The sequence below is a fragment of the Pempheris klunzingeri genome, chromosome 2, assembly GCF_042242105.1.
Source record: "Pempheris klunzingeri isolate RE-2024b chromosome 2, fPemKlu1.hap1, whole genome shotgun sequence".
NCBI lineage: Eukaryota > Metazoa > Chordata > Actinopteri > Acropomatiformes > Pempheridae > Pempheris > Pempheris klunzingeri.
In genome coordinates, this window is record NC_092013.1 from 1,695,824 (window position 1) to 1,836,864 (window position 141,041).

Here is a 141,041-nt window from a genome sequence, read left to right on the forward strand (position 1 = left end):
TTGGACTCCACCAAGGCTGCCCCTTATCACCGATCCTGTTGGTGATTTTCATGGACAGGATCTCAAGGCACAGTCGAGGTGAGGAGAGCGTCCGGTTTGGGGACCTCAGAATACATGATGTGGTTCTGTTGGCTTCCTCAGACCGTGACCTTCAGCAGGCGCTGGAGCGGTTTGGGATGAGGGTCAGCACCTCTAAGTCTGAGGCCGTGGTTCTAAGTTCCAAGTATACTAAGTTTAAGCTTGAAGCTGAAGCTAACATGAAGCTTCAGGAGTCTAAATGAGACAAATGAGGTGAACGCTATGTCTTTTTAGCCTGAAGTTCTTTCTGTGTGTCTCCAAAAAACACACATTTTAAGTTTGACTAACTCACACTGACAAATAAAACGAGAGACTCTAACCTCAACCACTTTCTCTAAACCCTGAATCTAGCTACAGCACAAAGAGCATTTCAATTCATTATATTTCACTTCTGGAAATCTAATAAAACAAAACGACAACAAACTAGAACCAGAGACACACAGACAGGAACATCACACATTCTTATATATCACATATATCTCACCTTCTTTTTGATTTCCCCCCATTCATATTGTTTCTATCTATTTATTCCTCCTCTGTCTAAACTGTACATGTTTTTTATATCTCCTCCTGTCAGCTGTAATGATGTAAATGTCCCCGTCGTGGGACTAATTGAGGAACATCTTATGCTCCTCATTTAACTCTCCTGTCCTGTTTGACTTTGCCAGTGGTGGTAACATTAACTTTGATTAGGTTGTTCTGCAGAACTCCTCTTCTGTTAGACTTTATAGAGTTAAATGGTTTGAATGGTTGGGGGGGAAGGACACAGTCTCTATGGATCACAAGCAGAATTACTACTATTTATTACTACTTACATACATTATTCCATGCAGCACCCATTCAGGCAGATACTACCCCTCTCCAACCATGTTACCCCTTTCCCTCCATGTTCAATCATATCATTGGTAATTCATGAACTTATGATTGAACATCTCCACAACATTCAACCTACGTTCAGACTATTTTTGAATATAAACATAACTGATCTGCCACATCTTGAACACACCATACGTCTGCTTTCCCAGCAAGGAATCAGTCATTTCCTGAAACTGAGACAAACCCCTGTGTTACATGTGAAGTAAAAGCATGTAGCAGAGCCGGTCTGACTCCACCCCTCACCTGACTCACCTGAGACAAACCAGGAAACAGTTTGTTATTTTTCCTCAGTGAGGAGAGAGACACAGACTGAAGAGCAGACGATCAGATTCATCTTCAGACCAAACTACCAACTTTCTCTGAGTGAGTTCAGCTACAGGAGAGAAAAGTGGAAACTACAACACTGCTGCTTCAACCTGCCGAGTCTCCAAACACTGCATGTGAGTTTGACTAAAAACTGGAGTCACACTGAAAGTAAACTTCACTGTGGTTAGGAGAGAAGGGAGGGGAGCTGTGGCTGACTGTGATCCCTGTCTGCTGTGTTTTCAGCTTCACTCACAGACAAAATGGCTTCCAGATCAGAGGAGGATCTCTGCTGTCCGGTCTGTCACGACATCTTCAGACATCCTGTTCTTCTGTCATGTAGCCACAGCTTCTGTAAAGACTGTCTGAAGAGATGGTGGAGAGAGAAACAAACACAGGAGTGTCCACTTTGTAACAGAAGATCTTCAAGGTCAGAACCTCCTTTAAACCTGGTGTTAAAGAACCTGTGTGAGTCCTTCTTACTGGAGAGAGATCAGAGAGCTTCAGAGGCTCTCTGCAGTCTGCACTCTGAGAAACTCAAACTCTTCTGTCTGGACCACCAGCAGCCGGTGTGTATCATCTGCAGAGATTCAGAAAAACACACCAACCACAAAATCAGACCAGTTGATGAAGTTGCACAACAACACAAGGAGGAACTTCAGGAAACTCTGGAGCCCTTAAAGGAGAAGTTAAAGGTTTCTGAACAAGTTAAAGAGAAGTTTGATCAAACAGCAAAACACATTAAGGTCCAGGCCCGACAGACAAAGAGGCAGATTAAGAAGCAGTTTAAGAAGCTTCACCAGTTTCTAGAAGAGGAAGAGGAGGTGAGGATGGCTGCACTGAAGGAGGAAGAGCAGCAGAAGAGTCAGATGGTGAAGGAGAAGATGGAGGCTCTGAGCAGAGAGATAGCAGCTCTTTCAGAAACAGTCAGAGCCACAGAGGAGGAGCTGAGAGCTGAAGACGTCTCATTCCTGAACAACTACAAGGCTGCAGTGGAGAGAGTCCAGCAGCGCCCCCTGCTGGAGGATCCACAGCTGCCCTCAGGAGCTCTGATAGACAAGGCCAAACACCTGGGCAACCTGACCTTCAACATCTGGAACAAGATGAAGGACATGGTCTCCTACTCTCCTGTGATCCTGGACCCAAACACTGCACATCCAGACCTCATCCTGTCTAAAGATCTGAGCAGCGTGAGACTAGGAGAGAAACAGCAGCTTCCTGATAATCCAGAGAGATTTCATTGTTTTCTAAGTGTTCTGGGATCTGAGGGCTTCACCTCAGGGACTCACAGCTGGGATGTCAAGGTTGGAGACAAAAGAAGGTGGACACTGGGTCTGTTAGCAGAGTCTGTCCAGAGGAAGGGAGACATACAGTCTGGATTCTGGTTAATAGGACTCTATGAAGGTAAATACTCAGCATGGTCACCACCAGCTCCAGTCACTGATCTCGTAGTGCAGAAGAAGCCTCAGAGGATCAGAGTGAATCTGGACTGGAACAGAGGAAAGCTGTCGTTCTCTGATCCTGATACTAACACACACATACACACCTTCACACACACCTTCACTGAGAGGATGTTTCCAATCATTGACACTTGGGATAATCTCCCAGTGAAGATATTACCAGTGCAGGTCAGTGTGACAGTGGGACAGAGCAGTCAGAGATAAAGAGGATGAAGCTGCACCTGTCCTCCACCTGTCTCATTATTCTCATTATTCCAAAGATGGATATTTTAGTTTCAGCTATTGTTCTTTATTGTTTTTATTTTCTCTTTGTTATTTAGTTTGAAAATCAACTTTTTGTTTCTACTGACGATCTTTTCATGTGTACATTGTTCTGATCTTTATCTCTGGTCTGTTCAGGATTTGTCTCTTTATTATTAATACTGAATCATTTTAAATTGTTGTCCATGTTTTAATCCTCTTCACTTGTGTGTGTGGAGCCATGAAGACCAGCAACCGCTGTTTGGAGAAGAAAAGGGAAGACACCTGTCGCACACACACAATCTGATGTTAATGTCCATAATGAGAAGAAGGAGGACTGGAAACCTGCTGTGAGAGTCTTTCAGGGAATAAACTGAACTCTGAACTCTGCTGATTACAGCTGTGTATGAATGTGTTTCTCTTCATGTTTTGGGAGGTTAAAGGTCAGAGAAGTAGATGAATGTTGTGGAATCAAATATTGAGACTGGTATAAAGTCTGGTATATTCTAGTTGGCTGGGTGCAGATGCTGGTGGGGGGCAGATGAGATCCTTCTGCTGATTTGGGGCTATAAAAGAAGGGACCTTTGCATTGTTTAGTCAGAACTGTCCAGGATTTAGTCTTGTTCAGGTCTCAGGCATCGACAGTAAACCTCTACTGTTTTGGACAGTGTTATGGAAAGGATCCCTACAGAGAGAGACCTGGAAGATCCTTTTTGCTAAACAGACAGCTGTCCCATGTTTGTCCTCAAAGCCACCAGACTCCATTGATAAAAGCTGTGATTTTACGTTGCTGAACACAAAAAGAGTTGACAGTTCTGTTGCTGTGACTTTGGTGTTTTAACACGTTAGTTCAGAACCCAACTAACTCCGTAAAACAGCAAAGCCATATAAGATAATAAACAAGGTTTTTAAGTGTCTTGGGTTTCTTGAAAGGTGCTTTATTAATCCAAGTTATTACTATCATCATTCTCATTATTATTGAAATAAATGCTTTTAATACAAACATCTGTCTTTCCAGTTGCCGTCCAGTGTTTATTCTCACGTTAAGTAATGTAGCTGACACATTTAAACTGAGGTGGATTCTTTTAGGGTAAAAGTCTTCTCCTGCCGCCCTCTCCACATCTACTGTAGGAGATACACTGACAACAGAAAAGGACCTCATGCCACCACACTTCAAATAATCTGAACTAACCCTTTCAGTGCAGGTACATGAATAAAAACAGACAGAAAGATGCAAATATGTTGGATCAGTCACCTTTTGTAAGTCCCACCCCCACCAGCACTTTTCAGAGATGCTGTGCTTCCATCTTGTGGAGGAAACACATACGACAGCTTCAGCTTCAGCCGGATGAGTTTGTGATGCAGGAGTAAAGATGTTAAAGGACAAGTTCACAACATTACAAGTCAGTAGTCAGACGCCCATGAGTACATTTAAACTGTTTTAGCTGTAATTGTTCCTCCTGCTCACCCCCAATGAATCGCCGCCTAATCACGGTGAGCCCCTTTGAGCCTGGGCGCTGTGTTGTCGGGGGCTATAGCCCCTGGTAGGGTCTCCCAAGGCAAAGTGATTCCAGGGGAGGGGCCAGCGGAACCGAAAGATTAATGTTCCTTCACCCAGGTTAGAGAAACCGGGGCCTCCTTCTGGAGCCAGACCTGGGAGGGGAGCCCGCCGGCGAGCGTGTGGTGGCTGGTCCTGGATTCACGGGGCCCATCTGGGCCAAGCCCGAAGGAATAATGTGGAACCGCAACCCTGTGGGCTCACCACCTGCACGGGCCGCTACAGGGGTTGGGTGCATGGAGAGCCAGGTGACAGGCCAAGGTGGGGTCCTGGGCGTGCGCATCCCTGGCATCGTAGACTGGCTCTATGGACATGGAACATCACCTCTCTGGAGGGGAAGGAGCCGGAGCTGGTGCGGGAGGCTGAGCGCTACCAGCTAGATATAGTTGGGCTTGCTTCCACGCACGGTGTCGGCTCTGGAACCAGACTCCTGGTGAGGGGCTGGAATCTCTCCTTTTCCCAAGTTTGTCAGAGCGAGAGGTGCCAGGTGGGTGTGGGGATACTCATGAGTCCTTGGCTGAGCGCCGCTGTGTTGGAGTTCTCCCCGGGGAACAAGAGTGTCGCCTCAATGCGACTACGGGTTGTCGCGTGGAGGTCAGGGACAGTACCTGTGGATTGGTGGTGGTCCCCATTTTCAAAAAAGGGGACCGGAGGGTTTGCTCCAATTATCGGGGTATCACACTACTCAGCCTTCCTGGGAAAGTCTACTCCAGGTGCTGGAAAGGAGGCTCCGCCCGATTGTCGAACCTCAGATTGAAGAGGAACAATGCGGTTTTCTTCCTGGTCGTTGCACAGTGGACCAGCTCTTTACCCTTGCGGGGCTGTTGGAGGGGTCATGGGAGTTTGCCCATCCAGTATACATGTGTTTTGTAGACTTGGAGTATGGGTTACCGGATTCATTGCTACGAGATGTATAACCAAAGTGAGAGCTGTGTCCACATTCTTGGCGCAAAGTCAGGCGTGTTCTCAGTGGGTGTTGGACTCCACCAAGGCTGCCCCTTATCACCGATCCTGTTGGTGATTTTCATGGACAGGATCTCAAGGCACAGTCGAGGTGAGGAGAGCGTCCGGTTTGGGGACTTCAGAATACATGATGTGGTTCTGTTGGCTTCCTCAGACCGTGACCTTCAGCAGGCGCTGGAGCGGTTTGGGATGAGGGTCAGCACCTCTAAGTCTGAGGCCGTGGTTCTAAGTTCCAAGTATACTAAGTTTAAGCTTGAAGCTGAAGCTAACATGAAGCTTCAGGAGTCTAAATGAGACAAATGAGGTGAACGCTACGTCTTTTTAGCCTGAACTTCTTTCTGTGTGTCTCCAAAAACACACACATTTTAAGTTTGACTAACTCACACTGACAAATAAAATGAGAGACTCTAACCTCAACCACTTTCTCTAAACCCTGAATCTAGCTACAGCACAAAGAGCATTTCAATTCATTATATTTCACTTCTGGAAATCTAATAAAACAAAACGACAACAAACTAGAACCAGAGACACACAGACAGGAACATCACACATTCTTATATATCACATATATCTCACCTTCTTTTTGATTTCCCCCCATTCATATCGTTTCTATCTATTTATTCCTCCTCTGTCTAAACTGTACATGTTTTTTATATCTCCTCCTGTCAGCTGTAATGATGTAAATGTCCCCGTCGTGGGACTAATTGAGGAACATCTTATGCTCCTCATTTAACTCTCCTGTCCTGTTTGACTTTGCCAGTGGTGGTAACTTTAACTCTGATTAGATTGTTCTGCAGAACTCCTCTTCTGTTAGACTTTATAGAGTTAAATGGTTTGAATGGTTGGGGGGGAAGGACACAGTCTCTATGGATCACAAGCAGAATTACTACTATTTATTACTACTTACATACATTATTCCATGCAGCACCCCTTCAGGCAGATACTACCCCTCTCCAACCATGTTACCCCTTTCCCTCCATGTTCAATCATATTATTGGTAATTCATGAACTTATGATTGAACATCTCCACAACATTCAGCCTACGTTCAGACTATTTTTGAATATAAACATAACTGATCTGCCACATCTTGAACACACCATAAGTCTGCTTTCCCAGCAAGGAATCAGTCATTTCCTGAAACTGAGACAAACCCCTGTGTTACATGTGAAGTAAAAGCATGTAGCAGAGCCGGTCTGACTCCATCCATCACCTGACTCACCTGAGACAAACCAGGAAACTGTTTGTTATTTTTCCTCAGTGAGGAGAGAGACACAGACTGAGGAGCAGACGATCAGATTCATCTTCAGACCAAACTACCAACTTTCTCTGAGTGAGTTCAGCTACAGGAGAGAAAAGTGGAAACTACAACACTGCTGCTTCAACCTGCCGAGTCTCCAAACACTGCATGTGAGTTTGACTAAAAACTGGAGTCACACTGAAAGTAAACTTCACTGTGGTTCGGAGAGAAGGGAGGGGAGCTGTGGCTGACTGTGATCCCTGTCTGCTGTGTTTTCAGCTTCACTCACTGACAAAATGGCTTCCAGATCAGAGGAGGATCTCTGCTGTCCGGTCTGTCATGACGTCTTCAGACATCCTGTTGTTCTGTCATGTAGCCACAGCTTCTGTAAAGACTGTCTGAAGAGCTGGTGGAGAGAGAAACAAACACAGGAGTGTCCACTTTGTAAAAGAAGATCTTCAAAGTTAGAACCTCCTTTAAACCTGGTGTTAAAGAACCTGTGTGAGTCCTTCTTACTGGAGAGAGATCAGAGAGCTTCAGAGGCTCTCTGCAGTCTGCACTCTGAGAAACTCAAACTCTTCTGTCTGGACCATCAACAGCCGGTGTGTATCATCTGCAAAAATTCAGAAAAACACACCAAGCACAGATTCAGACCAATTGATGAAGCTGCACGACAAAACAAGAAGAAACTTCAGGACACTCTGAAGCCCTTAAAGGAGAAGTTAAAGGTTTCTGAACAAGTTAAAGTGAAGTTTGATCAAACAGCAAAACACATTAAGGTCCAGGCCCGACAGACAGAGAGGCAGATTAAGGAGCAGTTTAAGAAGCTTCACCAGTTTCTAGAAGAGGAAGAGGAGGTGAGGATGGCTGCACTGAGGGAGGAAGAGCAGCAGAAGAGTCAGATGATGAAGGAGAAGATGGAGGCTCTGAGCAGAGAGATAGCAGCTCTTTCACACACAGTCAGAGCCACAGAGGAGGAGCTGAGAGCTGAAGACGTCTCATTCCTGAACAACTACAAGGCTGCAGTGGAGAGAGTCCAGCAGCGCCCCCTGCTGGAGGATCCACAGCTGGCCTCAGGAGATCTGATAGACGAGGCCAAACACCTGGGCAACCTGACCTTCAACATCTGGAACAAGATGAAGGACATGGTCTCCTACTCTACTGTGATCCTGGACCCAAACACTGCACATCCAGACCTCATCCTGTCTGAAGATCTGAGCAGCCTGAGAGGAGGAGAGAAACAGCAGCTTCCTGATAATCCAGAGAGATTTGATTGTTATTTCAGTGTTCTGGGATCTGAGGGCTTCACCTCAGGGACTCACAGCTGGGATGTCGAGGTTGGAGACAACAGAAGCTGGTTTTTGGGTCTGTTAGCAGAGTCTGTCCAGAGGAAGAGAGTCATACGGTCTGGATTCTGGAGAATAGGATTCGATGATGGTAAATACTCAGCATGGTCACCACCAGCTCTACCCACTGATCTCGTAGTGCAGAAGAATCCTCAGAGGATCAGAGTGAATCTGGACTGGAACAGAGGAAAGCTGTCGTTCTCTGATCCTGATACTAACAGACACATACACACCTTCACACACACCTTCACTCAGAGGATGTTTCCATTCATTAACACTATGGATAATCTCCCAGTGAAGATATTACCAGTGCAGGTCAGTGTGACAGTGGGACAGAGCAGTCAGAGATAAAGAGGATGAAGCTGCACCTGTCCTCCACCTGTCTCATTATTCTCATTATTCCAAAGACGGATATTTTAGTTTCAGCTATTGTTCTTTATTGTTTTTATTTTCTCTTTGTTATTTAGTTTGAAAATCTACTTTTTGTTTCTACTGACGATCTTTTCATGTGTACATTGTTCTGATCTTTATCTCTGGTCTGTTCAGGATTTGTCTTTTAAACTGAACTCTAAACTCTGATGATTCCAGCTGTGTATGAATGTGTTTCTCTTCATGTTTTGGGAGGTTAAAGGTCAGAGAAGTAGATGAATATTGTGGAATCAAATATTGACATATCACATGATGTAAATGTAACGTCCTGATTAAGTATTGATTAAGATGAAGTAGGAATTGATAAAGACATGTAACACGATCGTTAGTATGACAGGAGTGTTGATCAGTTAACAAAGGTGATGGAACATGTAACCAATCAATAAGTGTGAATCAATGTAACCAGAATGTCACCAAATATCACATTTTATTCTCTTTTTAAATCTGTTGTTTTACACTTTGTTTGAATAAATGTACTGAGGAAGAGTTGGAGCCTGATGGTGTCAGCAGGAGCTGCTGTGGATCAATAGAAATAATAAGTGCTCAGTAATAATTCCCAGGTAGGACAAAGTGATCAGGTCACATTAAGGCCAGAGGGACAAACTCCTCCTGGTAAAGTCTGGTATATTGTAGTTGGCTGGGTGCAGATGCTGGTGGGGGGCAGATGAGATCCTTCTGCTGATTTGGGGCTATAAAAGAAGGGACCTTTGCATTGTTTAGTCAGAACTGTCCAGGATTTAGTCTGGTTCAGGTCTCAGGTATCGACAGTAAACCTCTACTGTTTTGGACAGTGTTATAGAAAGGATCCCTACAGAGAGAGACCTGGAAGATCCTTTTTGCTAAACAGACAGCTGTCGCATGTTTGTCCTCAAATCCACCAGACTCCATTGATAAAAGCTGTGATTTTACGTTGCTGAACACAAAAAGAGTTGACAGTTCTGTTGCTGTGACTTTGGTGTTTTAACACGTTAGTTCAGAACCCAACTAACTCTGTAAAACAGCAAAGCCATATAAGATAATAAACAAGGTGTCATGATCCTGCTGTCTCTCTCCCTCTTGTGTGTTTATCTCTCTCCCTCTTGTGTGTTTGTCTCTCTCCCTCTTGTGTGTTTGTCTCCCCCTGTCTGTTGCTGGAGCAGAGTCAGGAGGGTTACTCCCGGTCATCCACCCACACACCTGCAATAATCACACACCTGTTCCTCATCAGTAATCAGCCATCTACTCCTCCCCTGTCTTTATAAGCCTGGTTCACTCTCTCCCTCACTGCCAGATTGTCCGTTTCCATATGGTAACTCTTGGCTCCTTGTCTCCAGTTTTTCCTTGTGCTAGTTTTTTGCCTTGGCTCCTCGTCTCATCTCCAGCCTGCTTCCCCCGGTCTCCACCACGGTCCAGTCACTCACTCCACCAGCCTGCTCTTCCCAGCTACTACCACCTACCTGGTTTCTAATAAACTTACCAAGTGTACCACCAGTGTCTTTGTGTCGGTCAGCACTGTGGGTTCAGCCAGTCCCGTTCCGCACAACACAAGGCTTTTAAGTGTCTTGGGTTTCTTAAAAGGTGGTTTATAAACCCAAGTTATTACTATCATCATTCTCATTATTATTGAAAAAAATGCTTTTAATACAAACATCTGTCTTTCCAGTTGTCGTCCAGTGTTTATTCTCATGTTAAGTAATATAGCTGACACACCACCACACTTCAAATAATCTGAACTAACCCTTTCACTGCAGGAACATGAATAAAAACAGACAGAAAGACGCAAATATGTTGGATCAGTCACCTTTTGTAAGTCCCACCCCCACCAGCACTTTTCAGAGATGCTGTGCTTCCATCTTGTGGAGGAAACACATACGACAGCTTCAGCTTCAGCCGGATGAGTTTGTGATGCAGGAGTAAAGATGTTCAAGGACAAGTTCACAACGTTACAAGTCAGTAGTCAGACGGCCATGAGTACATTTAAACTGTTTTAGCTGTAATTGATCCTCCTGCTCACCCCCAATGAATCGCCGCCTAATTGCGGTGGGGGAGTTTGTGCGCCCCTGTGAGCCTGGGAGCTGTGTTGTCGGGGGCTATAGCCCCTGGTAGGGTCTCCCAAGGCAAAGTGATTCCAGGGGAGGGGCCAGCGGAACCGAAAGATCAATGTTCCTTCACCCAGGTTAGAGAAACCGGGGCCTCCTTCTGGAGCCAGACCTGGGAGGGGAGCCCGCTGGCGAGCGTGTGGTGGCTGGTCCTGGATTCACGGGGCCCAGCTGGGCCAAGCCCGAAGGAACAATGTGGAACCGCAACCCTGTGGGCTCACCACCTGCAGGGGCCGCTACAGGGGTTGGGTGCATGGAGAGCCAGGTGACAGGCCAAGGTGGGGTCCTGGGCGTGCGCATCCCTGGCATCGTAGACTGGCTCTATGGACATGGAACGTCACCTCTCTGGAGGGGAAGGAGCCGGAGCTGGTGCGGGAGGCTGAGCGCTACCAGCTAGATATAGTTGGGCTTGCTTCCACGCACGGTGTCGGCTCTGGAACCAGACTCCTGGAGACGGGCTGGAATCTCTCCTTTTCCCAAGTTTGTCAGAGCGAGAGGTGCCAGGTGGGTGTGGGGATACTCATGAGTCCTTGGCTGAGCGCCGCTGTGTTGGAGTTCTCCCCGGGGAACAAGAGTGTCGCCTCAATGCGACTACGGGTTGTCGCGTGGAGGTCAGGGACAGTACCTGTGGATTGTCAGACTGGGTTGGTGGTTCCCATTTTCAAAAAAGGGGACCGGAGGGTGTGCTCCAATTATCGGGGTATCACACTACTCAGCCTTCCTGGGAAAGTCTACTCCAGGTGCTGGAAAGGAGGCTCCGCCCGATTGTCGAACCTCAGATTGAAGAGGAACAATGCGGTTTTCTTCCTGGTCGTTGCACAGTGGACCAGCTCTTTACCCTTGCGGGGCTGTTGGAGGGGTCATGGGAGTTTGCCCATCCAGTATACATGTGTTTTGTAGACTTGGAGTATGGGTTACCGGATTCATTGCTACGAGATGTATAACCAAAGTGAGAGCTGTGTCCACATTCTTGGCGCAAAGTCAGGCGTGTTCTCAGTGGGTGTTGGACTCCACCAAGGCTGCCCCTTATCACCGATCCTGTTGGTGATTTTCATGGACAGGATCTCAAGACACAGTCGAGGTGAGGAGAGCGTCCGGTTTGGGGACTTCAGAATACATGATGTGGTTCTGTTGGCTTCCTCAGACCGTGACCTTCAGCAGGCGCTGGAGCGGTTTGGGATGAGGGTCAGCACCTCTAAGTCTGAGGCCGTGGTTCTAAGTTCCAAGTATACTAAGTTTAAGCTTGAAGCTGAAGCTAACATGAAGCTTCAGGAGTCTAAATGAGACAAATGAGGTGAACGCTACGTCTTTTTAGCCTGAACTTCTTTCTGTGTGTCTCCAAAAACACACACATTTTAAGTTTGACTAACTCACACTGACAAATAAAACGAGAGACTCTAACCTCAACCACTTTCTCTAAACCCTGAATCTAGCTACAGCACAAAGAGCATTTCAATTCATTATATTTCACTTCTGGAAATCTAATAAAACAAAACGACAACAAACTAGAACCAGAGACACACAGACAGGAACATCACACATTCTTATATATCACATATATCTCACCTTCTTTTTGATTTCCCCCCATTCATATCGTTTCTTTCTATTTATTCCTCCTCTGTCTAAACTGTGCATGTTTTTTATATCTCCTCCTGTCAGCTGTAATGATGTAAATGTCCCCGTCGTGGGACTAATTGAGGAACATCTTATGCTCCTCATTTAACTCTCCTGTCCTGTTTGACTTTGCCAGTGGTGGTAACTTTAACTTTGATTAGATTGTTCTGCAGAACTCCTCTTCTGTTAGACTTTATAGAGTTAAATGGTTTGAATGGTTGGGGGGGAAGGACACAGTCTGTATGGATCACAAGCAGAATTACTACTATTTATTACTACTTACATACATTATTCCATGCAGCACCCCTTCAGGCAGATACTACCCCTCTCCAACCATGTTACCCCTTTCCCTCCATGTTCAATCATATCATTGGTAATTCATGAACTTATGATTGAACATCTCCACAACATTCAACCTACGTTCAGACTGTTTTTGAATATAAACATAACTGATCTGCCACATCTTGAACACACCATAAGTCTGCTTTCCCAGCAAGGAATCAGTCATTTCCTGAAACTGAGACAAACCCCTGTGTTACATGTGAAGTAAAAGCATGTAGCAGAGCCGGTCTGACTCCACCCATCACCTGACTCACCTGAGACAAACCAGGAAACAGTTTGTTATTTTTCCTCAGTGAGGAGAGAGACACAGACTGAAGAGCAGACGATCAGATTCATCTTCAGACCAAACTACCAACTTTCTCTGAGTGAGTTCAGCTACAGGAGAGAAAAGTGGAAACTACAACACTGCTGCTTCAACCTGCCGAGTCTCCAAACACTGCATGTGAGTTTGACTAAAAACTGGAGTCACACTGAAAGTAAACTTCACTGTGGTTAGGAGAGAAGGGAGGGGAGCTGTGGCTGACTGTGATCCCTGTCTGCTGTGTTTTCAGCTTCACTCACAGACAAAATGGCTTCCAGATCAGAGGAGGATCTCTGCTGTCCGGTCTGTCACAACGTCTTCAGACATCCTGTTGTTCTGTCATGTAGCCACAGCTTCTGTAAAGACTGTCTGAAGAGCTGGTGGAGAGAGAAACAAACACAGGAGTGTCCACTTTGTAAGAGAAGATCTTCAAGGTCAGAACCTCCTTTAAACCTGGCGCTAAAGAACCTGTGTGAGTCCTTCTTACTGGAGAGAGATCAGAGAGCTTCAGAGGCTCTCTGCAGTCTGCACTCTGAGAAACTCAAACTCTTCTGTCTGGACCATCAACAGCCGGTGTGTCTCATCTGCAAAGATTCAGAAAAACACACCAACCACAGATTCAGACCAATTGATGAAGCTGCACGACAACACAAGAAGGAACTTCAGGAAACTCTGGAGCCCTTAAAGGAGAAGTTAAAGGTTTCTGAACAAGTTAAAGAGAAGTTTGATCAAACAGCAAAACACATTAAGGTCCAGGCCCGACAGACAGAGAGGCAGATTAAGGAGCAGTTTAAGAAGCTTCACCAGTTTCTAGAAGAGGAAGAGGAGGTGAGGATGGCTGCACTGAGGGAGGAAGAGCAGCAGAAGAGTCAGATGATGAAGGAGAAGATGGAGGCTCTGAGCAGAGAGATATCAGCTCTTTCACACACAGTCAGAGCCACAGAGGAGGAGCTGAGAGCTGAAGACGTCTCATTCCTGAACAACTACAAGGCTGCAGTGGAGAGAGTCCAGCAGCGCCCCCTGCTGGAGGATCCACAGCTGCCCTCAGGAGCTCTGATAGACAAGGCCAAACACCTGGGCAACCTGACCTTCAACATCTGGAACAAGATGAAGGACATGGTCTCCTACTCTCCTGTGATCCTGGACCCAAACACTGCACATCCAGAACTCATCCTGTCTAAAGATCTGAGCAGCCTGAGAGGAGGAGGGAAACAGCAGCTTCCTGATAATCCAGAGAGGTTTGATTGGTTTGCACGTGTTCTGGGATCTGAGGGCTTCACCTCAGGGACTCACAGCTGGGATGTTGAGGTTGGAGACAACAGAGACTGGTCACTGGGTCTGTTAGCAGAGTCTGTCAAGAGGAAGGGAGGCATACAGTCTGGATTATGGAGAATAGGACTCTATGAAGGTAAATACTCAGCACTCTCACCACCAGCTCCAGTCACTGATCTCGTAGTGCAGAAGAAGCCTCAGAGGATCAGAGTGAATCTGGACTGGAACAGAGGAAAGCTGTCGTTCTCTGATCCTGATACTAACACACACATACACACCTTCAAACACACCTTCACTGAGAGGGTGTTTCCAATCATTACCACTTGGGATAATCTCCCAGTGAAGATATTACCAGTGCAGGTCAGTGTGACAGTGGGACAGAGCAGTCAGAGATAAAGAGGATGAAGCTGCACCTGTCCTCCACCTGTCTCATTATTCTCATTATTCCAAAGACGCATATTTTAGTTTCAGCTATTGTTCTTTATTGTTTTTATTTTCTCTTTGTCATTTAGTTTGAAAACCTACCTTTTGTTTCTACTGACGATCTTTTCATGTGTACATTGTTCTGATCTTTATCTCTGGTCTGTTCATTTTAAATTGTTGTCCATGTTTTAATTCTTTTCAGTTGTGTGTGTGTGGATATATACATAAACAGTGCTTAACAAATGTATTAGAGCGCCACCCAGTGGAAGGTGTTTGCCTCCCCTGCCCTAAATTCACAGTATTGCTGATTAGCAGAATATTTCTTTAGTTCCTGTGATGGTTAATCCACCAGTATGTGCAGCTCTTTAATCACAATGATGGATTTGAAATGATGGAAAAGGAATCTGGAGTAGAGGAACTGATGGACTGGACAAGTCAAAGTCCAGACTTGAATTCTATCGAACAGATCTGGGATTTATTGGATTAAAAAATAGATCACACACAAATTTAGGAGCTCAATAACAACAACAATACAATACAAGAAGGACTATTTAGTTGTTCCTGTTTGTTATTTGCCTAATAAATAATAATACAATGTTTAATTTGAAACAAGTTTTTGACAGATTTCTAAAATATTTGTGTTTTCTCATTTGTATGACAGCTGGTCTGATACAGTTGTTTGCACGTTTAGATTTAAGGACAAGAACCACCCTTGTTTTGCATAAAGCTACTGTTTGTTCATTAAAGAAAGAAAGAAAGAAAGAAATTGAAGGTCTTGAATTATTATCTAATAAATGAGAGAAAATGTTGTCAACAAAGTTTTCTAGTTTCTTTCTCCTTCAAAAGCCACCTGCAGGGGGGCTGACTGTGCAGAGCTTTCATATATCTGTCCTCAGGTCCCCCTGTGACCCAGGAGTCCTGACTGGGGGGGTCCAGCCTGTGTGTGTGTGTGTGTGTGTGTGTGTGTGTGTGGGGGGGGGGGGGGGGTGCTGTCAGGGTCCCACTGAATCACAGCTGGTCCAGTGTAAACTACCTGGCCAGGAATCAGCTGTGGGTCCATAAAGACTGTGACCTGCTTGCTGAAGATGTTACCAAACTGTGAGGAGGCTGATTGTGTAAATCCACGTTGTGTAAGATTTGTCAAGTTAGAGGCTACACACTTCCGGTCAATAAGGTAGGGATGCCTTCAAAACAAAAGCCAAATATAGACAGCAAATACTGTAAGGAGTGAGGTCATAACAACACCAACTAACTACTGTATTTATATACTGTGTTAAGTGTGAAGATGGTAATTAGGAGTAAAAATGTATTTCACAGTGTGACAGGTGACAGTAAAATCTCATGCATTCAACATAAACATTATATTTTTGATATAAGAATTTTGTCACAACACCCCACATGGATCATTTAGGACATTCTTGTTGTGTACTTAAGTACAAATATTAGATATTTATAAGTTACTCAAGTATTTCCCTCGTCTGGAACTTTCTACTTCTATTCCACTTCGTTTCAGTGATTTACTTTTTACTCCACTGTGGTTATTTTGCAGCTTAAGTTTCTAGTAAACCTTTCATAGTTTCAGCTTCTCAAACTTGAGCACTGGCTGCTTTTATGCACACAACAAACATTGTGAAAAGAAAATGATCAGGAGGTGGATCCAGAATGAAAAACATCTTCAGGGGACACTTGTAATACTTAGTGCAGTTTCCAGATCAGGCTTACATGTAATGTCGATGTGGGACATTAAACTTTAAAGGAGCATTTGGTGTTTGTGCTTTTACTGCAGTAAAGGATCTGAATATGTCTGATGATAAACATATATATATATATATATATATATATATATATATGCTCCTTCAACAGTAACCAGCACAACAAAGACACATTTTCTCTACATGTAAATACTGTGCAGTTTTATTTGTTTCCTCTGGACGTTTAAGCATTGCAGTGAGTTTAATTACATGTGCAATATTCTGGTAGAACAGAATAGAATAGAATAGAGTAGCCTTTATTGTCACTGGGAGCTGCTCCAATTTGGTGCAAGAGAAATGTTTACAAAAATAAATTAAGAATAGAACAACAATAAAATATAATCAGAAGGATATAACAATATACACAGTATATGGAAATATACATGTACACAATTCTACATGTCCGTAGAGGTAGGCTTTGTGTTTCACACACACACACACACACACACACACACACAGGGTCTCAGTGGCTTTATTCTGACAGAAGGGGGGGGTCCCAAAGGCGCACAATACAGCGCACTTCACACAGGCTGATTTTATTTTGAAGGTCCAGACCGGAATTGCATTCAGTGTTTGTGTCGCGCGGCTCCCTCTAGCTCTCAGAACTGCAGAGAAGATGGCGGCGCTCCGAGTCACCGTGCTGTCGGGCAGCGGCAGGGCTCTCCTCAGCGCCCCGAAAGCCATGAAGACCCCGGTGGTATGTACACGGAGGAGTGCTGTGACTGTCGGGCGGGACAGAGAGTATTTATGGGTACAGGAAAGTAAATGTGAGCGCGCTGCTGCGGGGGGAGCTAGCGTTAGCCTGGCTGCTGCCGGCGGGGTGACACAAGGTCACTCCTGTTCCCAGCCTCTCTCAGGATGTCGGCACCGACTGTGGCTCCAACTCCTCCGACACTTGTCATCCAGAGAATATAGAGGCCGGTGTGGCGACTACACCTCCCACAACAAGCGCCTCATGTTTAAATCTTGGTAGCCGTCGCTACATGTAGCAGGCTAGCCAGTTAGCTTACCCATGATGCCTTTCAGCCACCCGGTAAACCGAGCCGCTCGGTAAAGTCGCGCTTTTACTGTAAGTTAATGGCGCAGAGATTCACCCCGCACCGCTGAATGCGTGACTGGGGGCCTTTGTCACGCTTCCTTTACAGTTCTGTCTCAAAACATGAATGGCTAAATGTACTCGAGCTAATCCGGTTGCTAACGAGTTAGCATGTCAAGGACTGTGAGGACTTCCGGTGGAGAAACGGTCTGTAGCCCGTCAGTGCTGTGTCCTTCAGCCGGGACCTGGAGCTGATCTGAGCCTAAACCTGGTTTTAAACATGTCTGCTCGTCCATAAGTCTGCAGCTGAAAACAGCGAGGTTTATTATTGATTGATTGATTTGATATAATACTGATTAATATATTCAAGTCAAGTAAATTTCAGTGGCTGATGTGCCTCTTAACCTCAAGGCCACTCTGTAACCCAACGTGTGTGTTGGCAGATAACACTTCCAGTGGTGTGTGTGTGTGTGTGTGTGTGTGTGAGTGAGACGCCTGGTTACAGAAGCAGCAGTGAAGGGCAGTGTCATAAGACGCCATAAGAAAGGACCTTCTTCTATAATCCTTTCCTCTGATGGCTCCTGAAAGTCACACTTCACTGTCCTGAACTCTTCAATCCTTTAAACGTATAAGAGCTGAGCTGAGAAGTCGATGGGCAACTATTTTCTTTCGACCTGTCACCAGAGTTGTCGAGCCGAGCCGGTTCTGAGTTTGGTTCCTAAACCAAAACACAACTGCAAACGAACGGCCACATATGAGAATCATCGTAGCGCCACGTGTGGAAACATTTTCACCGCTGCCGGCATGTAGCTTCATGCTGGACACACGAACGAGGTGTCGTACGAAAGCGGAGACTCCATCCAGCTTTGTGACACCATAACTTCCATCTTACCTTTATCATGATACCTACATTCTATAAATAGAGCTTACAGCGCTATGGAGGCCCAAAATAGAGGCCAGGGCTCTACAGGTTAAATAACCACACAGGGTTCTTGAATCTCCATCAAAAGAAGCATTTGAAGATTAATTTTTTCTAACAGATGAACAAATAATTTTTTCATGTGTTGAATAATCAGCTCTTCGCTCTGCAGTGTGGCGACTTTAAGCAGCGATCTAACCGTGTCGCTGCTCTCCTCTTCATCCGCAGGCCAAAATGTCCTTCGCCAGCCTGCCGCGGAACAAGAAGGTTGCCCTGACGACGGTGGGCGTGGTCACGGCCGGCGGGGCGGGGCTCGCTCTGATGCTGCACCAGTCCGTCAAAGCCTCCGAGCTGGAGCTGCACCCCCCTCAATACCCCTGGAGCCACGCTGGACCTCTGTCCTCCCTGGACCACGCTAGGTGTGTTTGGTGGACACACACACACACACACAGTTATAATCCCTGTCAGGACAGATGCTGAAAGTTAAACCAGTGCTACCTCAGAGCACCTGAGAGTAACGACCGGACCGGTGATCCTGGAGTTTGCCACCAGGTGTCCCACTTGACTCGACTGCTCCTGAAACGTTTCTTCTTCTTTACTGTGACATTAAAAAAAAAAAAGAAAAGATGAGCGACAGAAGTAAGAAGGAGAAAGTAGGCCCACGTGAGGCGATCAGCGGGGTCATGGAGAAAGTAAAAGCGGTTGTTTTAGCTGATCTTTTTAAGGGGACAGGGACAACGTTGGCGTCGCTTCTGAAGTCCAGCTGGAGTTTATCCGGTGAAATCCCCCATAGTGACCGTCATCAGACCCACTGTGGACGCCACGTAACGCTCACATAACGTGCTGCAGTAGCCTCTGAGCCTGCTTAAGCATCTACATGTAATAACGTTCTTCTTCTATGGTCCCGTTGCCTTTTTAAACAGCTGTTTTACTGCGTCACTAATGTTTGATGATGCTGATGTCAGAAGTGTTAGACTGGACTGATGTCCAAAAATGGCATCACTGGAAAGAGAAGCTAGTGAAGTAATTAAAATAAAACATTGTTTCCATGTTTTGTTTTACCTTGATTGAAAATGTTCAGACACCTTTAGTCTCACACTTTGAGGGATCAGCCAGAGTTCCTTCCTGAGTGTCTCACTCTGTCTGTCTGTCTGTCTGCCTGCCTGTCTGTGCCCTGCAGCGTGCGTCGTGGCTACCAGGTGTATAAGCAGGTGTGCTCGGCCTGCCACAGTATGGAGTACCTGGCCTTCAGGAACCTGGTGGGAGTGTCGCACACAGAGTCTGAGGTTAAAGCCATCGCTGAGGAGGTGAGGCTGTGTGTGTGTGAGAGCGTAATGAGAGATATTTGTATTTGACCGTAGACACTCTGCCAAAGACGGTGTCCTGGTCTTTGAAACACCAGCTGGTGCCAGTAGGTGGCGCCACCTGCCTGCAGTTGTATTGCTGTTGTTTTGCGCCGCGCTCTAAAGGCGTCCCGTGTGTTGTGTTCAGGTTGAGGTAGTGGACGGTCCTGATGACAGCGGAGAGATGTTCACCCGGCCCGGAAAGCTGTCGGACTACTTCCCGAAGCCCTACCCCAACCCTGAGGCCGCCCGGGTCGCCAACAACGGAGCGCTGCCCCCAGACCTCAGCTACATTGTCAACGCCAGGTAACTCCTGGAAACCAGAAAACCTACACGGTTGAGAATGAAAGCTGGGAAATGGGAGCCTGAAACCGGGCTATCGTTGATGCTTTCTCTGCCCCCACCCCCCCCAGGCATGGAGGAGAGGACTACGTGTTCAGCCTGCTGACAGGATACTGCGACCCCCCAGCGGGCGTGGAGGTGAGAGAGGGACTCTACTACAACCCATACTTCCCCGGCCAGGCCATCGGCATGGCCCCGCCCATCTACAACGAGGTGCTGGAGTACGATGACGGTGAGTGAAGCTGGAGCGTATGTGGGGGGGGGGGGCTCTGTGGTCTCCAGTCACGAGGATTTCAGGAAACTAAACAAACAGCTGATGTCTGAACGTGTCTGCATGGTGTCAGACTAGCCAGACTGACCGTACATGATACATGTAGTTTGGGGGGTGAATCACAGTTTGCAGCAGAACATCCGTCACCGTGCTGATGGCTGTTGTGTCTGTTGCCGTAGGAACCCCCGCCACCATGAGCCAGGTTGCTAAAGATGTGTGTACGTTCTTGAGGTGGGCTGCTGAGCCGGAGCACGACCATCGCAAGCGCATGGGACTGAAGGTACAAAGCACACACACACACACACACACACACACACACACACACACACACACACACCAGTAGAAAAGGTAGTTAGTTTGGTTCTTCCAACAAAGGAAGGCCGAGCTGTAGACCCGGAGCTCGTTGTTAATCTCTGCGCCGTCCTTCTCTCCAGATGCTGCTGGGCTCGGCCATCCTCATCCCTCTGGTCTACTACATGAAGAGACACAGGTGGTCCGTGCTGAAGAGCAGGAAGATCGCCTACAGGCCTCCCAAGTAAACGGAGACAAACGCACCCCTAGCTGGGCCTACAGCGCACCAGAGAGGGCTGCGTTCAGCGACCCCACGACGCTCACCTCAAAACGGACACAGAACTGACAAACACACACACACATGCCTTTTCTAAGAGGGGGTATAGAAACAAGAGTATATATATATACTATGTTTATTCCTACAGAAAAATGCCTTTATTTTAGTGGTTGGCGTGGGAGAATTATCGTGAGACAGATTTTCCTACATCTGAAATCTCGTGGTGCAGGTTTGTCAGAGAGTTGTGGCGCTGCTGAACGCACCCCTCCGTGAAGCTCGTTTGATCTGCCTCCAGTCATCGCTGGCAGCAGTTTATGTCATGACGTGTCGTATCACACACTTTGTCACAATTGACTGACTAGTTGATTGTCTTTATAAGATATTCATAACGGCAGGAGTGCAGAGAACTGGTCTGTAACATCCCGGGTGTGTGTGTGAGTCCATCGTCCCCTGTCCTCCCCACAAAGCCACTCTGTGGATCCAACGCAGCCTCTGAACCTCTGTTTTACTGTACAATAATAAATTATCTCCAAGGAAACTCGTTTGGTTTGGTTTGGTCACACACACACACACACACACACACACACCAATGTATGTAGTCCTGCCTTCTGATTATCTCTGTCTGCATCTTCATCATGAGCACATTTGATGAGGTGGTGAATAAGTTCACTCTTTTATCAGGTGACTGTGTTCAGAGAGCAGGTTTCTACCTGCTGGGCACCAGACTAACAGATCAGAGCAGGTTCACACCATGAAGGAATCTGAGTGAGACGCCACGTCAGACCTGTAGTGTTATGACGAGCGCCAGCTATCAGTAAAACACACAGTTTCCCAGACTGATCAATAAAAACACCAAACTGAGTCCAGTCAGTCTGCATGTGGGGCCTCTGGTGTCTGATCCTCCATCCGTCAGCTGAAGTGTCTGTCAAGAGCTGCTCAGTCGGTCCTTTTTAATGTCGGGTTCAGTCTGGCTTTACATGCATTTTACAGTTTTCATCATATTTGCTCTAAACATCCTGTATTTTAGTCACGTGTTAGTGAACTAAAACTAGATATTTTAGGTCATCATATGTCTGTCGTCCCTGTCGGCGTAACAACCGTCACTGACGATCGCTTTAACCTGCCACGCTTTGCACTTTGTCACTGTTCTTCTCATTGACAGTAATGGACAGTGTAATCATTGATCGATACGCAAACGGGTGCACCCTGCTCCGAACAACCACGCCTGTGTGCCGGGGAAAGAAAAGAGTCTATAGAGGCTGGTTGGTTAAATGACATTTAGTCTCTTTTATTTCATCACCAATGTTGCATGTTGATATAATCAGTTAGTGCTGTCTAACACATTTATTCACAGCTTTCAGGAACACATTTAACACCATGTAGACTCAGAAAGCTTTGATTTTGAAACACTTGTGGACTGAAGGGTGGATTCATAATGAGCTGGACTGAAGCAGGAGCAGGAGACCGACTCTTATCTCACCTACAGGTTCACTTTCAGTAACACTGGTCTGACCCTGGTCCCGGTGTGGCTCCCGCAGGCCAGGTACCGGGTCCAGTACTTCCTGAACAGCTCGTCCCGGAAACCGTAGATCACGGGGCTCAGAAAACGGGGGATGATGTAGACGACGAGGAAGAAGATGTAACGAATCTCCAGACTGAAGCGGGGGAAGAGGGAGATGAGAGCAGCCTGAAGGGAGGGAACCACGAAGGCGAGCATGCACAGCAGCAGCTGAAAGAGAAACATCCTCACAATGATGAGATCCAACATTCACAACAAGCAGGAAACAGATGATTCTCAGGTCCTTCAATGTGTACGAATGTGATGCTTATAGGAGAATTTCAGTATCTTCAAACTAGGGAACTGGTCCAGTAGATCACCTCAGCCAGCAGCCACCAAACGGGCTGCAGCGTGGAGAAGGAGAGAGCTGTGCAGTGAAGCTGCTGCTGAACACCCACCTGCACCATGAAGCTGCTGCTGAACACCCACCTGCACCATGAAGCTGCTGCTGAACACCCACCTGCACCATGAAGCTGCTGCTGAACACCCACCTGCACCATGAAGCTGCTGCTGAACACCCACCTGCACCCAGTGAAGCTGCTGCTGAACACCCACCTGCACCATGAAGCTGCTGCTGAACACCCACCTGCACCATGAAGCTGCTGCTGAACACCCACCTGCACCCCGTGAAGCAGCACGGTGTTCCTCGCTCTCTTCACCGAGGCCAGGCCGGTGGAGGCGGCCCGCGCCGTCAGCATGATGTTACAGTAGGTGTAGAGCAGCGTCAGGGCCACGAAGGACAGGTAGACCCCGTCGAACACACAGTTCTTGTAGTAGATGGACCGGTGGCGAAACAGAAGCGGGTGGTCGCAAAAAATGTTGGTGTGGAAGAAAGCTGGGGGCTCGTTGACGACGGTGATGAGGAGGTCGGTGATGGGCGGCGTGGCGGTGAGGATGAGGATGACACAGATGAGGAGGAGGGTGCGAGGGACCGTGCACATCTGGCTGTAGTGCAGCGGGAAGCAGATGGAGATGTAGCGCTCCACCGCCATGCCGGCCAGGATGAGGGGGGTGGAGCGGGTGGTGAGGACCGCCGTCATGATCTGATGACATGAAATATATTGCAGATGAGGAAATAAGACTCATGTTCTTGTGCCCTTATAAAAGGCATCAACGCAGTGGTTATTCATCGGACTGAACCTGTCAGAGTGCAGCAGCACTAGATGCTCTGTTAGGAGATTCACACGTGGAGGAGCAGTCGGATGTTGTGCAGAAGATACATGACATTTTAGGAAGATCACATTTTTCTCCTCCCAGTTCCCTGAAATGTGGCTCCGAGTCGAGATGGTGATCAGAGATTAAGCTTCTCCGACCTGACCTGACCTGACCTGACCTGACCTGACCTGACCTGACCTGACCTGACCTGATGATGTCAGAGGCTGAACAGGGCCCAGTGGGTGTGAGGGTGATGCGGTGGTGAGTTACCAGGAAGCAGCAGACCGACACGTGGATCTTCCTGAAGATGTAGCTGACCACGTAGAGCGCCGTGACGAGGCTGAGCTGCAGGGCGTCGTTGATCACCATGCAGATGAACATGATGTACCGAGGGTTCTCGTAGAAGAGACTAGGATCAGAGAGACGACAGCTGAGTGTGTGTGTGTGTGTGTGTGTGATTAAAGTAGGACTGCTGAGTCAGTTCATTGTTTGGTGTCACAGTGAAACATCATCAGATGTCTTGTTGTCTCTCTGAAGAAGGTGGACCTGGGGGATCTTTGATATCTCTGCTTGAAACTTTACTGCAAAAAAAAATCTGCACACATTGATCAATCTAATTACACCAATTAAAGGAATTGTTTCAGCCCCCCATGACAGACAGTGACCCTGAACAAAGCGGACTGAAGTTCTGTGTGTGAATGAAGTGTCATTTATTCCATCGTGTGAAACCTCCCGTGCCTGAACGTGCTCGTGTACCTGTGCCGGAGGAAGGTGTGCACCATGCTGCCGTTGATGACGCTGAGGGCCAGCCACACCAGCATGGCCACGATGTTCTTGGTGAGGGCGTTGGAGAAGCTGTCTTTAGGCGCCGCCGCAGCGCCCCCCGTCAGCGTGCAGCTGGTGTTACACTGCAGCAGGTCCAGAGGGCCTGAGGAGGTGGAGTTGAGCATCGCCAACATCTCCTCCTCACAATCTGAAGGAGCACAGAAAGGATGATGATGATGCTTCACTGGGCGTTAGATACCAAACAACAGTGGGGTGCACCACGAGGAGCATACTGTGAAACGAAGTGGCACAAACACACGCAGCATAAGGAGCACAGATATGACTGACACTGACTTTATTAGTTCTGCATGATCGAGCTACACTGACATGTTTTAGTAAAAATACAGACACCAGCACCCACAGAACCGAAGCCTCACAGACGAACTAAACACAGAAAGTCTGGACGCTACTTTTCCACACTTTGACAACTTATCAAAGTGGTTTGTTGCTATTAGACGCACCAGCACTTCATACATTTGATACTTTCACACTTACTTCATTCAGCAGCTCATACGCCCACTCTGTCGTCTGTAATAAGGATGAGAAACACAAACCACCACCATTAAAACAACGGTCCAGTTTCACCGTTTAGCCGCCCAGATTCACATATTCTGCACTTCAGCATCCAGAATATCAGTACAGTCAGAAAGTGCACGACAGAGAAACCCTTTAATGGTAACACCGACATCAGCTGTGGGCCGAAGCTTTGAAACACATCCAGATATCACAGATCATAAAGTGACAGAAGCTTCTCACCTGCTGAGTCACTGACAGTGTCAGTCAGTGACCTCCTGCAGCTGCCCCTCCACTCATATAAATGGTGTCGGTGTGTGTGTGTGTGTGTGTGTGTGTGTGTTGATCAGGTTGCCATAGAGATGAGGTAAAGGTCATGATGTCACAGGTTATGTTATGGATCCCTGTAATGAGCGTTTGGAGACTTTCAGGGTCTCAAAGGTCATGGGATCTCTGGGAAGTCCTGAAATGATGAGAAGTCTTTTCCAGAGAGAGAAATGAGGGGAAACTCTTCTTCTTCTTCTTCTTCTTTTAAGAAATGTTTCTGTTTTATTCCCCACACCAGTATTTCTGGTAACATTAGTCATTTTCAGATCTGAGTTGGGTTTAAAATGATTCTTTGTGCATGTGAGGTTACATCTGTAAGTCATGGAGAGTCATGGTTAATTAACATTAATGTTAATTAACAGTAACATTGGTCAGATTTTGAATTTCTTTATGACTTTATGACTCGTTCTGTTTTGAACGTGTTGAGTTGAGTTGAATTTCCATCATAAAAGAAACTTTTGACGTCTGTAGTGTTCAGTGTTAAACTCCATCCAGGGAGGCAGACTGGTAAACACAACTCAAGTTCAAACAGGACAGTTTTACACCATTTTGTCTTTTATTTATCTTCTGTAGGTGAGAGCACGCTTCCTTGTGCTTTCTGCACTTGTAAATGACATAACCAGGGGTATTAATTATCAATTGATAATTGATTCATTTGCATTTTATTCGCAATTTTAATTAATCTATAGACCAGAGGTGAACCTTCAGTGAAACATATGTTGTTTAATTGTTAAAAAATGGTTTGTGGCACTGGGTGGTGTCTGTCTGAGGTGGAGGTGTGTGTGTGTGTGTGTGTGTGTGTGTGTGTGTGTGTGTGTGCTCTGCTCCACCCTCCTCTCCTGCCACTGGACTGGCATTTCTTATTGTACAGCAAAGTGTCACCAGCTGAACATCAAGTCTGATGAGTATCAATAAGTAAGTGAAGAAGCAGTAAAATACATTCAGACACACCTTTCATCACGACTCTATGAATTAAATCATCATCATTTCTTCACAATAACCTTCAATAACAATACAAATCACAACGTTTGGCTCATCTGCTACATGGCATGTTTGTCCAGGGGGTGCACTGTCTTTAACTTGACCTTGCACCTGCAGCTCAGAAGGTGCATCTTGAGGTACTTCCTGAACTGTTTGTCTCTGACGCCGTAGATTATCGGGCTGAGGAAGCGAGGCAGGATGTACACGATCAGGTAGTTTGCGAATCTGATTTCTAGGATTCGTCCGGGGAAGATTAGACGCAGAACAACCTCCACACTGGGGGAGATGTAGGAGAGCATGCACATGGCCAGCTGGGCCCCGTGCAGCAGGATGGTGTTCCTGGCTCTCTGTGCTGAGATCTTCTCTGTGGACAGAGCCCTGGCTGCAAACAGGATCCTCAGGTAGGTGAAGATCAGAGTGAGAAACACGCAGGAGAAGTAGATGATATCAAAGACTTGTCTTTTGTACGCCAGAATCGGGTCTTTGAACACATTCTGCCGCAAGCAGAACACGGACTCGTGAAAGAAGCTCAGCGACTCAGTTGCGAGGGTCACAAACAGATCTGTGATGTCTGGAGCCACACTTATAAACCAAATCAGCCCGATGACGATGTGCGTCCTTCTCACTGTGCAGATCTGGGGGTGGCGTAAAGGCTCGCAAATGGCAATATAGCGCTCTATGGCCATGCTAGCTAAGCTGACCGGGGTGTTTCTGGTGGTGAAGACCGCCACCAGGATGAAGAAGCAGCAGAAGGAGATGTTGATCTTGTAGACGACGTAGCTGAGGACAAAAAGTGTGACTGTGACGGTGAGCTGGATGGCATCATTGATCACCATGTGGATGAAGAGGATGTAACGAGGGTCTTCATAAAAGGTCTGGAGGAAGACAAAGCGGTGAAACAGTCAGTCAGAGGACACAACAAGAGAGAGGAGAGACTCCTCAGACTCAGATTTACTAACAGCATCATTTTCTGTCCTGATGAACGGGTTTGTCGTTTGGTCCATGACATTTTAGGAAATAGGAAAAAAATTCACATCTCATCTGAGAGGCCTCTTTGCCTCATCTGCAGCACAATCTAACTGACCTTCCTTCTTACTGAAAGCACCAGAGGACCTTATTCAGTGTGTGTTGGTATTATTCAGGGATTAATGCCTCCATGAAGCAGTAAACATTATTTTACAATATTCCATATTTGAGGCCATAAATCTAAAACTATCCAAGTGCTTATGGATAACTTTGGTATTATTAAACCTGGGCGCCATTTTTTTTTACATATTTTAGGTTTGAAAATGTGTTTGTTGTGTGCTGCACAAATACTGTGTTGGCTCTAAACAAACACAATAGCACAAACAAAGTGACTGACAAGCAGCTCTTATATTCTGCAAGGTACAACGGATGTTTTTCTCAATGGAGTTTCTGGTTAAACCATAAAGATTTAAGTTGCCCAGTAGGACGTCATAGCTTGTTAGGCTGAAGCAATCTGCGGGGCCAAGTCATAGAATTTTGGTCATTTTGACCATTTTAACCTGCAGTGTATCACCTGTGCCACCTGGCTGCAACTAATCTAATCTAAGTGTTGGTTCGTTTGTGATTAACAGATTTACTCTGTAAAGTGTCTGTAAAATAGAGCTCAGCGACAGGTTCACACTGCAGTCCAAGGATAAATGAACTGAAGAGATATTAAACAGAGTAAAACAACAAATATTTATATTTGAGAAGAATTGTTCGTTAGTCTGCTGATTCATTAGTTGATTTAAAGTTTTCAGCACAGTGGTGAAACATGACTCTGTGTGTGTGTGTGTGTGTACCTGGTGTCTAAAAAAGGTGGCAATCAAGGTGCCATTGATGTAACTGAGGATGAGCCACACCAGCGCCACGATCAGGTTCTTCACCAGTGCTGCGGTGAAGGTGTCTCTGACCAGCACCAACTGGTCCGCCAGCAGAGGGAGCCAAACAGAAAGAAATAGAAATGACTTTGACATGGCTGTGTGTCTGTCAGCTGACCGTGCTTGACATTTACACCTGAAAAGGTAGCACACATGCATCAGGTGTGACGTCTGGCATGTGTTTTATCCGTTAACATTCACGTAAAAAGCATTCGCCAAATGTTGATGAGAGTCTGCCTCTTCAGTTCCTGCAGTCAGGGGTGATGTGTTAGTGATAGAAGATACACATGGCTGTAATCTGGAGCAGGAGGCTCAGCACTCAGAGCTGACAGCTGACATCTGCTGACTGCAAAGATTGGAATTAAAATAATGACATAGAAACTTCCTTTACAACAGCACAAGCACAGTTACTCCACCAAACCTGATAAGTAGACGTCATGTTGCCTCCAGGACCCACTGATGAGCTCATCCTGCACTAAACCCTGGGAGAGAGAGAGAATACTTATATTTACATCATCATGCATGTATTTCATCTAATAATCTCATTTATCTTCTTCTCTTCTTGCATTTTCACACACTTGTAGATCCGTTTCTCAGTATGTGGTATGATGCACACAGTTTTCATTGTTCTCAGACTTTTATTTTTATATTTGGTCTGTTTTCTACATGGATTGTAGTTAGTTGTAGTAGATTGTAGATCCCAAACACACCGCCCGGGCAACGAAGGAGTGGCTTCGTAATAAGCATCTCCAGAAGGCCACTCCAGAAGATCTGGAGTGGCCTAGCCAGTCTCCAGATCTCAACCCCATAGAAAATCTTTGGAGGGAGTTGAAAGTCCGTGTTGCCCAGCGACAGCCCCAAAGCATCACTGCTCTAGAGGAGATCTGCATGGAGGAATGGGCCAAAATACCAGCAACAGTGTGTGAAAACCTTGTAAAGACTTACAGAAAACATTTGACCTCTGTCATTGCCAACAAAGGGTATATAACAAAGTATTGAGATTAACTTTTGTTATTGACCAAATACTTATTTTCCACCATAATTTGCAAATAAATTCTTTAAAAATCAGACAATGTGATTTTCTGGATTCTTTCCCCCCATTCTGTCTCTCATAGTTGAAGTGTACCTATGATGAAAATCACAGGCCTCTCTCATCTTTTTAAGTGGGAGAACTGGTGGCTGACTAAATACTTTTTTGCCCCACTGTATATATTGTTGTTATACATCATGGCCACATTTCTACATTGTACGTTCCATCATTATACTTGTTATACCATTACTGTCGTCATTTGTTATATATTTTAGTGTAATATATTTACATACATTCCATTTTCTTTTTTCTGTTTTCCCATAATGCTTCTGTGCTTACACATGAGCAGCATAACAAGACCCAGTGTCCCTCACTTTGACCAAGAAAAGCACTTCTGATTCAGATAGACGGTACAGAAATACTGACAAAATGTAGAATATATCAATTTGATAAAACAATCTAAGTGCAAACAACCAGTTTTTTTAATTGATCTATTTTCTAATACATTAAATCACATACTAACATGTTTCCCTGAAATGCTGTGGGAAACTGCAGTGGAATAGCATGAGAGCAATCTGCCCACACATAATGTTAAAACACATACTAGTGTTCATTATTTCATTTATATCAACAAAGGCTGGAGCAGCAGTGCGATTCGATTTGTACTTAATAGCATTAATCATTATAGAACAGTTGAACGTGGCATTGCAGTACCAGGCAAAATATGACATGACGTGTGTGTGTGTGTATATATATATACATATATATATATATATATATGTATATATATATATGAGCATCAACTACTACAAAATGTTACTATATTCAAATGATCTGATTACATTTAAACCATTTCAATCTAAATTTAAAGATGAAATAACTGCCAACATGCAGAGAGTTAAGTCTTAAAGACTCCAGTCACCTCAGCACCATCTCCGTCCTCTACACCTACCTGAGTCCAGGTCAGACACCGAAGGCTCACAGCTTCACCGACGAGCCTTTATAAAGGCTTTGGAACAGCACTCAGATGAGTTTGTTGCCATCTAGATGATGCTGCTGCTGATGATGATGATGATGATGGTAGTTAACAACAGTCATGTGGATGTGGAAAGGTCGAAGCAGAGTTTTTCATCCTGTGATGTGAATTTCCTTTCACTCTCTCTCTCTCACACCACTGATCTGAATTGATGTGTTGCCACATTAAGTTTTGCTTCCACTAGCTCAGTTTCCTATAAAAGTTTATTAGTGGTTTTATTTATTCATGCATTTTCTTAATTTCAACAGTTTGATCTAGTTAGATGACAAACAGGCATCGCAGTTTGATTTGAGTTAAAAATCAGTGTAAAGGTCATGTGACCTGACCGTTGTGGAGTTAGACCCTTACCGTCATTTTCACCACTTTTGTGTTCAGGATTTTTTGGACAGGTCTGAAATTGTGGCGTAATGATGCACCGCAGCCTCCTTTGCATGACTCCCGCCCCAGAACTACATGAGAGAGACGACTTCTTACCTCATTTATTAACTCGGCAAACATTTTCCTAAAGAGTTTATGGTCTCAGTCACTAGTTTCAACACAGCGTGATGTTCATTTCGTAAATTAAGTTCCCATTTAGAGGAAAATAGACCAGGAAGCAGGAAGCAGGAAGCAGGGGAGGCGTTACAGCGGGACGAACCATTTGACTAAACAATCAGAGGCTTGTGTAAACTGCTATACTGCTGCAGACTTCTAGAAAGACGTGTCCGTGACTTAGAGCAGCTTCTCTCTGTTAGCACCACATTAGATATCATGGGCAACCCAGGAAGTTTGGCCCCAGGCTTGTTGCCAAAGATATGTAATCGAGTACTAACAGTGTTTTCACTGTAAACAGACAATGTCCTAATTATCAGCTCAGACCCAATAACATTAAGATTAATAACAGTTTAGAATTGATTAGCTTTTATAACATACAAAATATTTCATACAAAATGTATCTGAGATTTAAAAACTTGTTTATTTTACTAATATTATATATATTCCCTTAGAATTTCAGCTCCCATATTTGTTGGAATTAATTTTGTAAGACTCCGTTTATAAACTGAGGAACTCTCACAGCGATTTCATAGTGGGCCTTCTGTTCGACATGGTCACAGTCTCTTTGTGGATGCTTATGTTCACCGTACAGAGCAGGTAACTTCTCACATATTTCCTGAAGGTCCGGTCTCGTAGTCCGTAGACGATGGGGCTCACAAACCGTGGCAGGATCTGGACAATGATATATGTGGCAAAGCGTATGGCCAGGTACTGTTTGGGCAACAAGTAGAGCAGACTTTGTTCAAACATGGGTCTCACATATGTAAGCATACATAACAGCAACTGAAAACCATGAAGGAGAATAGTGTTTCTGGCCTTTTTGTTGTCTGCAGCCACTTCCTTGGTAGCAATAAGAATCCTGAAGTAGGTGTAGAAGAGTGTGAGCCACACCAGGGCCAGAAAAACAATGTGTGAAGCATCCCTCTTCTTCAGGCTGTAAGCGCTCCTGAACACATAATCTCTGGCACAAAACAAATTAGAGTGAAAAAACTGCAGCGGCTCAGTGGCCAGGAGGACGAAGACGTCCGGTAGGATAGACAGTGAACTCACTGCCCAGATCAAACCAATCAGGATGTAGGTTTTCCTGACCGTACAGATCTGGACGTGACGGAGGGGGATGCAGATGGAGATGTAGCACTCGACCGCCATGCTGGCCAGATTCAGCGGAGTGTTGAGGGTGGTGAGGACGGTGATGATCAACAGGATGAGGCAGAGGGAGACGTTGATGGTGTAAAGGGCGTAGCTGATGATGTGGAGAAGAGTCGACAGAGCCAGCTGCATTATGTCATTTATCACCAGGTGGATGAACAGAATGTAACGAGGGTTTGAAGTGAAGATCTGGAGGACAGAATTAGTGTTGATGGAGTGTCAGCATTGAAGATCATTTCAATAATCACAAATTAGTCATGTGTTGCCTTCTCAAGCTCATATTTTTCAAGCTGGTGCTTTTGTTTCTAAAAAGGAAATAGAAAAGACATCCAGAGCCCCCAGAACAGGTCCAGGGTTTACAATGGAAATAAATGAATTTTACCATTTCATAAAAAACTTCTAAACTGGTTTTATTAAGTGAACTGAAGCCAGATACTATTTGCATTTTCTTTTTTTTTTTTCGAAAGAATTTTGCTCAAATATTAAACAATTACTGTCACATGTCTGTAAAAAAAACAAGTGAACAAGTGATTTGCAGTAAAATACTCCTTTTTCCCAACTAAACACTAAATCATGGATTCTATATTACTGCCTTTTAGTAAGTAGTAGTAGAGCGCTAATAATTAGGGCAAATTTAATAAAAAATATAAGACAAAATAAAAGATCAATAGTTCAGAGATCAGAGGTTTTCTGTAAATAACAGCACATGTGCCATCTAGTAATGTCGAGCCCACAGTATAGAATAAGAAGGAAAAGCACAGATTTAAAGGCACGTTTTCTCTGAATAGAACCGAATGATGCTTAACAACAGATCAGATTAATATATGATGATGTCGCTGCAAGCAGTTTTGCCTTGGAGTAACATTTTTACTTTACTTTACTTTTTCAATGCCAGTGCTTTGCTTCAGGCTGATAATCTCCAGCGAAACAACCTGGATATTTACATTGCACACTCCTGACTAGCTTATCTCGTTTCTTTTCTCTGAAAACAATAGAATAGAATAGACATAGACAACAGACATTGTAATATGAATGTCACACCCCCTGTTTGCCTACAGCTGAGTGGGACAGAGGAGGATTTGAAGAGAAAGGCAGAGAGATGTAGTGCGTGTGAAATCCACTCTCCTGCTGACTCCTACTTGTACATATTTAGTGTGAAAACAATGGCACATGTCAGACCTGGTGCTTTCTGAAGGTGTGGACCAGAGTCCCATTGATGTAGTTGATGAAGATGCAGAGGGCTGTGACGATCACATTCTTGATCACAGCAGTGGTGAAGGTGTCCCGCTGGTTCCCAGCTACAGCTGAGGTGCCATTGATGGATGAAGAATTCATGTTGTGGAAGGCAAAATCCTTCCTGTCTGAAATAATCATTTTATAGATTGTCTGGAAATGAACCTGTAATTATAAGATATTCAGAAATAATTCAGTGTTCTGAGGATCTGACGATAACAAAGATACCATGAGACACACTGAATCAATAGATTAAACTGTTCTCTGCTTGATCTAATTCCTTTCAAATGTTCCTTTAAAACACAGTTTGACATTTCCTGCCCCTTTGTGGAGTGTGTTCTTGCTACGCTCTAAACTGTTGAAGTTATTGTTAAACCTAACTATCTATTTCAGAGCAGATGGTAGAGCTCGGCTGCTTGGCTGCAAATCCCCTTAGATCAAATGCTACCACTGTAAAAAACTGTTTCCTATATTACTGAATATTCAGAACATAACCTTCATTAAACTCGCTTCACTTGTACGCAGAGTGACAGAAGCAGCAATTCAGCAAAACACAATGATTTAGACGATAATACAGTTTTTTCATTTTCAGTCCAAACAGTGTCAATATAAAAGCAGTGAACCTACCTCACATAACACCCACCTGCTGAATGTCAGTGCAAGGAGTTTATATACGTTGAGCCCATACTGTGTGTGTGTGTGTGTGTGTGTGTTCATATCAGGATTCCGTTGTGCTTTTACATATGAGCTATGCTTGTTGATTCCATAATTGCAATGATGCAACCTCTGTTTAAGATAGTTTAAGACGGTTAAACAGAACAAAACACGTTTTTAAAATTGTCATCGCTACTGCAACATAAACAAAAAGTGAACAAAACCACAATCATTTCAAAGACAAATGATCTTTTTACATGCTGCTGTAACTGTGCTACACTTGAAACTGAGAAACTCTCATTGTAGTTTCATAGTAAGGCTGAACAATATGCATAATAAACACAGGTAATAATAATCTTAAAGTGTAACCAACAGAACACACAACCTGCTGGCAAAGCAGTTACTAATATATAATTATAGAGCTGATCTGAATGCTTCAAAACTTTTACCTTAGCCATGCTAACTGACGTCCAAGTCAGCCTTTCAACATATTGTTCAGCATTTCTTTCTATTTAATTGCTGTGCACATTGATACTGGTTAACGTGTTCACCCAGGCCTTTGGTCCTTTCGGTCAAGATGGCAACGAGCAACAAGTCGTCTGTATTCAGTGCTGCGAGCAGCAAGACGCCAGCATCATCGGCGAGTGCAGCCCACGCCAGAGCTAAAGCAGAAGCTGCTATGGTGAGAGCATCATACGCTAACCAGGAGGCTAACCTGAAATTGGAAAAGGCTACCAGAGAAGCTCAAAATCAGTTGGAAACAGCCAGAATAGACACAGAGTTGGAAGTGCTGACGCTAAATAGAGAAGCAGATGCAGTTTGAAGACGCTGCAGAAATGCATGCAATTATGGGAAGTGGGGAATCTGAATCAAAAAAGGCTAGATTACAACGCACCAGTGAATATGTTCAATCCCAAATTGACTTCCAGAATCAGCTTCCCTCCCCGCAATTATCAGCTTCTCCTGTAAAACCCCCAGTGCATGTAGAATTACATGACAGCTTCCAGACATGGCATCCAACTGAGAATATTACAGAACTACAACCTACCAACAACGAGTTCAAGTCTGGAAAGGGTGATGAAACACAGTTACCTGCAACAAACCTACCTGAGCCAGCCGGCGTTCAGTCAAAGTCTGAGGTCGAAAGGGCAAAATATCCCACGAATGGACATGCTCAGTCATATACACCCCGAAGCATGCTTCCAGTTAGCACACCACCTCCCCCAGACCCCTTGGCACAGTATTTGGCATGACGAGATCTTGTTACATCAGGACTGTACCAGTTCGATGATAAACCAGAGAATTTCCGTGCATGGCAGTCCTCATTCACCAATGCAGCGACTGAAGTTCACCTCACAGCAACCCAAGAATTGGATCTCATGACCAAATGACTAGGAAAAGAGTCCAGCGATCAAGTGAGACGCATACACTCAGTGCATGTGAATAACCCCAACGTAGCTCTACAAAAGGCATGGGAGAGATTACGTGACTGCTATGCTGCACCTGAAATAATTGAACACTATTTCAGAGGTTGGACAGTTTTCCAAAGGTTTCTGCCAAGGACCACATCGTGAACTTGGAGACTTGCTAATGGAGATACGAGGTGCCAAGGAGGATGGATATGTCACTGGCCTGTCATATCTGGATACCTCCCGTGGAATTGGACCAATTGTGGACAAGCTTCCATATGGGCTTCAGGAGAAGTGGATGCCATCTGGGTCATGGTACAAAGAAGACAACAATGGTCGCTTCCCTCCTTTTGATTATTTTTTGTAACTTTGTATGCTATGAGGCGTAGAAGCGAAACGACCCTAGCTTCATTCGTCAAAGCTGCAACACAAACCTCACAAAACCAGAAAAATCCAGTGAAGAATTTTAACACCAACAAGACCGTCACAGTGCATAAAATACAACCAATAATGACCCTAACAAGAACTGCCCACTACACAACAAACCACATCCACTCAAAAAATGCAGGACATTCAGAAATAAATCCATCGACGAAAGAAAGGCCTTCCTTAAGGAGAAAGGGATATGTTTCAAGTGTTGTTCATCAACCTCTCACCTTGCCAAACACTGCAAATTTTCTGTGAAGTGCTCTGAGTGTGAAAGCACCAATCATGATGCAGCCATGCATCCTGGGCCATCACCTCAACACATCAAGGCTCCTCCGCCACCACAACAGAACGGCAGGGAGGAAGAAGACTGTTCTAGTTTAGTTGACGTTAGAACAAGCTGCACAGAAGTTTGCGGTCGAGGTCATGCTCAAAGATCTGCCACGCAAAGATCTACCCTAAGGGTTCCAAGCACAAAGCCATTAAAGCCTGTGACTCTTGATGACCAGAGCAATCGCTCTTTAGCCAGACCAGAGTTCTTCGAGCTGTTCAGTGTGCAGAGCAAACCAATCTTGTACCATCTCAAAACGTGCTCTGGCATCATAGAAACTTATGGCAAGGAAGCAAACCTGAGATTCCTAACAATCGGGCTGAGATCCCAACACCCAGCACAGTTTTGCACCAGCCTCATCTCCGTCACATCACCAAACACATTCCAGAATTGGACCCAGAAGCGGAGATACTCTTGCTACTCGGAAGAGATGCGCTTAGAGCACACAAGTTCAGGCAACAGGTAAATGGACCACATGACGCTCACTTCGCATGACAACAAACCTGCTCCATCAGTAGAGGACGTCCAGTTCCTGAAGATCTATGACACAAATGTCTACAGAGACGATGCCAACAACTGGGTCACCCCATTGCCTTTCAAAGAACCACGCCAGCTTTTGCCAAACAACAGAGAGCAGGCAGTCAAGCGGTTTGCATCTCTGCAACAACATTTCAAGAGGAAACCTGAGATGCAGGAACAGTATGTGGCATTCATGAAGAAGATCCTTGCTAATGGTCATGCTGAGGTATCACCGCCATTGAAAGAAGGTGAGGAGTGCTGGTATCTACCGTCATTTGGAGTATACCACCCACAAAAACCCAATCAGATTAGGGTAGTTTTTGACTCTAGTGCCCAATACACCGGTGTCTCCCTCAATGACGTGCTCCTAACAGGTCCCGACCTTAACAACTCCCTCCTAGGTGTCCTTCTTCGCTTCCGCAAGGAGAGAGTTGCCACTGCAACTTCTCGGCTTTTTATGGCACCAGGACAATGACCTCAGTAAGCCAAGCCAGTCATTGAGTATCGCATGTTTTTGGCAATTTGCCCTCTCCTGCTGTAGCTGTTTATGGGCTGCCAAGAGCCATCGCAGGAGGTGCTCAGGAGCACGGTGCTGCCACAGTGAAGTTTGTCGAGAGGCACTTTTACGTGGATAATGGCTTGGTGTCATTACCATCTGAAGCAGAGGCAATCGAGATATCGACGAACACAGGCCTCATTTGCTGAGTCAAACCTCCGCTTACACAAATTTGTATCAAACTGTCCAGCAGTCATCAAAGCCTTCCTGCCGGAAGATTGTGTTCCAGTCATCAAGGACCTGGATTTAGGTGGAGAAACAGCACCCACACAGCTGAGCTTAGGTCTACTGTGGGAAATCACATCAGACACGTTCACCTACTCTGCATCAACCTCCATCAAACCATTTACTCGACATGGAGTCCTCTCTACAGTCAACAGCATTTTTGATCCCCTTGGTCTGCTGGCTCCTGTCACGATCCAGGGAAGTGTCCTCCTCAGGGAACTTCGAACCTCTGAACCATCCGGCTGGGATGCTCAGCAACCTCACTCACTGAAGCTGTGCATACAGAATTGTGTGTATTCTCAGATGCCTCGACCAAGGCTATTGGTTCCATGGCCTACCTGAAAGCAGTTCAGAAGAATGGAAAGGCTGAAGTAGGACTCATTATGGGCAAGGCCAAACTAGCGCCCCAGTCTGAGCCTACAATCCCAAGGCTTGAGCTCTGTGCTGCTGTTCTTGCAGTAGAGATGGCTGATCTTATTCAAGAAGAGCTAGACCTGAAATTGGATGCTATCAACTTCTCTACTGACAGTAAAGTGGTGCTCGGGTACATTTGTAACGAGACAAAACGTTTCTACACATACGTCCATAACAGAGTCCAACGTATCCGTCAATCCTCCTAACCAGAACAATGGCACTACGTACGAACAGTGGAAAACTCAGCAGACCATGCATCGAGATGCTTACCTGCATCCCACCTTGCACAGAGTTCATGGTTCACTGGTCCCTCATTCCTGTGTCAACCATCTGCAGAGACAAATCAAACCAGTGCGAAGTTTGAGCTTATTGAACCTGAAAAAGACTCAGAAATTCGACCATAGGTACAAAAACAGCCCCTTGCAGAAGCTTAGCCCAATCTTGGAAGACGACCTCATCTGTGTTGGAGGCCGGCTGAAGCAGTCCCACCTTATACCTGCAGAAAATAACCCAATAATCCTGACCAAAGACAGTAAGGTCTCCCTACTGCTCGTACGACATTACCATGTGCAGGTGAAACACCAGGGTCGCCACCTGACGGAGGATCTTGGGTGGCAAGAGGCTAATTAATTCAGTCCTCCACAAATGTATAACCTGCCGAAAGCTACTTGGGAAGCTCGAAGAACAACATATGGCAAACCTACCACCTGAACGTCTCAAAACCTGCCCTCCTTTCACATATTTTGGGGCTCGATGTCTTTGGGCCTTGGTCCATTACAACCAGGCGCACCAGAGGGGGACAGGCAGAGAGCAAGCGGTGGGCCATCATATTCAGTTGTCTCAGTTCGAGAGCTGTCATTGAAGTGATTGAGTCAATGGATTCGTCTAGCTGCATAATTCATATTCAGGTGGTTCTTTGCATGCAAGGAGCTGGGGATGGACAAAACTGTGCTGAGTTACCTCAGTGAGCAGGTGTCACATCCCAGCCAGGGATGCATGCTTTTTTGTTTGGGTTGTACCCATAATGAGTGGTAAGGGGACAAGGGTGTGGAGTGCCTGCCTACCTGCTACCCTGTCAACTAATTCTTGCACTTCTTGCATCCCTAGCTCTGATGACTGCTGCCTTAAACAGCACAGCATTTCACTAAGTGTAAATGCCTGATAAACACAAATAAACACAACAACAGATGTTTCACTGACCGTTTCACTTTGTGTGTGTTACGCCACATCAATTATTTTATTTGCTAAAATTCTTTTAATATATATTTTACATTATGCAATAATGTATGTGCTTGATTATAAAAGACTGATCTCCACAAATCACCACAGCTCTTTTATGATGGCATCCTCAGCACTGTCTTTGGACGGCTGTTTATGGTTACTGCACAGAAGAGATACCTTTTGAAGTACTTCCTGAAAGTTATGTCTCGGAGCCCATAGATAATAGGACTTGCAAAGCGAGGGAGGATTTGGTTTATGGTAAAGATAACAAAGCTTATATATCTGTCCCCTCCTGGGAACAGGTTTTTTAGACCTTGATGTAACATAGGTTGCACATAGACCATCATACACAACAGCACCTGACAGCCATGAAGAAGGATAGTGTTTCTTGCTTTTTTGGCATCTGCATTTGCAGCTTTGGCAACAATCAAAATTCTGAAGTAAGTGTAGAACAGAGTGAGCCAAACTATTACCAGAAACAATATGTGGGATACATTCCTCTTCTTTAGGCTATAGGTGCTCCTAAACACTGTATCCCTATGGCAGAACACTCTTGAATTTATAAATTTTAGAGGTTCAGTGGCCAAAAGGATGAAGACATCTGGCAGGACAGAAAGTGAGCTCATTGCCCAGATTAAACCAATTACAATGTACGTCCTCCTGACTGTACATATGTAGTTGTAGCGGAGGGGAATGCAGACAGCCATGTAGCACTCTACTGCCATAAAAGCTAGGTTCAGAGGGCTGTTCTGTGTGGTGAAGATGGCTGGCAAGATGAGGAGGCAACAAAGGGACACAAAGACGGTGCGGAAGACGTAGGTGAAGATGAAGAGGGTAATGCTGGTCGTCAGCTGGATCATGTCGTTCAACACAAGGTGGATGAAAAGGATAAAACGAGGGTTCATCCTGAAGATCTGAAATGAGCAGCAGAACCAGGGGTCACTATAGAATATTACACATCTCTACATTCATACACACAGTTCAAAAGTATGATCATATGAGTCATTGGGAGAGCATGCTAAGAGATGACTGTTTCCTTCTATTATAGAACTGATAAGAGTGAAAGATTCAAGTTGAATAAATACTGAATTGGTGTTCCCACCTACTTGTCTGTTTGCCATGTTAAAAGTGAAATATAAAGCAAATTACAGGCACTAAAAAAAGTAGTGCTGATAACCAAAATAATTGGACTCTTTTTATGTTACAGGATGGGTTCAAATTGTTTGTCTACATTACATTTATATTAAAAGAGCTTCTTTTAAATGATATTTTTGGACTATATGACATGTCATCCACATTTATCTCTGACCACTTTGATAATCCAATGAAATTTTGTGACAAAATCATTTATATGATTGGATCAGTTAGTTATAACATAATTACCGATTGTTGCCTTTGTTGCAGGAGAATTAAGGTTTGCTGATGTCCAAGTAGACATGCAGTTTACACAAGTAAAGCATCAGTTAGCAGAAAAACGTGTTGAAGCACAAATAATGTGGAAAATAACTTGAACATTGTTGTAGTAACTTGAATTCCAACACAGTAAAGAACAATTTAAAATGAGCTGTTTGGGAGCAGAGGTGTGTTTATTAACTTCACAGTAATAATCACCTCTTCACCTCCTAAATGAATGAACTGTCTCTATTGAATAAAAACCAGTGTACACACATGATGCTTGTTGAATGTGTGGACCATTGTGGCATTGATGTAGTTGATGGTGATGCCGAGGACAATAACAGTCAAATTCATGCCAACAACCACAAACGTGCCCCGGCCATTCACAGATCCTGTCACATTGATGTTGCCAGTTGTGAAATTCATGTCAGCATCCAATGAACTTGTTTCAGAAGCAAAAAACATACAATATATGTTGATCAAATACAGCAAGGATAATTCAGAAACAAACATTATTATAACATTGCAAAACATTTTTTAAGCAAACAAATCAATACTGACCTCAGACAGTGGATTCTGATGTGGAGAAGAATCTGTTTGATATGATTGTGGTATTTAGAGCGAAGGCTTTTTATACACTAAGTTCACTGACTATGTGTGTGTGTGTGCTTCTGACCTGAAACACACTCACACAGCTTGCATTGATGTGTGATGTAACAAAGGGCTGTCACTCCAAATAGTTTGCGCATGTGCACTTTCCGAAACAACTTTGAACCCCTCCCTCTGCTGCACATGAATTTATTTTGAACAGCTTGTTCTAAAACTGTTGTGTGGGCCGACATCATGTAACAAAAAACTGTTTAAGACAGTTAATTTATGGAGACCAGTCCAGTCCATAAGCAGTTTATGCAGCCAAAAGGTGATGGAAACGTGTTTGTCCAATAAATACTGATGCAGTGATTGTTATATGACAGATGAGCTGGTTGGTCTCACTGTATTGCAAAAATTCTTTTAATATATTTTTTACATTATGCAATAATGTATTTGCTTGATTATAAAAGACTGATCCCCACATTAAGAGAGTTTTTAGAGCTCTTTTATGATGGCATCCTCAGCACTGTCTTTGGACGGCTGTTCATGGTTACTGCACAGAAGAGATACCTTTTGAAGTACTTCCTGAAAGTTATGTCTCGGAGCCCATAGATGATTGGACTTGCAAAGCGAGGGAGGATTTGGTTTATGGTAAAGATAACAAAGCTTATATATCTTGCCCCTCCTGGGAACAGGTTTGTGAGACCTTGATGTAACATACAGTCGTATGAAAAAGTTTAGGCACCCCTCTGAGGCTGCATAGTAATTTACGCTGTCTGCACAGAAAACGATCACAGTGGCATGCCATTCATTTTCTAATAAAAGCTAAGTAATGGGGTATTTTCCAGACAAAGATTTTTAGTGTAGCAATATTATTAAGTTGTATGAAATTGTATCAGATGTGAAAAATAGGCTGTGCAAAAATTTGGGCACCCTTGTCATTTTGCTGATTTGAATACCTGTAACTACTTAGCACTGATAAATTGGAACACAAAATTGGTTTGGTGGGCTCATTAAGCCTTGAACTTCATGGACAGGTGAATCCAATTATGAGAAAAAGGTATTTAAGGTGGCCAATTGCAAGTTGTTCTTCTCTTTGAATCTCCTCTGAAGAGTGGCAACATGGGGGCCTCAAAACAACTCTCAAATGACCTGAAAACAAAGATTGTTCAATGTTATGGTTTAGGGGAAGGCTCCAAAAAGCTATCTCAGAGATTTCAGCTGTCAGTTTCCACTGTGAGGAACATAGTGAGGAAATGGAAGACCACAGGCACAGTTGTTGTTAAGGCCAGAAGTGGCAGGCCAAGAAAAATATCAGAGAGGCAAAGGCGAAGGATGGTAAGAACGGTCAAAGACAACCCACAGACCACCTCCAAAGACCTACAACGTCATCTTGCTGCAGATGGTGTCACTGTGCATCGTTGAACAATTCAGCGCACTTTGCACAAGGAGAAGCTGTATGGGAGAGTGATGCAGAAGAAGCCTTTTCTGCACACACGCCACAAACAGAGTCGCTTGAGGTATGCAAAAGCACATTTGGACAAGCCAGCTTCATTTTGGAATAAGGTGCTGTGGACTGATGAAACAAAGATTGAGTTATTTGGTCATAACAAGGGGCGTTATGCATGGCGGCAAAAGAAGACAGCATTCTAAGAAAAACACTTGCTACCCACAGTAAAATTTGGTGGAGGTTCCATCATGCTGTGGGGTTGTGTGGCCAGTGCTGGTACTGGGAATCTTGTTAAAGTTGAGGGTCACATGGATTCCACTCAATATCAGCAGATTCTTGAGAATAATGTTCAAGAATCAGTCACAAAGTTGAAGTTACACCGGGGCTGGATATTTCAACAAGACAACGAGCCAAAACACTGCTCAAAATCTACTCAGGAATTCATGCAGAGGAACAAGTACAATGTTCTGGAATGGCCATCCCAGTCCCCAGACCTGAATATTATTGAAAATCTGTGGGATGATTTGAAGCGGGCTGTCCATGCTCGGCAACCATCAAACCGAACTGAACTGGAGATGTTTTGTAAGGAGGAATGGTCGAAAATACCTTCATCCAGAATCCAGACACTGATTAGGGGCTATAAGAACCGTCTAGAGGCTGTTATTTTGGCAAAAGGAGGCTCTACCAAATATTGATGTGATTTTTCTGTTGGGGTGCCCAAATTTATGCACCTGTCTAATTTTGTTTTGATGCATATTGCACATTTTCTGTTAATCCAATAAAACTCATTTCACTACTGAAATATTACTGTGTCCATCAGTTATTTGATAAATCAAAATGAAATTGCTGATCCAAACACCTCATGATTTAGAAATGAAAATAATGGAAATTGTCAGGGGTGCCCAAACTTTTTCATACAACTGTATTACTCCTACCCTCATACAAAAATTCTCTTAATATATTTTTTACATTATGCAATAATGTATTTGCTTGATTATAAAAGACTGATCCCCACATTAAGAGAGTTTTTAGAGCTATTTTTATGATGGCATCCTCAGCACTGTCTTTGGACGGCTGTTCATGGTTACTGCACAGAAGAGATACCTTTTGAAGTACTTCCTGAAAGTTATGTCTCGGAGCCCATAGATGATTGGACTTGCAAAGCGAGGGAGGATTTGGTTTATGGTAAAGATAACAAAGCTTATATATCTGTCCCCTCCTGGGAACAGGTTTGTGAGACCTTGATGTAACATACAGTCGTATGAAAAAGTTTAGGCACCCCTCTGAGGCTGCATAGTAATTTACGCTGTCTGCACAGAAAACGATCACAGTGGCATGCCATTCATTTTCTAATAAAAGCTAAGTAATGGGGTATTTTCCAGACAAAGATTTTTAGTGTAGCAATATTATTAAGTTGTATGAAATTGTATCAGTGCTTAAAAATCAGTGTCTCGCCATGAAACAGGAAGTTGTTAATAATTAGACTGTACATGATCCAATCAGCACCAAACTTGACGTCTGATGAGAGTCCCGCCCTGAAGACGTCTACATGTCAAAATTCGTTTACAGTCATAGTGCCACCTGGTGGCGACAGGAAATGCTATGTTTTAAGCTATGATTTCTAAAGACGAGCCAGTTGACCAGATCCACTTCAAATTTGGTCAGGAAAGCCTCAAGACGTTGATGTTGGTCCGTAGTGAAAACTGTGAGTTTGCGAATTTCGATCGAAAATTCACTTTCGCCATGAGCATTAAAAGTGCTGTAACTCCACTCTACAAGGTCCTATCTTCACCACATGACTGTCCGGCTCTGAAGACATGTACAGGCCAATTTTGAACCATAGTCATAGCGCCACCTAGTGGCAGGAGGAAGTGCATGTTTTATTCTCAGACATCTCTCTCTCAGCAGGTTAACCACAGACACCTCAAATTTGGTCCAAACATTCCCAAGACGTGGATGATGCTAAGTTATGAAGCTCTTGAGGTTTTGTCGAACGCTGTCATCGTGGTGATGCTGTGTTCGCCATGAAACAGGAAATTGTTGTATCTTCAGTGTACATTATCTTATCTGTTTCAAACTTGTCATGCTAATTGAGTCCCAGCCTGAAAACATCTACATGCCAATTAGCAACCACAGTCAGTCTAGTGGCAACAGGAAGTAAGACTTTAGTGGCAATCATCATTTGATTTGCATGAAATTTTCACGGTGTAGTCAACACTTCATATGCTGAAATATAGAATGTGATTAGCGGCTGTTCTCTAGCGCCACATAGGGGACACAGGAAGTGACATGTAACTCCTTCATGCACTGTCAAAAACCTCAAATGCATGGAAAGGTCAGTGTCCGGCAACAGGACGCAGTTGGTTGAAGACAGCACACCCTACAACGCTGCTTGCAGCTTTAATTTCATGTTTTCAAGTCACTTATTGTTATATTCACATTTTTCACCGGCATGTTAATGAGGAAGTGTGACAGTAAATGGTCAACCTTACTACGACTCTGTCTTCATTAGCTCCAGTTTAACTTGATGTTAAGTCAGTGTTTCAACACACTGCACAAGAACACTACATTAACCCCTTGAAGGTCCTCAGAAATAATCACGTTAAAGATCCTTACACACATAAATGTGTATGCATAAAAACAAGCCATAAAAATGTTAAAAATCTTTCTTTTTTTTTAATTTTTTTAAAATAGTTTTTTAGACCAGCATCAGCCCTAATCATACATATCAAATTTTAATTAGTTTTTTAAAAAATTAACCCTTAAATTGCCATGTTTTTGTCATGATGCGCATCATTTTATGGTCTAAAATACACAAAAAATACATGAAAAAAAATGAGAACTCTGAAAAATTCACCATCTTGCAAAATTATAAGCAATATGCATGAAAAACTGATAAAATATGCTAAAAATAAAAATCATAACACACTAGAAAGTGCTGAAGACCCTCAAAGGGTTAAGCAACAGCAAGAATAAAGAGTGGTCACCTGAAGCAGTTACAAGAATCAGTGAAGACTTCAGGTAATAAGGTTTTAATTGTCTAATGGTGATGAGTGACTCCAGTTTGAGGGCAGATTGTAGCTCACTCATTTAAAAAGGTGCATTAACACCTGAACAGAGTCCTGCCAGTGTTAGTGCAGGTGTGAGGGATCTCTACAGGTAGGTAGACACTGGAGTGCTGAGGTCAGTGGATTTAAATGAGACCAGATGTGGACTGCAACCTCAGATCACATGCTTAAGCTTAACGTGTGCTGCAACTTCAGGAGGTCTCCTGACTTTTCCATACGTTTATTTCTAGCAGACTGTCATAAAACTGTCATGCATACAGCAGCAACGACAGCCATGACCAGTGTGGTTCATGAACAATATTTATATAATTGCAAAAAGCTGCTCACTAACATTTATGATTAATCATTTAAACAACTGCACACTATTCAGACAGTAGTGATAATGTTACTCACTGTCTTCCTGCATCTATTCATGTTATAGTGCCTGCTCTATACACAAACACTAAGTGTGAATATGTCATATGATGCACTAAATATCTATACTCACATCTTACAAAAATAGAATACAAAAATGAATAAGAATCCATCTTTACATAAATACATATTACTATCAATACCTCAATATCACATACACTCAAAATAATGACATATACAGTAAGGACAGCAATAATAAATGTTTTGGTAAAGACATGGTGTTCCTAAGAATCTCAGTTTTTTATGGAAAAATGTGTTTCTTATTTTGAGCAGACTTGCATCCCTAGCTCTGATGACTGCTGCCTTAAACAGCACAGCATTTCACTAAGTGGAACTGCCTGATAAACACAAATAAACACAACAGATGTTTCACTGACCCTGTCACTTTGTGTGTGTTACGCCACCTCAATTATGTGTTGCTATTTTATTTGCTAAAAATTTTTTAATATATTTTTTACATTATGCAATAATGTATTTGCTTGATTATAAAAGACTGATCCCCACATTAAGAGAGTTTTTACTCTTTTATGATGGCATCCCCAGCATTGCCTTTGGACGGCTGTTCATGGTTACTGCACAGAAGAGATACCTTTTGAAGTACTTCCTGAAAGTTATGTCTCGGAGCCCATAGATAATAGGACTTGCAAAGCGAGGGAGGATTTGGTTTAAGATAAAAGTAACAAAGCTTATATATCTGTCCCCTCCTGGGAACAGGTTTTCGAGAGCTTGATGTAACATAGGTTGCACATAGACCATCATACACAACAGCACCTGACAGCCATGAAGAAGGATAGTGTTTCTTGCTTTTTTGGCATCTGCATTAGCAGCTTTGGCAACAATCAAAATTCTGAAGTAAGTGTAGAACAGAGTGAGCCAAACTATTACCAGAAACAATATGTGGGATACATTCCTCTTCTTTAGGCTATAGGTGCTCCTAAACACTGTATCCCTATGGCAGTACACTCTTGAATTTAAAAATTTTAGAGGTTCAGTGGCCAAAAGGATGAAGACATCTGGCAGGACAGAAAGTGAGCTCATTGCCCAGATTAAACCAATTACAATGTACGTCCTCCTGACTGTACATATGTAGTTGTAGCGGAGGGGAATGCAGACAGCCATGTAGCACTCTACTGCCATAAAAGCTAGGTTCAGAGGGCTGTTCTGTGTGGTGAAGATGGCTGGCAAGATGAGGAGGCAACAAAGGGACACAAAGAGGGTGCTGAAGACGTAGGTGAAGATGAAGAGGGTAATGCTGATCGTCAGCTGGATCATGTCGTTCAACACAAGGTGGATGAAAAGGATAAAACGAGGGTTCATCCTGAAGATCTGAAATGAGCAGCAGAACCAGGGGTCACTATAGAATATTACACATCTCTACATTCATACACACAGTTCAAAAGTATGATCATATGATATTACTCCTACCCTCATACTTCTAACAGTAATGATTAGTGTTTCTCTTCTTTTTCTTCAGCCCCTGTTGTATGTGTTTTCCATATTTATCTCTGCTGTTAGAGTTTAGGTTTAGCAACAGCATTCACATATTGTCATCGTGAAGTAAAAATGTATATGGATGTTTACAGTTGCTGTTACTGTGATTCAGTCCTGTATTAAGTAATAAATAAAAAAAAGACTATATAAGCCTTCACTGGTGGTCATGTCACCGTTGCATTTCTGTGGCCACTCTTTTATGCAGATAACTGTGCAGACATATAGTCTAGAAGAGGATGCTAAGAAATGACAACACATGACTGAGCTCTAATTACAGGCTCTAGAAATACAGTGCTGATGACCAAAATAATGGGATACTTTTTTATATTGAAGGACAGGTTTACATTTTCTAGGTTTGTCTACATTACATATACATTAAAAAGGCTTTTGAATTATTTTTGCACTACATGCAATGTCATCCACATTTATCCCAACCACTATGATAATCCCCTATTGTTAGGACACTGTGCTCGCTATCATATATTTAGACAAGATAGTGAAGGTTCAAGTTAATCAGTTACTCTTTTTTACTTTCTCACCTAGTCCCCTGTTTACTACATTGCCTTTGGTGCAGGAGAATTAAGGTTTGCTGATGTCCAAGTAGACATGCAGTTTACACAAGTAAAGCATCAGTTAGCAGAAAAATGTTTTGAAGCACAAATAATGTTGAAAATAACTTGAACATTGTTGTAGTAACTTGAATTCCAACAAGTAAAGAACAATTTAAAATTAGCTGTTTGGGAGCAGAGGTGTGTTTATTAACTTCACAGTAATAATCACCTCTTCACCTCCTAAATGAATGAACTGTCTCTATTGAATAAAAACCAGTGTACACACATGATGCTTGTTGAATGTGTGGACCATTGTGGCATTGATGTAGTTGATGGTGATGCCGAGGATGCAGACAACAACAGCCACATTCATGCCAACAACCATCATCGTGCTCTGGTAATTCACAGATCCTGTCACATTGATGTTGCCAGTTGTGAAATTCATGTCAGCATCCAATGAACTTGTTTCAGAAGCAAAACACATACAATATATGTTGATCAAATACAGCAAGGATCATTTAGAAACAAACATTATTATAACACTGCATACCATTAAGCAAACAAATCAATACTGACCTCAGACAGTGGATTCTGATGTGGAGAAGACTCTGTTTGATATGATTGTGGTATTTAGAGCGAAGGCTTTTTATACACTAAGTTCACTGACTGTGTGTGTGTGTGCTTCTGACCTGAAACACACTCACACAGCTTGCATTGATGTGTGATGTAACAAAGGGCTGTCACTCTTTAGATAGTTTGCGCATGTGCACATGAGAGCACAAGAAAGTTACCAGTAACCAGTTTATGCAGCCAATAGGTGATGGAGTTCTCCACAGATGTCCACCTGGATCTTTTCCCAAGGTGTGGGTGGCCACTGAAAGGGTGGAAACATCAGTGTGTCTTGGCAGGCTGTGCAGTCTGTTACCATAGTGGCTGTATTTCTGTCAATACGCAGCCATTACACAAAGCCCCTGTGCCGTTTCCTCACCTTCACAAATGCCTAGGTGACCATAGACAGGACACACACTTTTTAGGATGCTAAGAATAACCAAACCTAGAGTGCCCCGGACACATAGACATCATTCACACAAGCTTCTCTAGGACATCCGAGTGGCCAACCTTCTCAGATGAAGGTGTGGAGCTGGGAGAGCAAAAGGTTCTGCCCAGATGCGAGCTGGAGTTCCTAAAGGGAGACTGTGGCCTGGAGTACAGTGTGGAGCATATGGATAAGATAAGAGTGGTTGGCAGTGTTGTTGCATTGGCAAACACCTTGTAGTGTAGTTTGGACAGCACACTAACCTAACCAAACAATGTGGTGGCCTACACTAGAGGGTAGCTTCCTGTGGAGGAGGGTAGCTCTGCACAATCTAGTGGGTCTGGTGGCAGTAGCAAACTGGGCCAGTTGAGGTAAATGCAAGATTACACAAAATAAGTTTGCTCACCAAAATGTTAACAAAGACCAACTGAAATGCAATTCTGACTGTTACTAAAAGGCAGTAACAGTCAGAATCATCTCTTAAAGTTGACTCAAGCTGCAACGTGTGGCAGGAACAGCTCGGCACTAAACTTTGGGCTGGTAGCACTTTGTGGCTGTCTCAGGCCCTATTTCTTAGTCAGGCTGAAATGCACGGCTGTAACAGCTCTCTATGTTCACAGGGCTGGTGGCACACTGTCTTTAAACAGGGAGCACTTGGGTTAACAGCAAATACTGACAAAATTGCATTGAATAAGTGATATTCAAATGCAGAACCAAAAATCTTGCAGTTCCTAAGTTCAACCTGAATGGTTAGCAGCACAGTAGTTCTCAGTCATACACAGTTTCACAACTAACACTCAAACTGCTTTAGCTAAATTTTGTTCAATTAGATTAGATTTTCACAATGATGCACTTGTTTGTATGTACAGCTGGACATGTACTTCTGTAGCAGACTGGTGGTTAAACATAGACTTAAAAACATAAAGACTGAAAATGAATATTGCCAACAGAACCTTGCCTCACACGTGGCACCAATACGCAGAGCTCAGTACTCTGCGTTACACAGTGGCACCAAATACATGTTGGCGTTTGCACCGTTTCTGGGGCAACTTGGCGGAAATAATTATCGGAATCAAGTGATTGTTGGGTTCAAGTGAAGTTCATTTTAAAGTAATATGAGGGTTTGGCAGTCAGGCCATTTTTGGTAAAGTTGTTAAATTATTGGGTTTTGGAAATGAATGAAAGATGAATGAAAAGGATGTAATGTGGATGTGTGTAGAATATCTGGAGGGTGGAACCAATGTATATGCAAAAGGAGGAAAAGGTTAACAGGAGGGGGGAGATTCTTTCAGTGACATAAGCTTTTCCACGTGATCATGATCTATCCCACACAGTATTTAGATGACTGACTTTCAGATTTCACAAAAAGATGTGATGACAGTCACATTAAAGGTCACATAATATGCAAAATGCAATTTCATGTCTTTGCATGTTGTAACTGGGATTATAACTCAATTTGTGCCACACTGTGTCGTAGAATGGCAAATAAGTGAGCCATGTACCTTGTAATGGTTTCCTACATAGAGGCCAGCACACCCCTACAGTTACAACAAGGGATGTTGTTTGCCCATCCACCTACCAAAGAGAAACACAGCCTCACATCAGAAGTACAGGTTTGTGACTTCCTATGTTAGGAGTACTTTGAGCTACAATGAGTTCTTGAAGCCTGTAGTAGTTGTGCATGTTCTGTAATATTACTATGGATTTGTCAACAAGTAACACTGAATCTGCTTTGTTTTATAGACCACCTGATGAAGCCCAGGTGCTCATTGACCATCAGAGGACGAGGTGAACGCTAGGCAGATGTCATGCCTCAATCAAGTGATGACCTGAAGACAACACAGCAGCCAGGTGCATCATGAAGCCTCCACAGTATCCACAGGAAGACATGTCAGGATGACCACTGTGACCTCAGAGCTCCATTACCTGCTGACGCCTCAGTTTACTTGAGACCATTTACCTCAATGGAGTCAAGTCAAATCAACTTTATTCTTATAGCACCGTTTATTCAACAGTCATGGACTCAGTGTGCTTCAAAATAAACAAATATAGACTTAAACTTATAGACTTTAAACTTTGTTTTAAAGGTAAACACTGCACTTATGAGAGCATAAGAAGAAAGCGATTACATTTCATTTAACTCAATGAATCACTGTTAATTTTTTAAAGCTTTACTGCAAAATGCTTAAATTATTAAATTCTGCGATTGGTGGCTTCATGTGTGCTGACTCGACACAACAAATACCTTTTCAAGTATTTTCTGAAGGCACTGTCTCGTACACCATAGATGATCGGACTAATGGATCGTGGCAAGATCTGTACTATAACATAGGAAGCAAAGAGGGAGTCTGTATAATTATCAGGGAACCATTGCTGCACAACATTCAATAACTGGGGGGCTGCATACGTTGCCATACAAAGCAGCAGCTGAAACCCATGGAGGATGATTGTGTTTCTTGCTTTTTTAGCATCTTTGTTAGCTGTTTTTGCAGTGAACAGGATCTTGAAGTACACGAAAAAGATAGTGATCCAAACTATAACTAGGAACACTGAGTATGTGATGTCTCTCTTCTTGATGATTACGGGCTTTGGAAAGACATTTTTCCTGATGCAGAAGACCTGAGAATGAAAGAAATCCAGCGGCTGTGTGGCCAAAGTGATGAAGAGATCAGAAAGAACAGACAGCATGCTTGTCGCCCAGATTAAACCAATCAGCATTAATGTTCTCTTGATGGTGCAGATCTGTGCGTGGCGAAGGGGGATGCAGACGGCGATGTAGCACTCTACCGCCATGCAGGCCAGGTTCAGAGGGGTGTTTTCAGTGGTGAACAGAGCGATCAGGATGAGGGTGCAACAGATGGAGACATTTATTTTGTAGATGGTGTAGCTGATGATGAACAGGATGACCGTCAGTGTCACTTGGATCATGTCGTTGACCACCAGGTGACAAAACAGGATGTATCGAGGATTCATGTAGAATATCTGGAGGAAAGAAAACACAGAGGAACAGAGAGAAGGTTTGAAAAGCCTTTGCAAATCCTGGAAATCTGAGGAGCTGAGCTGTTTGAAGGCCCTGCCCTTCATATTAGTTTTTTAGGTGGGATTAAGAATGAGGGTTTCATCTTCCTGACACAAAGTATATAATACTGCAGTAGCCAAAAATGGCAGCTGTATAGAAATGACAGCACTTTCACCAAAACCAAACGTAACCCAAACTCTAAACCTAAGTGTGTCTCTTCTTAGACCAACACGTGAGTTAAAGGAGCATTTCCTCTGTAAAATCAGTATTATTGGTGCATACATATCAAAGGAATATCAGACCTGGTGTTTGCTGAAAGTGTGAAGGAGACCTGCATTGATGTAGTTGATGGAGATCCCGAGAACCACAATGATCACATTCTTGGTCACAGCTTTAGTGAAGGAGTCTCGATACTGTAAGATCACAGTCACGTTGGCAGAAGACGCATTCATCTCTTGAAAGCTGAAAAGAACAGATGCAATTTCTTACATTATAATTAAATATTAATGGCAATTATAGATTAAATCTGGTATTTTCAAGCCCAGGGCTTATTTTTGAATATTTTGGGTTCACAATTCCTGGTGGATTCAAAAACCTTTTCGACAAACAAGCTGCAGTGGCTGTACTGTAATTCTTCGGGGCAGAGATTATATATCCCTCTGTTTTGTGTTCAACTGCATTATCTCTGATTATGTTTCTAGGATAACTACAATACAGTTGTATTCTGGTAAAAAATGTGTAATAAAAGTAAATTATTACTATATATACATTCACATCCCCCTCATACCGTTTAATCCTGTGAATACAAGATGTTAATATATTTTCAATATGGTCTGAAATATATATTTATCTGTGCAGTATACCGAAACATTTGAAACATGTTCAATACAGTAAATAAACAAACAAATAGATAAATGAATAAGGCAAATTGGTAATGAGAAAGAAGCCTTCATCCTCATCTTAAAAACTAAAAATCAATACATTACTGTTTGACATTAATTTTAAATCATACAATTATGGTATGATAATGAAAAGAACAAAGCGTCATCATGTAATAATTTTCAGTGTAGTTGAAAACACACACGAGCACAAACTCTTAAAACAAAAGTTCTTAAAACAGTATACTCACTTACTCATTAAGTCTTTTCCTCTCAGTGCTTTTGTAGGATCAGACTAAGAGACGAGTCTTTCCAAATGTTCACGTGTCAGTTTGGAGCAAAGTTGAAACACATATACAAACAGGCCTGTGTAAGTGGAACTCTATTACGTACTTTGTATTCTGTAGCATGAAAAGTCTGTTTGTGATAAAATATCATCTGAATCAGGCGTCGTGTCGAAGCTGTCATGTACTTCCTGGAGGATATTACTGACCTTGGTTAATGCAGTTGAGCAGGACACAATACAAACTATACAGCTGAAGAAAATCTCAGGCTTTATATGTGGTGTGGTGCCAAATGTCCCCTCAATTTTCATTGGCCTGCAGGAAATTCTAAAACTGTATTGGAACACGGCCCACACATGGAACCTGCCCTGGACTGTATTGTACTTCTTAGTCTCACCACTAGGTGGAGTAACTGTCTTTAAACGAGGCAGCTTCTACATAAAATGAGTAATAGAAGAAGAAATGTGCTACAGGTGACCCAAGATGGCAGAATTAAGGAAACGTAAGAGAGCAGGTGAGAGTAGAAAGTTTGAGACGTGGTGTGAGATGAGAGCACAGCTGATAACTAATGAAGATCACTTTGACACTACGGAGGAGCTGCTGGATGTTAGCAGGCTAAAGAGCACCAGGACAGGTGAGGATGTGTTTGAAGCTGGGCCAGGTGCAGTCGGCATGATGGGACTTTAATGGGACGAGCTGTGTGGAGGTACGACGGATGGAGCTCCAGCTGGGACAGGTGAGCCCAAAGGAATCTACGGTGGCTAAGATCAGTAATGGACCAGTGTTGAAGAGAGAAGGAGCTCTTCATGAGCTCAGTGATCCTCTCTGGTTGGCATGTTTAGTGGATCTCACTGATCACCTGAACACACTGAACAAGAGCCCACAAGGCAAAGAGCAGCTTGAACCACAACTAATAAATGAAAGCCCACTGATGGAAAGGCTGTTTTTTTTTCTTGAATCATATTCAGTTATCAAGCAGAATTTACCTCCATTTGATTGATTTTGCCAACTTTAATCCACTAGAGGTGATCTATATATATATATAGATCACCTCTGGTGGATTAAAGTTAGTAATACAGTACTTCTAGTGAGTGGTCCAGCCCTTTGGATGTTTTTCTGTATGTGGCCCTCAGTGAAAAAAGTTTGGACACCCCTGCTCTACGGGATCCTCCATCTTGTGTCGCTGTAATGTAATTCTTCAGAGCAGTCGCTCCAGATCAAAGAATGTCCACTAAAAATGTGCATTTTTCCCAGTGACAGGCTCTGATTGTTATTCAGACTGTCTGACAACATTATGCAAAGGATCCCTACAGAGAGAGACCTGGAAGAGCCTTTTGGTTTAACCACAAACAGCCAGAATTCAATTCAAAACCACCAGACATTAGAAAAGAAGCATCAGTTCAGATCCAACGTAATATTTACATGACAAACAAGCCAACCAATCGAAGCAACAGTGGACCAGCCACTCCTGTGTCCTGTGAGGTCATTCTGAATGTGGGGCACAACATTTTGTAATTGAATTACAATATAAAAGAACAGATCTAATGAATTCATTCAGAAATACCAAAGGTTCAGTACAAAGTCAACAAAAGACCAGTCCAGGGTGAACAGTGCAGATCACCCATCAGTTTGAATAGGTAATGAGAATTAGGAATAAAAGGTGCACTCATTACCAACTATTATGTCAGTACTTATTACTTATTACTTATTGCACATCAGTCTTTATTAAAAAAGTAGTAGTTTGATAACCAGCATTGATCAAACAACCGTTTTGCCATAAATTGATAAACTAAACAAAAAAATGACAAAATCCTGTCTCAGTAACTGAATTTTGACCAAAGATATGTTTTGAAGCAAACAAACCATTTGGTACATTTTAGGATCTGACTCCATGTAAAGCTTCTCAAAGGTTTTAAAGTCATGAAACGATGCTTACTGCTGGCTCACTTTACACAACAGGTACCTTTTCAGGTACCTCCTGAAAGTCTTGTCTCGTAAGCCATAGATGATTGAACTAATGGATCGTGGGAGTATCTGTACAATGATGTAGCAAGCAAACAGGGAGTCTGAATAATTCTTAGGAAACCATTGAAGTAGAGCATGTTTTAACATGGGTTCTGCGTATGTTGCCATGCACAACAGCACCTGAAAACCATGGAGGATGATTGTGTTTTGGGCCTTTTTAGCATCTTTGCTAGCTGTTTTTGCAGTGAAGAGGATCTTGAAGTAAGTGTAAAAGATAAGAAACCAAACTATAACCAGATACACAATATAGGTAATATCCCTCTTCTTAATAATGTGGGGATTTCGAAAGGCAGTTTCCCTGATGCAGAACACTCGGGAATGAAAGAAGTCCAGCGGCTCTATGGCCAAGGTGATGAAGAGATCAGGAAGAACAGACAGCATGCTTGTCGCCCAGATTAAACCAAGCAGCATGAATGTTCTCTTGACGGTGCAGATCTGAGCGTGGCGAAGGGGGACGCAGACGGCGATGTAGCACTCCACAGACATGCAGGCCAGGTTCAGGGGGGTGTTTTCAGTGGTGAACAGAGCGATCAGGAGTAAGGTGCAACAGACGGAGACATTTATTCTGTAGAGGATGTAACTGATGATGAACAGGATGACCGTCAGGGTCACTAGGATCATATCGTTGACCACCAGGTGACAAAACAGGATGTACCGAGGATTACTGTAGAAGATCTGAAGGTCGGAAAGAAAGAATCATCATCATGTGAATAGTAATACTTCATTCCACTAATCACTACTGCAAATGTGCACATTAGAAAGAGTTTAGCAGTACGACAAAATGAAGTGTATGGAGAGGCAATAAAAAAGTGTTGAGCTACAGATACTGTTGGTGCTGGAGCAGGATTTAACTGACTGAACTAGTCCCGTTCTTTTGTTTACTATAACTCCAGACATCCCCCAAGCGAGGGCTGATCATAGTCATTATTGATCCTACTTAAATACTGCAATGAAACTATGGAACTACCAGACAGACTATGAACATAACAGTACAGATATGCTGATACTGATATATCTGTAATGAGCTTTAATCAGTTGGGCTGCAGCTTCAAAATCTGATATTATATTATATAATTATATTATTTATTGCATCATATTGATGTAATAAAATGTGTTCTTGAATAGATTAAACAAGAAATAGATACAGTGAATGTCGGATTGTTTAATGTGGGTTGTGAGATGGACTGCTAGCCTAACTCAGCGTTTTCATATTAAGGTTGTTGGAATTCATCCTTTTAATTTGAATATTTCTGTCTTATTGAGGTGCTATGTCATTGTTCTGATGGCCAATTATTCCAAAACCCCAACACCCCAACTGCAGCGGGCACCAGAAGCAGCACAGTGAAGCTTAGCAATGTGGAGACCCTACATGTGACGGACATTGCTTTGTATTTTAGAAATATTAGCTTGCCAAATTGGGTATTTTTCTGACTATTGAGGTTTGACTGCTCATATTTCCAACATACATGATAGCTAATATCTGCAATAATTAGATTTTCCTCGTCTCTATCTCTAGTTGGAGAGGCAGAACTGGAATGGGTGGAGTCACTTTACTTGTAAAGGATCGTTTGTAAAACAGATCACATCACAGCAATTTCAGAAGTCGCATAGTCCCAGCTAAACTTTCATCCATATCATATCAAGAATTGAAAGTAATTCCTTTATTAACACCTTTCTCACTATGTGTTAGATATATAGTTTATTAACCCTGAACATCTTCTGCTGCTGTGTAAATGTAAGAACGCTGTCGGGCTGGGTTTGTTTGGGAACGCACTTCATCAGGACATCACTGAGGAAGACTTAATTATTAGTGTTGGCGTGTAATCAAGGGAACGTCGTACCTGGTGTTTGCGGAAGGTCTGAATGAGGCCTGCATTGATGTAGTTGATGGAGATGCTGAGAACAACTACGATCACGTTCTTGGTCACAGCTTTAGTGAAGGAGTCTCGGTAATCTACAACCACGGTCACATTGGCAGAAGATGTGTTCATCTCTTCAAGATCCAACGAAGGAGAAAACACAACAGTCAATATTAACAATAATTCTAGAGCACAAAGTACTGTATTACTATTATTAACCCACAGAAACTCCTATTTTATTATAATATACAATTATTTTATATTGAATCTATTATATGTATATATATTTGAATGTATTGTTTATTATTCTACAACAACATCATGTCTAAAAAACTGTAAACATTTTCCACAGTTCTTTTTTTAATCCATCTACAGTATTTCTATCTGTGTTCAAATAGAGAAATACTGTAAAATATATCAATATTCACATTTTTATTTTAAATCATCCTCAGTTTTAATATGAACAAAACATCAGATGTAACTGCTGGAAAAAGCAACACTCACTTTCAGGCTGAGGATCAGGGCATCGACTTGAAAGGTAAAAATCATTATTGTTGTTATTGTTACTGCAAATAGAAGTGGATGCATTTAAATAGGAGCAGTTAACCTGTAGGATCAAAAAGAACATGACACATTTATTATGTTCACTGTTGTCGGCGTCTTTTCCAAAGAGTCGTAAAAAAAAGCTGATAAAGAATCAAAAAGTAAAGCGTGCGTATATATATATTTAAATGTAGTTATAGTCTTGACGTTCAAGGACATTTAAACAACATGTGCATTTGTTATCAATATTTTTTGAAAATTGTTTATATCCTTCATCTTGACCAAAACTGTACAGACTCAGAATTGCAGAAACATTTGCTAGAAACACGCCAATAAAAGGGAAACGTTGTTGTTTCAATACTTCATTCATTTCTACTGTGAGACATTTGAGGCCACACGACTGCACAATACTCACCTTTGGAAATGAGTTGAGACCAGAGAGAGAGCTGAGGCTCTATATGTGGGAGGGTGGGTGTGTTCGCCAAGCTGCAGGAGGTGGACTGATCCCCTCTGAACTCACTGAGACTTTGGATCACATGATCACTCTCTGAACTGTTAGCATCAGTGATCCCCGTTCACAGGGGAGAGCCTGTGATCGGGAGCTTCAGCCTGTGATCAGAGCAGCCATCCTGGAGGTGAAGTCGGTACAACTGACCATCTCCTCTGACTTTTCCTCTAGTGTCACCGTGACTTTGACATTTTTAGGTTGTTACTTTAATATCCAGGCAGTTATTAGCTGGGTGCCCATGAAACCTGACCTCAGACGTTTTAGTGGTTCTCTTCAGTCCTACAGTTTTATAGTATTATAGGATTTAATTTACAGTAATATATTTATAACATTGTTCAATAATAAAGTCACATTGTTTTATTAATCATCACACAGCAGTAGGTTTTTATGTCTCTGCACTTTTACACACTGTGGCTCAGCTGCAGGAACTTCATGAACCATCACTGACTGTTAATGATCCAGTGACGGGATTGTTTGGGGTCATCCGGGACGATAAACGTTGTTCTGTGCTTTTCTGCACATCAGATGGACGAGCTGTAACACAAATTCCAAATGTATTCAGTCAGAGCTGTTTGAATGAAGTAGCGGTCGTGGGCTCCGTCAAATTTGTTCAGACTTTTTATTTTACGGAGTGAAAGTGTGAACTCGTACGCGTTCCACTAAACCATCCACGCTCACATCCACATGTGGAAGGCAGCCAGGATAGCCAGCGGGATCGAAGCCTGGGAGGGATGGTATTCACATGAACGTGTTATCAGAACTAAATGGAGAGTGAATGCAGGTGAAGCTACTGGTCGATTTTACAGACTCAACACATCTGTCATCCATGTTCCACACTCTGTTAGCCAAACATGAGGTACTGGCAAGCTGTGTTCAGGCAGACATTAGTGCTGCATGTAAAAACACAGCCCACTCTTTCAGAGGTAAAACTGTGCTGACACTCCACGGGGGGGGGGGGGGGGGGGGGGGGGGGGGGGGGGGGGGGGGGGGAACAGCAAAGTCCAGCAAAGTTTTGACCCAGCTCAACACAGCACAGTGCCAATCAGATACCTGCAGCACACAGTCACAGTGGATTACTTTGCAAACTGAATTGAGAGATAAATCGTTATTAGCTTATTGGAGATATGTCGGTAAAAGTAGATTTTAGGTCATTTAGAAATGTGTCTGTCCTCTCTGTATTTATCTCGGTCATAATGGCTGAAAGTAGTTTAGCAGTCGTCTTTAAGTAACACGATCGGTACAGACAGATCTAAAATAATATAGTTTGTCAGCCAGAGAGCAGTGAGAACTTATTTTGTAACAATGTCTCATTTAATAGACGTCTTTAACCAGTAAAAACTCATCTTATTTAGTTTGATTCAACTTTTTTATGAATGTTTTTGTGACTTTCTTTTCTTTTTCACTGGCTAAATGTTTAACAAGTGACTCCGGGCCTTGATATGTCGTAGGGACGGAGACATCACGCCTCTGGACTCGACTCTCTCTGTTGATTATCTGTTAATCAGTCGGCGCTGTGCCTCGGAGGACTTCTTTCTGTCGAGAAACTAAAACTGGGACTTCCCCTGGTTAGCAGCTCTTCCCTGCGCTTCCACGAGTAACTTCTGAGGGGACTTCTGGGACCTCCTGACATTTCCAATAGTCCTCAGTGTATTCAGGAAGTGAGTCACGCTGCAGGACACAAAGCGAGCAACCGTCTCATCAGCCCTCATTAGGCCCCATCGGTAAAGGTCGCAGGGCATCAGAGGGCTTCATTAGATTTGTCTTCTGAGAGACTTTCTTCAGCTTTGTCATTACAGGAGCCCGAGGCAGCTCCATTAGCCGTGACATTCAAGCTAATTTACTTTAAATAGCTTTTTAATGAATTAAAAACAAGTTGCAGCTTTGGTGATTAGGCTCCCTGACAATAACAAGGTTGTTAAATAAATGATTCTCTTTGGGCATCATCATCATCATCATCATCATCATCATCATCATCTGCAAATCCACAAGGAGAGTAATAGCTCCTCACATGTCTGACTTGTTTGCTCTTGTTTAAACTGTGACGTCAGGGAACAGAAAGTTTGCTTGTGATTCAATCGGTTGATAAAAAGTCTTTTTGATCGTTTCAATAATTCTTTAAAGAAGAATTCCACTGTTCTAAGGTTGTTAACTCAATATCTGTGAACTCTTTGGTGACATTTTCTAGGTTTTGTATTCACTATAGGAACAAATCTGTACTATCTGAGTATTGATCCAATACTAAACCAGTGCTCTCTTTCCCCCATCTGTAAACCTCATCTCCACATGAGATAACATCAAGCCAGAGATCAGGGGCCTTTATAACTGAATGGATATAACTCAACACTGAATTTTAGGAATGAAACTGCCAAAGAAATCCACCCACTGTTCCTCCAGTCCACATGCCACAGTGAGGGGAGCTAAAGACTAGAAAGGTGATACAGGTAGAGTCCATCTTTTAAACAAACCCTATCAAGTCTAATAAAAATGTTCTTACACATGGTTGTATTTGTTCACAGAAAGAAAGAAAGAACAAACATGTCTTCCATCACAGTCCACAGAGGGAACATGCATAAGGTCATTATCAGTGAGGACGCTCTTAGTTTGAAAGCAGTAACTGGTCCCCACGGAGCTGCCCTTTAATCACAGCCTACAATAATCCACAAGGACTTAGCTTTGTTCCTTTAAGTGATCCACTCACTTGCATGTCTGCTTTTTCCTTTCAAAAACAAAACTCAGCGTCGTCCCACTGAGACCAAACACCTGCCCCCAGGACACTGTGAGCCTCACAGAGGAAAGTTTGGAGGTGATCACCCTCGAATGCCTGATCCTTAACCCCTTTTTCCCGTCATTATGCAAACACAAGGTTTAGGTTTAGTTTTAAATCAGAGACTCACACCAGTAACAAAGAATTCCTCTAAACAAACCCAGTGCTCTCTGAGTCAGCTTTGTGGGCATGCATGGACTATGAATGGTCCAGGGGCCCAGAGGGTCAGGGGCCCCTGGACCAAAGCCTGGTCATCATGATTTTTTTCTTTTGCTCTAGATGCTGATCAGAGTCTTGTTATATTGAGTTTCTACCAACCACAACCAAATCTACTCCAATATTTGTTTTATTATATATAAAATTTCCTCTTTTCTAATTATTATTTTGACCGTTTCCATGTAATTAATTCAAAATAACCACTGGAGTAACCTAGAAAGTTATTTAGTCGGTGCACAGCAGATCAGACATGCAACATGTGAAAATGATTCACGGTTAATAAACTAAACTAGAACTAGACCATTGTACATGTGTGCTTATGCTTCCAAAGGAATGAAAATATACCTAAAGTGCCAAAAGTGAAAGTACTCAGTGCTCAGATCTTTTCCAGATTTCACATGTTTGATGAGAGTCCTGATGACATCTACAGACCAGTGTTGAATCACAGTGGCAGCGCCACCTACTGGCAACGATTCACTCAGGCGGTTTATTCATTCTTTTTTCATTCAGTGACTAAATACTGTTTTCCTCTGCTATAAGGGAACAATACATTTGGTCATTCACCAGTCCATCAAGCCTCGCAGCTTTCATGCACATCAAGTGATGGTTTTCACAGAAGGTTCCCATCATGTTGCCAAAAGGTGGCGCAGTGACTGTGATCGTTAAATGGCGTGTAGATGTGCTCAGGTCGGGACTGTGGTTTCACAGCAATCATGGAGATTCAATATTCTACCAAATCTTTTACTCATTGAGGTCATTAAAGAACAATTGTACTCAGTTTATAATAATAATGTGGTAGTAAGCAGATAGAAAGTGTGTGAATGGCGCCCATTCATTGTAAGTAAAGTTCACCTGACAACACAAGATAACTGTCCAGTTGTTTTTGACCTCTGGTTTGTCGCTTCCTCTTATAGAGATAGATTGAAATACTTTATTGATCCTCATCTAAATGTTTTTCTGCCTGCATGTTAGATGACTATAGCAGCCTCTCCACTCCCACATTAATACACAGCGTTGTTGAATACTCTGTTCTGATTGGTCAATTACTGCATCCTGCAATCTGTTATTTCTGATAGCAGAGGCCATAAAGTGATTTTAAATAAATAGAACTGTTTCAGTATTTTGTGTCAAATAGTTGATTTCTTTAGGCCCTGAAATAAGAGGGACACTGTTTTATGGTCATTATTGCAAAACAAACCCCTTTAAGATGAGTCAAGACATCCTGCATCACTCTGGGGGGGTTGTTTTGTAATTATTTCTGACATGTGCTCCTTATGTTACAGCTGTTTGTCAATTTAGTAAAATATAAAATGTTAATTGTTACCACTTTTCCAGTCGGTGCGTTAAGAAAAGCCAGTGACACAATAAAAAATGATCCAGAAATGAAAAGTTCACTATTTTATTACCTTCTGTGCCGTAATATTCATCAGGAAAATACAAAAAGGTAAAGCTATTTAAAAAAGACATACAAAAACATACAGGTATTCAAATATAAAGGGGGGATACATTTGTGGTGGTCTTTTTTTTTATACAAAACTAAAAGAGTAAGACGATCCATCATAGATAAGGTGGTCATTCATTTCCATGCAGCGCCTGAGAGGCCTCTCGTCCTCCGTCAGTCTGTCTGTCTGTCCGTCAGTCTGACGTGGACGAGCTGACTGACCACTGCAGGGTAAAGACACTGTTGTACTTAAACCGATACTCAGACATGTCAAAGGCACCGTGAGACTAAACCCAGAAAGTGCAGAGTGACACATGTTTTGGAAGTGAGGCGACAGTCGTTTAGAGTAAAATACATAGGACATCCCGCTCATCACGTTTTCTTTATCGACAACAGACCACAGCTTTAGTGAACACTGATACTTAAAACTTCTTAACTTCCCTTTTTTAAAAAGAAAACGCCTCTCTCTCCTCTTCACCGGTCCTCCCACCGTGGAGCCAGTCAGGCCTGTGATCATGAAAGTGACCGAGCCAATTTAATCTTTTGAGTGGTAATATCACTTTGTTTTTACAACTCCTTTTTAAAATTTGCTATTCTACTGTGGCGCTTGTTTTTTTTTTTTAAAAAAGAAAAAGAAACAACAATCTGCTATAAATACATCATATTTAACAAACCGTACAAAACAGATCAAGTATAAACAGGGCACTAAGAGGAACAGACGAATGGTGTGGGGCTGAGAGGGATGAAAACTGCTGCTCATGTTTTCACTGAAGAACAGTTTGTGCTTATAACTAATATCTACAGTTCATTGATTACATGTAGTTTACAAAGACAGCCGGCACGCCCACAGGCAGAGGGCTGTAACATGACAGTCAATAAAGAAATGTTACACAACTTGATCCTTACGAACAACTGGAGCCATGTTTTACATATTTTGGTGTCTGAATGACTGGTGGGTGCAAAACGAGCCGGAACCGGTCCAGTAGATCACCTCAGCTGTGCACCAGTCAGTGTGCACCGACTGATTAAGGATCCGTAGAGAGAGACACACCTGCAGGATCCTCTTCACTAAACCGCTAAACTGCCTTGAAGAACATGGGAGCTGCGTAGACTGTGGAAAAAGAAGTAAATGGAGCTTCCAGGGCTGAACAGTGAAGCCCTAAAGCTGCATCCTCTCTAGTGTCCAGCAGGGGGCGACTCCCCTGGCTCCAAACAGGAAGTCTGACTGGATGGAAGTCAATGAGGAAATGAGGCGACTTCTCTCCTGATTTATCAGCTCAGTGAACAGTTTCTGCTCTCAGTCTCTAGTTTACTGTCTTCATTTAGTCAATTAAGGTCCATTTAGAGGAAGATAGACCAGGAAGGTGGGGGGGGGGGCTTTAGGGCGGGGCTACCAGCCCACTAACCAATCAGAGGCATGGTCTTGAACATCACCTTTGGCTTCAAACCAAAACGGCGGCCCTCAAACCAGTGGTGATGTCACAGCTTCGTCCTGCTGCCCCCCACCACTAACCCTACTAACTATCCCTTTAAAACACCACAGTCACACGTTAACATTGAGGCGATTTACTGAACCAGTTCTAACGTCGTTCTACCTCCCAGTCATTCTAAAACCAAAACGTAAAGTGTGTCTGTCTGTCTGTCTGTCTGTCTTCTCGTGGACCCTGTAGGTGCACTCAGGTGTTCACAGGAAACACAGGAACTGTAACATCCTTCTGTTTTATCACAACATCTGGTTTTCATCTCCTAACAGCTGCTTTGCTCGGTGGGAAAGTGTTGTTGTTGTTGTTTTTAGCGTTTTTAAGACAGAAAGTGTACAAATCAAGTCATTTACATCTATACCAGAAATTTGATTCTACATCACAAGCTTTCAGATAAATGTCATCCTCATAAAGGCGATGAGCAACAGAGCCAGCAAAGGCCACAGAGGCTCTGTGAAAAGACACTCAGTCCGTTGTTTGGAAGGGTTTCTGATTTCCCCTTGTCGTGATCTTCCCAGGATGTGCCCTCCTCTTCCTCGCTCTGTTCTTCTGTCTCTGTGGCGTCCTTATCTGCTCACTGAGGCCACGACCAGATCACTTCCTGGAGAGAAGCTGGTTCTCCAGCTGCTCCAGACGAGCAGTCATCCCGGACAGTAGAGAGCCGGTTAAGGAACAATGATGATGATGATGATGATGATGCATGAACATCCATCAGACTGTTAACACATCTATCTTTATCTATATCTGACCCCTTTGTGGATGCATGTTTAAAAAGAGGTCAGACAAACTAAACAGTTATTAAAGTTTTCTAATTGTCAACAAATGTCATGAAAAGACCAAAACTTCCTGCCTTCCCTTCAGCTCCAAGCAAGCTGAGTCCTTAAAACCTTAAGAACGCCCTCTGCACCAGTTTAATACTTTATCATTACACAGCTTGAGTTCTCTTTAACAGACTGTTTAAATCAATGAAAACCTTTTCATGTGTCAGATTAGTGATTGTTTAGTACAAAGCCATGTAGTATACTGCAGAATGAAGCCCTTCAGGATCATTCCAGTTCAATTCACATACGTCAGTGTAATAGAACTCCACTGTATGTGCAGGGACACGTCAAACACAATACCTGGTGTTGGGTTTGGTCATTTCATGGCTTTTGTAAATGTAGAATACTGACAGCTTTGTTCTTGAAGTTTCCCTGATTTGTTGGATGCATGGTGACACTTGTTTCCTCTCAGTTCTTCACCACTCATCCAAATCAGACACTGAGTCTCAGCCCGTCACCGCGGCCTCTAAAGAACGTGTAACTGTCAGCGTGTCGGCTCCTTGTGTTTGGTCGAGGTCGTGCTTTTTGTTTGAAGGATATGTTTTTGTGTGAGCTGCTCCAGGCTGCTCATGGTGGCCTGCTGGAACTCCACCAGACTCTCACAGGCACAGGGGTCCTTCACCTCGATCTCCCCCTGACTCTCCTCTGCACAAAGAGGGACAGCATTTATTCAAGAGTTAACTCACCTTTCACTTAATTTTTTCTTCCAGCTGCAGTTATCAGTTACTTATGGGATGAAATATTGCAGAGTTTTGTGGCCTCATTGTCCTATTGGACCACCTAAAACACTAGAAATCACTTATGACTCTGTTACTTGCTTGGATTTTGTTTTACTGCTCCACATTGTAGTGCTTTTTTAAAAAGCTGCCAGTAGATGGAGCCAAAGAATAAGACATCAGCACGGTGATTTACCTGAAATGAACTGAACTAAACAGTCTGTAATTTTTTTTACAAGTTAACCTTTAGACAATAAACCAAAAGAGATGCCAGCAGATCCCCCCCCCCCTCCATGGGCCTGCACAGTGTGGAGCAAACCTATTCAATCACATGATTAAAACTTCAGCCATCAAATACTGTAAAACATCTGAGAAAAATACTCAGTATGCTTATTTAAGATGTAGAGAAGTAAAGTTTTCAGGTTAAGCAGGTAAAGTTTCCCCTGTAAGGATATTAGGACGATAACCAGCTGGTAAAGTGTTAATAAGATGGAGATGAAGAGTGACTTCATACTGACCTGCAGTCAAAAAGACTCTCTCAAGGACTCCAGTGAAATGTTTAGTAGTTTCCTCTTTCTTATGGCTTCTTTATTTATTCATTATCTCTTTATTTAACCTGGCTAAGACAGAACACCCTCACAAAGTTGAGTTGTCATAAATGATTAATCTGCTGAGATGACTTGATGTTTCACATGAGGAGTCCTCCCACGGACACGGTGCAGTCATGTTGTACCTGGACAGACGTTGAGCTTGAGGTTCTCGGCGATGGTGCTGATGGCGGTGAAGTCGGTCGTGTAATAGAAATGTTTCTCCACAGGCTCGGACGCAATCTCACGAAGCTCATCTTCTACGGCTTTGCCAACACCCACGGCGTACATGGTGATGCCTGCACACGTACAGGGACGTAGAGTCAGATGAGTCCACCTTCATTCAGATCAAGAGCACAAACTGTAGATGTGGTCTGACCCTCTTACCGGCTTCTTTGGCCTTCTTGCCGAACTCTGTGATGTCGTCCTGCGAGCGTCCGTCTGTGAAAACCAGTCCCACTCGGGGGATGTTGCGGCCAGAAGGACGGGCGCCCTCTGCCTCTGAGAAGCTGTTCTCCACCATGTGTTTCAGCGCCAGACCTGTCATAGTGCCTTTTTCCATGTATTCAACCTGGAACGACACCCAGAAAGTGTTGTAGCTTAAGTCAGTACAGTTGATGAGGGCCCATAACGTGTAGTAGTCTGTGTAGGAATGAGCATCTTTTGCTGATCATAATCAGGATTTAGATTCTGTTGTCTCAACTTCTGATTTCTGGGATTAAAACATAAAATTGAAGATTATTTGTCGGTGGAACCAGACAGGAAGTGAACAGCTTTACCTTCATGACGGCAGCTTTGATCTCGTCAGCAGTGTGGTACATGTTGAGAGGGAACTCTGTCCTGACCCGGCTGGAGTACTGGACCAGACCTACTCTGGTGCCGTGAGCGGACACGTCCAGAGAGTCCACCACCTGCGGCAAGGTTATATTATCATCTATTAGTGTGCTTCCATTCTTATGTCTGTGAGTTTGACCAAATATTCAGCAGATTTCGTGCTGATCTGTTGACTAATTGCTTGTTGCACAGTTGGATTTCCTTGTTTTGGGGCCTCTGTCTTCACTGGGAAGCTGTCGGCTGTGAACGGGACTGTGGGTGTCCACACTCACACAGCGTTAACATGCTGTGTGCTGCAGTAACTCTTCTAAACATCAGGGGGCGAACAAACAAAACGTTCTGGGAGGTCAACCGGTGTTTAGCAGAAGAAGAACATCAGGCCCAATCGCCATCCTGCTGATCCATTTGGTCATGGACAGAGACTCTTATTTTGATAGAGACATGAATTAAACTGACTTTTTTTGGGATTATATCTTTATGGAGGACACACAGTGACGTCAGAACACTGGAGTTGTTAAAATGAAAACATGCCCCACCTGATTGACAAACTTTTTGACCAGCTCAAAGTTCTGAGGGCGGACACTCTTGGAGCCGTCAATCAGAAGGACCAGGTCGATGTTGGCAGACTTGCAGGCTGAAGGAGAGGAGGGAGAGGTGTCATATTCTGTTAAGGTGTTTTATTTACTCGTCTCGTGTCTCATGACTTCCTGTTTTATTTTGTAGTTTATGTTTCCATCTGCGTTGTCTGCTTCACTTCCTGCCTGTGTGATCGTCCGCCCGCCCTGATCGCTTCCACCTGTGTTCACTTACCTTCTGTGTATATTTAGTCTCCCTTTGTCCTCAGTTTGTCTCGTCCTCCCTGTGTTTTAATGCCAAGAGCTTAAAGCCATGTTTTCCTTTGTTTTCTCCTCACAAGAGGGAGTTTCTGGTGTTCTTTTCTAACAAGAACTTTCATTAAATACCCCTTCTGAACCCCTTCATGACAACAGGCTGATAAATCCACACATTAACGTATCACACATGCTGCAGTCGTGTCACGTCGGCTGAGGAGTAAAAAGAAACGTGTGTGTGCAGAAAATGGTGAAGATACTTTGAGAATCAGTCAGAAACAGAAACAGTGACTCTGTTCCAAGTTTTGCTGTTCTGAAATGTCTTCCTTTGGTTCTTGGTCTCAGTGCTTCACTACAGAATTTACTGGATGTATTTATTTTAGAATATTCATAGAGGTGCACATATTGGTATTAATCTATCAAATAGTGATATGAGCATCAAAAAGCATCCGTTCAGTTTTAATTTGTACGTGTTTGCAAATTAGTCCCTCAGCCTAAAACTGCATTGATAACGTCACTAAACTTGCTAAGAAATATTCTTTCCATAACCGCTGTAATCCAGATCTGTTAGTGTGGCCTCAGTATAAACTATATGAAGCAGGCAGACGTAGTAACCAGAGAACCAGTGACCAAATATCCAGCTTTCATCCTAATTTTACTATGAGAGTCGGCATGGTAACGGAAAGGAGGAATGATGTCCTGCAGTTGTCTGCAGCAGCTGGAGCAGTGCTCTCTGAGTCCGAATCTTAAATGGATGATACACGAGGCGGTCAGTGCTGCCACAGATCGTCATACGGAGGTGCTTGTGTGAAGGTTCCTGGCAGGAGCCCTGGTTTCTCTCAGCATCCCCAGAGGAAAGGAAAATTCAAAAGAGGATCCAATATTTGTCCAGCCAGCTCCACCTGGACACAACTAAGCTGCTTTTAACATCACCCTGAGATTTGGTTTATTTTCACATGCATCTTTATTTCAGGCTTATTTATGCTTCTTAATTTCTCCAAAGACATAACGCTGCTTTTTCCTGTTGGCTCAGACTGATGTGATCACAGTGCTGAGCTCCTGCTGCAGCTCTTTCACTTATATCCTGCGTCTGCAACATTTCTGTTGGGTCCCGCTGGACCCACAGGATCTCAATGCCCCTGAAGCTCTCTAACGGCAGCACAGTGGTGAGTTTCTCCAGAGCAGACGTGTCGATGGAGTTGCGTGTGAGATGGTATTATCGTACGGTCTGCGTTGGAGGCCATTGGATCTGTGATCCAGTTAGCAGAGTTTGTTCAGGCAGGTCGGGTGATCTCACATAATACAGACAGGACAGAGAGGACTACTTACTGCCGCAGCTCTTGCCGTCCTCCTGCAGCAGTTGTCCCTCTGGACAGATACAGTAGTAAGATCCTGGAGTGCTCACACACTGGTGCTCACAGCCGTGCTCCACTGTGTTACACAGGTCCATGTCTGCAAACACACAGCCAAGAAACACATAATGTTTAGTTCACACATGTAAATACAAACCAGAGGTGGAGAACATTTACAGTGCTGTGCCACGTTACTTGGCCATCACTCCTGTGAAGTCACAACATTGAGATGACTTGTTTTAGATTTTTGTAGCCTGTGGAGCTCCACAGACGTCCCCCTGTCTGTCCTTAAGAGCTGTCAACAGTTCTGACAACAGAATGAGCCTGAAGTACATTTTAAATCAGGGATAAAACACATAAGATGATGATAAGATGTTGTGGGGGGGAAATCACTGACTTGTGCAGGTCTTCTTGTCTTTGTTGAGTTTGAATCCTTTGTTGCAGTCGCAGGTGAAGACGCCGGGAGCGCTGATACAGATTTGTTCACAGTCATGTTTCCCCTCAGCGCACAGGTCAATGGCTGAATAACACACACACACACACACACACACACACACACATGCACACACATGTTATTCCCTGTTTGTCGTTAACGGTATCGTGGAACATTGTGTGTGTGTGACTGTGTCGTTTTTCTGTGTTTCTGGATGTTTCTACACGTCTTCAGGTGTGAGTGAAGTCAGAGGATCATGTAAAACAATCTCTGTCCCTCTGACCCCCCATCAGAGATTCATTAGTTTTTAATAATAACTGCGTATTGACTCTGACCAACAGTTCGTCTACAATGACATGACCCAGGGGCAGTAAGACGCTGAGAGCCTTTCCTTAGAGGATCTATCTATGTGGTGTTACCTAACTACTGTCAAATCATTTCAGCGCTACGACAACCACCACTTCTTCTCCACTTCCTGCTGCAGGACAGAAGCACCAGGAGGTTTTTCCTTTCGCTCTAAGTGTGTGTGTTTATTAGTGTGTGTTTGTGCGAGGGCCTGACTAACGTGTGCAGGTCTTCTCGTCCTCATTGAGTGTGTATCCTTTGTTGCAGTCGCAGGTGAAGACGCCGGGAGCGCTGACACAGATTTGTTCGCAGTCATGTTTCCCCTCAGCGCACAGGTCAATGGCTGAATAACACACACACACACACACATTGAGTTATATGTGTGTGTGTGTACCATGTATTACTCATGTTGAGGGGACATAAACCTGTTTATACACTCTGATTGTGGGGAAACGCCTCCATCATGATGTAAGTCATTAGATTAGGTTCGGTTTAGGCAAGTATGGTTTAAAGTCAGGGTTAGTATAAGTCTAGTATAATGTCCTCCGAGGTGTTGGACTGTGTGTGTGTGTGTGTGTGTGTGTGTGTGTGTGTGGGGCTAGGGTTAGACATGGCTCTAATAGAATTATATATTCAGGGGACATTTTTCTGTTTTGTTTCTGCATATACAGAGCTTAACAAATGTATTAGAGCGCCACCCAGTGGAAGGTGTTTGCCTCTCCTGCCCTAAATTAACAGTATTGCTGATTAGCAGAATATTTCTTTAGTTCCTGTGATGGTTAACCTCTGTAATGCAGCTCTTTAATCACAATGATGGATTTGAAATGATGTAAAAGGAATCTGGAGTAGAGGAACTGATGGACTTGAATCCTATCGAACAGATCTGGGATTTATTGAATCACACAAATTTAATCCAAAGCACGTCTGAGGGAACAGCTGGGAACTATTTGGAGCTCAATAACAAAAGAGACGGTGGAAAAGTCCATGAAAACAATCAGGGAGGTCAAACTAGATATTAAGATATGTGAATAAGGACTATTTAGTTGTTCCACTTTGTTATTTGCCTAATAAATAATAATACAATGTTTAATTTGAAACAAGTTTTTGACAGATTTCTAAAATATTTGTGTTTTATGGTCGGATACATTTGTTAAGCTGTATATGAAAATATGAGCCAAGCAACATGTTTTACTTAAAGCATTTGTGTTCAATGTTGCTGAAAAGAGGCTGAAACAGAGTAAATGCTAGATTTTCATGGGGATCATTAAAAAGACAATGATCTTCTTTCATTCAGCTTCATTCCTTTTATAATAATTACTAAATATCTCAAAGGAAGATCAATATTATAACTCCACATACATCATCCTGTCACCTCTCGGAGACCTGGTGTGTTCAAACCTTAGTTACAGACCAGCTGTCTTCAAACAGCCGAGCAGCTGAACCAGCAGATGGAATGTGGGCTAAGTGGACGACACAGTGACATGATGTGCTACTTGTGCTCTGAGGCTCTTTGGTGATCCAAAGGTCGTAAATTGTCTTAATTTCTAATTTTTCTGTCAATAGAGCAGGTGTTGCTGTGTAGGTACGTCCCTCTGAGACGTGTGTGTACCTCACTCATGCTTGTCTGAGTTCTTTTGTTGCTGCGTATAAACGATGTCGCGGCTGATGAGGATTTGAGATATTTTGGGTTAAAGAGTCGTAGTTTTTTTTCCTCTGGTAAGATGTCACAGTACAAAAATGCTACTCAGTCTTGAGGCCGTCTGGAGAATTTACCAGTTCAATAAAAGTCTTCATCCTGTGGCAGGATGGCCAGTTCAGGGAAGTTAAAATGAAATGTGTAGAAGCAGCTCCATCTGGGTAGACAGGCCTCAGTGCAGTAAAACATTGAAGTAAACCTGCTCCTCGCCTCTGTTACACCAGACAACATTAACATGACGCTGAGTTGTGTCTCACGGATGCACTACTTACCCTGGCAGGTCTTGCCGTCGTCCAGCAGCCTGTATCCCTCGTTACAACGGCAGTGATAGCCATTGAGCACACTCACACACTCATGATCACAACTGTGGTTCCCAAACGAACAGTAGTCGATCACTGAGGGGAGGAAAGCAGCAGGGCCATAAGCAGCAAAACGTGAGGGATCACATCTATGTTCTTTTGTCCCACATTAAATCCGACTGAAACAATCCCCGAAGACTTTTGTTCCTCAAAGAGGAATTGTTATTTTTATACATGGGCTCCAATTTTACAGATTTTGAGGTCTGGATGGCTGGTAGGTAGTAAAAGTGTTGGAACTGGTCCAGTAGATCACCTCAGCCAGCAGCCACCAAACTGGCCACAATAGGTCACAGTAGGTCCACTAAAAGAGCTTGTTTGATCCACTGACAGGCTCAGAGTGTTATTCTAAGTGTGTGACAGCATCATGGAAAGGATCCCTACAGAGAGAGACCTGGAAGATCCTTTTGGTTTAACCACAAACAGCACACACACCAGACTACATTCACTAAAACAGGGATTTTAGAGAACAGGACACAGGACTTTGTGTGACTTTGGTGTGTTATGGGGACAGTTCTAATCCAGACTAACTCTTTAAGACGCCAAAGTCACACAACAACATAAAACTAAACGAGTGAGGCAGCAGTGGACCGTAGTAAAATAGGGCCCATGTTAAAAAGTACTGGAATTCCTCTTTAAGCTGACGTAATGCTATTAAAGTGGCGTCTGTTAGCAAGTCAAGATTCATTCTTAACAAACATTGTGGTGTTTTTAAATGAAGCTCTTTTGGTAAAGCAGTCGTGCACACGTGGGGAACATGAAGGATATACAGTGGTCTTTTACAGAGACAGGAACATAGACAGTATCCCTCAGCTTCATGAAGCGGCAGAGGAACGACAGACCAGCAGCTTGTGAGGGTCAGAATCCATTTCAGCATGAATGAACATGACATGAATTCAAGCAGGACACTCTGAATATGAAGCCAGGAGCTACGAGCAGTTATCATTGGAGGAGTGCCTTAGTGTTGTCACAGTGTGTGTGTGTGTGTGTGTGTGTGTGTGTGTGTGTGTGTGTGTGTGTGTGTGTGACTGACTTGAGCAGGTCTTCTTGTCGTCATTCAGTTTGTATCCTTTGTTGCAGTCACACGTGAAGGAGCCGGGAGAGCTGACGCAGATCTGTTCACAGTCATGCTTCCCCTCAGCACACAGGTCGATGGCTGACACACACACACACACACACACACACACACACACACACACACAGATGATTTATTATTATATACTGATCTCAGTCCAGGGACGGTTAGTAAGCCATTGTTTCTCCACCACCTCTCAACTCTTAGTTTCCTCTATTGCATTTATTTCTAAGGGAGAAGAAGAGTTGTTCTGTGTAGCTTTATATAGTTAAATTGGCGTATTAACGCTGACGATGAGTGGTGCAGGGTGCAGTCTCCTCTCACACTGAACCGATCAGAGCAGAGCTGAACAGCACTGTCTGATGAAAAGGGCAGCAGCCAACACATCTCCTTTTGTTACCTGCACACGTTTTCCCGTCGTCATTCAGCGCGTACCCGGGCAGGCAGAGGCAGTGGTAGGAGCCCGGGGAGCTCTCACAGATGTGCTCACAGCCGTGGTCCGACTCCAGACACAGATCCACACCTGCAGCAGAGACCACATGTCACAGCCCCTGAAAACCTAGTTACTCACTCTCTGCAGTGAGTGATGAGCTTCCACATGAACAGACGCCGTTCTGGTTGTTTCACAGATGTTTCAGCTTCCCTCACTTCCCTCCACGTGTTGTACTTCTGTGCACCAACTGGGATTTCTGATGACTGACGGCTGTCAATCAAATCAAATTGCCTAATTCATTCTTTTCGTGTCTGTTGTCTTAAATCTCTGTGTCTTTGTCTGTCTGCCTTTACTTTCATTTTCCATTTCCCGCTAAGAAAAGCCAGAGATTTTTTTTTTACAACAGCCGTCTAAAATAATAGAAGCGTGGGGAAATGTCTTGCACTTATGGGATTTTATGGGATTTGTGGAGGCTGTTATGAAAAGGTATTAGGTTCTGTGGGGTTAGATGGGCATGGTGATTTTTTTCTGTTCAGGCTAGACGTTCATATTGTTTTTAATTTCATAAAGAATCTGGCGTTGCCCTAAATGAAGCCAACAGCATGAGATTTCAATTCCAGAGACTTGGCTGAAGGTTTTTACTCGTCTTATGTTAAGTTGACTTCAAATGAAAGAAATCCATTCGTGGCACAAACTTGTTCAGATGGTGATTTTCAAGTCCACACAGAATAACTAATCTCACTGATCAGGATTTTTACCAGCTCTTTTTTTCCATCTGCATTTAATTTGGTCACGGGAAAGTGAGGATTTAAGTTTTCTCATTTAAGTACAATTGTTTTCCTTTTGTTCAGTCTTTCCTCCTTTTACTGTAATAAAACCTGAATTCATACAACTCATCCAAACCAAGTCACCCACAAACCAAATGTTACTGGATCTTGATTGGAGATGACATGTTTTTCTTAACAGCCACTTTTAAAGGCAATCAAGCATTTTTTAAAGATCCTGCTGTGATTGAAAAGGGTTTTTGATAATGGGGAAGGCAGACCAACGTTTCTGGCTCTACAGACAGTGAGGTGGTTTCCCGTCCAGCAGTCGTACCACAGAGCTTGTCCTGGAACTGCAGTCCAAACTGGTGAATGAGATCGAAGGACTCCACCAGGAAGACGTGGTCTTCAAAGGGCGGCGACGCCATGGCCCTCAGTGACGTCATGTCCGCTCGGGCCACCCCCACAGCGTAGATCTCGATGCCTTTTTCTCTGGCCTCGGCCGCCACCTCCGCCACGCGGTCCTGAGGTCGTCCATCTGTCACGATCACGGCCACGTTGGGGGCCTGAAGGAGAGAAATCGCCCAAATCAGAGCTAAGGGAGGGCAGGGGCGATGTTTGAAGCGCTTGGGTATGAACTACATATGTTTTAAAACCCCAAATAAGTCAGAAAAATGAATAAGAATCGTGAAATTCTTATTTGTAAGACCTCTGCATTACCTTTGGCCTGTCTCCCTCCTCGGCCGTAAAGGCTGCATTCATCACATATTTGATGGCGAGCCCGGTCATGGTACCCTGAGCTAGGGGAATGATCTGATTAATGCCTTTCACCATGGCGTCCAGCTTGGCGTGGGTCTTCAGAGAGAACTCACTGCGGACCTGAAGACAAAAAGAGGCTGCTGCTAGCGTGGCTAAAAGCAAAACTGTGGAAGAATAAACAAAGAAGACAACGTGGACGAAGACGCGGTGCTCCGACGGTACCTGGCTGGAATACTGGACCACTCCCACTCTGGTGGCGTTGAGTCCGATGTCCAAGGTGTCGAGGATGTCGATCATAAACTTCCTCATGGTCTCAAACTCGTGTGGCCTCACGCTGCGAGAGCTGTCGATCAGGAAGACCAGATCCACCGGACCAGACTTACATTTCTGTTCAGAACCTGGGACGAGGAATGAAAAGATGGGACGTATAAAATGGGAAATACTGTGATTTATACTGTGGTTTCTGATAGAGCAGAGGACAGAAGAACATAAATAAGAAAACAGTAAAGATGTTGGATGTCGTCTAAATGTTTTCATACACTGTTTGTTTTAAATGTCCCATAATATTTTGCTAAAATTACAGAATATCACTGGACTAAAGCAGCAGCACCTGAACTCCTCCATGACTTCAGCTGCAGGAAGGCACCTGTTTTTGTCTTTAATTTTTTGGCATCACTGTGAACGCTCTCCCATGTTGTAACATCATCTGGGTTCAAAACCACGGCACTCACGAATGAGGTGACTTTAAGAGTTGGAAAGGAGTCGTTTGATTAACGCACATCCAGAATCTCTTCACAAAGGCTGGACTCAAACGGAAAGCTTTAGTCGAAGAGACTCGGTGTCAGTAGTGAGTAAGTAAGTCAGCATGTGGGACTGGATCCTGGTGAAATCCTTTTTTTAGTTCACAGCAGACACGAGCAACATCTGGTTTTTGACATTGTCTTAATGTGTCAGCTTCATTATTTGGTCATATAAATAATTCAACTGCAGATGTACTGTGAATCCAAACGTTTACATCTGATATAACACTAGTATCTTTAGGGAAAGTCGTTCCTCACATGATGGAGCGGTGTTCAGTAGTTCACAGTGTGTGCTCTGTTTTCCAACATGTCAGCCTGAAGGACGCTGCCTTAAAAATGTCTGGTTTTTTATTGTCTAGTGTTTCTTATTCTTTAAAATATTGCTTCCATAAACAAAACACATAAACTGTTCCTGGGCTCAGCTGCAAATGAGTAAAAGCTCCTTTTGCTCCTTATGTTTTAATCGTCGTCCACTGTTTCCCGCAGTATGGGCGGACTGACCTGCTTTTGGCCTGGCGGTGGCGAGGACGGCCAGGGTGAGCAGGACGAAGCCACACAGAGCACTGAGCTGTCTCATCCTGGTGATGCTGATCTCACAGACGGGTCACTCACAGCTGGACTGGATCACAACTGGATCAGACTGTGGGGGGGGGACAATAGGAGGGAGAGGGTGTCCTTTAGCAAAACACAGGACGATGGCTGATTTAGATATAGAAAGAAACACAAAGAATAAAAGGAAAAGACACAATAATACACAACAGAAACAGAAACACTCAACAGGTTCTTTTCAGACAGGAAACCATTACGTTCTCCAAGGAACCATGGGAAAGAGCATGTTTCACTTCCTGTTTCCCACCGACAGTGAATGAAGGTTTCGTTGGGTTTAAAAGTGACCAAGTAGCACCTGGTGTGGCCAGTACAAGACAGTGAGTTCATATTATCCAGAATACCTTGTGATGTGACGCCCAATCTGCTGTGAATTTACTGGAATTTCATGCGACAAGCAATCAGAGAGTGTAGAAACTGTAGTAAATTCCTGCCCTGCGTGTGTGCTCAACGTAAAGTGATAATAATGCTGATGACAGCCTTGTGCTGCAGAGGGACATTCCAGTTCAGCCCCGTCGTAAAACGCACCGCTGCAAACACCTGGATAAGGTGCACAGCAAGTCCTGCTAATAGAAGGCTGTGATAAACACACACACAGCCGCTAATCTGCCCGTGTGTCTGTCAGCGTCCCTGCAGGCGATCAGGTCCACCAGCGGGATAATGATCACGTCTGGGAAGTGTTTATGTTCAGGGCACACGGTCAATTCAAACAGGCATCGTGAAAGACACCCCTCTTCCTCTGGGCCACAGATAGGGGTCCTGTGGGGGTTTATCACTGTCTGCCCTGCAGCCAGAGCCTGCGGTCATCGCTGGCTCATGAGCGAACAGATGGAGACGAGCACAAAGGCTCTTTTCTCTGTTTGTGTCTCTGTTTGTCTCGTTGTCTTTCTCTGTCTCTCGTCTCTCTCGCTCTCGTCAGAAGCATCTCTGCGGTCGAGCGGAGGTCAGCCAAACATTTGGACCACATTATTCACGCTTTTACTGTTTCTAAGAGGAGTCTGCGATGATGTCTTTATGTTTTGGTGATGACCTGAACGGAAAACACCGTCCGCTGTTTGACTCTTGATTCCAAAACCAAAACTTTTATCAGTTAAGTCTGATTTGCCAAACAGAGATCAGTTTTTTTTATTGTGCAACAGAGCTCTGCTTGATTTTAACAAATAACCTTCAGTTAATCTTTAACTTTCTTGGTGCAACTAAAACCAAAATGTTTTGGCCTGAACACTTTTGAACCGTCATCTCCTCCCATTCAAACCAGGCGGATCTGTTGAACAGTTTAACATGCACCTATTATTCTTCTGCTTAATTTATTGTTGGAGCAGCCTGTGGTATCATGTGACCACTGTGTTCATGTTTTTGTCATTACGTCCATGTTTTTGGTTCTGTTAATTTGATAGGTGACAGGAGGTCCCAGAAACCACTTAAAGCCCGTAATAAATGACTAGACTCAGCCAGACAACCAGACTTTCATTGCATACTGATGTGGATATGTCAGAGAAGCACCAACTAACAGAGCCTCACATTCTGCTAAGTGTAAAAGAGCCACACCAAAAGATGTCAGATGTGAGAGGAAGCAGAAAGAGGAGAAGGAAGCAGTGGGAGGACGAGAGCGATGAGCACAGTGGTCAGTATCAGACCTGTCGTGGTGTCCTGGTTAATTCTCATCTCTCTTTCTTTATTTGCATCATTGCTCCACCGCCAAACCATCTAATAACGGCTTCAAATCAGAAAAAAGACCTATGAACTATGCTGAAGCTACAGAGACAAAGCGAAGAAAAGAAACACAAACACGGACTGCATGTAGCACAAATGTAGAGTAAAGCGTTGTTCACCTGGTTGAGGATGATGGTTGATGAAGATGTTAGGATTCAATGAGAACACACTAAAGCTAATCTTCACACTTTCACAAGAGAGTTTTCAGCATGTGAACCAATTTCAGAGTTTGGTCTCTGTCCAAGTCTTATGAGGCGAACCTGAAGCCTCAGACTGTTTAAGGGTGTGTGTGTGTGTGTGTGTGTGTGTGTGTGTGTGTGTGTGTGTGTGTGTGTGTGTGTGTGGGTGTGTGTGTGTGTAGGACAAAGACTCCTCAGTATGACTTTCTGTAGCTAAATGGCAGTAGCCGACCCCCCCAATGCCCCTTTTCCTGTCTCTCTCACCGGCCGCTCACCGAACAACAATCTACTACGATCCTGCTACTGCTGAGCACACACACACACACACACACACACACACACACACACACACACACACACACACACACACACACACACACACACACACACACACACACACACACACACACACACACACACACACACACACACACACACACACACACAGACACACACACACACACACAGCGTGGGTCACAGACCAACATATGTTCTATAATTATCCACAAAGAGAATCATTGAGCTCAGACTTCATATTTTCTTGTTAAACATTTCATTGACTGGCTGCTTGTGGTGTCTGTTAACAGTGTGTTTCTGACTCTGCTGTTAAATACAGAAGAGGAGATCCTATTTCCTCCAGTTAACACTTGGAATAAATGAAAACACGTGTCCGCTCTCAGTTTGTTCACCCTAAAAACTTAAAATGCGAACTGTGATACGTCTTGCAGTCACAGAACTAGATTGTATTGTGTAACCTCGGTGGGAAATTATGGGATGATTAACCGAATGACCTTGTTAGTGAGAGAAAATATAGAAATCACCCAAGAAAAGCAGGTGAATGCATGTCGGGGGCAGATTGATGCCACATGCAGTCGTAGAGCGTCGACCGAGCCGAGGAGCAGCAGCGGCTGTTGACTTTGGCATGAACGGGAGATTATCACGACAAATGAACAGTGGCTGTTTCTTAAAAGGTCTTTTAAAGTCCAGGCTGTGAAAATAAACTGCTGGATTTCCTCCAGTCCGACTGTTGGTGCAGCAGAGGTTCAGAGGGGTAAATGGCGAACACTAAAAATCTGCTTTATTGTGACTTTCCAGCCACCACATGACCAAATCAGTAAGATTCAGCTGTCAGACAAACGTAGCGAAGAAAAAAGTAGCTTCAAATTGAAAAACTGAAGTAAAGTACAAGTACCTTTCTTGAGCAAATGTACTTTTCATGGCTGTAGTCAAAGATCAAATGTAACTCTGACTTTAGAAAAGAAGATAAGAGACGGCATCACGTGACGCTGAACCCCAACAGCTTCACATCAGGCCTGTACTTCCTGTTGCTGCTGCCCCACGTGGAGCGGGACGCATGAATGCATTGTCCAGATGTGTGTGCATCGGCCCCTGACGTCCACTCCGTCAGTGGACGGCAGGAAGTCTCACCTGACCCCAGCGTCACTCTGCGGCTTCTGCACAACAGATCACAACTGTACGAGACTTTTATGACACATCAGGTGAGATTCAACAGTTCATCTGTTTTTCATCTTAAGCGCCCGTCAGAGCAGAGCAGAGCTGCTGAGGATCATCCTGATCATCAATTAGTCTGAGGATGATTAGAGCTCATTAGTTCAGTCCAAACCCTAAAGTTATTTTTTTAGAAGCTTCGTTTGAAAATGGCTGAAATGATTTGATTAATTTTCTGGCGATCAACTAATCAATTAATCAACTGCACATTTAGAGGAGAAGCTCCAGTTCTTCTGTCAGACTCATATTTTTGATACTAATACTAATAAAGCTATGACTTCAGGTGTGTTCACCTCTCCACTCTCTGCTCTCTGGCCCTGCTCATGTGCACCCAAACAGACTATTTGTTCTGTTTCAGCAGGATCATCACTGTCCCAACCCTCCGAAGGCTCATCGTTGCTCGACTGACTTTGACTTAAATGCTCTTTCACAGCATTTAAATAGAAATGACTTCATCAGTGGTGACTGCTGGCAGTAAAGACACCTTTACAGACACCTTTACAAAGGTGTCAAAGGTGTTTTATGTCGGCATGGATGCTGATGCTTTGAGTCCTCTGGGACTTTGACTTGGTGACGTCTCTGCATGTGAATGGTGACGTGTCGACGTGTCACATCACAAAGTGCTTTGAAGGCAATCGAGTATCGACACACTGTCGTCTGTCATTTTCCTTCCTGCTGCCTGATAGAAAACAGTCTGGAGTCCTGCTGTTAGTTTTCATCAGATTGTGGATAATGTTTTTAGCAGCCAGAGAAACACAGAGACTGAATAACACACAGACTGACTAACAGACAGACTGACTAACACACAGACAGACTGACTAACACACAGACTGACTAACACAGAGACTGACTAACACACAGACTGACTAACACACAGACTGACTAACACAGAGACTGACTAACACACAGACTGACTAACACACTGACTGACTAACACACAGACTGACTAACACACAGACTGACTGACTAACACACAGACTGACTAACACAGAGACTGACTAACACACAGACTGACTAACACACAGACTGACTGACTAACACACAGACTGACTAACACACAGACTGACTAACACACAGACTGACTAACACACAGACTGACATCAGCCGGCACGATAAAGGCGGTTCAAGGTAAACATGGAGTTTTGTTTCTCTGAGAGAACAAGCGTATCAGTCCTGTTGGCTCTGAGACAAAGAGTCTCCCCTCGTCCTCCGTCTTACTGCTGGTGGTTGTTGCTCTGATTCGTGTCCGTTCCCTCGAGCCTCTGTGGCTCTGAGGACGGAGGATGCTGCACGCACACTCTGATTGTGTTTTGGGGCTGAACACATGACATTTAACTTGACTTGTCTGCTTCAAAATCATTTCTATTGCTTCTATTTTCATGTTTAAGGAATAATTCAACATTATGGGAAATATCTGCTTTCTTGCTGAGGGTTAGACGAGACGATTGATACTCACATCTGTTCCACTTGCTTAGCTTAGCTTAGCATAAAGACTGGAAACATGGGGAAACAGCCTTAGTTAGTGTTACTAAATAGTTTAAACCACACGAAAACTGAAGGGTCAAACGTTTTCTTGGTCTTGGGACCAAGAGTTACTTCTGTTCCTGCGCTGCAGCTGTGCTGCATTTAGACATTTACCATCATTCAAAACATTTTCACTTGTGGCCACTTTGCTCTCACTTAAAAGTCACACTGTGGAGTTTCGTCCACTCACCATGTGAGGGCTGTTAGAAATGTTCTCATCCTTAAAGAAACACCTACAGCAAACACATTCACTCGTACACACTGAGACCACGTTGTTGTGCTTCTACAGTATGTTGCTTTGAATGCACACATATTTACATGTCTATTGTAAAGTAGTTTAGAGCTGCTGGGACACTGTTTATTATGAGTGGCTCTGGATTCATAAAGAACGTCGTCATACAGCTGATATTTATGTACATGTACGCTGGTCAGACACAAGAAAAACAACCGCTTTCATCTTATAGACCAAACTAAATGTCAGAGAAGCATCAGCCAGCACAGCTCTGCAGTGTTTGCCAAAGAGAAAGGTGTGTGTGGGAAACCTGCAGTCCAGCAGCAGGTGATTATCTCCTTATCCACACAGACGGGGAGATACAGTAATGGCCGCACACACACACACACACACACTAAGAACAGCACTCTGATAACAGAACCAGGATGGAGTGCAAACACGTACACACACACACACACACACACACACTTAGGCCTACATATCTTCTCCACCAAAGCCTCTGTTACTGTAGACTGACTGTAAGGTGGAGGTAGAGGCATCGTGCTCACCGGTGAAGTTGGTTTGTGAACTAACTGACTGAGTTTTTACGTTTTAAAGCTTTTAACCTTTACTGCCGAGCTCAGTGAGGGAGAGGAGATAACTGAGCAGCACGTGGAGCAGCTGGACGGACAGAAACTGAACCAGAAGGGGGATTTTAACCAGGAAGCCACAAGACAACAACTTGATTTCAGGTTTGTTCGTTACTGATTGTATTGATATTGTCAGACACTGTACTGTACTGAATCATACAGCTTAGACACTAAAGGCTTCACTAATGAATTGTTGCTCAGCTCTGTCATATACAGGGAGGTCACTCACAGGTAACACTGCACTTGTTTTAAAAGCAGCTGTGAAAGCAGTGAGAATGGACCTCAGCAGCCCTTAATGTCAGCAGAGGCCGTCATGATGGAGCTGGACGGTGGAGAAGATGGCAGGAAAGGTGAGAGGAAGATGATTTCTGTCGACATACTGATCTCATTCGAGTTATTTACAAGCATCAAGCAACAACCAACATTTCTGAAAAAGACGAAGAAAAGATTTCTTGCCCTGCCGGCAGCTCAGCTCTGAATAATCATGCTGATATTCAGCAGGCAGGTTGGTGTGTTAGCATGCTAACATTGGCTAATCAGCCCTAAAGACAAAGTGCAGCCATAAACAGAACCTATAAAAGGAGCAGACGAAGCCTTTGGGTCTGAAAAGTGAAGCCTTAAACCTGTAATGTTTCCAGTGTCCAGAAGGGGGCGACTCCACTGGCTCCAAACCGATTTGAATGGAAGTCAATGAGGAAACACACCAACTTATCAGCTCAGTGAACATTTTCCTGATGAGTTTATAGTCTCAGTTACTAGTTTACAGTCTTCTTCATTTAGTAATCCCATTAGTAGTCCCATTTAGAGGAAACAGACCATAAAGCAGGCTACGCTTTAGGGTGTGGCTGCCCTGTGACTAACCAATCAGAAGTGGCTCATGCCTAAACATAACCAATCAGAAGTGGACAAAAAAACACACTAAAGTGCGATTTCAAAATGAAGAAGGCCAAAGTCAAGGCTTCAAAACGATGAGCACAGCTGAGGCTGATGGGAATGATGTTTATGTCTTATATATATATATTTAAGTCTCATTAAGAATTCAAAGTTGTCACATTACATAAAACACAGTGCACAAATAAATGCAGACTGATGTGTAAGTCTGTGCCTCTAATTAAAAACTCACATTTCATAATTTGTACGTCAACTTATTATCGGTGAATCTCCACCTATCTCTGTTTCATCGTGCCGTTTTGTGCAAAATCTGCAAATGCAGGAAGCGACAGACTGATAAACTGTCAGTTATATCTCATAAAACACAAATAAATGCAGGGTGATTCGTATCTGTACGTCTGTATCTGTGCCTCAAGTGTACTTCCAGGGAAAAAAGCTAAGTTGATACAAGCTGTAAATCCTCCTTGAGACTATTTTAACACTACATGGGTGTTAGTTAGCTGTCACCATACACTGAAGACAAAAAGGTGTGAGGATGTCCCGAGAGGAAAAGTTAGTTATTAGAATTCATCGTGAAGGAAACATAAATGTTCTGTTTTAATCTGACTGTGGTTATCGGCCTTTATTTTGGTTTAACAAACTCAGGTGTAAAAAAGAATGAACTGCTCTATCTGATTTACTTTTTTTCACATTCTGCCAATCATGTGATTCCTGACCCCTGATAACCATCCCGTGACCCCCTGCCGGGGTCATGACCCCGAGGTTGAGAAACAGTGACAGGTGACAGACATGTGACCCCGCTGGAGAGTTTCTGAGGCTCAGTTTGTCAGACGTCAGCTAAAGAACACGTCGGTAGTCTGTAGTCTGTAGTCTGTAGTGTGTAGTGTGTAGTGTGTAGTCTGTAGTGTGTAGTCTGTAGTCTGTAGTGTGTAGTCTGTAGTGTGTAGTCTGTAGTCTGTAGTCTGTAGTCTGTAGTCTGTAGTGTGTAGTCTGTAGTGTGTAGTCTGTAGTCTGTAGTCTGTAGTCTGTAGTCTGTAGTGTGTAGTCTGTAGTCTGTAGTCTGTAGTGTGTAGTGTGTAGTCTGTAGTCTGTAGTGTGTAGTGTGTAGTCTGTAGTCTGTAGTCTGTAGTCTGTAGTGTGTAGTGTGTAGTCTGTAGTGTGTAGTCTGTAGTCTGTAGTCTGTAGTCTGTAGTCTGTAGTAATCTGCTGCTTGGTTAACACACATCTTCTCTGTGTGTCCTCATCATAATAACGCCTGCAGTGGCTCTGCTGCTGCTAAGGCTCGACACCAGCTCAGATGATTCTGGAAAAAAAAAAGATATTTCTGCTGCACAAGATGGAGTTCATGTATTCAACTGCGTGGCTTTAGGAGGAGGAGGAGGAGGAGGAGGAGGAGGAGGAAGAGGAGGAGGAAGAGGAGGAGGAGGAGGAGGAGGAAGAGGAGGAGGAGGAGGAGGAGGAAGAGGAGGAGGAGGAGGAGTCTCTTCTTTTCTTATTATTCTTAATATTCTGCTGTTAACTTGTGATTTTGCCACCTCCTGAGACCCGTCTGACATCTGAAGCCAGTTGTTGAGCGTGTGATTGAAGCAGTGACCCCCTGCTCAGGGTGGAGAGGAAACACTGAGATTAAAGATTAAAGCAACAGGTGATGGGGGGGGGGGGGGGGGGGGGGGGGGGGGGGGGGCAGGTAGTTATGAGAAGTATGAGTTACATACACTGTTGAGCTTGATTGACAGCCGGGACTCACACTGACATGATAACATCATTATCGGCCCCCGAGGGAGACAGACAGATAGAGACCATATGTCCACACACTGTGGAGAGAGACAGACAGGCAGGAGGGCAGAGACAGACAGATAGGAGAGTAGAGACAGACAGACAGGAGGGCAGAGACAGACAGGAGAGCAGAGACAGACAGACAGGAGAGCAGAGACAGACAGACAGGAGAGCAGAGACAGACAGACAGGAGAGCAGAGACAGACAGACAGGAGAGCAGAGACAGACAGACAGGAGAGCAGAGACAGACAGACAGGAGGGCAGAGACAGACAGACAGGAGAGCAGAGACAGACAGACAGGAGAGTAGAGACAGACAGACAGGAGGGCAGAGACAGACAGATAGAGACCATATGTCCACACACACTGTGGAGAGAGACAGACAGGAGGGCAGAGACAGACAGACAGGAGGGCAGAGACAGACAGACAGGAGAGTAGAGACAGACAGACAGGAGGGCAGAGACAGACAGATAGAGACCATATGTCCACACACACTGTGGAGAGAGACAGACAGACAGACAGGAGGGCAGAGACAGACAGGAGAGCAGAGACAGACAGACAGGAGAGCAGAGACAGACAGCAGGGCAGAGACAGACAGACAGGAGAGTAGAGACAGACAGGAGAGCAGAGACAGACAGCAGGGCAGAGACAGACAGACAGGAGAGTAGAGACAGACAGACAGGAGAGCAGAGACAGACAGACAGACAGGAGAGCAGAGACAGACAGATAGAGACCATATGTCCACACACACTGTGGAGAGAGACAGACAGGAGGGCAGAGACAGACAGACAGGAGAGCAGAGACAGACAGACAGGAGAGCAGAGGCACACAGACAGGAGAGCAGAGACACACAGACAGGCAGACAGACAGACAGGCAGACAGGCAGACAGACAGACAGACAGACAGACAGACAGGCAGGCAGACAGACAGACAGACAGACAGGCAGACAGACAGGCAGACAGACAGACAGGAGAGCACAGACAGACAGACAGACAGGCAGACAGACAGACAGGAGAGCACAGACAGACAGGCAGACAGGCAGACAGACAGACAGACAGACAGACAGACAGTGGGCCTGTGGTCCCTACTGTAGGAGCCTCGGCTGTGAGTGACAGCTGGAGCCCACACTGAGATGAAGACACAGCACTTCTTGTTAGTGGCTCTAGATTGGAAGCAGATGTTGACTCTGCTACTGTTAGCAGTTCCACTGACTGCCTGACTGTTTAACTGACTGTCTATCTGCCTGCCTGTCTCACTGACTGACTTCCTGTATGACTGACTTACTCTCTCACTGTGTGACTGCTTCATTAGTTGCCTGTGTATCTGTGTGTAAACCTTCCTGGGCCCAGCATCCTCCACTGTGCTGCTTAGGATCATTGCCTTAATCCATCTGTTTCACAAAGCTGTCCAGTTCTTAGTTATCTTAAAGGTGTATTTTATAACCCTGGGTCCTCTGTGTCCACATCCTGGTGTGTGAGTGACTGGTAGGTAGTGAAAGTGTTGGAACTGGTCCAGTAGATCACCTCAGCCAGCAGCCACCAAACGGGCTGCAATGGCTGCAACGTGATCCTTTGGGACAACTGCACCTGATCACAGTAGGTCCACTAAAAGAGCTTGTTTGATCCACTGACAGGCTCAGAGTGTTATTCTAAGTGTGTGACAGCATCATGGAAAGGATCCCTACAGAGAGAGACCTGGAAGATCCTTTTGGTTTAACCACAAACAGCACACACACCAGACTACATTCACTAAAACAGGGATTTTAGAGAACAGGACAGAGGACTTTGTATGATTTTGGTGTTTTAACATGTGAACCAATCGAGGCAGCAGTAGAGCCAAAGCTCCTGTTTTCTATTTCTGTTTTTTAACCTTTTAGTCATTTGAATACTGAGATATGTACAAATAGGGACACGGTGTCACAACAGAAACTAGGAGCCTCCACAGCCCTCTAAAGGCTCCTTTAACAAACTAAAATAACAAAGTTTTTTGTTTACCATGGATTGTTACCATGGAGACATCTCTCATTCTCAGTGGGTGCATTTCCTGCTCCCTTTTTTTAAAAAAAATCTATTTTCAAATTTCCAAAAAGTCTGCACACTTGGCCGAGACGAAGCAGTGGGTGTACTGATAGAAAGTCAAAATGCAGCAGAGCGTGACAGAAACAGATTTAGTGAATAAACGATGACATGAACGCAGCGTTTCTTCCTCCTCACACAGAATCAGCTTCACCTGCTGTTTGTCTCCATCAACCAACTCATAGTGTTTAACACTGCATGTTCTGTTACATCATTCATTTAGCTTTAGGGTAGATATCGGTTTGAGTTTGGGCTGAACTTGGATGGAACCTGGCTGGAGTTAGTCTGAGGCTTAGAATAAGTCTGTCTGTATTTTAGTGACGCTGTCTTGTAAAGTCTTTGTGAAGCCGGTCTGCACTGACTTCCTGTCTAACTGTAGAGGCTGTACAGTGTTTTCCTACCAGTCTGACTGTCTGCCTGTCTGTCTGCTCAGCCAGGCCTGTCGCTCTGCCTGAATGCTGGTTTCTGACCGCCTGCATCACCTCCAGTCAACCAGTGTGCACCCACAGCATCACTCACTCACTCCCACTCATTCATACCTGTGTTTAAACCTGCCAACAGCACCAGTGATGTTTCTGACTCGATGCTTTGTTGAGGTGGAGGATTAATATGTGACGCTGATGTCTCTTCATCTTAAACATGCACTGCTGCACATCAGCTAAACACTTTATAACAAACAGTCAGAGGAACAAAGACAAATGTCTTTGATTCAAATATCTCAAGTTCATTCTTTAAGCTCATCTGAGCTCTTCGTCAGATATTTATCATGAGACAAAACTTCTCTTTTAAAGGAATGTTACATAATGTATTTAGTGCCATCTTCATTTCATGTTTCCTGGAAGAATGACTTCATTGTTTTGTCTATAAAATGTCAGATAATAGAGAAAATCTCTGATTCGACCAACAGTCCAAATGAGTCAGATGTTTCATTAATGAGCAGAACAGTTTCTCCCTTAATCGACTAATCATTCTTGGTTGAATGATGCTCACTTTGCATCCGAACACACTGATGCATCTCTGAGGTACTTTAATCTGCATAGTTGATCACTTCTCTTTCTGATCTCCGTCCTTAATCCTCCAGACCCCCCAGCGAACCAGCCAGGGTGCCCCCGGCCAGAGTCCGCTCTGTTATACCCCCCTCCCCTGTCCCCGGACCCGGTCAGCCCGCTGACTCACCTGGGGACGCTGCTGGCGGGACACGACGCACCGCGGACCGGCGGATGGGACAGGTAAAGTCCAGTAACACACACTCACACTCACACACACAAACTCACACACACACAGTGTCCCGGTGAGGTCGGTTCGCTGTAGTTTATCCCAGAAGAAGAAGGAATGCGCGCGTGGACGTGAGAATGCGCCTCTGTGCCTCTGCGATGCCTGACCTGTCCTCGGCTGTAGCCGCTGGTGGAGTGGGTGGTGCAGGGATGGTGTGTAGGTATTAAAATGGCAGGAGAAGTATTTGTGGGGGCAGAGACCCCACCCCCCTGCCTTTGAAATCCGAACAACGGGGAGTGAGAAAGTTTCCTCTGGCAGCTTGGAGAGGTTTGGAGAAGTTATGGGGAGGTTTGGGGAGGTTTGGAAAGGTTTGGAGAAGTTATGGGGAGGTTTGGGGAGGTTTGGAAAGGTTTGGGGAGGTTTGGAAAGGTTTGGAAAGGTTTGGAGAGGTTTGGGGAGGTTTGGGGAGGTTTGGAAAGGTTTGGGGAGGTTTGGAAAGGTTTGGAAAGGTTTGGAGAGGTTTGGGGAGGTTTGGAAAGGTTTGGAGAGGTTTGGAAAGGTTTGGGGAGGTTTGGAAAGGTTTGGAGAGGTTTGGAAAGGTTTGGGGAGGTTTGGAAAGGTTTGGAGAGGTTTGGAGAGGTTTGGAAAGGTTTGGAAAGGTTTGGGGAGGTTTGGAAAGGTTTGGAAAGGTTTGGAGAGGTATGGGGAGGTTTGGGGAGGTTTGGAAAGGTTTGGGGAAGTTTGGAGAGGTTTGGAGAGGTTTGGAGAGGTATGGGGAGGTTTGGAGAGGTTTGGAAAGGTTTGGAAAGGTTTGGGGAGGGTTGGAGAGGCTTGGAGAGGTGAGGTGAAGCCGTAGCGCACGAGCCAGGGTGGCATCACTAACGAGTACTGAACTCACTCAAAATGTTTACATTTTACAATTCAAGTCAAACGTGGTGATAAAACATAAAGTTATTTGCTTCCTTGTGGCTTGTCCCCATCCATCTTATAACGTATTTGCTGAAAATGCTCATATGTGTGATTTTGGAGGTCTTTGAATTCAACCTATTCTGGTGTTTTGTATGCGGCTGTGTTGGAGGATCAGAGGCTGTTAATCAAATCACAGGAGTTTGTAGCTTTAGTCCCATGAGGTGTTTACATGGTCAACACATTACTGCAATACCCTAGAAACCTGGTCATTAATTAATTAATGCTTTAAATGCTTTAATGCTTTGTCATAACTTTGCAGAGGGCAGGTTGTGTTACTGTGGTGACTTTGTGTCTCAGGCAGTGGTGGGATGTAACTAAGTGCATTCACTCAAGTAAAAAAGTACTTTAGCGTGAGTCTTTCCACATTTTTTACAGCTCTCTGCATCTACTCCACTACATAAATGTGCTTTTTACTTCAGCACATTTATCTGACAGCTTTAGTGGCTTTACAGATTACAATGAATCCTGTGAAAACCACGTATCTCCAGATGTGTTAGTGTTGAATGTGTCCCTTTACGGGCCGGCTGAGAAAGTTCTCCGCCTTCTTAAGATAAATAAACTGCTTCAAACCCTCTTGGATCATCTGCAAAAAGTATTGTCCCACAGCTGATTCATTCGAGATACATAGTTCTCAGAGGAAACCGAAGCTACAAACATGTGATGATCTTACAGACCATGATGCATTGCTGCAGGATATAACTTTAAACATCTACAGCAGTAAAATGCGACACACTCCTGAATGCAGCAGTAATGCGAATCCAGAAACATCAGATATGAAACAGGAACGTTTTACTGCATCATGAGAACGTTCACTTTTCGTACTTAAAGTACATTTTGCACTGACAACTTTTTCTTAAGTAATGTTTTAAATGCTGGACGTATTTTTCTTGTGTGGTTTTAGTACCTAGAAGTAAAGAACCTGAATGCGTCTCCCAGCTCTGGTTTCAGGTCGACGAAGGTTTTAAAACGTCTCACATTATCAACTCATCATCCTTTTTTACAACACTGACAGCTGTTGAGTCGTGCTCACACACAAACCTGATCATGACAATCTTAATCTACTACAACCAGAACAACCTCTGGACCTGGAGATGGACTCTTTTGGAGGTAAAAGTACATTCCTCTCCTCTCCTCCCTGCTTTCTGTCTTCTGTCCATTCTGTGTTCCAAGTGCGAAATGCCAGAGAGTCTGAGCTCCCGACACAGTGACCCTTGACCTTTGAAGAGGGGCAGGTCTAATTTAGACCACTGCTGGCACCCTGGTGACTGATCACACACTCACACACACACACACACACACACACACACACAGCCAGTCAAGTGTGAACCCTGAACTTTGAACTGTGGAGAGAGGTGGACTGGGTCAGTGGGATCCCCCTCCGATCGGAACAAAACATTCAGTATCCAGCTCACCAAGCAGAAGTTCCTCCCTTACAAGGAGCAGCCTGCTCTGCTCTGAGCACACACACCTTCGTATGGTGGGTAGTGGAGTGTTTGCTGATTGTTTTGTGTTGAAATGCACATGGTGCATATTGAGCCGTGCAGGATGCGTCGACATGAGAGCTGGCAGGACTAATTGTACCTTGTTCTGCAACATAAGCTACAAAATGTGGCACTAATGATTTTTAATAAGTTCCGTTTAGGCCCAAACCCCAAAAAACTCAAGAATCCCGAATGCTGCCTTTTTTCCAAATGCAGGATCTTCTGATTAAGACATGTGGCTTACGTTGATAGCAGTCAGGTTTTTGGAGCATTCATTGCTCAGACAGTCTCAGAGTCTCAGACAGGGTTTTACCTCAGCCTGTGACACATGGCCTCTGTGCATTGGATATCAGGATATCATAGATGTAAATAGGTAGTCGTTGATACTGTGAGCCTTGTTATAGTTCAACCTCATAAGCTGGATGTGCAAAGGAAATGTAGATACACGCTGTACGGATGTGTGTGTGACTGAATTTAGTCTGCAGCGTTGTGGAGCAGGTTAATGTTGTCATCAGTGTTACTATCAGCTCTTTAGGGGCAACAAGCATGTCAGTTATTCAGCTTTAAAAATGCCCCTTTTCATTATTTACCACCTCAGTGGCCTTGCTTTGAATATTAAAAGCAACACGCACACAAAAGAAATCCACGACATGACAAGAAGCATGAATAAGTAATATTAATAAAGTAGTAATAATAAACCTAAACATTTGGTGTATCCATGCAGTCATGTCACAGTTATTTACTAGATTGATACCAATGTCGTGTGTGTATGGTTGATATGAAGCTGCAGCAGGTCAGCAAACAGCAAACAGAACGAACCTGCCAGCACCTCTTGGTTTAGTCTGCAGAAGAGCCAGTTGTGGTTAAACCAGGGTTATAAACCGGACTGTAAGTATATTCCCTAAAAATTCAAGGTTTTATTAAGTAATAATTCAGTAGTGTGTTTAAGATTTTTGCTTCTTTTCAGTAAGTATCAGGTTTATTGCACACTGAGGAACCTTTGTGCAGCATGATCGTACCAGGACACGTAAATCCAGGTCTAAATCCACTTTGATGTGCTCTTACACAGTTTTTTTTGTTTGTCACAAACATAGTTTTGTTGTCATCAGCCACAAACTGCGGCTGTGTCTTTTCGTCCCTTCGTCCTCTCCTCCCCTCGTGTCAACAGTCTTCATTATGAGGAGCATTCCAGACTCCGGGCCCCGGGGTGGTAACTCCTCATTACGTCGTTACTGCAGAGAAAAAACGCAGCTGATGTGACAGCTGCCATTGTTAGCGGAGCTACACGGGGCCGCTAATGTTTCTGTTCCCTCAGTCACTTACCTGCTGTTCCACTGAACATTTGAGCTCTAATCACACAGATGAGTTTGCAGACATGTTCCTGTTTGAGACTAATCACCAGCACAAAAAAAGAGAAGCCACTATAGCTTGTTTTTAAAATATTTATTTCCACATGATGTGTGCTTTTGATGGTTAGGTTACCATCGGTCCCCTTCCTCTTTACTTTGTCTTTCTACAGATGTGCATTAAAGGACATCCCACCCCATGCTGCTCTTATGTGTTAGACTAATACACAAATGCAGCTTTGAGTGAAGACATTGTTCCAGACCACTCAGAATCAGAACCAGCAACTGTCAAAGTGATCCTGAATGACTGCGATTCCCATTACTGCCTTTTGTCCCAATTAGTTCAGCTTTGTTCTTGCTGATTCCTGCCTGCTGTTCACTTTGCTGCAGTCAAAATGCAAAATGTCCTGGAGTGTAATGACTTCGAGGGCCTTCTGTTGTAAATTCGAATGAAGTAAGTCATCATAAGTAAGTAATCATTTACTTTTGCTGTACAATAATAAGCAAGTGAACAAGTAAGAGAACTCTTCCAAGATATAAAAATAACTGTCCCAGTGTTGAATGTGTCAGTAATGCAGTGTTACTGTATCGGAAACTATCTTTGGCACGTCTTTATTTATGTCTCGCTACCACTCGGTCCATTATGAAGATGGATGTGGTGTCTGGAGACGATAACTGTGTTTAGTCTGAGATACTTCATGTCCCCATGAAGAAAACTGAGGGGGCCACAGTGGAGCTGTTCCTTTATGGCAGGGCCTTAAAACCAAAGTCTTGTTTACTCTCATGTGTCAGTCATCACCACTCACTTTGTCGATGTGACTGCTATCGGCTTATTAAATGTCCCAATTCAGGCCAACTGCACCCACCAGAAGGCCACATCATCTATTGTTATCAACAAACCTAAAATATCACATATGATGTTGGAGAGGTTCAGGAAAAGGTGATGGTTTGGGTTCGACCCGAATAGCCACCCTGCACAAATACAATGCATTCTTGTCCCATCAGGAGACTGGACGTGGGCTTTCAAGGCTGTCCGTTACTGCCAACGCCGAGGGAACCAGGAAGAGAAGCTCACGCAGACCAGTGTGTCACCATCCTGCACGCCAAGGTTGCTCAGAAGTCCTACGGCAACGAGAAAAGGTTTCACAGTACTCGTCGTTCAGCTCATGTTCACGGGAATGTTTGAGTGTGTAGTTTGAGTCTGGACTGTGTCATCGCCCACAGGTTCTTCTGCCCTCCTCCTTGTGTTTACATCAGCGGTCATGGTTGGAGAGTCATGCAGGACCATCTGAAAGGTCAGGAAACAAACATATAGGCACTTTTAGAGGAAACGTTGAATACACTTGTGATGCTCTCCCTTCCTCACCCCACACTTTTTCCCCATTCTCTCTCTCCCCCCCTTCATGCATCCCATTATTTTCTTCTTCTTCCCTTTCTCCTGTCTCTTCCTGTCGCCTCCCTCCAGCGGCTGGCTATGGAGACTCTGTCTATCGGCTGTGCGGCTACATGTGTCTGGACAGCTCCAGCCAGTCTCAGTCAGACACGTTCAAACTGATCTTCGATGAGCAGCCAAACTCCAGGGTGAGAGAACTCAGTGTGTGGGATTTATCTGGTCTAATGCCATGTGCATACCTCTCTGCTGTGTTTCTTTAGTCCCTGTCCATCACTCAAGTTCTTTAATGACACAGGCAGCAATTGTCTGGAAGTTTAAACTGGCTTCTGTCCCATTTATCTCAAATGATCCCCTAATTTCTTCTCCAAATAGCAGGAGGTTCGCTGTAACCACGACCTTCCTGATCCATGTCAGAGGATGAAGCTTCATCAATATGTATATCAATCACAGAGTTTATAGAAGAAAAGAAATCCTTCATTCAAAAAGTTCTTCCCCATTTCTGCTTGTTGTTAAGTCTGTTTTTAACAAACAGGTACAGAGGCCATGAAAGGTGTTTGTTAGAGGGAGAAGAATCTTCTTTCTCAAGTTCTCTTTTTTTAATTTTTCACACAAATACTTTTCAGGAGTATAAATGAGGCTGTCGGCCTCAAAGTGTGCTCCGTTGTTCTCTAATTAGGCCGCTTTGTTTGCAGACTACACATTGTACCAACTTGTTAGTGTCAGGCTGACTCCAGCCTTCACAGTCTCAGTGTGTGACGATGTGCAGATGGACACTAAATCAGCCTCCTGAGAGAGGAGCTCATCGTCACCACAGGGGGTTTATGTTGGTTTGCTCAAACATGCGTTTGACGGTGTAGCTGTCAAACAGATTTATCTGGAGCATCAGAAACTTTAGGCATCAGAAACTGTGTCACATTGCTTCTAGTATTTCAGCCATTGACTTCACCTTTTAACTCGTGTTCACACACTCTCAATCACAACACAGTTCCTAGTTCAGCAGACTCAATATGTATGTTTGTCTCCATTAGATCCTAATTTCTGTTTTGTGAAATCAGTTGAGCCGTTTTACATGTATGTTCCACCAACTGCAGACGGAGTATGAACCCCTGGTTTGGAACCACTGCACTAAATCATGAAACATAATCAGTAAAGTAATATTCTAGACACAAGGCCAACGCTCTAGCTCATGGTGCAACAATGGTTGGAGTCATCCCCTCCGCCCTAAACAGAAACACACATTAGGAGGGTTGAATTGATGATGAATATGGTTTGGGCATGACGACTGGTGGGACCAGGTTGAACGGACGGGATCTGTTGGGATCTGTCTTATCTGAAGCCATTTTCACAGAAGTTATATGAAACATGTTTGATAGTTTGTGCCTGACATCAGCAGCAGACGATGTGCGTCACCAAGGGACACATACCTGGAAATAGACAGCTTTACCTGAAGGTCGCTTCACTAAGTTCCCTCAGCTCTACAGTCCTACGTGCCCCTCCATCCAGGATCTCTTCAGACTCTCCCCCCTTTTTGACTCTGAGTTTATGCTCCGTCCTGATCTGTTGATGGAAGCAATCTTTGAGTGTGGTTTGTCCAGACTTCTGGCTAATCCTCAGGTTTGTCCCAAGCTTTAGTTGAAAGTATAAGTGAAGATATAAAGTTTGTTGTGTAACCAGAGCAGTGCTCCTGACGGTGAGGTGTTGATTCATGTTGATTAGTCGTCTCAAAGCCAAACCACCGGCTGTAGACGAGCGAGTGAAGCTGCTGAGCTGCAGCCTGTTGAGTGGAAGCGACAAGCGGCTCTGTATGTTTACCCAGACGAGACTATTTTATTACAGCCGACTGTTGACTCGACAAACACTCGTGTCTGACAGAGAAACTACGGTGCAGTAAACACACCGTGTGTGTTCACTGGCCTCTTCCGTGTTTACTGGCAGAGGGAGAACACAAGAAACAGACCTCCTACATCTGCATTACTGTAAAATGCGTCAGTCAGAACATCTTTCAAATGCTGAGGAGTAAAAGCCATCAGGACGCTTGGTAATAAAAAAAAGTCTCTCAGTAAAGAAAAAGTAGAATCAAAGACCTTCATCTGCACAATGTTCCTGAAGACTATCCATCTTCTGGCACTTCACTGCATCCAAACATTAAACATTGTGAGCACGTGTCATCTCTTCACTGAGTGTTTGACTCAAATTTAAAATGTAAAAGTTTCTCAGACCCGTCTCGCTCTCTGTCTCACCTCAGATGTTTGCCTGTGCCAAGTCCCTGTTCATCTCCGACCAGGACAAGAGGAAGCACTTCTGCCTGCTGCTGCGACTCTCTCTGGGCAACAGACAGGAAGTGGGTTCGTTCAAGAGCAAGATGATCAAAGTCATCTCCAAACCCTCCCAGAAGAGACAGTCCATGAAGAACGCCGACCGTCAGTCACGTTTTACTTATTTTTCACTGTTTTCAATTTGGATTGAAGAGAGAAAAAATCCAAACATCCAAATTGATTTTATTATTTAAAAGCTACCAAAAGAATAGTTAGACTTTTTAGGTTATTGCCAAAGTTAGATAAAAAGTTGATGTGACTCTCTTGTCTCTATGGAGTCTTGTCGTCACGTGAGGTTGCCTGGCAACCGGTGGAGACTCCAGGAAGTTCTGTGAACAAACTGTGAACAAACTACTTTCAGCAGTATTTTCTAACTTCCCTGAACACCCTGAACCCCAAGAGACCGGCCGCAGGTTTGACAGACAGCTGGTTTTTATGTGTCATGACTTCACATTATGTCATTTAAAACCTTGCTGTGCGTGTGTGTGTGTGTGTGTGTTTTCAGTGTGTATCTCATCCTGCTCCAGAGTAGCTTTGTTCAACCGTTTACGCTCGCAGACGGTCAGCACTCGTTACCTCTCAGTGGACAGAGGAGCCTTCATAGCCAGCGCCAGACAGTGGACGGCCTTCACCATCACCATGGGTGTGTGTGTGTGTGTGTGTGTGTGTGTGTGTGTGTGTGTTAGCTGCATGTTCACAGCTTCTCAGTCCCACACTGACTTATACCATATTGTAAAGGTCATGTTATGGTCAGTCTATCCATGAAGTGTGGGACTTTTACATGTAATTGAAGCCCTCATCACACAATATTGATTCATTTCCAAAATCAGTATCCACCATTGATTTCAATTAGCCGACTACTGTGTTTGTAAATCTGGTTTCTGTGACGACACGATGGGGCCGCGGTCGTGATGCGTCTTAGGTCAGTCAGTAGTGACTTGTACTGAAGGGAGAAGCGACCATAGCGACACAGCCGACTACAGCGACGAGGAGTACTGCGGAAAAACATGAGAAGAGTCCAAGAAAAGTTTCTGACGCTCCCGATAAGAAAGAAACGCAGGGTTCAGATGAGATGTAATTTTCCTCCCTGCCAAACGGGGGAGACAAAACCTCCACACTGTTGGTTTGAATTTAAAAAAGAAAACGAGGATGAAAAATATTTTTACAATCCAAAAGCTCCAAAAAATATATATTTTTTATCGTAGAGGAACTCCACACACAATTACTTTTAGTTGTCTGGATTTAAAAGTGACGTCCAGATAAATTCTCCCAAACTGTGTCTGTTACATATTTAACATCAGCAGAATTCAAATCAATATTGGATTTATATGTATTTATATATATATATATATATATATATATATATGTGTATATTTATATGTAAGAATTTAGTTCGTACAAACAGCCACGACTGCTGTACAAAGTTAAATTAACCTGTTTTTATTAACAAAAGGAACAAATATCTAACAAATTATCTGCAATACTGGGTTTTATTTACCGTCTCAAGTCCTTTTATTACAGTTATTTGTTCTAAACCTTGTGATAGAAGCTGCCACGAAAATAAATAGACGGATTTAGACCATTTCAGACACGTTGGGGGTGTCAGTAAGGTCGTCTGTACGCATGGCTCTTGATACTTACTTCATATATCTGAGATGTTCACACATCTAGACACATCATAGAGGAATGAGCGGCGGCCATCAGCGGCCCGAACACGCTGCCCTGCGGTCAGTAGACAGTTTCTCTCACCACCCTGCGTAAATACTGTCGTCTTCACCGGCGATGTTCACCGCTCACACACGCCTGGAAAAGCTCGTCCTAAGATCTGTGAGCTTATTTATTCAACACGGGACCTCCCACCACCTAAACCTAAACCTCAGTCAGTCACCACACACACACACACACACACACACACAAAAGTAAGTTTTATAAAACAGTAATGACTAAGTTCACTCTACAATGTGTGTGTGTTTGTTGCAGTGGGAGTCCATGAGTCTGTATGAATATTCATGTGTAGTTTTGTGTGTGTGTGTGTGTGTGTGTGTGTGTGTATGTAGTGGAGGACCAGCGTGACCAAGACGACTTTGTGCTGAGCGAAGGCTTCATCTGTTACGGCTGTGTGGTCCAGTTAGTGTGCACTGAGTCTGGAGTAGCTCTGCCACCCATGGTAACACACACACACACACACACACACACACACACACACACACACACACACACCTTTCATATTCAGGAACGAAGTAACTCCAAACGATAACTGTAACCATGGTTACTGTTTAAAGCTGTAATTTCGAGTCAGGAGGCAAACTGTTCACCACGTCAGCCCACACTGAACTCACACATTCATGTTCCCTTCAGGATGAACTGGAAAAACTTTTCATCCATCCATCATCAGATTAAACTGTTCTTTGTTTTATGACCAAATATCTATAAAACTGGTGACATCCTGTCGGCCTCAGCTGGACTTTGTGTTCAGTGATCGGCCTCACGGAGCTGCTGGCTCAGCTACATGACTCTGGGTCTTTGTGCTTCACATCCATCATCAGGAGAAGATCTACACGTTATAGATAAGTGTTCTGCAGAGCAACAGGCTCCCGTTGTGTCTAAATACTGAGCCACAGTCTGCAGCTGTGAGCTTTAAACTGAATTTCTGTGCTTTAGTATTTCTTTTCATCACATCATTTTACTGAGACACATACATTCATTTGAATGTCTGCAGCTCACACCAGAAACTCCCTGAAAGTTGTCTCTCAGGTATTTTCCTCTGATGTCTGCGAAGGAACAACTGTAGCAGTAGTGAACATCACAGCATCAGCTGAATCTCCCTCGTAGCTCCGCTCAGGAAATTAAATCAATAACAATGAGGAATTTAGGAAAACCTGCTAATTTACTGAGGATATGTGTTTAAATCCCTGTGACTCCGAGAGCACAGCCTGCTGAAGTGTCCTTGAGCAGGACACAGAATTCATTCATCCTCAGGGGCTGGTTGTTGTTTAATGTGGTATTAATCAGACTGGGGTTTCTGTGTGTGTGTGTGTGTGTGTGTGTGTGTGTGTAACCCCAGAGGAGACAAGAAGTCCACTCACACTCTGGAGAGAAGCTGTCTTGTCTGATTATCTAACCTTTCAATCACAAAGTCACCACTTTGGTCCCGTGCGTCTGACAGGTGTGTGTTACATAACCTGCTAATCCTGGAAGTGCAGTTGTTTTAGCTGAGCCCATCCTGCAGGTTAAGTTAAACTTAGACAAACCTCTTAGCAGAATCCTTCACAATCCGCTGAGCACACTCTTTCCCCGTACCCCCTAAACTGCTGTCATAACAACCTCGGCTGCCTCCCGGGGGTGGATGGTGAAGGTATATCTGCGTGCTACACCTCTGTGTTTTTGTAGTTGAGGCCTTTCGCTGCCTGGTTTATTTGAAGATGGAGACGTTTTACCTGCGGAGTCGTTTGCGTGGCTCTGTTGTTTGGTTGTGGTCGGCGTCTGGGCTGATGAGGAGGTGAAGGTGGACGTGTGGGACCAAAGAGTTCAGCTGCATCAGCATCTGTGGAAAGGCTTGAATATGAGAAGAGTGTCTGTGTGCGGTGCAGTAAAGGGTGTGTTTGAATGTGTTAATACTTAGGACGGGGGCTCAAGGTCTGGACATACCAGAAGTGATCCGCTGTGGAACCTCCCGCGACGCACAGACCACCAGGTTTTTATAGAGTGTGCACCTTTTTAAGATCCCATCCCCGAAGTGTTAGCCAGCTCCGTCACGTTACTGTAAGCAGCTGTTGTATCTCTGGTTATGTTTGAGTGAAAGCTTCATTTGTAAACTCACTTCATAGATATGGGACCCTTTTTACTTATTGAAAGGTTCCATGTAATGTATTATATATATATATATTAGTACTTAGTCAGTGTGTCTAGAAACCCTTGAACTCTGAGAAAAGACGTCCTCTCACTTTCTCTCCTGCGTTCAGTAAATGTGTGTGGAAACGCTCTGTTTAGATTTGGCTCCCCTTGTGATGTCATAAGGGGAAGTGATGAACATGTGACCTCCTCCGGCCAATCAGCAGGCCGACAAACCCCGTCCGCTGAAAACCTCCTGAATCCTCCATTATATTGTCTTCACTTGTGCCAGTTTACGGTAACGTGAAGATGTCAGAGGCGAGAGAAAAGCCCGCAGACTGTTCTGCTGTGAGAAAAATACTGTGTTGTGTTTTCTGAGGATTAAACCAAGTAAACCTGTTCTGACAGGACGTCCAGAAACCAATATGAACATCAAAATGAGCCGACTCTGGGACCTTTGAACGTAGCACCGTTTGACCTGCCTGTTGATCTCTTTGTCTGCATGAAATGTGTGTAACTTTGTTAACATGGAGCGCTGCAAGTTCTTTGTTTTTGAAGTTGTTAAGACCCCCAAAAGTTTCCCCTAATAACAGATATCGGCCCCTTTTTTTTGGCTGCAAGGTGCATTAGTTTAGATTCTAGCATTGAGGCCTGTCAGAGCTGTCAAGATGGATCTATCTTCTAGGAGACTCAGTGCATTTAAGGGATAGTTTGGATTTTTAGAAGCAGGTTGTGTGACCTACTAAGACTAGAAGTACCTCACACAACCACACTTGAAATAATCCAAACTATCCCTTTAAATCCTGCAATAAACGTCCTATAAAAGCATGTTATAGTTTAGTCTCTTCACATGAACACATATTACTGACAAATGATCCAATAATCCAGGTGTAACAATAGAAAATATCAGCTTGGTTATTCAGAGGAAATTACATTCCTGAGATTTCTGACGGAGCTTATTGATTTTGCTTTTCCCCTCGATTTTCGTTCACGTCTCCAGGTGATCCGTAAGGTCAACAAGCAGCACGCCATCTTAGACGTGGATGAGCCGGTGTCTCAGCTCCACAAGTGTGCCTTCCAGTTCAGAGACAGCCCGCACGCATACCTGTGTTTATCCAACGACACCATCATACAGCACCATGTGAGGCTCTCTGTTCCCACACCTTCTCCGCTCCCTCCTTCCTCTCCTCAGTCCGTGCCCCCCTGCCAACACTAATCCCCTCTTCCCTCTCTCGTCTCCTCCATCCTTTCGTGCCCCCCCCCCACAGGCCCCGTCCAGTGTCAGAGACCCCAGCCGAGTGGTGCTGAACGACGGCTCCTGTTGGACCATCATCGGAGTGGAAGCGGTGGAATTCACCTTTAATCAGGGTCTGGCCTGCATCCAAACACCAGTTACCCCCTTTCCTGTCATCACTGGGCTGGAGGTGAGTGAGAGAGCAGACACTCCTCCAGACCTTCTCAGCTGAGGATGCTGCTCGCTGGGAATCTACGTCAAGAGAGAGACATGAGATTAAAGGGATAGTTCACATTATTGGTAGTGTGGTCGTATGAGGTCCTACAGTAGATGGTGGTCATCAGTTTGGTAGAAGCTAAGAGTGTGCTGCTGTGGACGGGGGACGCAGGAAAACTATATATAAAAACCTCTAAAAAGGCCTAAAGAAATATATGTTCAAACACAAGCAGGTCACAGCGTTCTAGGTTTTACTTGATGAAGGTCAAGGGACCAAAATGTTGTTTTTCCAATAAAGGTTATTGCAAGTAATCGGACAGTGTGTGGGAGGGGTTCTCTTCTCTTGCTTTTAGACGTTTAAATACAAATCTACAGGTTACACCAACTTAAAATTATGTTGACCACTTTCCAAAATATACAGACTTACCTTCCAAGGAGCCACATGTGTATTTCTTTTATTGATTTCAGTACAAAAATCAACCTGCAAAGACTTTAAATCTGCTGACATACAGCAGACAATCCATCACCATCACCGTGTGTGTGTGTGTGTGTGTGTGTGTGTGTGTGTGTTGCTGCAGGTGAATGGTGGAGGACATGTTGCCATGCTGGAGATCCATGGAGAAAACTTCAGCCCTCATCTCAAAGTTTGGTTTGGAAACAGCGAGAGTGAGACCATGTTCAAGTGAGTTAAGAGGAAACAGACAGACAGACAGACAGACAGACAGGTGAGGAGCAGAGAGGAGGCTCAGAGGGAGATGAAGGGAGTCAGGAGATAATAATTCACTTAAACTATTTGGCATTTTTAGAACCATCTGAGGCAAATATTAAAAAGTTATGTTCAGGTTAAGCAGTGTCATGTTAGTCTGTGAGGTTGGAACATGTTCCCCATGAGACCGGCTGTGGCACCGTGTCAAACATGTTAGAAACAAGAAGGGACTCAATTCATTCACAGATCCACCGTATCTGAGTCCCAGAAACCACAAAGGAGAGAAGAAACACCATCACAGGTGTATTAAGACGTCCACAGTAGACTGTCAACAGCTGCCATTATACTTCACTGGCCTGCTGCTCTGCTGTCTGGCTGCCTTTGATAGGAAGCTGGAGGGATAATACTATAAATATAACATATAAATAATATAATATATAATAATAATAGATATAAAACTGATGAAAATATCATATGTATTATTTTTGTTAATTTTGTTATCTGATGTAAAAGTTAAAAGTAAGTCACAAGTAAAAGTCCTGTGTTTAAGTTAAAGCACAGAAGTATTATCAGCTAAATCTGCTTAAAGTATTAAAACTACTTGTTGTTGCAGCAAACAAGCCCGTTGTGACTGATATGATAACAAATATTATTAATACAGGACGTGTCACTGGTTTTAAATACTTCATATACACACGTGTACACATTCATTTGTCTTTGACTCTTTTATCCTTGAACACATTCCACAAAATTTGAATGAAATTATGTGTGAAGTTTATTCGGAAAGAAGAAACAACTTAGAAACACCTGAAACACTGATGCTGAACAGGTTGAGAGCCGCTGGTTTAATCTTAAACTATTTGTTGTTGTCTATAAAATGATGTATGTATATCAAGATTAACATGGAGACACTTCAATAAAGTACAGGAGCCTCCTAATTATCCTCCAGTACTTGAGTAAATGGACTTCTAAGCAGCAGAAGTTATATTCTAGCTTCTTTTTAAAGGTGGATTTTAGCTCTAATGATGACTTTTCACAGACCCTGTTCTTTATTTAGGACTGCTTTGTGCCAATCGCTCTCATGCTGCTTTTCCACGGAGGCTCCAGGTGTGGAGCTGAGCTGCACAGAGGGAAAATCAGCTCTGTTAGTTAAAGTGAGACGGTTCAGGTCTGCGAGGCTGGCTGCTCATAAACGTTGGCCTAAATTTGAAGGTTTTTATGGAAGATTAAGTGGCACTTCCACACCAAATATTATGTAACCAAGCAGGTTCAACCCAAATATTTCATTTGACCCAGAATCTGAAAGCAGTTATTTTGCAGTTTGTTGAGGAATTTCAATAAAACACAACAGACATGTGGCCACATCTGTCCTGCTGGAAACTACAGTATGTTTCAGGAAGTTATGTCTGATTTTCAGTGAGTGACATCCTCTCCAATAAGTTTAATGTATAATTAACCTGCACAAATCAGTAAATACACAGATACAGATTTAAATACACAAACACGTGAACATGTGACATGTAATGATACGGCAAAATAGTTTTACATAAAACACAACAGCATGATTGTGCACAAAGATCCACAAGCAAATCATTGAAGACACAAAGCAATCAAATCATCTCTTCTTAAAATGTAAACTTAAATCTTATTTTCACATATTTGGGTTTTGAAATGGTTGGTCAGTACAAAATGTTTTGGAACTGGTCCAGTAGATCGCTTTAGCCGGAAGTCTAGAATAGTCTACAATGTTCCTGCAAGCAAAAAGCTGCAAAGCTCATTAAAATGTTTTATCTCACTTGTTTGTTTGTTCAAACACTAAAGTGTAAAAGAGGGCAGGGTTCATGTTAAACTTCTGGCTGTAGCTTTGAGCACAAATGCCAAAATGTTTAACTATCCCTTTAAATGCACTTGGGCTCCAACTAACTACTACTACTTTCATCAGCCATTAACCTCCCAGTTATTTTTTTGATCAATCAATGACTTGCTTGGTCTGTAAAGGATCATAAAATGGTGAAAAATGTCGATCCGAGATGTTTTCAGATGTTTATTTTGTGTAAAACTCTGAGACATTCTGTTTCTAATAGTTTACCACAAAGAAAGGAAGTTTATAGAAGAAGCTGCAACACGTGAGTTTTTGTTTTTGAAACTCGTTTCCAATTTTCAATCAGCTCTGTTTCCTGTCTGCCGCCATAAAAACACGATTCGATAGTTTAATCCTGCAATCAGACATTTGGTTTTACTTCCATGTATCTTACATAGACAGCCCAATGCTATGAGAAGACCATCTTTCCAGTGCTGAATTACTTATTTTTATTTGGGTACTTGATAATAACTTCCTTCATTCAAAGTGTCTTTATCCTGTTTCAAAGAGTTTTGTTGTGGCTTTGTTGAGGAAAAGAATCTCTTCACACGTTCAGGACCAACTTGTGGATATCATTGGAGAAAGAAGACGTGTAGTTTTCCCAACAACTTCGACTGAAAATATTCTCCACAGTCATGACATTCACTTCGCTGAACTTTCCTATTTACCTTTATTCATCTTTTTTTTGAGAGACGGGGCCAAGAGTGGACCTGAGGAGCATAAAGGGTCTTATGTTAGATTCAAACATCACTTGGAGGAACTCAGCTCGGCTTACGTTGAACAATCCTCTCTCTAACTCATGTGAGAGGGTCTGTAGACTGCAGAAGGGCGCAGGAAAACCTTGACATTCAGGCGTCCCCTCACAGGATCTCACATGATGCTTCCCAAAGCGAAACGACCTCTCTGACGTCAGAGTCCACCTCAGATCCCACACCTAAAGTGCTGAGGCATCGTAAGTCAGGGTCTCTGGCTGAGAGCGGCTCGCCACGAGCTTCTGCAAATATTCCTCCCATCAGCAGCGGCTCGGCAGCGCAGAGGAAAGCCGTATTTATTTAACACAGTCATCCACAATGTGCTGTTTGTACGAGAAGCTGCAGCCAATTAGGAACATGATCCCTCGCTGCCATGCAAGCCAGAGGTGTAGTATACTACACTTTATAAAAAGGGCTTTCAAAGTCTCTGCTGCTCACTCGTATTTCATCTCAACCACAGAATTATGTTTAGTCTCTGACATAATCACAAAATTATCTACTTCCACGGTTTATTTCTCAGTGTTTGCACTGTTGTTGCTTTTGTTGCCCCTTAACTCCGGACCAGCCTCCCTCAGAAAAACCAACAACAGAACAGGACCTCTGTGGTCTGAGTCAGAGTTCAAATCAGTATTAGACACCCCTTCAGCGTCCCCTGTTAAATCCCTACCTGAATACCTGGGCCCTATTTTTACATATTTGGAGTTTGAAATGGTTGGTTGGTACAAAATGGTTTGGAATTAGTCCCATAGATCGCATGCGATGGTTGCATTGTAATCTAAGTAGGTCCACTAAAAGTGTTTGTTTTTCAGATTGTTCTTCAAATTGTTAGAAGTGTCCAACGCTGCCTCGATCCGTTGGTTTGTTTGTGTTGTTCTGTGCACAAATATCATGTTGGATCTGAACTCTGAAACACCAAAGTCAGAAAATAGCACAAACAAACCAACAGATCAAGGCAGAGGTAAACCAGCAGCTCCTGCGTTCTACCAACTAAAATGGCTGTTTTTGTCAATGGAGTCTGGTGGCTTTGATGCGAGTTAAACAAGAAGGATCTCCTGACTTTAATGACTTCGATGTCCCTGTTGTTCTTCGTAGGTCTCCTAAATCTCTGCTCTGCGTCGTTCCTGACATCTCTGTTTTCGCCGTTGGCTGGCGCTGTCTGCGACGCATCATCACCGTCCCGCTGTCGCTCATCCGATTGGACGGTCTGATTTATCGCACGTCCTTCAGTTTCACCTACACCCCCGAGCTCCAGCCGCCACCAATGCCTGTCCGAGGAGGAGCAGGAGGAGGGAAGAGAGAGAGGACGATGGAGGGAGGCCAGGAGGACGACTTCCTGTTAGAGACCATCCATCAGGAGTTCACCAGGGCCAACTTTCACCTCTTCATGCAGAGTTAGCTCACCTGCTGACAGAGAGCTCAGGTGACTGTTTGGAGTCGGACCATCAGGATCACAGGATGAAACAGAGCTTGTGGTTTTGGATCAATGCGGGACCCTCTTGTCTTAATCGTTGTGTTTATTGGACCAGATTATTCCAAACACATCCTGAAGAGTCTTAACAAGATAATTAAGACGTTAACCACAATAGATGGGGGAGAATACTTTTCCACCATAGTAAGTCAGATTGTTTAGACAGTCTGAGGAAAAGAGACATTTAATCGCTGATGGAATATAAAGAAAAATCCTCCAAATACAAGATAGTAGACCCAGTCTTTTTTAGTCATTTGTTATGCCTTTTACAATATGGAGAGTAGAGAGATAACAGGAAATGAGGGAGAGATGAAACAGTTCATACGCAACTAAGAAATATGTCCCGTAGATCTCACTCAGCACTGCGCCCTCACCCTAACCCAACAAGTGCAAAGTCGATGGGATGAATGATTCTCCAGAAGACATAGACATGCAGACAGAGACTCCTTCCATCCCGTTAGATAGATTATGTTCTTATTCTACTCATTCACATCAGAAAAATGTCCTTTGGGAGAAACAACATGTGTCCAGGACTGTGTTTTATGCTCCTTCCACCTCTTCCACAACATCACACTGTACTGACACTAAATGTTTGTGCACATTTCTTCACTTCTTTTTAAAAGTCTGTGTGACTAGAATCAACCAGTGAAGATAGAAACACACTCAGGAAGCACAAAAAAACGTGACTGTCCTCAGGAAATAGATCCACAATCTCCAGATCTGAATAAAAGCCTTGAGAAGTAGAACAATTCACACCAAAAATCAGAGCTGTACACGCAGCAGTCCTCTATCAGGTGGTTTGTGACTCTTTCCATCAGCAGATTTGGATTCACATGATGCAAAACCCCCGACTTTCTGAAGTGACGTTGAGTCAGACAGTGACTCTGACATCTGTGAAGGAGCCATGAAGTAACAGATATTGTGTTATGGGTTGCCATCAATAACAAAGTGTGTATTCACGCAGTACACCTTCAAGTCTGAGTCCTGATCTCTGTGGCTGCGATGTGTTCAGTGTCACTGATAAAACCGACAAAGCGCTACAGAGAGCTATAGCGTGATGGACGGAGTGAATGCAGCGAGCAGCAGGATGTTTTTTCAGGAGAAAGGACACATGAGCCCAAGGCCGAGTGTTGTGAGAGAAAGCAGCGGTGAAACATATCTGCTTCCCATTTGATCCTCTGAGAGACTTTCAACTCAATATTCTGTGAAAAGATGGAAGCTGAAGTGTAATCTGAGTGTGTGTGTGTGTATGAATGGCACTTTATGCTCAACTGTAACTGTAATAACTCATGTGGGTTTAACAGTGAACCAGCAGCATGCAGTGCTCACATGCTTCAATGACTTTACCATCACAGCTCTGGAGAGTGATGGAAGATACTCAATACAGTTTTTTTTTTTTATCATCGTTGTGGTGAAATCTGGAGCATTTAACGGTGGAAGCTTTGGGTCGATTCCTGCCTCTGTTCTATTTCTTCTTACAAAACAATAAAACCCTAGCTTGATACCTGAAGCTCTGTGATGCTGAAATTACTGCCCACTGCTCTCACGTACTGACACAGACACACCGCAAAGACAAGGTAGTAAAGCCAAACAAAGGTGATTTAACATTTAGCTGCCATGTACAGATGTAGATAGATAATAATAAGCATGCAGTAAGTTCTGTCAGTTGTTTGATGTGGGACACAAACTCCGGTCTCGTGGGTGTTTGACTCATCTACTCCGACCTCCTCCCTGTGTGGACTCCATACTCTTCATACTCCATTGCCTTGTGTCAAAGCATCCACTCCAAAATTTGCGACTAGCATTGCAGCACTGTTACAGCTTTGCTTTCTGTTTCCCAGAAAAGAAAAAACCCTAATCTGCCTGTAATCTTGTATTGGTCCCCCCCCCCCCACATGTGATAAAGAGCAGTGCTGACAGATCAAACATCCACCACTGCCTCACATTTTGTCCCTTTGTCCCTTTAAACTCTCATCCTTATTATGTTAATCCAATTATTTACAGCAGCAACACTCCCCAAACCAACAAAGCCGATATCGCCTTGTTCTGCACTTCGCTCCGTCTGGATGTTTGATCTCTGGAGGTTATGAGCAATCAAGTTTGTGGTCAGAAGCACAACCAAAAAGCTCTTTTGTTCCAAAGAAGTGAAGCAGGAGATAATCACACAAGCATGACAGGACCTCCCAAATGGCCGCACCGCTCTATAGTAAACCCAAATTTCACTCCCTTTTCATCTCTCACATACTTCTCATTCTTAACAAGGTTATTTTTCATCAGCCCAGATACTGTGTGAGGATGTTCTGTCTCCATTTTCTCAGCAGCTACAAGTCAAAAAGTCATCCTGTCACTGTGTTAATGAGACACATGGACGGAGACATGGACGGACACATGGACACAAACATGGACGGACACATGGACGGTGGATCACTAGAAGTCATTCCTCTCTGTGGACACGAGAGTTTTCACATTGAGTTCTCTTCATTCGTCATTTGTCTGTACTCACATCACGGAGACACTCTGTAAACTGAGCGCTCACTCCACCTGTCCAGAGGAACAGCAGGCAGATGTTAGTGTGATGACCTGAGATGACCCCAACAACAAGGCTGAGTGTGTGTGTGTGTGTGTGTGTGTGTGTGTGTGTGTGTGTGTGTGTGTGTGTGTGTGTGTGTGTGTGTGTGTGTGTGTGTGTGTGTGTGTGTGTGTGTGTGTGTGTGTGTGTGCTGAAGACTGAAGAACTATTTCTCCATACGTGCTCAGTGAGCTTTTACTAGACAGTCGGGCTCCATCTCTGTGTCCAGATCTCTGAAGTGTTTGGTTTAGCTGTTAACCAGCGACTAACCAGCAGCCGTCACATCCCATCACTGTAACCCTGTAACACAGGCAGGACCTCCAAGGTGGCTTCTGCCCCCCCCCCACACCACAAACTGCTGTGGATCTACTGAAGAGGCTTTAAATGATCAAACCGACATCTGATTGTTTCCACCTGTGTTCACTCACCTTGTGTGAATGTATCGTCCTCGTCTCCCTTTTTTCTTTTGTTTTTGTTTTGTTGTTTGAAACCACCTTCCCTTTTGTACTTGGTGTTTTGGATTATTTCGTTTTAGCTGAACTCTTCTTCTTGAACTGTGATTTTCATTAAACACTGTGAGCTCCTCGGTGTGGAGTCGTGACAGTGCAACACTAAGACAAACTGTGTGAGTTGTTCTCCCACTTCAGTGTTGAACACATCCAGACGTTCAGAGCCTCGGACCATAGACGTACGAAGGCCTTCACCTTCCCTCAATACCTCACGTGTCTGATATTCTGAGGGGAACTGAACGGCATGTGTCTCTCTTCCTGCACTCTCTCTCCCTTCCTCTCCTCCTCCTCTTCCTCATCATTAGCAAGACAAACATGTGTGAGAGAGGAGGAAGGAGACGGTAGAAACACAAGACCATGTGGTCTCCGGGCTCCTAATCTCTATCATGTGGGATAAACTTCAAACTGGGAGATTCACGTGCCCAAAACACTGACGCCCGCCACGTTTTCCCTCCATCCCTCCTGATGAATGAGAAGCCATATGAAAGGGCCCATTCTTAGGCTCTCATCTGCAGGAACACACCTTCATTCTTCATCCAAACTCTTAACCTCCTCCACTCTGCCGCATGGAGTGACTCAAACACTCAGCGGGATAAGGTCATTCTTGCTGTGTTGAATATGGCCTTTCTTTACAGTCTGTCACCACAACACTCTGGTTTGTGACTCGTGGGATGATAACAACCAGAAACTTTTGAAATATCTAAATACACTGCTGATTTCTTTTTTTTTTATACTTCTACAGACTTCTGAGTGGCGTTGATGGAGATGTTTTAGAAGCTTTTTTTGTCATGCATGTTGAAATTCACAAAATAGTCCCACAGCAGTCAATAAATGAAACTGTTTGACAAAATAGAGAAAAGACAGTGTCTGACTGTTGTTTAGTGAGCCAGAGTCCAAACTCTGAGCTGAGTGCTGAGAGCTGAGAGCTCTTTTCTTGTGTTTAGTTGATGGAGACGTTTAACAGAGTGTTTTTTTTTTTATCTGTTAGACAGAAAAGCTGAGAGTTAGCGGACGACTACAGAACAAAGGAAGGACCTGGCGTCTGCAGCTTGACGTAATCGTGGACCCGTCCTCCAGCTGTAACGTTGGGTCAGGACACACACAGCCTACCTCACCTCTGAAGGGCAGCCTGCATCTCTTTCCACACTGATTTTAGCCTTCTATAATGCTCATAAATACTTGAATCTATCACTTAATCTTATCATGCTGCATATTAATAACAGTAAATACACAGAAACACAACAGGACTTTTATTACAAAAGGGAAACAGGAAATGACATTTATTTTTCCATGTATGTGACATAGTCTGCAGATACGGACCGTGAGTCTATGAAAAAGTTGTGATCTTGCTGGTTTGATGTCAGAACAGCTTCTCTAGACTCTCCAGATGAGCCACACCTGAGCCACACCGCTCACACAGCTGGTGTGGCTGCTCACACCTGTTGACATGGACAGAAAGACAAGCCTGAAGGGAGGGAATGGGATGTTTCCGGCTGGACACCTTCAAAATGGAGCTCCTCTTATAGTTTCTCCAATGTTACAGACCCTGCCTTTAAATTCTATACCTGTGATAAGATATGATAAGAGAGTTTCTCCCACTGCACCTGCTCAGTGCTGTCTCTTATCTCACTGAAGCTCCAACGTATTTCAGTGTTGTTGAATCCATGTTTTAAGATATGATATACATTTAACAAGCCATCAAACATTTCCACCTCATGTATGAAAGACAGACACAGAGGATGAAACACCTCCAGTGTGAAGAAATGAGACTTCACCTGGAGTCTGCTTGTGGCTGAGGTTCAGCATGAAGGTTAAGAATAAGAGTTGTGTTTAATGTCAGAGAAAGGATCGCGCTCAGGACTCGTGTTGGGGTTTAGGGTCAGGGAAGCTGGACTGGAATAAAGGTTTAAATCCTCATCGGGGGAAAAACAGCAGTAGTATTATACAGGGGCCTTCGACCTTCTCCCCATAGTTTCAGCACTCATATCCTTCACAGTGTGGTCGAGGGGCCCCCGTCTCTCTGGGCTCCCTTTGTGCATTACAGTGGGATAAAGGAGCCTACTGTCCAGCTCTGCTCCGCTTTACCACAATCCTCTTCCTGTATATCATCACCTCGACATCACTGTGATGGACAGGCAGCCGAGTGGAGAAAGACAGAAAACATGTGAAAATGCAGAGAGGCAGGAAAAGGAGAGGAGAGCGAGAGGGTTGGAAAAGAGCAGGAAAGAAGGGGACAGTTTCTGGTGGACGTAAAGAGCATCGCATGGGCAGAAAAGGTGGAGAAGGTGAAGTGAAGACTGGAAAAATGGAGTGAAGCAGAAGCTTAGAGATGAGAGACCACGAGCTGAGGACTGAACCCGTCTCTGGCCTTCGTCGGGTCTGTAAAAGGCAGATAACAGACGAGTGGACGTCCTTTGTCCTGCTGTAGATCTGTCAGACATTAGGACACTATCAGCTTGTCCTCAGAGCAGAAGACAAGAGTTCATCAGCGGGACGTCGTCCTCTGCTGCTCACAGCTGTTCGGCTGCCAGTGGTGACAGGAGCTGTCGGTGAGGAATCTTCCTGTCAGAGCAATTGGAGAAACATGAGCAGAATGCTAATTGTCAGAAGCTAACAGAGCATGGGAAATATGGGAGGAATGCTAATGATGGTTAATGGAGATTATACCCAGGTGGTAGTGGTAGTCAGGCCCTGGAACAAAGCAGGATTTGGAGATGGGCTGATGGGAAGGCTGTGTGGAGACTGAGTGGACAAACTGTCCAAACCACCTGCTTTTTCCATGAAGTGATTCTGTGACTGACTGATCCACTAAATCCAGGCGAAAGCTGTTACCCCCATTTGGTATTCATCCATTTTCCCAGAGGCACTAATTCTGTGTTTTAAGCTCAGTCTTGACCTGCAGCACCTTTCACAAGGGAGACACCATAGAGAGTGGTTCTAGTGGGTGGATTGGTGACAATTATCTATCTTTTAGCTCTGTTTTTGGCCTCCACCTGACTAATACATCTGGCTCTTTTGCTGCTAAATGCTAAATTACAGTCACCAGCTAGCCTCTGACTGGGTAAGTCTATCATTTGGTGCTGAGCAGACTGTGTACAGTGGGATTTACACTGCCAACACATCACATACTGTCGCTCCAAGCAACACTGATGAGAGCGGCAACAAAACAGCAAAAAGAATGAAGAAAGAATCCGAAAAAAGACGCTGAAAGACTCGGGTTATAATTCTCTGTGGGTTCATCACTACAAGCAACCTCTTCTTGTGTTATGCAGCTTGAAGACACAAATCCAGTAACAAAAATTCTAAGATGCTGTTGATTCAGCTGATGGGAGATGGGCTGAACACACACAGCTAATGGTCTAACGTTATGTCACAGTTCTTATCTCATGTCCGGCATCCCACATACTGAGATGATGTCCCGCAGTTTTCAAAATTGAAACCACTGCAGGACAGATGCTATTCTAAAGTCTGGCTCTTATCCAACAGCTGGAAGGCCGTCATCAACAAGCGTAGTGCAGAAGATCAGAGATCATGAAGCATTACAGAAGGGCTCGTTTGTAAAAGCCTCCTGGTGCCTTCTGTGCCCTTCCACTGGTCCTCAACACCTGCTGACTAAAAGATAAAAGAACTGATGTGGCAGCTGAAAGTGGCACTCTTATACAGCACTTTTAATAAACATGATGCACATTGGAATATATTGTGCAATGACGTGTCTCCACTTCCTCTCAGCGCGCTAAAATGAAAGCAAAATATCGGCGTAGTGGTGATTGCAGCTGGAGATCAAGCCCAGCTGGTAGTCAAGCAGGGTTTAGAGATGGGCTGATGGGAAGGCACAAAAAAAACATCATTGACTTTTTAGTTTGGCTTATGTCCCATCCGCTAACATGGGGAGGGGGGTATGACCTTCGCTGCAGCCACCAGATGGTGATCCAGATATTTTGGGTTCACTTTTAGGGAGGTGTCCATTGTCCATCTTTATATACAATCTATAGCCCCACATTGTCCTGCATTCGGTTTGCTGGGATCTGGTCAACCTCTGTTAGCTGGAACAACTCAACATCAGCAGCAGCTGGGTCACTTTATTGTGTTGAAACTGGGCCAATTAGTTTCTCATCTTAGCCCTCAACCCCTCCTTTAATCATACTCTGAATTAAAAAAAAGAAAAACCTAAATTAAGCCGAAACAAAGACAAACTTTACGGTGCTGCAACTTCATTTTCTCATTCCAGTTTCCACGCGTGTGACCAGATCACTTAGAGATTCACAGTGGATCATTTTTGTGCTGTGACATATTTCTTTGGGGACATAGCAACAGTAACCAGGCAGCGCTCGTCTCCGACAGCTGAATCTGTCTTCAACGCGGTGTCTGTCCATCAGGCTCAGCAGCAGCATTCAAACAAGCCTCCAGTCCAGTCCTGACAAGAACAAATACAGATGTACATTCCTCCTGTTCACTGCCACATGGGGAAGTGTGTGTGTGTGTGTATGTGTGTGTGTGTGTGTGTGTGTGTTGTCTTGGTTATATAATGAAAGGGTTTATTTGATTTTCAAAGACTTTCTAACCATTTAGTTGTGGAATGTGTGTGTTTGTCTAACGGCTGAATCAGAGGATGACATCCCATGCATCTTTGTGTGTGTGTGTGTGTGTGTGTGTGTGTGTGTGTGTGTGTGTGTGTGTGTGTGTGTGTGTTACCCCGGCGATCCAGGACATTGTTGTATGTATGTGCATACAGTACGTCTGTGTATGTTTATGTGTTTGAGTGACTGTGCACCTCAGAGGAAGTTACCCAGTCTCAGGTCATATGTGGAGCAAGAAGATTGTGAGCAGAGAGAATTTACAAGCCTCTGCAGACATGAAACGCCTTGTATCGTGGTGTGAGCACTGTTTTACGAGCTCAAAGCGAAAATCATCCATCATCATCAAATAGTCAAGCAGGTCTGAAACAGCCTACGTTCTGAAAATCACCTGGATGTGGAAATACCGCAGCGGTGTGTTAGCCGAGGATAAAGCTTGCTGAACATGTTGGTTGATGGCGAGATGTGCTGCTGGCATCCTTATGTAATGTTTTTTTTTTTTTTTTAGGACAGCCGTGGAGGTTTGGAGGAGAAGTTAAGGAAGCTGTGGTTCATCTCCACATCTGAAAACCTTTTAAATTAAATCCTGTTACTCTTCTTTGTAGCAGCCAAACGGATCCTGAAAGGTCTGAAAATGAACAGCTGTTTACGGTGTGAATTCGCTCTACTGCACAGACTGCTGTTCCAGTTTAGTTTTCCTCCCTGCAGGCAGAAAGTACAAGTTGTCTGGCACACAGATGTTGTCAGAGGAACAGGTTTTTATGACATTAATACAGACACAAGTGCTGGCCGACACAGTGTTGGTGATTGCATGAGTAAAACATAATAAAAGGTAAAAAATAAAAAGTAAAAAATAATAAAAGGTTACCATTAAAGAATATGTCTCATTCGGGGTCAACGTTTTGTTTAATGACACCAGATTTAGTGCAGTCTGGACTCTGCACAACAACAACACAAGTGTAAAATGTCTCCAATATACCTGCCACTGAGAGAGGAGAGAGGATATATAACTCTGTGTGTGTGTGTGTGTGTGTGTGTGTGTGTGTGTGTAAAGACCAGCTAATGGGGGGGGGGGGCTTGTCCGACTGAGGATAAAATCCATGTCCCCAACTGGGAAGGTCAGTGGTTAAGATTTAGGCAAGTGGTGGTAATGTTTAGGGTTACGGTGAGTCTCCAGGAAATGAATGTCAGTCCATATGATACCCCAAAAGTGACCTAAGTAAACGTGTGTGTGTGTGTGTGTGCGTGTGTGTGTGTGTGTGTGTTTTAATGACTGTTGACCTGCAGGGGAGCTCACTGACCTTCACATCCTCCTGCCAACCTGTGAACTGGATGCCACAGGACTCCTGGGAGGACACACAACACACACACACACACACACACACACACACACACACACACACACACACACACACCAAAAGAAAAGCACAAAGCCCCACATCACCAGATACAAACACAACTTCCAAAAGTGATGTGCTTACTGTACAAACCTGGACTGAAAGGGTTAAACACTGCTCTCTCTCTCACACACACACACACACACACACACACACACACACACAGAAACGTGGTGTATCCATCAGTAGAACGTGGACGTTAACAGTAACAGTATAAACAGTATAAAGGTGTAGTTTGACCTGCTTTGATTTTATTGAGGGATTTTCTTTTTTCGGCACTTCCTTTATCTCCTCAGTGACTGATGGAGTCTGACATGATGAAGAATAACAAACCTGTCATGATCTAAGCTGCACTTTTTCAGATTTTAAGCTGAAAACATGAGCTCCACTGACCTGTCACACAACTTATCTCTCACCGCCTGTGAACCCGAGGGTGAAAACACATCCCTTAAGTTGTTGAAGAAGCTTCAGACCGCTGAGATGTAAACAGATGTAAACATGTCGAGCTTCCACAGAGACACAGACGGCATCAACACGCTGAGAAACAGAGAAATGCACCCGCAAAGACGGCGAAGAAGAAGAAGACTGCAATCTAGTAAACATGTAAGAAAACAAATCTAAAACATCTTCAGGAAGGAGATAATAATAATCATGAACAGATAAAGGATGGGTGTGATAGAGATGAATGGTGTTTGAAGGGTTATATATGATGTATGTGTCTGGTTTTTCCTATTTCTGATATTTTATTGAAGCCATACAGACGTAAAGACGCTGGCGTAGAGCGGTCATGTTTGTTTGCTGAAGAGAGAAGTATATATTGTATAATGAGAAATCTAAGAAAGAGATCTTATTAAAAGAAGAGAAGAGAAGAGAAGACTGTCAGGAGACAAAACACTTTAAATGTCTGCTGCAGCTCCACAAAAGGAGGATGAAAACAGCCTTGATGATATTGTAGTTACACTCTTCCTTCCTACAGATAACACTCACATCAATGTAACCCAAAAAGTCCCCGCAGTGATTTAATAAAGTTATGGCAGAGATCAATTAAAACCAAAAGAGCCAAAAGACTTTCAGGCGCTTAAAGAAAGCTTCAAAAACATTTGATGTGTCCTGGAGGACATTAGAAGCAGGTCAGGTTGCAGCAGACAGATCAGGATCAAGTAATGTACAGTTTGATTGGTGTTTCATTTAAGAAAGTAATGAAGGAGGAGACGCCTGAAGAAGCTCCACGTCTGGGGAAAAGATAATTACTTGAATTGATGAGGTTATTATTACAAACAGGGGTAGGCCAACATTGGTTTTAGAGAGTGTGTGTGTGTGTGTGTGTGTGTGTGTGTGTGTGTGTTGCTAACCTATTCCTGTGGGTAAATGCTTCCTGCCAGGAAACTGGTTTGCTTTCAGAGTCAACACACACACACACACACACACACACACACACACACAGTCAGAGTTACAGTCAAACACATTTCACACACATGAACAATCCCACATGTCACTTTTAGGACAAACACGAGAGTAATAAAGTCAGAACTGACCCAGTAACGTGTTATTTGCCTTCAGCCGAAGCTAACGTTAGCCACCAGAAGCTAACAGAAGGCTGAAATGAGCAATGGTGCGTTTTCTTGCTCGTGAATTCAACTTTTCATTTGAAAGTGGGAGACTGTGTCATTTCTTTGTTTAAAAGACGTTCTTGCGTTAAGCCGCTGGTGTTCTGTGTGTGGCCTTGTGCTTAGTTCCAGTCTTGAGGATTTTTATCAACATGGCCGAACAAAGAAGGTAAAAGCTCCCAGTGCGGTTTGACAGTGGGGTGGGTGAAGCAGCGGCGCACCACTGGCTCTACTGCTCGGTTGGAGGAGGAGAGGAGGGCGGGATGGGGAGGAGTTAAAGGCCGGGGAGGGGAGGTGGTCCTGAGGGGAGAGGGAGGGTCGAGGCCAGCAGAGCCGAGAGGAGAGAGAGAGGCCTGCCAGGAGGTGCCTGTGTGGAGGGTACAGCCTCGGACCAGCTTGTTACCGTGGAGCTCTGCGTGCTCTCAGCAGCTGGAAACATCAGTTCTTCACGTGTGCCATCACAATAATACTGAACACAGCTGCATTTCAACCGTCAAACCTCCAATCAAGTTTATTGACTGATCATCTTTGGCCACGTGTGAGCAGGAGAAACAAGCTTTTGGATTTTGCTCATCCGGCTGTTACAGAGCAACATTATCATTCGTTAAAAGCCAATCGATTAGCTGTCAACTATTAAGTTCAGTCAGTTTGAGTCATTTACTCAAACTCAAACCTCTTAAATGTGAATATTTGCTGGGTTCTTTCCTCCTCTGTGACTGTAAACTGAATAAAAAAACACTCTTCTTCAATAGATTAATGAAGAAAATGATCGTCAGTGAAATAATTATTAGTAGTATTAGACTCTTTAGCCGCTAAATACTTCACTGCTGGGTGTGTGGAGAAGAAGCCACATGAGCTCCAAAGTTTGTGCTTCTAGCTTGTTCCACTGCAAGAAGCCGGCAGACATCATGAGTGTAGCTTTCGAGTCATGTTTAGGGATGTTTTTATCTGGATGTTTGTCCTCCGTTAGTCTCAGTGATCTATTCAGGAGGTCTGAGAAGAATGTAAAACAGTATGCCACTAGGATCAGTCCGTAGGATTAACAGGAGGTAACAGTACGTATAATAAGTATTACAACGTGTCAGCTGCTCACTCAGAGTCTCTGCTGGTGAAAAAGACGAGTCTCTATTGTCTAAACTCCTCTCAGGTTTAGATCATAGCGACGATTAGATGTGTGAGGTTGTTGAAGTGCTGAGTAAACACGACTGAGAGCGAGTCATTAAACTGGGACTCTTAAAGGAGGTCTTTTACGTGCAGTCCTGGCTCTGATACTCAGAGAGTGTGAGGTGGTCCGGGAGGTGGTGGTGCCAGCCTAAACCAGGACGTATTTGTATTTGGCTTCAAATGTTTAAGCTAGCTGAGGTGGGCTTGATTCATTAGACGGCAGCAGATACAGAATTACTCCAACGTGGTACTGCTGATTCTCTGGGACAAAATAATTCAGTAAAACTTTACTGAAGATGACAAGACTGTGGGACTGAGCAGGTTAGCGACGAGTTGTGGAGGAAAAAGTCCTCCCATCTTTTATTCTGATGCCACATTAGGCTGATTTTGCCCACCGACAATTTGAGCCTGGTTTTAAGAGATTATCTTAAATCATCCCATAGTTTGAGGAGATTACAGACATAATCTCTGTGGTGGAACAGAAGTTATAAAGTAGCACTAAACAGAAATACCAGGCACTTGTTCTTTATTTAAGTACAGTACTTGTTTAAATACATTTCACCACTGCACACACACAGAAAGAACAAGAACCAAAATCAAAGCTGTGTTCTCAAAAAGCCGTAGGTTGAATTTTACTTTGCTCACTAATGTAGCTGTAATGCTTATACATCGAATGAGCACTAATAGATCAGCGTGTCTTCATTCTTCAGCTGTAAAAACATTCAATCTGAGTTTCTGAATGATCAGAATGAGCCCACAGTGGAACTTAAATAACCTACTGTAACTTCCTTCTTCAGTTGTGAGTGTTCAGGAAAGTCCCTGATGTTTGTTCACTGGACACATCGTTACCTCTGGAGCTCAGAAATGCTCTGTCTTTCCACTGCTCTCTGCCAAAGGAGGTGTGAATTTCTGTGATTTGATTTGCCGTCATGACGAGTATCACCTGCTTCATAGCCGCTCACATGAGCTCTCCTCAGAGGAACAGAGAGAGACCGGGCGTGATGTTATGTGTCTAAGATTAGAAGTGATGTGCGATGCTGTGTAGTGAACCTTGATCCTGAATCCACCTGTAACTCTGTCCTTTTCCCACGACACACACACACACACACACACACACACACACACACACACGCCGGCTGTCTGTAGGAGATTTAGCTCACATGACCGCCCTGATGCTGCTCTATCTGACCGAACTAAAGGGCCGAGTAAATTTATGTGACCGAGCTAAAGGGCCAACAGATCGTGTGTGTGTGTGTGTGTGTGTGTGTGTGTGTTTCAGAGGATCAGCTGCTGCTCCTCCTTGCGGATGTTTTTCTTCTTTAACTATGTCTTGTGTTTGTTTCTAGTCAGACACATCTGACTGATTTTACTCCAAAAACTAATTTTGGTGGAAGATTTGGGAGCCGAACGACCTTTTGGACTGCTTGTCGTGGAAGAAGCTCTGATAATGGAGTGAAAACTGTTGACAGTGAGGTCTGAGAGTCGTTCACAGTATTTTGGGACTTCTTTAAAAGTCATCTTTTGTATCTCAAAGCCTCCACAGATAAAAACCTGCATGGCTACATTTCACAGGAGTTATGTGGAAAGATATTTGAGGTAAATCACCCTTTGACGTTCAGTAGACGTGCTGGTTAGTATGGATTACATCCAAAAAGAGACCGGAGCCGGACCTCCTGCTGGGATATTATTTCCATATCACATTATCCTGTTACACAATAATGTATGGTCCAGTTGTGCTTGTTCCTGGGCTGATCGAACAGCCTCCCCCACGGCCTCCCGCTGTGATCGGGGCTGCGTGGCCTTCCCACAGCAGCAGTCAAAGGGTTGAGGAAATATTTGTGCTCCAACGCAGCGAAAAGAAGAAGAAGAAGAGACAAGTTGAATGGCAGCGTGATCACAGGTCCACTCTGACGTCCCTCTTTCCTTTTGGTCTTAAATGATGTTAAACACCTACTTGTGGACCGGGAGGAGTGTTGGCACAATCATGTGTTATTGATGAGTCAATAAACTGATAATAATAGTTTATTTATACATACAGGGGTGCAGCTCACACTGCTTTACCCTTTAACAAGAGGAGGAATAAACGCTGCTCGATAAAACGAACAATCAAATGAAAAGCAAGCAGAAGCAAAAGGTTTGAGGCTGAGAGTGATGGAAGATGATGAAAAGTAAAGGAAAAGCATAAGAACAATCAAAAACACATCCATCCATACATGGAGTCAATCCCAGCTGACTTTGGGCGAGAGGCGGGGTCCGCCACGGACTGGTCGCCAGCTGATCAACACAGAGACAGACAAGCACTCGCACTCACGCCTACAGGCCGTTTAGAGTCACTGACTAACCTGCATGTCTGTGGACTGTGGGAGGAAGCCGGAGAAAACCCACACAGGCGCGAGGAGAACATGCAAACTCCACACAGAAAGGTTTAAGGTTCAAACCGCCAAGCTGGAGGCCAGCAGGCACCACTGTGCTGCCCCGCAACCAAATACCCGTTCAAACATTTGTATGAGAGTCTTTCTTCCTCAGTAAAGAATTTTAATATTATTTCCCCCTTTGGATCAACAGGGAATTAGGCCTAATGTATGGTGGCTTTTCCACCCTGCCAGCACTGGCTCTGTGCTACTTAAAGAATTTGGATTTCAAATATTTGCAATATATGCATATATGTGATTTCCAGTCCAACTCAATATCCTTCTGTAATGTTCTCCTTTCATGATCCAGGGCATAATAAGGGCGTCGGGAGGGACACCTTACTCTGTGCTGACTCTAAGATCATAAAGGAAATTAAAACCAAACGCTGCAGGGCTGGAGACAGATGGCATTTCAGCTAATGAGAGCACAGTGACAGATGGGAAGTTCACTCCTCTCACAGAGCCTCTGATTGGTGCTGTGTTGTATTCAAACTGAAATTAGGTGAGAAATACCGAAGAGGTTAGAATCACAAACATGCGCATGTCTTCAATGTTTTGAGAAATGCTGACAGGATAATTGTACGAGCATTTTACCGTGTTTACTTGTGGAGTAACGGTGCCCATGCCAGCTCACTGTGTACCAATAAAAACAGAGTCAATATTAGAAACACGTCTCTGGAGCAGCTCAACAGCAGCACAAACTGCAGCCTCCAAAATAAGAGCACAGCTGAATCGGCTCCTTTCTAAACTGAAAACTGAATGTTTCTTTTCTCATTAAAGGCTCATTTATTATTAGAGGGTCAAATAAACCCTATTGGTGCATATTTTGGTATCTAAATGAAAGTGCATTGACTAAAAGTTCTTTGTCTACGTTAAGGAAAGGATCCCTACAGAGACAGACCTGTCAGATCCTTTTTCTTTAACCACACATGATCATTATAGCGCTCTCTTCAAAGCCGCCAGATTCAACTGACTAAACAGTATTTTTGCCCTCCCAGAACGCAGGACTGGTCGCTGGTCTTCCACTGCCTCCATCCTGTGTTACTGTTTTTTGTGTTCGATGTGAACGAACCCTTTAAAACACCAAAGTCACCAAATAATACAAATGAACTAACAGATCAAGGCACCAGCAGACCAGCAGCTCCTGTGTGTCTATGAGGTAAAATCAGCAGGTTTGTGGTGAAACAAAAAGGATGTTACAGCTACTGATGAACCCACTGTTTGTCACCAGTGAAGTTAGAAAGTTCCCCAAATGTGTAGGCTGCTGTTCCCTCAGTGCTGTTCTTAATTACTGCTGATTTAACCTTCTTATGTGTGGACTGCATCATCGTTTGTGTTATGTGATTGTAATATCATTCACATTGTGATGGCATAAAGATTTTCTATGGTGAAAACCGGTGCAATCTGTGCTGCATTCAAGCCTTCGTTGTGTGCTTGTGTTTTTTTCACCCTATATAATAAAAACCACTTGACTTTTCCTCTACCAGAGTCAGACATGTACAGGTCCTGTACACCAAGAAGAATCCTGCAGAAATATTTCTTGGAGAAAAGTTCTTTGTTGTTCTGGGAGTTATTCTCTTTGGAAACACAATAAGTTTTAAAACGAGGAGATAGTTGTTAATAATGGCCCATTGATTCATAGCCTTAAAAATGATTATTATGAAGTCAATCAGCTTTTGCTGATGCAGGCAGGTATTTCTGTAGATTTTAGGTAGACTGCTGGTGGTGGTTTTCAGCTGCACAGCACACTATGTTCCTTTACTACAGAAACAAGTAATGTGACCCTCTGGTCATAAAAAGTGAAATTAGAATCATGTAAATCTCCTGTATAAAAACGTCAGGCTTGCTGAGCCAAAGATCAGTTATTATGGACAAATGTGTCGCTACAAATCATTTTCTGTTGAATGCTGGGAGCTGCCCCCGACACTTCATAAATGATGGTTCTCAGTAAAGACAAACGGCTGATGTTAGAGTCACTTTGGTGATGGTGAAAGTGACCAACAAGTAGGCATCCTATGGGCTTAGTAAAAAGCTTTTAGTGTGGCAGGAAGAGTGAAGCAGGAGTCAGGAAGAAGACAGAGGGGCAGCAGTTCTTCTGTCTCAATAAACACAGTAACGTATACATCTGTGGAGCTGCAGCTTGTTTTCTTTGGCTTTTCTTTCTCCCTGCAGATATGGGCAGAAACTCTGGGAGACCGAGCTGCTGACAATGCAGCAAGTGTCCCCGACCGACGAGACCGAGACCAAGAGCGGAGGATGTTATGTAACACGCTCAGACTTCCATACCCACACGCTCACACAGCAGCAGAACGTAGAGCGGCCGCCCTTTAATTCAATCTGCCTGCTGGACGGTCAGCTCGCAAGCAGAGCCAAAAGCAGCAGCTCACATTTAAGGCCCATTGAGTCATTCTTCACTTTCTGATTTATTTAACATAACAACAACTCTTTTGTGTCAAGAGTGAATTTAAAGGAAAATATTTGCCTGTTTTCGATACAGACATGAGGTTTTATTCTCATCGCACGCAGTAAGAACCACAAGCTTTACAGTCAACATGGCGGTGAAGAAAACACAAACAGGGATGTATTGGATTTAGTTATTAACCTTAGTAGATCTTAACATCAGATCAATTCATCTGCAGAGGCTCCAGTTCAAAAAGAGACCAAACTTTTCCTGAGCCACCACAAAGGCCTGGAACAGCCGTTAGGTCGGGCCTGTCTTTAGACTGGCTGAGTGACGGAGATCCTTTTGCTCTGTGATGTCAAACTGAAGCAGATGTTGGTGACTCGTGGCCCTGACTGGCCAGTTAAGCGAAGTGAGGAGTTAACCTTCAATGACGGTATAAAACAGGACAGTCAGTAACAAAACCAAGCCGCTCTGCTGCGACAAACTGCATCTTCTTCATCTGAGCTGACTGAAACTCAAATCTCATCAGCCCATGACTGTGCCCCCCCCCCCCTCTGCTCCCTGCCTGTGCTTTCACTTCTGAAAGAAGACATTTGCTTCAGCATCTTTTCTTAATAACACAGCGCCTCCTGCTGTCCTAAAACTAGCATTTCTCTTTAAAGCTGAAATACCACAAAGGCCCAGTGTACAGACACAGATCAGTTTTTCACAGCTGCTCAGTCACTCAGATCAGGATCTCATGTTTCACTTTATTAGGTACACCTGTACTATCAAATGTATTCATGAAAAGGAGTCCAGCTGTTCTAGGATCTATAATCCTTGTGTGGTGAGTGGAAACACTGTTGGTGGATTTGAAACCACTTCAGGTTAAATGAAATAAAAGTGCAGATTTAGTGAGTTTTATGGTCAAAAAGAACCTAAATACACAGAGTAAATGTGCAGGTTCCTACTGATGGATCAAAAAATCCAGTAACATGATATTAAATTCACTGTGAAATTTCTTTGAGGCTTCCTGCTCATCTGGGCATTGTGGGTAATAAGATAGACAGCAGAATGAAAAACTCAGAATCAGAGGGAGGATAGATTGAGATAATAGAGTAGTAGACAGTGCTGTGCTCTCCTCTCCATAGAGAAGCTGTACAGATCCTGCTGCCACAGAAAGCATCCTGAAAGACTCACCCCATCCAGCACATCACCTGTTCCAACTGTAACCTTCAGGGAGACGGTACAGGACAATAAAAGCCAAAACCAGACTGAAAAATCACAATAATACATGAACACTGAAGGGCATGCCTCTTCTTCTCACTAACCTGTGCAGTATTCTACCTTGTGCCATCCATTTTAAATCTTTTAATCTTTGATTTATCTTTATGATCTTTATTTATTTCAAAGTTTGCTTTATTTGCACTGAATAGGATTGCATACAATTTGATTGTACTTTTGTATAATGATAATAAAGATTCCTGATTCCTGCTGGGATACAGATGAAAGCAGAGCTGAAACAACTAATTAATTAGTGACTTGATGTAAAAGAGTCAGCAATGACTTTAATTACCCACAAATTGTTCCAGGTCATTTTGAAAGTACAAGTTCCAGTCCTCATTTATGAAGATCTGCCTCTTTATTTGTCTCATGTGATAAACTAAAAAAATCAAACAATATAACAAAACAAAGCAATAAAAGCAGTGATGGACATGTTTTCAGGATGTAGTCATAGCCACAATAACACACATGCTGTTAAGAAAATGAGGACGCTGTCTTGGGCCATCCCTCTGTTTGTAGAGAAGCTCTGAATATAACAACACAGCAATCAGGGCATGGGGAGGAGGCAAGAGGAAACAGCTGGCTATTCTCTGATAGATGTTCAAAACAATGAAGTGTGAGTGTTTTGGTGGGATCTAAGGCCACTCTGCGAAGTAAAAGTTTTCCCACATTGGTCACACCAGAACGGTTTCTCTCCAGTGTGAATGCGTTGATGGATCCTTAAGTTAGCTGATTTACTGAAAGTTTTCCCACACTGGTCACAGCTATACGGTTTCTCTCCAGTGTGAATGCGTTGATGGCTCCTTAAGTGACCTGATGCAGTGAAAGCTTTCCCACACTGGTCACAGCTATACGGTTTCTCTCCAGTGTGAATGCGTTGATGGCTCCTTAAGCTAGCTGACTGACTGAAAGTTTTCCCACACTGGTCACAGCTATACGGTTTCTCTCCAGTGTGAATGCGTTGATGGATCCTAAAGCTAGCTGACTGACTGAAAGTTTTCCCACACTGGTCACAGCTGTACGGTTTCTCTCCAGTGTGAATACGTTGATGGATCCTTAAGTTAGCTGATTCACTGAAAGCTTTCCCACATTGGTCACAGCTGTGCAGTTTCTCTCCAGTGTGAATGCGTTGATGTCTCTTTAAGTGAGCTGATACAGTGAAAGCTTTCCCACATTGGTCACAGCTGTACGGTTTCTCTCCAGTGTGAATACGTTGATGGATCCTTAAGTTAGCTGATTCACTGAAAGCTTTCCCACATTGGTCACAGCTGTGCAGTTTCTCTCCAGTGTGAATGCGTTGATGTCTCTTTAAGTGAGCTGATACAGTGAAAGCTTTCCCACATTGGTCACAGCTATACGGTTTCTCTCCAGTGTGAATACGTTGATGGATCCTTAAGTTAGCTGATTCACTGAAAGTTTTCCCACACTGGTCACAGCTATACGGTTTCTCTCCAGTGTGAATACGTTGATGGATCCTTAAGTTAGCTGATTCACTGAAAGTTTTCCCACACTGGTCACAGCTATACGGTTTCTCTCCAGTGTGAATGCGTTGATGGTTCCTTAAGTGACCTGACTGACTGAAAGTTTTCCCACACTGGTCACAGCTGTGCAGTTTCTCTCCCAAATGAAGTCTCTGATGAACCTTTAAATCATTTCGTGTTGTGAAGGATTTGTCACAGTGCTGACAGCGGTGACAAGCGGGTCCATCTCTTCCTCTGCGTTTCTATAGCAACAGACACACAACAAAGAGAGAGTAAATGAGACGTCATGGTGGAACGAGCTATCTAGAACCATGAATCACATTTGGTGCATGTCTATGCAACATAACCCAGAGTCCAGGCTGACTAATGCAGTACCAGCTGTGACAACCAACTGCAGGAGCCTGGGGAGGCACAGACCTCTACAGACATTCACAGCCCCCCACCAATCTCCATTATCTAGTTGCATTTTAGGAAATATAAGATTGAAGGGTGATCTGATCAATCCCTCTGACTTTCTGTGGTCTCAACATTTACTTTCAAGTATTTAGACTTGATGTGTAGTGCACAGCTATAACCTACTACTTTCTAGTTCCTTATACCTGTTGCATTTCATTCATGTTTATTTTATATTTCATTGTGTCAGCTTGAAACCATAAAACCATGTAGTGTAGTCGAACAGGACTGTGGATGGTGAATCAAATCCCAAACAATCCATGAACCAATGAATGACATGTCTCTATTGCACTTCATTGTATTGACCACTAGGTGTGCTACTGAGCTCTGTGTCATTGAAGCCTCGAGGAATGAACCATTTTTTTAACCAAGTGTCGTTGGTGTTGGCCATCACTAACTATGGGCCAGTTTTAGTTCCTAACAGTCGGATCAATGGTCTCTATGAAGGCCAATCAGAATAGATGATCACATGACGCACAATAGATCCGCTTTGATTGACGGCTCACTGACAGTTTAGTGTCCATGTCGGCGACAAAGAGACAGTGAGCAGATGTTTGTTTGTAGCCTCTTGGGGGCAAAAGCATCAGGGCTGAATCCCTCTGACTTTCTGTGGTCTGAAAGTCACTTTGAGGATTTCTCAACATTCACTTTCAACTTGTATTTCACAAACATCACTTCCACTCTGCTGTGTCCAGTCTCTCCAGTCTGGAGCCGCTCTGGGACGCCTCCCCTTTGATTTGCGCACATTGGAATGAACTTTTGGAGTTCTTCTATCGGACAAACAGGCGGCAGCACATTTTCTTTGGCGCCAGCTTCACTTGTGATCTCAAAATGTTGGTCAGTACGTTTCATTTGTAAAAGGAAGTAAAAGAGCGCTAAAAGGAGTAAAAAGTGTTCTTTGACTGAGGACATTTGTTGTTCTATTGTTGCTGAGTTCACTCGCTCACAGAGAAAATGCAGAAATCCATCAAGACAAAGAAAAGAGACGAAAGCCACGCGGACCCCTGAGCCTGTTCCTCGTGTCTTGGTCTCGTGCTGAAGTCATGAACACTGACCTGAACATCGGTGCTATCAGAGGACGAGCCTGTTTGTCTTCTGAGCTCCGGCTTCTGCTTCTCCATCGTCCCGCAGGTCTCCGTGGTTCCTGCTGGACCGTGTAGTCCTGCTCTGACTCTGGACTCTGTCCTCGGAGACTCTCCGGGCTCAGACGAAGCAGCACCGCTGGATCTCGCGGAGCCTTTGTAGTCTCGCGATGTCACGTCGTCTCGCGGGCTCTTATTGGCTCGTTTGGAGTGAGCTGCCCTTTCTCTAAGTCCCGCCCCTTAGTTACTGTTGCTAAGGCCGCTTTGAATCAGTGGCTCCTTGATTTCAGGCAGAAGATGAAGTTTAGTTTGGTGGTTTCCCTCCATCAAGTTTCTCCAAACTCAACAACTCCTGAATGTGTCAGATTGTTAAAGACAGTCTGGGACTTTCTCCCTGGGCCTCAAAGCAGTCGGCCTCTACTGGTCACTGTTTAAATGGTGAAACAGTTTGTTCACAGACATCTGCTAATGGGCCATAGGTGTGTCGTTGTCCTAAAAGGTCTCCCAGCCCCCACAGGCTGGATTATCACACTGAGTGTAAGGGCCCTGAACACCTTGATGTCTTTGTCTCCTCCACACAATGGAGGAGTTCATGAATTAAAAAGCAGCAGCAGAATCATTGTCTTGGCTGTAAGAATCAGGCATCATATTGGTTTCACCTGAACTGACACAACAACACAATAGTAACGGTGCCCATGCCAGCTCACTGTGTACCAATAAAAACAGAGTCAATATTAGAAACACGTCTCTGGAGCAGCTCAACAGCAGCACAAACTGCAGCCTCCAAAATAATCTTTTCTCATTAAAGGCTCATTTATTATTAGAGGGTCAAATAAACCCTATTGGTGCATATTTTGGTATCTAAATGAAAGTGCATTGACTAAAAGTTCTTTGTCTACGTTAAGGAAAGGATCCCTACAGAGACAGACCTGTCAGATCCTTTTTCTTTAACCACACATGATCATTATAGCGCTCTCTTCAAAGCCGCCAGATTCAACTGACTAAACAGTATTTTTGCCCTCCCAGAACGCAGGACTGGTCGCTGGTCTTCCACTGCCTCCATCCTGTGTTACTGTTTTTTGTGTTCGATGTGAACGAACCCTTTAAAACACCAAAGTCACCAAATAATACAAATGAACTAACAGATCAAGGCACCAGCAGACCAGCAGCTCCTGTGTGTCTATGAGGTAAAATCAGCAGGTTTGTGGTGAAACAAAAAGGATGTTACAGCTACTGATGAACCCACTGTTTGTCACCAGTGAAGTTAGAAAGTTCCCCAAATGTGTAGGCTGCTGTTCCCTCAGTGCTGTTCTTAATTACTGCTGATTTAACCTTCTTATGTGTGGACTGCATCATCGTTTGTGTTATGTGATTGTAATATCATTCACATTGTGATGGCATAAAGATTTTCTATGGTGAAAACCGGTGCAATCTGTGTTGCATTCAAGCCTTCGTTGTGTGCTTGTGTTTTTTTCACCCTATATAATAAAAACCACTTGACTTTTCCTCTACCAGAGTCAGACATGTACAGGTCCTGTACACCAAGAAGAATCCTGCAGAAATATTTCTTGGAGAAAAGTTCTTTGTTGTTCTGGGAGTTATTCTCTTTGGAAACACAATAAGTTTTAAAACGAGGAGATAGTTGTTAATAATGGCCCATTGATTCATAGCCTTAAAAATGATTATTATGAAGTCAATCAGCTTTTGCTGATGCAGGCAGGTATTTCTGTAGATTTTAGGTAGACTGCTGGTGGTGGTTTTCAGCTGCACAGCACACTATGTTCCTTTACTACAGAAACAAGTAATGTGACCCTCTGGTCATAAAAAGTGAAATTAGAATCATGTAAATCTCCTGTATAAAAACGTCAGGCTTGCTGAGCCAAAGATCAGTTATTATGGACAAATGTGTCGCTACAAATCATTTTCTGTTGAATGCTGGGAGCTGCCCCCGACACTTCATAAATGATGGTTCTCAGTAAAGACAAACGGCTGATGTTAGAGTCACTTTGGTGATGGTGAAAGTGACCAACAAGTAGGCATCCTATGGGCTTAGTAAAAAGCTTTTAGTGTGGCAGGAAGAGTGAAGCAGGAGTCAGGAAGAAGACAGAGGGGCAGCAGTTCTTCTGTCTCAATAAACACAGTAACGTATACATCTGTGGAGCTGCAGCTTGTTTTCTTTGGCTTTTCTTTCTCCCTGCAGATATGGGCAGAAACTCTGGGAGACCGAGCTGCTGACAATGCAGCAAGTGTCCCCGACCGACGAGACCGAGACCAAGAGCGGAGGATGTTATGTAACACGCTCAGACTTCCATACCCACACGCTCACACAGCAGCAGAACGTAGAGCGGCCGCCCTTTAATTCAATCTGCCTGCTGGACGGTCAGCTCGCAAGCAGAGCCAAAAGCAGCAGCTCACATTTAAGGCCCATTGAGTCATTCTTCACTTTCTGATTTATTTAACATAACAACAACTCTTTTGTGTCAAGAGTGAATTTAAAGGAAAATATTTGCCTGTTTTCGATACAGACATGAGGTTTTATTCTCATCGCACGCAGTAAGAACCACAAGCTTTACAGTCAACATGGCGGTGAAGAAAACACAAACAGGGATGTATTGGATTTAGTTATTAACCTTAGTAGATCTTAACATCAGATCAATTCATCTGCAGAGGCTCCAGTTCAAAAAGAGACCAAACTTTTCCTGAGCCACCACAAAGGCCTGGAACAGCCGTTAGGTCGGGCCTGTCTTTAGACTGGCTGAGTGACGGAGATCCTTTTGCTCTGTGATGTCAAACTGAAGCAGATGTTGGTGACTCGTGGCCCTGACTGGCCAGTTAAGCGAAGTGAGGAGTTAACCTTCAATGACGGTATAAAACAGGACAGTCAGTAACAAAACCAAGCCGCTCTGCTGCGACAAACTGCATCTTCTTCATCTGAGCTGACTGAAACTCAAATCTCATCAGCCCATGACTGTGCCCCCCCCCCCTCTGCTCCCTGCCTGTGCTTTCATTTGTGAAAGAAGACATTTGCTTCAGCATCTTTTCTTAATAACACAGCGCCTCCTGCTGTCCTAAAACTAGCATTTCTCTTTAAAGCTGAAATACCACAAAGGCCCAGTGTACAGACACAGATCAGTTTTTCACAGCTGCTCAGTCACTCAGATCAGGATCTCATGTTTCACTTTATTAGGTACACCTGTACTATCAAATGTATTCATGAAAAGGAGTCCAGCTGTTCTAGGATCTATAATCCTTGTGTGGTGAGTGGAAACACTGTTGGTGGATTTGAAACCACTTCAGGTTAAATGAAATAAAAGTGCAGATTTAGTGAGTTTTATGGTCAAAAAGAACCTAAATACACAGAGTAAATGTGCAGGTTCCTACTGATGGATCAAAAAATCCAGTAACATGATATTAAATTCACTGTGAAATTTCTTTGAGGCTTCCTGCTCATCTGGGCATTGTGGGTAATAAGATAGACAGCAGAATGAAAAACTCAGAATCAGAGGGAGGATAGATTGAGATAATAGAGTAGTAGACAGTGCTGTGCTCTCCTCTCCATAGAGAAGCTGTACAGATCCTGCTGCCACAGAAAGCATCCTGAAAGACTCACCCCATCCAGCACATCACCTGTTCCAACTGTAACCTTCAGGGAGACGGTACAGGACAATAAAAGCCAAAACCAGACTGAAAAATCACAATAATACATGAACACTGAAGGGCATGCCTCTTCTTCTCACTAACCTGTGCAGTATTCTACCTTGTGCCATCCATTTTAAATCTTTTAATCTTTGATTTATCTTTATCATCTTTATTTATGTCAAAGTTTGCTTTATTTGCACTGAATAGGATTGCATACAATTTGATTGTACTTTTGTATAATGATAACAAAGATTCCTGATTCCTGCTGGGATACAGATGAAAGCAGAGCTGAAACAACTAATTAATTAGTGACTTGATGTAAAAGAGTCAGCAATGACTTTAATTACCCACAAATTGTTCCAGGTCATTTTTAAAGTACAAGTTTCAGTCCTCATTTATGAAGATCTGCCTCTTTATTTGTCTCATGTGATAAACTAAAAAAATCAAACAATATAACAAAACAAAGCAATAAAAGCAGTGATGGACATGTTTTCAGGATGTAGTCATAGCCACAATAACACACATGCTGTTAAGAAAATGAGGATGCTGTCTTGGGCCATCCCTCTGTTTGTAGAGAAGCTCTGAATATAACAACACAGCAATCAGGGCATGTGGAGGAGGCAAGAGGAAACAGCTGGCTATTCTCTGATAGATGTTCACAACAATACAGTGTGAGTGTTTTGGTGGGATCTAAGGCCACTCTGCGAAGTAAAAGTTTTCCCACATTGGTCACACCAGAACGGTTTCTCTCCAGTGTGAATGCGTTGATGGATCCTTAAGTTAGCTGATTTACTGAAAGTTTTCCCACACTGGTCACAGCTATACGGTTTCTCTCCAGTGTGAATGCGTTGATGGCTCCTTAAGTGACCTGATGCAGTGAAAGCTTTCCCACACTGGTCACAGCTATACGGTTTCTCTCCAGTGTGAATGCGTTGATGGCTCCTTAAGCTAGCTGACTGACTGAAAGTTTTCCCACACTGGTCACAGCTATACGGTTTCTCTCCAGTGTGAATGCGTTGATGGATCCTAAAGCTAGCTGACTGACTGAAAGTTTTCCCACACTGGTCACAGCTGTACGGTTTCTCTCCAGTGTGAATACGTTGATGGATCCTTAAGTTAGCTGATTCACTGAAAGCTTTCCCACATTGGTCACAGCTGTGCAGTTTCTCTCCAGTGTGAATGCGTTGATGTCTCTTTAAGTGAGCTGATACAGTGAAAGCTTTCCCACATTGGTCACAGCTGTACGGTTTCTCTCCAGTGTGAATACGTTGATGGATCCTTAAGTTAGCTGATTCACTGAAAGCTTTCCCACATTGGTCACAGCTGTGCAGTTTCTCTCCAGTGTGAATGCGTTGATGTCTCTTTAAGTGAGCTGATACAGTGAAAGCTTTCCCACATTGGTCACAGCTATAAGGTTTCTCTCCAGTGTGAATACGTTGATGGATCCTTAAGTTAGCTGATTCACTGAAAGTTTTCCCACACTGGTCACAGCTATACGGTTTCTCTCCAGTGTGAATGCGTTGATGGTTCCTTAAGTGACCTGACTGACTGAAAGTTTTCCCACACTGGTCACAGCTGTGCAGTTTCTCTCCCAAATGAAGTCTCTGATGAACCTTTAAATCATTTTGTGTTGTGAAGGATTTGTCACAGTGCTGACAGCGGTGACAAGCGGGTCCATCTCTTCCTCTGCGTTTCTATAGCAACAGACACACAACAAAGAGAGAGTAAATGAGACGTCATGGTGGAACGAGCTATCTAGAACCATGAATCACATTTGGTGCATGTCTATGCAACATAACCCAGAGTCCAGGTTGACTAATGCAGTACCAGCTGTGACAACCAACTGCAGGAGCCTGGGGAGGCACAGACCTCTACAGACATTCACAGCCCCCCACCAATCTCCATTATCTAGTTGCATTTTAGGAAATATAAGATTGAAGGGTGATCTGATCAATCCCTCTGACTTTCTGTGGTCTCAACATTTACTTTCAAGTATTTAGACTTGATGTGTAGTGCACAGCTATAACCTACTACTTTCTAGTTCCTTATACCTGTTGCATTTCATTCATGTTTATTTTATATTTCATTGTGTCAGCTTGAAACCATAAAACCATGTAGTGTAGTCGAACAGGACTGTGGATGGTGAATCAAATCCCAAACAATCCATGAACCGATAGATGACAAGTCTCGACTGCACTTCATTGTATTGACCACTAGGTGTGCTACTGAGCTCTGTGTCATTGAAGCCTCGAGGAATGAACCATTTTTTTAACCAAGTGTCGTTGGTGTTGGCCATCACTAACTATGGGCCAGTTTTAGTTCCTAACAGTCGGATCAATGGTCTCTATGAAGGCCAATCAGAATAGATGATCACATGACGCACAATAGATCCGGTTTGATTGACGGCTCACTGACAGTTTAGTGTCCATGTCGGCGACAAAGAGACAGTGAGCAGATGTTTGTTTGTAGCCTCTTGGGGGCAAAAGCATCAGGGCTGAATCCCTCTGACTTTCTGTGGTCTGAAAGTCACTTTGAGGATTTCTCAACATTCACTTTCAACTTGTATTTCACAAACATCACTTCCACTCTGCTGTGTCCAGTCTCTCCAGTCTGGAGCCGCTCTGGGACGCCTCCCCTTTGATTTGCGCACATTGGAATGAACTTTTGGAGTTCTTCTATCGGACAAACAGGCGGCAGCACATTTTCTTTGGCGCCAGCTTCACTTGTGATCTCAAAATGTTGGTCAGTACGTTTCATTTGTAAAAGGAAGTAAAAGAGCGCTAAAAGGAGTAAAAAGTGTTCTTTGAGTGAGGACATTTGTTGTTCTATTGTTGCTGAGTTCACTCGCTCACAGAGAAAATGCAGAAATCCATCAAGACAAAGAAAAGAGACGAAAGCCACGCGGACCCCTGAGCCTGTTCCTCGTGTCTTGGTCTCGTGCTGAAGTCATGAACACTGACCTGAACATCGGTGCTATCAGAGGACGAGCCTGTTTGTCTTCTGAGCTCCGGCTTCTGCTTCTCCATCGTCCCGCAGGTCTCCGTGGTTCCTGCTGGACCGTGTAGTCCTGCTCTGACTCTGGACTCTGTCCTCGGAGACTCTCCGGGCTCAGACGAAGCAGCACCGCTGGATCTCGCGGAGCCTTTGTAGTCTCGCGATGTCACGTCGTCTCGCGGGCTCTTATTGGCTCGTTTGGGAGTGAGCTGCCCTTTCTCTAAGTCCCGCCCCTTAGTTACTGTTGCTCAGGCCGCTTTGAATCAGTGGCTCCTTGATTTCAGGCAGAAGATGAAGTTTAGTTTGGTGGTTTCCCTCCATCAAGTTTCTCCAAACTCAACAACTCCTGAATGTGTCAGATTGTTAAAGACAGTCTGGGACTTTCTCCCTGGGCCTCAAAGCAGTCGGCCTCTACTGGTCACTGTTTAAATGGTGAAACAGTTTGTTCACAGACATCTGCTAATGGGCCATAGGTGTGTCGTCGTCCTAAAAGGTCTCCCAGCCCCCACAGGCTGGATTATCACACTGAGTGTAAGGGCCCTGAACACCTTGATGTCTTTGTCTCCTCCACACAAAACCACACTCCATACAAATGGGTATCAGCTGCTTAAAAAGGCCACATTCTCACCTCTCTTCAGGCGACCAGCTTGAAAAGGAGGGAGAGAGCTGAATATGTGTAAATCAGTGGGCTCTTGGGCTGCTTTAATGACCGGCCCAAAGAGATGCAAACACAAACCCACTGAAGAAAACGTCAGCAAGTGTTTAGTGAGTGTTGGCTTCAAACGTCCTGAGTCACTGTTCATGCAGTAGAAATGATGAAGGTGAAATCAACAGCTAAATGTGAAGCTCATATAATAGATCAATAACAGTTGGGGAGGGTCTCTTCACTGAGGCCTCTAAATGTTTGGAGGGTTTGGGCCCATGAATTAAAAAGCAGCAGCAGAATCATTGTCTTGGCTGTAAGAATCAAGCATCATATTGGTTTCATCTGAACTGACACGTGTCTGTGATTATTTTTCTGCTTTACCACACACAGACCTTCTGCTGGCTTTGGGGTAGTGAGTCCACAGTGATGCTCAGGACACAAAGATGTTTCCACTTGATGGAGTAATGTGAGCATAAAAACATGGAGGATTTGGTTTGAATACTTCAGTGTTATTGCTGAAATGTTACAGTTCATTCTGTGAGAATAAAACAGATTTAACATGTTTATTTTATCTTTTATCTAAATATTAAAGACCCCTCAGTCTTTTGGAAACTGAATCTAAACAGTGATTCTTTGGTTAAACTGTCTGTCACACTGAATATGAACCACCATGTATTGTCTCTCTCTCTCCCCAGTTCTCTGATGCAGACTGTCCAGCTGCTTCTTCTTGTCGACTCTGATCAGAGAAACTAACTCAGTTTTTTCTAATCCTAAATATCTGTTTAACAGTGGGAGTCTTCTAATATTAATACTAATATTACTGTAAGTACTATAAAGAAAGGTTTATCTGTCCAGGATCCTTTCAACAACACAATATAAGGCAGAAAGGACGTGACGTGACAGAAATATAATCACAGACATGCGAGCGTCAGTTCAGATTAAACCAACATGATGCCTGATTCTTACAGCCAAGAGAATGATTTCACTGCTGTTTCTGAATGTATGCAGAAACCCTCTACTCATTTTTGTCTCAAGTACTTTTAATACCTGCCACTGTCACAGCGAGGAGATTATTCCCCAAATGTTATTTATCATGTGAGCTTCACATTTAGCACCAAATAAATGTTGGGGTTTGGACCATTTCTGGAGCAATTTGGAGATAATTGGGAAATAATCACCAATTATGAAAGATACTTAGTGAAAAGTCCACCCTGATTGGGGTAACCACCTCGATAGCTGAGGACAAAGAGACAATTTAACTGATTCAGTCTCATGAAATACTTATCTATCAATCTGGCATTATGATTAATAATTAATTTAATATGTCAAACCAAAATTACCACCTTGATAGCTAGTTGAAGGATTCTCTGGCTGTGACATTTGAGTGGTGGCGCTCTGAAGCTTCATGTGTGTTGATGTTATTAGCTCCTGTGGGCTATCAGGTCATTTCTATACAAACGTCTGAATAAACCATGAAAAATGTCAAAATGTGTGTTGTGACTGTCTTCATGTTTCTGTGTTTACCAGTTTTGTAGGATGAGGTGTTCCCTCGTGGGCTGAGAAAACTGTCCACTTCAGGATAAATAAACTGTCAAACCCTTTTGGAGAAGCTGGAAAATGCATCATAGATTGTGAAAAGTTTGTGGTACATTAATCCTGTTGTGCTTTAACAAGTGGTAATGTTCAATTTGGCTATCAGAAATAATTAATAATTATCAAAGATAATTAATAATTATTAAAATTAATGGAACTTTGAATAAAGTCCACCTCGATTGGGGCACCACCTCGAAAAACGAGGAAAAGATAGCCGTTCTAATTGATTTAGTCTCATAAAAATACTAAACTATCAATCTGGAATTATGTTTTAGAATTAATTTAATAATTACTACCAAAATTACCACATTGATAGCTAGCTGAAGGATTTTGGAGTTCTTGACAGTGTAGAGGTTGGCAGTGTTCACCCTTGTACAACATTAAAGGAGACAGCAGGTATTAAAACATTTATTAAAACAGAGCAAAACGCAGGGACATCATTTGTTATTCATTAAGGTGAAGGACTTGTACTTTGGTTGTAAGTACAGCTGAAGCAGAGTAGGTATTAAAGACATCTGCTGTTACAGAAACAAAATCAATCAAACAATCTAACTAAGTCTCTATGACTAAACTAACACATAATAAGAGTGTGTGTGTGTGTGTGTGTGAGATAAGGCTGAGGAATGTGAGATGGTTCCCACAAAGGTGGGGGAGAGAGACCAAATGGTGGTGGCCAGACCCCCTGGGGTGTGGGGCAAAGGAGACAAAGGAAGCTAAGTGCTGTTAGCTTAGCTTTGTCCCTCAGTGGCCTGTTGCGGACTGTGTGTGTGTGAGAGATAAAGGTGCCAGGTTAAGAAAGGATGGTTAGTTGCATGTAGACCCTGTGTCTGTGTGAACAACTAAAATCAACTAAACTTAATGGCTACACAGTAACTACAACACATCACAATAATCAAACTCAATGAACATTAAAGCAAGTCCATACATTAACAGGGGTAAACCATGTATGCAGTAATGCTATGCTAATTATGCCCAGTTAGAGTTTGTTACCAGTCCTTAAAGGGGAGAAGAAGTGTCCTTGAGGATGCTGCTTTCTCAGCCTGTTGCTGGAGGAAAGGTGTGGTTCGTGTCCGTTGCTGTGTGGTTGCAGGCTGGAGGAATCCGGTCGCTCCTTTGTTCCTGTTAGTTAGCAGCTCTGTGCTAACTTGCTGGTGTGCTCCTGTTGTTGGTTCTGGTTATCAGCTGGCAGACTCTGAGTCGTGCCTGCTGGCGCTGATCTGCTTACTTCAGGCAGGACCTTGTGTCGCTACCATGAAGGAGGTGGCTGCTCTGGTACAGACCACACTGAGGCAGAGCTCAGCTGAATTGAGCTTCTCTCCTCTTCAGGAGAGATCAGGAGAGCTGGTCTCTCCTCTGCAGGAGAGACATCAGGAAAAGAGAGGGGAGATGTCTCTCCTTCAGGAGAGGCATCAGAAAGAGAGAGTTGGTGGTCTCTCCTCTTCAGGAGAGACGTCCGGAAAAGAGAGAGTTCAGTGGGGGTGAACTGGTTTTGTTGGCCTGAGGTCGTAAAATCATGTGTCCCCCCCGGCCAATGGTGACAGTGGAGCTGGGCGCGGGGGTGATTTCACACCTATCCGTGAAACTGGGGGACATTGGGGAAAGGAGTCCACAGGAGTTCCACAGACAAAGAAACATGCGGTTTCACCATATGCTATTCACCGTTTCGTGAAGCACAACAATCCTTGAGATTTGAAGACTTTGAAGACATCCAGTCAGAGTTTTAGAGTCACAAGGAGTCAACACGCACCACAAACCATTCAACACCTAAGATCTCTGCTGCTCCACCCTAAAGACTGGACGCCCCTGAGGTGGTGTATGGCATCACATGTGACAGCGAGGGAAGTGTCTGCCGGTGAACACCAGGCCTGAACCTCTCACAGCATCCACTGGGAGGAGGTCAAAGGTCATCGCCCAGGAGTCACTGGACGGCCGGAGAAAGATGAGGGAGGACAATCACATCTGACAGCAGAGACCAACTTTGAACAGAGACAGAGGTTACCGTGTCCACCTGTACACAACCACCTGTTAGCATGTGATGACAACTAAACTTGATCTGTTGGCTGAAGAAGGCTGCTGGGATACAGATGAAAGCAGAGCTGAAACAATTAATCAGTTAGTAACTTGATGCAAAAGAGTCAACAATGACTTTATTTACCCATAAATTGTTCCAGGTCATTTTTAAAGTAAAAACAGCAACCGTGCTCAGTTCCAGTCCTCAGTTATTAAGATCTGACTCTGTATTGTCTCATGTGATGAACTAAAAAAACAAAAAAAACTAAACAAGCAATTCATTAACATCACCCTGGACTTTTTTCAGCAGTGATGGACATGTTTTCAGGATGTAGTCATAGCCACAATAACACACATGCTGTTAAGAAAATGAGGATGCTGTCTTGGGCCATCCCTCTGTTTGTAGAGAAGCTCAGAATATAACAACACAGCAATCAGGGCATGAGGAGGGGGCAAGAGGAAACAGCTGGCTATTCTCTGGAAAATGTTCATAACAATGAAGTGTGAGTGTTTTGGTGGGTTCTAAGGTTACTCCTGTCAGTGAAAGTTTTCCCACATTGGTCACACCAGAACGGTTTCTCTCCAGTGTGAATGCGTTGATGGGTACTTAAGCTAGTTGATCGAGCGAAAATCTTTCCACATTGCTCACACCAGAACGGTTTCTCTCCAGTGTGAATGCGTTGATGGCTCCTTAAGCTAGCTGATTGAGTGAAAGCTTTCCCACACTGGTCACAGCTATACGGTTTCTCTCCAGTGTGAATGCGTTGATGGGTACTTAAGCTAGCTGATGCAGTGAAAGCTTTCCCACATTGGTCACAGCTATACGGTTTCTCTCCAGTGTGAATGCGTTGATGTCTCCTTAAGCTAGTTGATTCACTGAAAGTTTTCCCACACTGACCACAGTTATACGGTTTCTCTCCAGTGTGAATGTGTTGATGTCTCCTTAAGTTAGCTGAGAGAGTGAAAGCTTTCCCACACTGGTCACAGCTGTACGGTTTCTCTCCAGTGTGAATGTGTTGATGTCTCCTTAAGTTAGCTGACTGACTGAAAGTTTTCCCACACTGGTCACAGCTGTACGGTTTCTCTCCAGTGTGAATGTGTTGATGGCTCCTTAAGTAACCTGACTGACTGAAAGTTTTCCCACATTGGTCACAGCTGCACGGTTTCTCTCCAGTGTGAATGTGTTGATGTCTCCTTAAGTAACCTGACTGACTGAAAGTTTTCCCACACTGGTCACAGCTGTGTAGTTTCTCTCCCAAATGAAATCTCTGATGAACCTTTAAATCATTTTGTGTTGTGAAGGATTTGTCACAGTGCTGACAGCGGTGACAAGTGGGTCCATCTCTTCCTCTGCGTTTCTATAGCAACAGACACACAACAAAGAAAAGAGAGTAAATGAGACGTCATGGTGGAACGAGCTATCTAGAACCATGAATCACATTTGGTGCATGTCTATGCAACATAACCCAGAGTCCAGGCTGACTAATGCAGTACCAGCTGTGACAACCAACTGCAGGAGCCTGGGGAGGCACAGACCTCTACAGAAAGGATGATCTGATCAATTGGTCCTCAATCATTATGGGCCAGTTTTAGTTCCTAACAGTCGGATCAATGGTCTCTATGAAGGCCAATCAGAATAGATGATCACATGACGCACAATAGATCCGGTTTGATTGATGGCTCACTGACAGTTTAGTGTCCATGTCGGCGACAAAGAGACAGTGAGCTTAAGCTAGTTGATCTCTCTGTTGGTGACCATCTTGAGTCTAACCTCGTCTCCATCACTTCATACTGGTGCTACCGAAGAAGAAAAATATAAATGTTACTCAGATACTCTGCTCTGCTGCTCACAACTCAACCAAAACACAGAGATGTCAATCACTCAAAGTATTTCATTCAGGATGGGCCGAAATCAGATTAGTGTCAAACATCCTCTTCTCGTGGAACATGAGGGTTGCAGCTGATCACCTTCTCAGTGCAGAGATGTGCTGTAATCAGCTCTTGTCCCAGTCGGTAGCACCAGTATGAAGTGATGGAGACGAGGTTAGACTCAAGATGGTCACCAACAGGCAGGACACAAAATCATCAACATTGGGCCTTGCAACGCGTTCCCAATGGAACCAATATGTGCATGATGTGCATCAATCTGATAAATGTTTTTTCTCTCTCCAAAGACTAATTTATTTATCTTTCAGATTGATGCACATCATGCACATATTGGTTCCATTGGGAACGCGTCGCAAGGCCCAATGTTGATGATGATTTTGTGTCCTGCCTGTTGGAGACCATCTTGAGTCCAGACCTCAATCCTATGTGTTGTACATCTGAGTAACATTTATATTTTTCTTGTGCAGCTGATGACATTTGCGTCGCTGATTTGTAGCAGAACTGCAGGTTGACAGAACTGGTGTAACGGGCTGTTTTATTGTGCCGCAGACTAACGAAATAGTGAGACGGTGTCACTCAGCACTGGGCGGTGTGGTCACCAGTTGGTCTGGCTTCCTCCTGTCTTCCAGAGACCGCTGCCTGTGTCCTATATGTCTTGTTATATGACAGGTCAGTGATGCGGCCCTGTAATGATAGTGGCGCACACAGAATGTCCCTGCCGTTTGTTTATTTTCCCAAATTGGCGCGAGTTCGAATCTCGGAAAATAAAACAACTAATTTTTCACATTTAAAAGGGGTGTGTGTGTGTGTGTGTGTGTGTGTGTGTGTGTGTGTGTGTGTGTGTGTGTGTGTGTGTGTGTGTGTGGAGGGTGGGGCGTCTACATTACAAATACTCAAACAAGACTGAAAACGACGGGTATTTAGGATATTTATCCATTTATTAAAACAGACATTCACAGGAAGGTTCGGCTTGTCGACTTCCTGTTTTCAACATTTTCCGTTACAGCAAGCAGCGTTCAAAACGTGACCCCACACCACTATGAGACACGTTTCCACAGGTACGACTCTAAAGTGGACTCAGATCGGTATGTTTAGACATTGTGATGAAAACTAAACAAAGAGACATTCACACGGCCAGCTACGGACCCGATGTCCTGATTTCAACAGCTGCCGTAACCATGACAACAACAGACGCATTCGGCTGACGGTCGCCAGTTAACGTGGTCACTCGTTGAACTGAAACACCCCTGAGCCTGTTCCTCGTGTCTTGGTCTCGTGCTGAAGTCATGAACACTGACCTGAACATCGGTGCTATCAGAGGACGAGCCTGTTTGTCTTCTGAGCTCCGGCTTCTGCTTCTCCATCGTCCCGCAGGTCTCCGTGGTTCCTGCTGGACCGTGTAGTCCTGCTTCGCTTGTTCTCGCGATGTCACGTCGTCTCGCGGGCTCTTATTGGCTCGTTTGGAGTGAGCTGACCTTTCTCTAAGTCCCGCCCCTTAGTTACTGTTGCTAAGGCCGCTTTGAATCAGTGGCTCCTTGATTTCAGGCAGAAGATGAAGTTTAGTTTGGTGGTTTCCCTCCATCAAGTTTCTCCAAACTCAACAACTCCTGAATGTGTCAGATTGTTAAAGACAGTCTGGGACTTTCAATCAATCAATGACTTTATTTGTCCCCAATGGGGCAATTGCTTGTGCAGCAGTGGAAGCAAAACATAACATAAAATACATGCACACTTGAAACAATAGAATAAATTGGATGAATCAACCTGGAATTTTGAGAGTTTTCTTAGACAAAATAGGCGCTGCTGACTTTTCTTGTAAATTGTCTTAATGTCAGTTTATTGTCTATTATAGTTCCTAAATACTTAAAGGACTCTACAATTTCTACATCCT

At 43.7% G+C, this 141,041-nt stretch overlaps 14 protein-coding genes across 14 annotated transcripts in view; 5 read left to right on the plus strand and 9 right to left on the minus strand.

The window, feature by feature from the left end:
* The first annotated feature begins 1,111 nt into the window (after positions 1-1,111).
* On the plus strand, positions 1,112-3,002 carry LOC139211473 (nuclear factor 7, ovary-like). The gene is made up of 2 exons (XM_070841666.1): positions 1,112-1,394; positions 1,504-3,002. The coding sequence occupies exon 2, from the start codon at positions 1,521-1,523 to the stop codon at positions 2,919-2,921; it is 1,401 nt and encodes a 466-aa protein (XP_070697767.1). The 5' UTR covers positions 1,112-1,394; positions 1,504-1,520; the 3' UTR covers positions 2,922-3,002.
* A 3,747-nt stretch (positions 3,003-6,749) lies between these two features.
* LOC139211457 (nuclear factor 7, ovary-like) lies at positions 6,750-8,497 on the plus strand. Its single transcript, XM_070841665.1, has 2 exons — positions 6,750-6,886; positions 6,996-8,497. Exon 2 carries the CDS (start codon positions 7,013-7,015, stop codon positions 8,411-8,413), a length of 1,401 nt encoding a protein of 466 aa, XP_070697766.1. The 5' UTR covers positions 6,750-6,886; positions 6,996-7,012; the 3' UTR covers positions 8,414-8,497.
* Positions 8,498-13,002: 4,505 nt separating this feature from the next.
* Positions 13,003-14,568, plus strand: LOC139211483 (nuclear factor 7, ovary-like). The gene has a single exon (XM_070841677.1). It carries the CDS (start codon positions 13,094-13,096, stop codon positions 14,492-14,494), a length of 1,401 nt encoding a protein of 466 aa, XP_070697778.1. The 5' UTR covers positions 13,003-13,093; the 3' UTR covers positions 14,495-14,568.
* Positions 14,569-16,850: 2,282 nt separating this feature from the next.
* Positions 16,851-21,289, plus strand: cyc1 (cytochrome c-1). The gene is made up of 7 exons (XM_070841690.1): positions 16,851-16,969; positions 18,456-18,646; positions 19,408-19,534; positions 19,719-19,876; positions 19,984-20,144; positions 20,363-20,463; positions 20,618-21,289. Exons 1-7 carry the CDS (start codon positions 16,889-16,891, stop codon positions 20,720-20,722), a joined length of 924 nt encoding a protein of 307 aa, XP_070697791.1. The 5' UTR covers positions 16,851-16,888; the 3' UTR covers positions 20,723-21,289.
* A 942-nt stretch (positions 21,290-22,231) lies between these two features.
* LOC139219325 (odorant receptor 131-2-like) lies at positions 22,232-24,423 on the minus strand. The gene is made up of 4 exons (XM_070851153.1): positions 24,221-24,423; positions 23,735-23,873; positions 22,927-23,352; positions 22,232-22,480 (listed from the first exon to the last, which is right to left on the minus strand). The coding sequence occupies exons 1-4, from the start codon at positions 24,421-24,423 to the stop codon at positions 22,232-22,234; spliced, it is 1,017 nt and encodes a 338-aa protein (XP_070707254.1).
* Positions 24,424-26,169: 1,746 nt separating this feature from the next.
* LOC139219875 (odorant receptor 131-2-like) lies at positions 26,170-28,029 on the minus strand. Its single transcript, XM_070851880.1, has 2 exons — positions 27,919-28,029; positions 26,170-26,985 (listed from the first exon to the last, which is right to left on the minus strand). The coding sequence occupies exon 2, from the start codon at positions 26,944-26,946 to the stop codon at positions 26,170-26,172; it is 777 nt and encodes a 258-aa protein (XP_070707981.1). The 5' UTR covers positions 26,947-26,985; positions 27,919-28,029.
* A 3,083-nt stretch (positions 28,030-31,112) lies between these two features.
* LOC139219885 (odorant receptor 131-2-like) lies at positions 31,113-33,080 on the minus strand. The gene is made up of 2 exons (XM_070851893.1): positions 32,925-33,080; positions 31,113-31,934 (listed from the first exon to the last, which is right to left on the minus strand). The coding sequence occupies exons 1-2, from the start codon at positions 33,078-33,080 to the stop codon at positions 31,113-31,115; spliced, it is 978 nt and encodes a 325-aa protein (XP_070707994.1).
* Positions 33,081-38,846: 5,766 nt separating this feature from the next.
* LOC139219905 (odorant receptor 131-2-like) lies at positions 38,847-40,473 on the minus strand. Its single transcript, XM_070851916.1, has 2 exons — positions 40,402-40,473; positions 38,847-39,647 (listed from the first exon to the last, which is right to left on the minus strand). The coding sequence occupies exons 1-2, from the start codon at positions 40,426-40,428 to the stop codon at positions 38,847-38,849; spliced, it is 828 nt and encodes a 275-aa protein (XP_070708017.1). The 5' UTR covers positions 40,429-40,473.
* A 5,703-nt stretch (positions 40,474-46,176) lies between these two features.
* On the minus strand, positions 46,177-48,057 carry LOC139219915 (odorant receptor 131-2-like). The gene is made up of 2 exons (XM_070851927.1): positions 47,980-48,057; positions 46,177-46,977 (listed from the first exon to the last, which is right to left on the minus strand). The coding sequence occupies exons 1-2, from the start codon at positions 48,004-48,006 to the stop codon at positions 46,177-46,179; spliced, it is 828 nt and encodes a 275-aa protein (XP_070708028.1). The 5' UTR covers positions 48,007-48,057.
* Positions 48,058-50,922: 2,865 nt separating this feature from the next.
* Positions 50,923-52,200, minus strand: LOC139219925 (odorant receptor 131-2-like). The gene is made up of 2 exons (XM_070851939.1): positions 52,051-52,200; positions 50,923-51,711 (listed from the first exon to the last, which is right to left on the minus strand). The coding sequence occupies exons 1-2, from the start codon at positions 52,198-52,200 to the stop codon at positions 50,923-50,925; spliced, it is 939 nt and encodes a 312-aa protein (XP_070708040.1).
* Positions 52,201-54,842: 2,642 nt separating this feature from the next.
* Positions 54,843-56,926, minus strand: LOC139219934 (odorant receptor 131-2-like). The gene is made up of 2 exons (XM_070851951.1): positions 56,777-56,926; positions 54,843-55,610 (listed from the first exon to the last, which is right to left on the minus strand). The coding sequence occupies exons 1-2, from the start codon at positions 56,924-56,926 to the stop codon at positions 54,843-54,845; spliced, it is 918 nt and encodes a 305-aa protein (XP_070708052.1).
* A 7,415-nt stretch (positions 56,927-64,341) lies between these two features.
* On the minus strand, positions 64,342-76,125 carry matn4 (matrilin 4). The gene is made up of 16 exons (XM_070845278.1): positions 76,050-76,125; positions 74,971-75,146; positions 74,710-74,868; positions 74,324-74,555; positions 73,193-73,315; positions 72,751-72,873; positions 71,634-71,756; positions 69,886-70,008; positions 69,285-69,407; positions 68,865-68,987; positions 67,242-67,339; positions 66,651-66,782; positions 66,259-66,442; positions 66,018-66,170; positions 65,109-65,213; positions 64,342-64,400 (listed from the first exon to the last, which is right to left on the minus strand). Exons 1-16 carry the CDS (start codon positions 76,123-76,125, stop codon positions 64,342-64,344), a joined length of 2,112 nt encoding a protein of 703 aa, XP_070701379.1.
* Positions 76,126-92,757: 16,632 nt separating this feature from the next.
* rbpjl (recombination signal binding protein for immunoglobulin kappa J region-like) lies at positions 92,758-105,643 on the plus strand. Its single transcript, XM_070845072.1, has 10 exons — positions 92,758-92,831; positions 92,916-92,986; positions 93,157-93,272; positions 95,330-95,504; positions 95,905-96,042; positions 97,457-97,566; positions 100,231-100,371; positions 100,499-100,654; positions 101,259-101,362; positions 105,092-105,643. Exons 2-10 carry the CDS (start codon positions 92,968-92,970, stop codon positions 105,393-105,395), a joined length of 1,263 nt encoding a protein of 420 aa, XP_070701173.1. The 5' UTR covers positions 92,758-92,831; positions 92,916-92,967; the 3' UTR covers positions 105,396-105,643.
* Positions 105,644-130,676: 25,033 nt separating this feature from the next.
* Positions 130,677-141,041, minus strand: part of LOC139219954 (zinc finger protein 271-like) — a 13,036-nt gene continuing 2,671 nt past the window's right edge. Inside the window, exons 3-4 of the mRNA XM_070851974.1 lie at positions 137,796-138,334; positions 130,677-131,224 (exon numbers count right to left, since the gene is read on the minus strand). Coding sequence (XP_070708075.1) covers positions 130,677-131,224; positions 137,796-138,334 — 1,087 coding nt within the window. The remainder of the gene's footprint in view (positions 131,225-137,795; positions 138,335-141,041) is intronic.

What these genes read in the sequence shown, in the direction of transcription:
- LOC139211473 (XM_070841666.1), top strand. Translation starts at nt 1,521, where the DNA reads ATGGCTTCCAGATCAGAGGAGGATCTCTGCTGTCCGGTCTGTCACGAC.
- LOC139211457 (XM_070841665.1), top strand. Translation starts at nt 7,013, where the DNA reads ATGGCTTCCAGATCAGAGGAGGATCTCTGCTGTCCGGTCTGTCATGAC.
- LOC139211483 (XM_070841677.1), top strand. Translation starts at nt 13,094, where the DNA reads ATGGCTTCCAGATCAGAGGAGGATCTCTGCTGTCCGGTCTGTCACAAC.
- cyc1 (XM_070841690.1), top strand. Translation starts at nt 16,889, where the DNA reads ATGGCGGCGCTCCGAGTCACCGTGCTGTCGGGCAGCGGCAGGGCTCTC. An exon ending in GGTGCTGGAGTACGATGACG is followed by an intron (nt 20,145 to 20,362) that starts GTGAGTGAAGCT and finishes CTGTTGCCGTAG; the next exon opens with GAACCCCCGCCACCATGAGC. An exon ending in GCAAGCGCATGGGACTGAAG is followed by an intron (nt 20,464 to 20,617) that starts GTACAAAGCACA and finishes CCTTCTCTCCAG; the next exon opens with ATGCTGCTGGGCTCGGCCAT.
- LOC139219325 (XM_070851153.1), bottom strand. Translation starts at nt 24,423, where the DNA reads ATGTTGGCGATGCTCAACTCCACCTCCTCAGGCCCTCTGGACCTGCTG. An exon ending in CACACCTTCCTCCGGCACAG is followed by an intron (nt 23,874 to 24,220) that starts GTACACGAGCAC and finishes CTCTGATCCTAG; the next exon opens with TCTCTTCTACGAGAACCCTC. An exon ending in TGTCGGTCTGCTGCTTCCTG is followed by an intron (nt 23,353 to 23,734) that starts GTAACTCACCAC and finishes TCATGTCATCAG; the next exon opens with ATCATGACGGCGGTCCTCAC.
- LOC139219875 (XM_070851880.1), bottom strand. Translation starts at nt 26,946, where the DNA reads ATGGTGATCAATGATGCCATCCAGCTCACCGTCACAGTCACACTTTTT.
- LOC139219885 (XM_070851893.1), bottom strand. Translation starts at nt 33,080, where the DNA reads ATGAATTCTTCATCCATCAATGGCACCTCAGCTGTAGCTGGGAACCAG. An exon ending in ACACCTTCAGAAAGCACCAG is followed by an intron (nt 31,935 to 32,924) that starts GTCTGACATGTG and finishes TCTGTCCTCCAG; the next exon opens with ATCTTCACTTCAAACCCTCG.
- LOC139219905 (XM_070851916.1), bottom strand. Translation starts at nt 40,428, where the DNA reads ATGGTCCACACATTCAACAAGCATCAT. An exon ending in ACACATTCAACAAGCATCAT is followed by an intron (nt 39,648 to 40,401) that starts GTGTGTACACTG and finishes TGCTCATTTCAG; the next exon opens with ATCTTCAGGATGAACCCTCG.
- LOC139219915 (XM_070851927.1), bottom strand. Translation starts at nt 48,006, where the DNA reads ATGGTCCACACATTCAACAAGCATCAT. An exon ending in ACACATTCAACAAGCATCAT is followed by an intron (nt 46,978 to 47,979) that starts GTGTGTACACTG and finishes TGCTCATTTCAG; the next exon opens with ATCTTCAGGATGAACCCTCG.
- LOC139219925 (XM_070851939.1), bottom strand. Translation starts at nt 52,200, where the DNA reads ATGAATGCGTCTTCTGCCAACGTGACTGTGATCTTACAGTATCGAGAC. An exon ending in ACACTTTCAGCAAACACCAG is followed by an intron (nt 51,712 to 52,050) that starts GTCTGATATTCC and finishes TCTTTCCTCCAG; the next exon opens with ATATTCTACATGAATCCTCG.
- LOC139219934 (XM_070851951.1), bottom strand. Translation starts at nt 56,926, where the DNA reads ATGAACACATCTTCTGCCAATGTGACCGTGGTTGTAGATTACCGAGAC. An exon ending in AGACCTTCCGCAAACACCAG is followed by an intron (nt 55,611 to 56,776) that starts GTACGACGTTCC and finishes TCCGACCTTCAG; the next exon opens with ATCTTCTACAGTAATCCTCG.
- matn4 (XM_070845278.1), bottom strand. Translation starts at nt 76,125, where the DNA reads ATGAGACAGCTCAGTGCTCTGTGTGGCTTCGTCCTGCTCACCCTGGCC. An exon ending in CAAGAAGGCCAAAGAAGCCG is followed by an intron (nt 66,171 to 66,258) that starts GTAAGAGGGTCA and finishes GTACGTGTGCAG; the next exon opens with GCATCACCATGTACGCCGTG. An exon ending in GGAGCAGCTCACACAAAAAC is followed by an intron (nt 64,401 to 65,108) that starts ATATCCTTCAAA and finishes CCGGCTCTCTAC; the next exon opens with TGTCCGGGATGACTGCTCGT.
- rbpjl (XM_070845072.1), top strand. An exon ending in GTCCATGAAGAACGCCGACC is followed by an intron (nt 95,505 to 95,904) that starts GTCAGTCACGTT and finishes GTGTGTTTTCAG; the next exon opens with TGTGTATCTCATCCTGCTCC. An exon ending in CTGTCATCACTGGGCTGGAG is followed by an intron (nt 100,655 to 101,258) that starts GTGAGTGAGAGA and finishes GTGTTGCTGCAG; the next exon opens with GTGAATGGTGGAGGACATGT.